This window comes from Pipistrellus kuhlii, unplaced genomic scaffold (assembly GCF_014108245.1).
Source record: "Pipistrellus kuhlii isolate mPipKuh1 unplaced genomic scaffold, mPipKuh1.p scaffold_m20_p_31, whole genome shotgun sequence".
Taxonomy (NCBI): domain Eukaryota; kingdom Metazoa; phylum Chordata; class Mammalia; order Chiroptera; family Vespertilionidae; genus Pipistrellus; species Pipistrellus kuhlii.
The window spans coordinates 6,385,350-6,527,169 of record NW_023425531.1 but is presented as its reverse complement, the minus strand read 5'-3'; the positions used below and the strand labels follow the sequence as shown (position 1 = coordinate 6,527,169).

The 141,820-nt window shown below is 51.7% G+C and overlaps 2 protein-coding genes across 6 annotated transcripts; one reads left to right on the top strand and one right to left on the bottom strand.

Moving 5' to 3' along the window:
- Nucleotides 1-6,831: 6,831 nt before the first annotated feature.
- On the bottom strand, nt 6,832-11,976 carry SOX8 (SRY-box transcription factor 8). The gene is made up of 3 exons (XM_036460228.2): nt 11,331-11,976; nt 9,882-10,111; nt 6,832-9,095 (listed from the first exon to the last, which is right to left on the bottom strand). Exons 1-3 carry the CDS (start codon nt 11,750-11,752, stop codon nt 8,356-8,358), a joined length of 1,392 nt encoding a protein of 463 aa, XP_036316121.1. The 5' UTR covers nt 11,753-11,976; the 3' UTR covers nt 6,832-8,355.
- Nucleotides 11,977-23,309: 11,333 nt separating this feature from the next.
- Nucleotides 23,310-132,905, top strand: LMF1 (lipase maturation factor 1). 5 transcript variants are annotated; one of them, XM_045570351.1, is made up of 11 exons: nt 23,310-23,517; nt 36,623-36,932; nt 46,362-46,372; nt 74,239-74,387; nt 92,293-92,358; nt 106,207-106,374; nt 126,448-126,631; nt 126,998-127,151; nt 127,448-127,551; nt 128,831-128,943; nt 129,419-132,905. In XM_045570351.1, the coding sequence occupies exons 1-11, from the start codon at nt 23,325-23,327 to the stop codon at nt 129,872-129,874; spliced, it is 1,908 nt and encodes a 635-aa protein (XP_045426307.1). In that variant the 5' UTR covers nt 23,310-23,324; the 3' UTR covers nt 129,875-132,905. The 5 variants fall into 5 exon arrangements, with proteins under 5 accessions (XP_045426307.1, XP_045426304.1, XP_036316064.1 ...); XM_045570348.1 differs by having other exon boundaries at nt 127,448-127,631; nt 128,831-128,941; nt 129,416-132,905; XM_036460171.2 differs by having other exon boundaries at nt 127,448-127,631; nt 129,419-129,625.
- Nucleotides 132,906-141,820: the final 8,915 nt, after the last annotated feature.

Below are 141,820 nucleotides of genomic sequence, written 5' to 3'. Positions count from 1 at the left end.
ATCCAGCACTCAGCACTTCATCCTGTTGCTGAGGCTCAAGACCCGCCTCTTCACATTCACACTGAGCCCCGGCCGCTCCCTGGGAACTCTGCCCCTCCTTTTGGATTGCCTCCCTAGCCCCTCTGAGGGCGCCAGGCAGGTAGCACCCAGGTACCCACTTCCCAGAGGAGTAAGCCACGTCTGAGCCCCCCTGTGCCCAGCGGAGTGTGGCCAGCAGGAGCCCTCCACCCTCCCCACTCTGCATCAGGGAGCCAAGGCCCGGGGGGCTGCACAGTGCCTTTTTCAGACCAGCTTCAGGGACTCGGAACTCAGGACTCTGGTTAGGGACTCTCCTTGGGGACTCTCCAGGGCCTTCATGCAAATGAGCCTCCGCTTGGGCTGTTCTGCAAAAAGCAGGGAGCAGACACGCCCACGCTCCGGATCTGCTGCGCCTACCGCCCACGGGCCCTGTGGAATTAGCTCGCAAATGGGAGGAACAGGTGATGGGCACCCTCAAGAAGGGAGTCGGCCGCCCACCTCCCGCTGGGGGGTGTGGAATGGGAGGCGGGAGCCAGGATCCTGCGGCCCCGTTATAGATGGAGATGCGATTTGTCTCTTTTCCAAAGCCACCCCGCTGCCTGTATCTCTGCTCTGTAAGAAACCGCCTTTCCTGCCAGATGAGAGCAGGACGCCCACCTCCCAGCAGCTCCAGGCGTCTTCCTCCAGCCACCGCGTCTGCTGCCTCCCTGCCCTGCTTGCATTCCTGAAACCATGAGAACCCCACTCATCTCGGCTGGCTGAGCCTGGGACATCCATTTGCCCGCAGCGGGGCTGGGGCTGGTGTCCACGGGAGGAAATGCTCCAGCCAGCGCTTCCTGCTCAGGTGGCCTGGTGTCCCGGCAGCTCCCACCGCCTGGCAGTCACGGCGGCAGGCCCAGGCCAGGCTTGGCATCCAAATCCTAAGCTACACACCTGCCCGCAGGCATCTGTGTTCCCTGACACTGTTCTTGGGGAGATGGGCGTGTTCTTCCCATTTCACAGATGGACCACTGAAGTCAGAGAGGCCAGTAACGTCCATGTCCATGCCCCCTGGGGGACCCATGTTCTGAGACTCCAGGCACCAGGCCTCGGGGAGAACTTTTCCCTGCCTTGACACCCCTCTCCCTGTTGGGAAAAGCTAGGAGCCTCGGGTCTCTAGAGTCAGGGTCACCCGGGCCCTTTATCCTCCTCTGTGCCCCGCCTCCTTTAGTGAACAAGTTGCTCAGAGGGCTGAGTGACCCCAGGATGGGAGGGAGAAGGGAGGGATAGTGCCCTGTGTGTCCAGGCCTGCCTTAGCCGCACACCTGTGTCTGAGAAGGGGCACACACACAGCTGTCAGATGACGAGTTGCAAAAGCATGGACCGTGCTCCCCCGTGGTGTCCGGACGCCCCGCCACCTGACAGGACACTTGTTATCCAGAAACAGGTGTGCTGTCTTCTCCATGCATCCCTGACTTGGGGTGGAGCCTCCAGGTGGGGCACCCAGCCCTTGCCCTCTGCCTACACGAGGGGTGGTCCTCTGCCAGAGCAGCCCAGTCCTTAGGGAGCTTGCAGGGCCCAGAAGCAATGCCTGGGACACAGCCTTGCCACCCAGCCCGGGTTCGAGTCCAGGAACAGGCTCTGCAAGGTGTCCCAATGGTGGTGTCATCTGTCCCTCAACATCCAGCCCAGCAAGGGCTGGTGACTGACTAGTGGACACACCCAGTGCAGGGGAGACCCCTCTCCCAAACCTGCCTGGGGTTTCTCTCTCTCTCTCTCTCTCTCTCTCTCACACACACACACACACACACACACACACACACACGCCCGTCCCTGAGACAGCACCCAGAGGAGAGAACCAGGGAGCCAGGGGCTCCGGGCCGTTTTCAAATCCAGCCCCCGGGGCACTGCAGGGTCATGGGGTTGGACAAGCTGAGCCTCCCACTGTCCAGAGCTGTAGGTAGTGGGCCCCACGATGCACTCCCAGTTCGCAGGCTCTCTGATCTTGCTCTCCCCAGAGGAGTTCAGTTCCTCTGAGTGGGAGAACCGGATCTGTGGGTGGCACTTTTTTCCCCGGTGAAGTCTAAGTAACCATGACAGCAGAAGCTAAGGAGGGTGGGCCTAGCTCTGAGAAGTTCCTTCTAAGTCTTCAAATTCCTCTCCACTTCCCTCCTCTCCCATCCCCCCTCCCCTCTCCTCCCCTGCTGTCCTCTTTTCTCTCTTTTTGTCTCCTCTCCTCTCCTCACCTATCTCTTATTTCCTCTCCTCTCCATCTCCTTCCTCCTCTTTCCCCACCTCCTTTTCCCCTCCCCCTCGTCCTCCCCCATCCTGTCCTCTTCGCAGTGTGGGGAGCACTCCCACTGCCAGCCTCTGTCTCCTGAGCTGGGAGCGGGCGCCCCGGGGTCAGAGCCCTTACCCAGAGTCGCCTCTGCACCTAAATATTTACTTCTGTGTCTGCCCACAAAAATTAATGCCCCGATTTTGTCAGGCGATTCCCACTGCCCACTTTGCCTTTGGAAAGTCATGCTGGCACTGGTTCGCTCCGGCTGGCCACAGTGTCAGTGCCCACAATGCCCGCACAGAGGCCTCTGGTTGCGCATACAAAGCACCCAGCCAGCCATTATCATTCCGGAGCTGAAATCCACCCCAGCGTGCATCTCATCGGTCATTCAGCAGCCCTTAATGACTTGTCAGTTCCTTGCCCTGCCATTTTCTGTCTAATTAATTCTTTTATTGTGCACCGGATAAAGAAAGACAAAGGCCTCCCGGCAATAATGATTCATTAAAATGCAGCGCCTTCCCTGAAGCTCTTGGCCCCGTACCAGCCTGGCTGCTCTGCCCCACCAGGCCTCGCGCCCCTTAACCCTTTGCAGGATCCTGGCTTGGGGTGCCAGCCTGCCTGGGCCTCTGGAGAGCGGGGAGCGGGGCTCCTGCAGCTGCTGGTGTGCAGGGAAGAACCTGACCTGAGCTGTCAGGGAGCCTTCCAGGGCAGCTTCAGCTGGAGGAGCCCAGGTTCTGGCCCCCGCCCTCTGGGACAGACGGGCTGGGGGAACTGGGCTGCTGCTACATGTACGTAGGAGCCTGCCCAGTACTGCCTCGCCCGGGGCAGGGGAGGCAGGGAGGCAGAGAGGCTGCCTGAGCCTCCAACTAGCCATCCTAGGGTCCAGCTGAGGAGGGCCAAGCCAACAAGCGGGAGAAACAGGAACGGAGTGAAAGTCCCGGGAGTCCAGGGACGAGTCTGCTAGCAGGATGGCCAGGACGGTGCTTGTCACTTGTGTCCATATGCTGGCCTTGGCCACACCTGGTTAGCCCTCTGGGCACCTCGGCAAGGCCATTGCCATGCCACTGTCATGGAGGAACTGAGGCACAGAGAGGCCAAACTGGCACGTGGCGGAGCTCCCAGCCACGGCTCAGTCAGCCTTCTTCTTCTCCTTTTTTTTTTTTAATAATATATTTTTATTGATTTTTTACAGAGAGGAAGAGAGAGGGATAGAGAGCTAGAAGCATGGATGAGAGAGAAACATTGATCAGCTGCCTCTTGCACATCCTGGGGATGTGCCCGCAACCAACGTACATGCCCTTGACAGGAATCGAACCTGGGACCTTTCATTCCGCAGGTAGTCAGCCTTCCTGTGGGGGAGCCGAGGCCATCTCAGTGCAGCAGAAACACCAGAGGCAGGGATGGGAGAGGTGGCATTGAGGCCTATTTCACTTCTACTTAATTTTCTTACCAGCAGACGCACCTCGTTTTGCAAATGAGCAAAAAGAAGTATCGTGCTAGTGGAGGTCACGTTGCAGGAGGCCCTGATCTCACTGCAGCCCCCAGACCAGGGTGGGGACAGTCTCATCTTCCAGGCGGGAACACCAAGCTCCCAGGGGACAGCCAGGTGCCCCAGAGACAGCTGGGCGGAAGAAGACACGGCATCCCTCAGCACCAGGCTTGGCCCTTCTCTGCTCCAGGATGGGCCTCGTGTGAAGGTGGGACCCAAGCCCCAGGGCATCTCCCCCTTCTACCGCTTCCCTCCCTGACTCTCCTCCTTTGAAGGCTCCTGCATCCCCCCGTGAGCCCCATCCTGGGAGATGTCATCTGCAGGCCTGCTCCCTCCAGGACACAGGAGACTCCCAAAGTGGGCAGGCTTCCGCCAGAGCGAGACAGGAGACAGGAGCCTCTGAAACGCAAACAGGGCGATGATGGTCCTCCCTTTCCCCGACGGCTCAGAATGTAGGGGTTCCCAGAGTGACAGGGACCAGGCGCATCCCTGCAGCTCCCAGCACATCCTGGTGGTCAGGGGGCACAGCCCCTCACCTGCATGGGCCAGCTCAGCCGCCATGTCCTCGGATGGCTCAGGACTATGGCACAGGCTGCAAGGAGCAGAGTCCTGGTCTGGGGCCGTGTTTGGGGGCACTCTACATCTACACACTCCCGTCCCTCTGAATGAGTCCTCGGCCCGAGTGCCTGGTGGGGCAGCCCTGTCTCCTGTCCTCCAGTGGGGGTGGGGGATTTGGTGGTGCTGACCGGTGGCCCTGAGGCTGGGTCCTGGCTGGCATGGGTTTCCCATGAAGCCTGGTGGAATGAGCCCATGGAGGCTGCCCACACAGGTGGCAGGGGCTTGTCGGGTGTCTGGGGTTGTCATGTCACCACTGGGAAACTCATCCTTCCCCCCCACCCCCCAGTCCCAAAGGACAGCAGCCCCTGCAAACCTGGTCAGCCAGAGACAGGCTTCAGGAAGGTCCTGGGCCAGACACTGAGGAGGAAAGATTGGGGTCCAGAAACCAGGCCTGGACCCCAAGTCTGTGACACCCATCCTGGGCGCTGTCCTCCGACATGTGGCCTAAAGCAGAAGCAGGTTGTGTGTGTCCCACATCTGACCCCTGGGTCAGGCCTGGTGAATGGGGGCGGCAGGCCTCTCCAAGTGGACAGTCACTCGGCCCCGAGCTGACACCCAAACAGAAAATCCGCTCCTGACGCCGGTCCTGCCCCAGGAAGGGCAATGGTGCCGGGGCCAGAAGGGGCTTTTCTGGTCTATCAGCGCCGGGCTGCATCATCAATGCCATTTCCCCTTTCTCTCTGAACAGGGCATTCTCTTTGGCTGAGGTCGGAGGCAGCACACTCTCTCCTGGATGAGGAAATGAAAGATGAGGAACTTTCCCACTAGCCCATCCCTGGGATGGGCTGCTCTGAGTGAGAACAGGGCTGTGCACAAGTTTGGGCAAACACCCCATGGACTTGGGGCAAAGCAGGGCCAGGGCCGGGCTGGCCTTGTCACCAGCCAGCCGGCCAGGAGCTCCTGAAACACCCTCACCAGCCAGAGGGCCAGGGCAGTCACTTCACAGAGGCCCTGACTCCCAGGGCATCCACCTCAGCTCCCTAGTGTCACTGCGGGAGACAGAGACCCCACGATCGCAGGGCCTGAGAATTCTCCTAGAGAGGAAGCCGGCAGTGGGGCCTCCGGGAGCCTGGGGCAGGCAGGGCAGAGTGCAGGGCATCCCGTCTTCATGGGCAGACGGGCATGGCCTCCCGGGATGGGGGTGACTGTCCTTCCTCTCCCTGAGGCGCCATGAGCTCAGGGGTAGGGAGCCCTCGGAAACTCATGCAGGACCCCGCGCCACGAGGCTTCTACACCAGGGCAGGTTGTGGGGAAGGAGGGCCAGGCCCCCGGGAGTTAACACACAGGAGCCCTGCCAAGTCCAAACAAAACGGCAGAGGGTTCAGCCTGGGAAGGCCTGAGCGAATGCGGGGCGGCAGAGGGGCGGCCTCGTTCGCCTATCAGCGAGCTGCGGGCCGGGTCTCCTCCCTTTGGGGTGTCAATGGGAGGACTCCGAGGGCTATATGGGCCCGGACAGCCCTTGGCTGGACACGGGACGAGCTGGGCCAGTTCCATGCAGGCAGAGGGCTGTGGAAGTCCAGGGAGCCTGGCTTTTTGCAGCCCCCTCCCATACCCCACCTTGCCCCAGAGGCTTGGCACGCCCCTGACCACACCAACCCTCGTAAACCCGGACGGTTCTTCCCAAACACTGCTTTTGGCAGGCCCTGGACGTGGCTCCCCAGCATGGGGCGAGGGACGTGCCCTGGACTGCAGCCACACAGGCGGCTGGGCAGGCAAGGGAGAGGGGTGAGTGCCCCCCTACCTGGGCCACCCCATTAAAATTGCAAAGGCAGCTGCCTCATGAATCTAGATTCTCATGAGAAGCATAATCTTCCTCTTACCGACACCCCCCCAGCCCCAAGAGGCCCCCCGAAACCAGCCTCGTGTGCCGGGGAGGCCCAGCCAGGGGGCGAGGCTGCCCCTTGCTCGCTGTCACTCCCCACAACCGTTTCTCCCTAGAAACACTTTCCGCCAACCAGACAACCCTGCCTGGCTCCTGCAGGGCGGCTTTTATTCCGCTCCCAGCCTGGCCCTATGCCAGCGCCCGAAAAAATGCCGTCAGCCACCCAGAAACCCACTCTGGGATTTGCCTGGGAGGAAACCGCAGTCCCTGAATCTGGCCCATCTGGACCCGCTTTGCCTACTGAGGCGGCCCCCTAGGAAGGAAGATGCGTCGCCAGCTTCCTGGAGGTTTCTGAGATTTGTCATGTTCCATTTCAGACACAGTGCCCAAAAGGGAGGGTGGTCTCATCACCGCCCAGCCCCCTCACCCCCGCCCCCGGGCTGGAGATGGGTCTCCGCCTTGGGTTGGGGTCTGGCTGGTTCCAGGAGCTCTGGTTGCCCGCGTCCTCCGAGGCACAAAGAGCCCCCCTCTGCCCTGGCCAAGTGCCTTCAAAACGGGGCCGAGCAGGGTCTGGGAGCCCCACATCCCCAGGCTTAGAGAAAGCAACAAACAATGCAGCCCATGTAGATAGAAAGCATTTTTTTTTTTTTTTAATTTTATCAAATCAATCTGTACAAAAGTTAGCATGGCTTGGTCAGAAAGTAGTGAGACACCACAGCAGGTAAGTGAGAGCGAAAAGTCCAAACTCAACACTGGAAAATAGATTGCATAAAAAATGAGTCTGTTGTAGTTTCCCACCCCCACCCACAGAAAGAGATATGCAAAAAAAGACTTCTCTAGAAAAAGATAGGAAAGTAGAAAAAGTAAAAAGAAGCAACTTCTTTGCTGTATTTAAATTTACAAAGTTTAAAGGCACGAGTTTCCATAAAATTGGCAGTTATCATAGCTCAGCGTACAACGGAAGCAGTACAGGTAAGTCAGGTATTATTCAGCTAAAATGAAGAATCTAAAAAACGCTTAGTGAAGAAGGTTTTAGTTTCACAGCTTGGAGGTGGCGCCTGGTTCCTAAGAGCCAAGATTAACGTTTCTGAAGCCACCACATCCCAGGAAATTCCCATCTCTACCACTTAGCACGGTTGCGGGCAGGGATGAAACGCAATGATGTCCCTGCTTTCTAACTCTCAAATTAACACCCGGTGCTGGGAGCACCCCAACCTGATCAGAGACACGACAAGGCAAATTCCTCCTCCCCCACAGTCCCAGCAGCCTCCAGGAAGCCTGGGCCCCGATCCAGGGTCCCGACCCCACCTGCCCTCCTGGCCCAAGTCCTCCGCTCCCAGGCTTCCATTTTATCTTAAGTTCTACTATCTGCACAAATTACTTCATTAATTAAAGATAAAATAATACAGGACATAAATACATCTTAACAGCTTTCAGAACAAATCAAACACGTTTGAGCTTCTTCAAGAATTAAAATTTTAAAAATAAAATAAAAAGAGAGAGAAGTGTTAATCACAGCCAAACCTTCCTCAGAAGAGCCCTAACTACAAGGAACACCTCGGATCTAGCAAGCTGGTCCCAAGAGATGCTCCTGCAGACACTTCCCGCCCGGGTGCTCCTGGGGATGCATCCCTGCCGAACCGCTCCTGCGAACGCATCCCCACCAAGGCTGTGGATGTGCCCTCTCGCCGCGGAAACGGCATCCATTGGTCCTGGGGGTTCTTGGTGCTGAGACTGGCCAGGACCTCAGAATGAAGGGGGCCTGCAGACCGGTGCCTCTTCCCTCCTTTTGTCCTTTGTACTGCGGCTCCATTTTGCATCCGTCTCAATGCGAAGCTAAGGCGCTGGTGTCTGCGCAGAAGAGGGACCCAACGGCCATCCTTCGTGTCAAAGCTGCCAGTCACCACAGAGAGGGAGGAGGAAAAGAGGGCTTTGTCCGTTAACAGGTTTTGGAGATCTGGAAGCAAAGCAAAGGGACTCGGTTGGTTTCCTGCACACGTCAGCAGGCACTTGATAGAGCCGGGCGCACACGGCTGCCTCTTCTCACCTCGCTGGCCAACACCTCCAGGGAGACCTCAGAGGCTCTGTCTTTTCAGATAAAGGTTCTCCTCTGCCCACGCCAGCCCCCTCCACTCAACCACGGTGCCTTCAGGGTCTGGTCAGGGTAGTATACACGGGCTGGTCCCAGTTACTGGGGGGGCTGTGGGCAGGCGGCACAGAGAGGCTGCTGAGCAGCGGTGAGGTATAGGGCCGGCGGGACGAGTGAAAGTAGGGATACTGGTAGAGGCTGGACGGGTAGCCAGCGTACGGGTTGTAGTAGTTGGGGGCCTGCAGGTCGGTGTAGTCACACTGCGAGCTGGTGAAGGAGCTGGCAGCCGCGGCGGAGGCGGCCGTGGTGACGTTGGCCTGGGCGCTGTAGGAGCTGTAGTCGGTACGGCCTGGAGAGCCGTGGGCCTGGTCGCCATAGTGGCCGGGGCTCAGCTGCTCCGTCTTGATGTGGGGCCGAGGGGGGCCTGCTTCGGTGGGTGACGCAGACGCCGAGGGGGCTCCCTTGTGGGCCCACACGGGGGCCGCTCCGATGCCCGCGGACCCAGAGTGTGAGTAGGAGACACCCCCGTAAGAGCCGGAGGTGGAAGGCTGGCCCGGCTCCGTGGGCAGGGCCGAGTGGCCGTTGAGGGGCAGGTACTGGTCAAACTCGTGGACGTCGAAGGTGTCCATGTTGCCAATGACCTCGCTGCTCAGCTCTGAGATGTCCACGTTGCTGAAGTCGATGTTCTGGCGCCCACTGTCCACCAGGCGGCGGCCTTCCAGCTTCAGCTCTTGCTTGCCCCCTTGGTGCAGGTCCGTCTTGGGGGTGGTAGGTGGGGTGGGTGGCCCGTGGGTCTGCCCTAGGGTCAGAACACATTGCAGGGATGAATGCCCCTTCTGTGGGGGTGGGGGTGGGGCCGGCGGGGCCGGCAGGCTGGCGACATGCACACGGGAGGAAAACCAGCCCGCTAACAGCCGCAGGTAGGAATCAACAGCTTTTTGTTCCTGTACATTTCCCAGAAATTCCAGCAAAACCAGACCCAGACCTCACTCCTCGCCTGAGAAAATTCCGTTCAGCGCTGCTCTACGGAAAGACCTGGGGCCAAGGAGGCCCCGCTGTGAATGCCACAGTGAAGAGAGCAGAGATAACCACGTTTAGGACGCTCTCAAGGAGCACCCAGCCCGTGCACGTGATAGCTACACAACCCACACAAAACCCGTTCACAGCGTTAGCCAGCTCCGGGGCCAAGACTGCACCCCGGTCAGAGGGGTCCTGAAGCGGGGCTGTTGCCCACCATGCTGGCAGCAGGAGTGAGTCCTGGGTCAGAACCAGCACAAAGGCCAAGGGAGGCAAAGATGCCCTCGGTTAGGACAGAAACCCTATGTCCCAGGGTGCCAACCGGGCAACCTGTGAGACCCTCCAGGCTCAGAGGGCTAAGCAGAGTGCCCACTCACCCCCAGAGCATGCATGGGAAGCAGCTGGGAGCTTTGGGGGGATACCCAGGGAAGGCTTGGCCCTCTTGTGGGGAGTGAGCCCCTGAGAGTGAGCCCCCGTTTCCCACCCCCACTGCCCATTTTTGCCATGTCCAGAACCCCCACTTCTCCCACTGGCCATTCTCAGACACCGGGGGGCCCCAGGAGCCAACCTGTATGGTCACCATGGTGGTGTGCGTCGCCCAGGCCCGCGTCAGTCTTGTACATGGCACCCCCGGGGTGGTGGCCCAGTTCGGCGCCCGAGTCCGAGTCACTCTGGCCTGTCTTGACGCTCTTCCTCCGGCGCGGCTGGTACTTGTAATCGGGGTGGTCCTTCTTGTGCTGAACCCGCAGCCGCTCTGCCTCCTCCACAAAGGGGCGCTTCTCACTCTCGCTCAGCAGGCTGCGGAGCCAAGGGCACAATCAGGGTGGCAAGGGCGTCCAAGCCAGCGCTGGCGTCCGCGCTGCCTGGAGGCTGGACAGTGCCCAGAGGAAGGACAAGAAGGGGACCAGGAGGACCCTGACCAGGAGAGCATGCGTGTACCCGAACCTTGGGGGCCACCAGGCAGTGCTCTGAGCCACGGTGCCGCTTGGTGAGACCTGTGTGCTCCATCAAGTCAAAGAAGGAGTGATAATAAGAGCCAAATCTCATCTCTTTCTCCCTCTCACTCCCCCAGCTCAGCCTGTGTTTGTCTCCTCCCTTATGGGCGCTCAAAGGCGGGCGGAGGAAGAAGGAGGGCAGGACCCAGCGGGGCATAAGCTATGGACAAAGTGAGCTTCCCAGATCTGAGGTGAGACTTCTCAGGCAGCCGGGAGTCTCGGACCTCCAGAAACTCTGACAAAGTTCAGTGGTTCTCCATGAGGCTCAAGACACACACTGGCCTCTCAGACTCTGCCAGAAGCTTACTTCTAATGGCCTACAGACGGGGCTTTGGGGCACAGAGGTACAAGTCCACAATGCCTTCCACACACAGACAGATACAGGAGCACAGACGATAAGCATGCAAACTCTGCTCGCCCACTCATGAGGTGACGCGCAGAGAACAGTGAACTGGTGCCCTGAGCCCAAAGCCATCGTTTTAACGCCAGGCAGAGCGAGTTTGGTGGGGTGGGCTGTCCCGAGCAGCAACTTTGTCCCTGCTGCTGTCCAACTTCCTACAAAAGCCACCAGCCTGGCCGTGCCAAAGTGTGCAGCTGTGTGAGGAAGGTGCCAGCAGAGCAGACCTCCCTCTGCCCTTTCCGAGGAGTGCCACCTCCAGACACAGCACGCTGCCCACCGCTGTGCCCTGCTCCCGGGCGGAGGCAACCTTTCCTGCGGTAGGAACAGACGTCCAGGCTCTGAGGCCACCTACCCCACCCCCCACCCCAACTCTGCATGCCGGCCACCACCTTAGGCAGGCTACTCCCATCCCAGGTCCCAGGAATGTGGCAAAGATGCCACACTCCTGCTGCTGCTGCCTTCTGTGGGCCTGGTCCCTGCTGGCCAGAGGGTGTTTTTCCACTGGGGCTCGCCCTGGGAACAGCCACCGGGAGCAGGGCTGAGGCCGGGCGTAGCGCCACCTTCCCCGAGCCCCCCAGAACTCACTCGCAGCCCCTGCCCCCCGGACTCTGGGGACACTCACCGCCACAGCTTGCCCAGCGTCTTGCTGAGCTCGGCGTTGTGCAGGTGCGGGTACTGGTCGGCCAGCTTGCGGCGTGCCGCCTGCGCCCACACCATGAAGGCGTTCATGGGCCGCTTCACGTGCGGCTTGGCCTTGAGCGCGCCGCCGCCGCCGCCGCGCACGGGCATGGGCACCAGGCTCCAGTCGTAGCCCTTGAGCACCTGCGACACCGCGTCGCGAATGCAAGCCGGGAAGCGGTCGTCCGCCGCCTCGGCCGAGTCGCCCCGGCCGCCGCCCCCCGAGCCCGCCGCGCGACCCAGGCCCTCGGACCCCGAGGGCGACGGCGGCGCGTCCGAGTCCGAGTCCTCCACGTGCGACATGGAGCTGGCGGTGCCGGACGGGCTGCAGGGCGGCTGGGCGCGGGGCTCGCTCATGTCCAGCATCTGGCCCGCGCGCGGAGGGACGCGCCCCGGGGATGCGCACCGAGGCCGATGCCCGGCTGCGCGGCGGCCGCTGTGGGGCCCGAGGTCCCACCGAGGCAGCCCGACCTGCGCCCACGCCGCCGCCGCCGCAGCTACCCAGACCCTCTCGCCGTCGCCTCTGCCGCCGGAGCTCAGTCCCCGCGAAGGCACCGCAACAAGTTTCTTTAAGCGGCGATCGCGAGGCTCCGCCCCTCCCGCTCCCCATTGGCCTCCCGGCACGGCCCCGCAGCCCCGGGGGCGGTGCCTGACCGCCCCCCGCCCCTCCCCCCGCCTTAAAGAAAGAGCCGCGATTCCCGCGGTGCCCCCGCGCGTCCGGCCCGGCGCCGCACCACGTGGAACCCTGCGTGCCAGCCAGCCGGGACCGGGGCCCGGGCGGGGCACCCTCCCGCCCATCTTCCCCGAACGCCACGGGGCCCCCTCCCCGGAGGAGCAAGTAGGAAAAGGGGGTCAGAGATGCTCTGCTCCTTCCGAGGGCGCTTAGCGGAGGCTCTGGGGCACCCCAGGGGCACCCCACCCCGGTTCCAGGCGCCCAGCCCTGTGTAGCCGGCTCCGAGAGTAGGCGGTCCTCCGAGCCTCCCCCACCCAGCCGGGTCTTAAGTCCCGACACTTCGTCCGCAGCCCAGAAGCGCCCGAGTCAGCTGCTGCCACTCGCGGCCCAAGGGGAGAGTCTGCGCGGCCACCTGGCCTCGAAGCCGGGGCTCCCCGCCCCGCAGGGCCGGTGCAATGTGCTGGAGCCTCTAACGCGCGCTCCCCCCCTCCCCCCCAGTCTGCGAGCCGCGCACGTCCAGTCCAGGCGCACCCCGGAGCCACGGCTCGGGGTGATCCCAGGCGCCCCGCCCCATCCGGGCTCCAGCTTGGAAGGCGCGGCGGGGACCCGGTCCCAGGAGCCAGGGCAGCCCTGTGGGGCGGCGCGCGGGGCGGGGCCTGAGCTGACCCTCGCTGCAGAGTCCCCGGGGCCGGCCGGCGGATGGCGTGGCCGGACGCGGGGGCCCAGGGCCTTCCGGGCGTGACCCGGGGCGGGGGGTGGGGGCGCAGAGGCCGTCCGGAGGCGCGGTCCTGGGTGGTCCCGCGGAGGCGGAGGCCGCCCCGAGCGCCTGGAGGGAAGGGGGTGGGCGCACCCGCTCGGAGGGGAGGTGGGCGGAGTGAGGGATGCCGGGGTCGGGGAAGGGACATTCCCCCCGAGGACAGTGCCGGGCCGCGGCCCCGAGTCCCCGCCCGAGGCCGCTCCTGCGAGTTGGCCTTGGGCCGACGGTCCCGGAGGGCGGCCCAGCGGATTCTTTCGCCAAACCCATCGGAAGGTGACGGACCGCCTGCTGAGCCTCGCCGTGCAGCCTCCCGGCCGGTGCCTCCGTGCTTGCGGCCCGCGAGCCTCCGTGACCCTGAGCAACGGCGCCAGGCTTGCCAGCTGCCCGTCTCCCTCCCGCCGAGTCTCGGACGCCTGGGCGAGCGGCCGTTGGGACCGGAGGAGCGACGCCGTCTCCCTGGCAGCAGGAGGGGCTGGTCTGTCTTCAGGAAACATTCCAATTGAAAGTCGGCGGGTGGTGCGGAAGCTTCTGACGGCGGTGTGGGTTGCGCCTCTGGCCCTCGCCCTGGCGCAGGAGACCGTGCCCCCAGCAGGTCCACCTGGCCCAGGCCTGCAAATTCTTTCCAAACGGAGACACCGCACTTAGAACTAAGAGCCGGTCACTGTCCCTACCGCCCTTTCCTCCTGGGCCGGCCCCCGCCCTGCAGCCTTGCATTCCCTTGCATCTGGAATGCTCCGGCCCAAATCTCCCGCCACCTGCGGGTGACTGGGAGGCTTCTTACATTTGTTCTTGGACTAACCCGCTTGCCAAAGGTGGAAAGTGAGCCCCACTTTCCACCTTGGCAGAAAATGCCCCAGAGTGTGGGGGCGGCAGCAAGCTGAGAGGCCCCCATCTGGTAGCAGGGGGAGAGCTGGCCTCCAGAGTGGCCAGTCCTCTTGCCTCCCTCCCTGCCACCTGCCTCCTTTTGCTGGGTCACCTGCCAAGGAACACCTGCCCCTGCTGGCCAGTAGTGGCTCTCCTTTGGAGGTGGGTTCCCACTCAGCAGTGAAGAGAACACAGTGGGAAGGCCCGAGTGGGGGTTGCAGGGGGGGGGGGGCCTCCACAGGACCCACGCAAGTGGAAGCAGGGTTGGAAGGTAGAGGACATGGAGGACAGACCTGGCCCAAATTGTCCTGTCCCTGGGGAGCAGACCCCACCCCCTTCCTTCACCCACTATGCCCTCTAGCGCCAGATCTGGGTTTTCAAGACGAGCTCTCCCAGGAAAATGAGGCACATAGCCGGCATTGAGGGTACCAGGCAAGGCAGCTTCTCCCTGCTCCCCACCGACCCACAGGGGTACCACACAGCCATGCCCAAGTCCCTAAGACACAGACAGGTGACTTTTGGGACACTGGGAGGGAGAAAAGGGAGTCCAGTGCTAGACCCGGTTCGCACAGTGGTGTCCCATGTGTGGTCCTAGGCCCTATTGGGCTGCACTGACCACCCCAGGACTGATGAGGGGCTGCTGGGGGGCAGCCTCTGTGGTACAGGTGCAAGCCATGCTCCAGTGGATGGTTGGGGAGGGGCAGCTCCCCACCAGGGCTTGGCCCAGGCCACTGCAACCAAATGCGTGGCAGCTCCAAGAGGGTGGCACTTCTAAGAGGGAGCAGTCCCCACACAGTCCAGGATGGGCTGCTGACACGTGGGGCAGCTCCCAGGCCGTCTCGAAGGCATCTGAGCTTGCCGTGTACTTCCCAGCCTCAGCTCCCATTGGTGCTGGCCTTGGTTCATGTCTTCAGGCGCTAGGCAGACCCTGAGCGGACACCAGGACGTGGCCTTGGAGAACAAGCTGGTTGCAGTTGGTTCTTGTGTTCACCGGAATTGATGAGGCCCTGCTTTGTGCCAGGGGCTTTTCTGGGCAACGAAGCACAGAACCGCACTGCACAGTCCCTGTCTGGAAGACGCTGACGTTGAGGAGGTGGCCAACAGCAGGGACACCAAGAGGCTGAGACCGGCCACATGGGGCGGGGGTCTAGGAAGGCGGCTTTGAGGAAGTGACAGTTAGCTGAGACCTGAAGCTGCCAATCTCAGAGAGAGCGGGAAGAGCACGCCCAGGGTGGGGATGGGCTGTATGCAAAGGCCCCGAGGCAGCAGGAAGCACAGGGCATCTGAGAATAGTGAGGTCAAGGTGACTTAAAGCTTGATGGACAACTCTTTTGTGTTTTTTTTTATTGATTTTTTACAGAGAGGAAGAGAGGAATAGAGTCAGAAACATCGATTAGAGAGAGAATCATCGATCAGTTGCCTCCTGCACACCCCCCACTGAGGATGTGTACATGCCCTTGACAGGAATCGAATCCGGGACCTTTCAGTCCGCAGGCCAACGCTCTATCCACTGAGCCAAACCGGTTTCGGCTTGATGGACAACTCTTTGAACCCTGTCTCAGTCTGCCTTCTGGCCTCCCCTCCCCTCAGCTTTTCCTTCCTGCCCCCACCTGCCCCAATTCACTTGACTTCACCTTCATTTCGGGGACTTTGTGGTTCCAGGGAAATAATCTGATTGGCAAAGTCTGGACCGTCAGCCCTGGGGTGTGGGAAAGCTGATATACCCATATCCTTTGGCACAGGTCCCGGGACACCTGCACAGAAGGAGGTATGGACTGGTAGGTACCCCCTATGCATATGAGACCAGAAGCCTGGCCGTCTTGGCCTGGAGAGCTCTAGGAAACCTCTTCCAGGCACAGAGACCCCCATGTCTTCTAGGGGGCAGCCGGCCTAGGAAGCCCACCCGTGCTGAGCACCGGACAGGCTGAGTGCAAGGAAGGGGCTGCTGAGGGCTAAATGCCACCATGGAGGAGGGCGCCCAGCTATCACCCTTGCATTGCCCTGCCCATCCTCTGCCTGGCCCTGGTCTTGGACAGTCAGGGAGGCCATGTTGATAGTATTTACATCTTTAAGAGAAAGGTGTTGAGGGCAGGCCACATGGACCTGTGAGCCCCAAAGCCAGCATGTCTCCTTGTGTCTGCAGCCCTGGCCTGGGCCTGTCTATGAGCCAGCCAGAGGAGGTTGGCGTCACATTCCAGAAACTCTGGCTTGGCCTCGGAGATTAATTGGTGCTTTTAATTACTGGCCGATCTGCAGGAACCAAACATCCAGGGCTGGGATGGGCTAGTGGCTCTGAGTAGGAGCTCCATCGTGGCAGCCTCATCCTGCCCTACTGCATCTCCAGGAAGAGGAGAGGGGCTCACAGCAGTCCAGTGTCCTCTGGTAACAGACTCGGATCTCTGGGCCACGCTTTTTGCTGAAGCCCCTCCCGGACTTAGGTTGCCAGCTGGCGTGGAATTTCTGGTTTGGGTTCAAAGCTGGCCCTTTGGTTGGGATGATGTCCACGGAGAGCTGGCTGTGTCCAGTCATCATCCTTCCATACTTCCAGAGGACACTGGAAGATCATGCCGGGATCCCTCCCCTCTCTGCTTGAAGGACCAGGGTGTTCCAGGCCAGCCTGGGATGGGCACTGGTCCCATGCATGGGACACGAGCCCCACGGTGGTTGCCTGGTGTCATGGGGTACAGATGTGTCAGGAACAGCTGCAGTCCCAACTCTGGCTTCCACTCACCCGCTGCTGAGAGCAGCTCCTGAGCTCCCGGCTGTGCCCATCCATCTCTCCCAGGTTGTGGGCACTGACCCACCAGCAGCCATTAGGTCTCGGCACGACATCCCTGACAGAAAGCAGAGGATGCTTCTGCAGCCAGAAAACATCCTCAGGCAGAGTCCTGGGAATCTCAACATACAGCTAGCCTTCCCTGGTAAAGAGAGCACCAGAGGTCACAGCCAAGCCCTAGGACCATCTTTCACCAAGGAGACTGAGTCTGCTGAGGTGTTAGAGACGTGGGGTCAGACTATGCCTTCCTCTGGATATGTCCACCCCATAAACCAGTGGTGGGCAAAGTCATTAGTCAACAGAGCAGCAAACCTCAGCTCGAGAGCCTCAGTGTGCCAACCACTTCCATAAGCCAATTAATTCTATTCCTTGTCCATGCAGAAGAGCTCTACAGGCACCAGACTACTGATCACTGGACTTCAGACTTACCCCAAGCACTCAGTCCCCTGGACCCCAGATTCCACCTTCATTCTGGGCCCTAGCCACCCTGAACCCCAGCCCCATTTCAGACCCTCACTTCCCAGGATCCCCAGATTCCAGCCTCATTCCAGATCCCCCTTTGGATCCCACTCTCATTCTGGACCATTGCCCTTCACCATCTCCTGGGCCCCTGGTGGTATGTACCAAGCTCCTCTCTCTTCTGGGCGCTGAGCTCTGAGTAGCCATGTGCAAGAGGGCAGCCAGGACATCAAAGTCAACTCCAGAAAATCAATCAACTCCACATCGGTGCTGAGAGCTGTGCTCATCCTTCCAAGCTCTGCTTTCAGACTGGATGGAGCTTCTTATTTAAGATGTCCAAATGTGAACCCCTCCGAAGCAGAGCCCTGTGTCAAGTACCAAAGGGGTGGAAATAAACACATCACAGAGGAAGACCTTTTTGAGTGAAGTGCCCCAACCACCTCTATCAGAAGGTTCCAGAGACCCATTAGTACCACGGGCAAATTAAAACACCTGTCAACGATTTCTATCCTATTATTTTTTAGTATTTATTTTGTCTTATTTTGCTGGTATTTATTTTTCTGAATGTGGTGAAGGAGAGTTAATTAAGATGCCCTCAGATGGGAACACTGGGCTAAGTTGAAGAAAATGGCAGGCTCTTCCGCAAAGTGAGGTGGTTGCACTGTTACAGGAGCTGGCATCCGGAAGGCTCAGATGGAAGCATGACAAAGTGTTGCCCCACCACCACCCCTACCCCCAGGCTCTAGATTAGGGGCAGAGGGGCAGGAAGTTGTCAAGTCCTTTTTGCGTTGGTCTCTCAGGGCCTGACATGGGGCTGGCTAGTGCAGAAGCAACTTTCTCAGCTGCAAACCCTCACGTCCCCTTCCTCATGGAACATGCTATGTGTAGATAGGATCCAGCAGTCCCCGGCCCCTGTGCCCCAAGACCTCTGAGGACTGTGGAATATGGGCCCATTTTAAATACATATAATTTATTTTTTTACAGAGAGGAAGGAGAGGGATAGAGAGTTAGAAATATCGATCGGCTGCATCCTGCACACTCCCCACTGGGGATGTGCCCACAACCAAGGTTCATGCCCTTGACCGGAATCGAACCTGGTACCTTTGAGTCCACAGGCCGATGCTCTGTCCACTGAGCCAAACCAGTTAGGCACATTTTGATGCTCAAGCAGGTGGTTCCGACCCAATGACCTACAGTCCCGATGTGAGAAAAAGTCAGCTTCTTGGCCAGGCAAGAGCAGGAGCCCCCATTATCTGTGCTACATCCCTGGCTGGTTATCAGAGGAGGGAGCTGGGACCTCAAAAGCAGTTCGGTTGGGGCTTCCTCATGGTTGAGGGTGTGTGGCTTCCCCTTGGACAGGTGCTGAGTGGGCTTTGCAGAGGTGGTCTGCTCAGCCAAGTGCAAGTTCCTGAGTGTGCCTTGGAAGTAATGACACAACCCAAGGGTGTTAAAAGCACATTTCTGGTGGCTTTTAACACGTAGACCATCCTGAGACAGAAAGCCCCTCACACAGTGACAGTGTGGGTCCATAACATGAAATCCTGGAGGGTATTTTCTATTCTGGAGCTTTTCTCAGAAACACTTCTGGAGCTTCTACGTCATACCAGAGCTGCTGTGGTGTTGGGATTGGGGTGTGTATGTGTGTGTGTGTGTGAGAACCCACAGGGCCCTGCCCTCCAGAAGCTCAGGCTGGCAACGCATTCTAGAAAGCATAAAACGAGGAACCATAGAGTAGTTTGTCATTTGGGGCTGCCAACTGCCCTTGGGGTGTGGAAAGAGGTAGGAGGGAGTTGTAGGCTCCCCCAGAAAGGCTTCAGGGTTCTGGAAAGGAGGGTGTTTAAGGTCACAGGACCTGTTGTCATCTTCCGTGGCCCTTTCCCTTGGGCAAGTTAAGGGGTCACTGCGGGCAGTAGAGGGGTCAGGAATGCTTGTCCCGAGGGCACCACAGGGCCTGTGTGGGTTGATGTATGTAGAATGGCAGGTGCGCAGTGGCCGACACCTGGTGTTTGTTGTATTTTCTGGGCTTGTGCATTCATTATCGTCTCCTGCGGGTGGGCCCATCTGGGCATGCCTTCAAGGAGAACAGGGAACCGGAAGGCCGCCCACTCTCTCCAGAAATGGATTGTGTGCTTTAACCACTGGGGGAGGGTCACAGGAAGGGAAGGCCTGAGGATGGATGGAGTTGGGCACAAGCTTCCCCTCAGCTCCCCTCCCCCACCAAGAAATAAGGGGCTTGGGCCAAATCAGTGGTCTTGGTCCTAAGTGGCATCAGGGGCCAGGCGGAGAGGAGATATGGAAGCTGCTGCGGGCGAGGTTGGAAAAAATGGTGGGGCCCGTGGACTGCTGGAGAGAGGCCCTCGTCATCCCAGTGGCCAGCCAGGGCCCTGCTGCCACCCAGACCTCCGCTGGCCACAGGCTCACGCCTGCGCCCAGCTCACGCCTGTGCCCACCTCATGGGGAGCACGGCCCGCTGACACGGGGGCTTGTGATTTTGAGACTGTTTGTTACTTGGCGTTATTGTGGCCATAATAACTGATACATCTCTGTGGGCAGGATTCAGCTCAAAGGCCTCCTGTTAGTGGCCACTGGCCTAGGCAATTCCCAAGATTCCTCCCAGTTTAGAATGTGATTGTAAAAGAAAAAAAAAAATTAACTCCACATCTCCACCCCCCCCTCCGTCTCCCTCTCCCCACCCTATCCCACCCTACCCCAGAGCTCTATAAGCAGATAATGGAATTGCACTGGAATTTTTTGCTTTCTACTCTGCTGAGCAACCATGGCTCACTGGGCCACACAGGGCCACATCTTCTAGGGTCCAGGCACAGCAGTGCTCAGGGGCCGGAGCAGAGGGTGCCCGCAGGAGAGCCGGGTGAGCCAAGCAGAACAGCCGCCTGGGAGTGAGTCACGGTTCCAGAACAACCAGCAAATGGCCCAGCACCTGCTTGCCCACCCTCACCCGCACTTGCCAGCCTCACCGGAGAGTTTTGGCCGCTGGACAGTCATGGTGGGGCAGGCCCAAACTGATCACCCTTCCAGAGAAAGTGACAGATGTTAGTGCCAGTGGGTTCTGCCCTCCCCACCAACAGATGTCAAGACATGAAAAATTAGGGTAAATGAAGGGTGCAAGATTAGACTCGGGCCCAAGCTGGGTTCTCCTGGATGCCAGAGACAGCTGCAAGTGCACGTCAGAGACAATTGTCCTGATGTGGCAGCGGCTGCCAGGCCGGGGTGCCTAGGGACAGCTGGACGAGGTGCTGACACGGGGCTCATTCCTCTGTGAAGCCGTCTCTCAGCTGCTAGGAGCACAGCCAGCTCTTGGTCTTATGTGTGTGTCCCGGCTCCAGAGCTGAGCTGGAGGAGCTGCGGACGGGCCCATCGGGGACATGGGCCCGGCTAGGGCTCCCAGCTTGTTTGTGGGTCTCCAGGACACTAGCCCAAGCTTGAGCTGGCAGCTCCTCTTAGGGGGGCCCTCCCTTTTCTCCCCTCTCCTCTTTTCTCAGCTTTCTCTCTGGTTTGGCCATGGGTCCTCCTATAACTAGTCTCAGCACCTCACAGCCTCTATCTCCCCACTCTGGGCAAACCCAAATACTGTAAGAGAAAATACAGGTTCAGGAGCCCGAAAGTTTGCAGAAAAAGGTTTTGTTTTTAAGTGGAGGACCTTTGGCATAAGACAGACACACCCACATCTAACTATTATTCTAAAACGGTTCCATGCTCCCTAATGTAGATGAAGAGGTAGATTTGGTGTAAATGAAACCACCTATTCTAGCAGGTGAAAGCAGTGCCTTCCAGGTAATTTTAAACAGCAGCAGAGCATATTTTGTTTAAGTTGTTGTTTGAAGGAGAAACTCACATAGTGTAAAAGTAAGCATTTTTAAGTGTAAAAGTAGTGGCATTGAGTACATTCACAATATTGTGCCACCACCACCTCTATGAAGTTACTCAACATTTCCATCACCCCTCAAGCAAACCCTGTACCCATTAGCAGTCACTCCTCACCCCTCTCCCCCAGCTCCTAGGAATCATGGATCTACTTTGTCTCTGTGAATTTGCTTATTCTGGGAATTTTATATAAATGAAATCAGACAACATGTGGCCTTGTGTGTCTGGTTTCTCTCACTTAGTATGATGGCTTTGCAGTTCATCTATGTTGTAGCATGTGTCAATACTTCACACCTCTTTATGGCTGAGTCATACACCAGTGCATTTTTTATTAAATTCAGGCTGAATGGGCAAGAGCCGAGCCCATCCTCCACCCGAGCCCTGTCATGGGGTCCCCTCCCTCAGATGAACTGGACCTCTTCGGTCAGGTCCCAGGAAGGAAGACCCTGGAGGAAACATGAGAACACGAGCTCCCGGCAGACCTCTTTGATGGCCTCTCCCGCTCTGGGCAAACCCAAAGAGGGAGCCCGGAGCCCAGCGAGCTGAAGGCCAGACAAGGGGCCCCTTTCTGCTGTGCACAATGCCCCATTGTGCCCTTCTCCGGGGAGAACAATGCAGCCCCCTGACAGGGGAAGCCGAGGACAAAGGGCCCATTGGGGAGGACTGTCCCCACCTGAAAAGCAGCGCCCAAGGTCACACCTGATGCAGAGCTGTCCTTCCTTGCCTTCTATCTGCGAGAGGCTCCGGCATCCGGACGGAGACCCAGGGAAGCATGGGCCAGCTGGGGCTGAGGGTGCTGGATTCTCCCCGCTCTCCCCAAAGAGCTGTGCTGCCCCAAGTGCTGTGCCTGGACTACAGGGAGGAGAAGTGCAGGTTTGGGGTTTTCATGGAAGTAACTGGGAGCAGGGCTTGAGCCAGAGCTAAAGTTCTGATCCTCAAGGCTGGGAGCCCTCTGGGCACTAGTTTTCCTGCTGGGGATCACCAGGATGTGGAAAATGTTTACACCGCCCACTGCAGCATCTTTTATTTGGTCCCCCTTCCGGGTTGGGTTCCAAAGAAAGGGTTTTTCATTGGAAAGAAAAGGAAACTTTAGGAAAAGTCACACTGTAAGATGCAGTTACTCGCTATTATCCCAACAATGGTTGGGAGGACAAGGGTGGGGAAAAGGCTGGGGAGGGGTTCCAGAAGTTGCTGATCTGGCCTAGATTTGGGGGATTCTGTGTCCAGAGCCAGTCCCTGACCTTATGGAGCTCATACTACAGGCAGCAAGGATACAATTAAACAATCAACAAAGATTAATACTTTGACCACACAAGTATTGATAATGTATATGTCAAAATACGGAACAAGATTTACAAACAAACAAACAAAACCCAGGACAAACATTTGCAATAAACACAAAATAACAGGATCTTCAAAATATAGAGAGCTCTGACAAATGAATAAAAACTCACACCTACCTCAATCATTTGCTTCCAAGTGTCCCACAATTTATCCAATGACCCCTGGGGCTTTAATCCTATTTTACCCAGCACACCCCTCTTTCTTCAAAGGAATGCCTAGGATTCCATCCTCTTGGAGCCCCCTCTCCTGAGCACTGCCTGCACTGCTCTTGCCTCAGAATGTAGACGTGCTGGTGTCCTCACTGGGCTTCTGCTGGGGCCATTCCATTCCACCATGGCTGGAGGTTAGGAATTCTGCCTATCTAACAGCGATTTTACTGACCTGAGCTAACATTCAAGGCCTGCTCTGTCCCTCACCAACGATGTGACTTCCACCATAGCATCCTCCTTGGACAGCAAAGATGAGAAATCCAGGAGGGGACACCTGGCCACACATACATACAGGCAATAACAGCCTGGGGCCCTGGATTGAACCACTGCTCCAGCCTTTCCTCTGTGGGACTGCAACTCCACACACCCCCTGAGCCGCAGAGGGGGTGAAGTACCTGCCAGGGTACTCAGCTGCCCACAGCCCAGCTGCCCCGAACGATGACCAGCACGCCCCCCACCCCAACAAACCCCCTTTTCGTACTGGCCAGACACAAACATTCTAACAGTCTCTTTCCCATTGCATTTCTATTTCTGGAGTGCCTTCTGCCCCCTCCCTACAGTACGGGTCCAAGAGGGCTGCCGTCTAGGTCAGAGAATGCACTGGGAGCCCTCTTCGAAGGGCTAATGAATGAGTGAGTGAACGAATGAATGAATGGAGTTGGTCAACCCCTTCCAAGTGGAGTGATGCTTATGGTTTTCCTAGGTACTCACCTCCTCGACCTTACTATTACCGTGCCCCACACAGTCTGCTGGGGGGACCAGGCGACAACTCCCCGCACGTGGGCGTGTCCTCCGGGTAGCGGTCCGGACCAGAGGGAGTGAGCGTGGCCTCTCTGCTGTGGGCGTGTCCTCCGGGTAGCGGTCCGGGCCTGAGGGAGTGGACGTGACCTCTCTGTTGTGGGCGTGGTCTCCCCACTATGGGCGTGGCCTCTCCGCTGTGGGCGGGGCGTCCCGGCGCGCACTGCTCTCCGCGCATGCCCCTTGACGGCCCCGCAATGGCGGCGCCCGGGGAGCAGCTCAGGAGGCGGAAGGCGGCGGACGCGGGCCAGGAGCCTGCGTCCCCGACGGGGCCAGGGCACGACCCCGCGGGCTGCCCGGCCCGCCTCCGCGCGGGCACCTTCTGGCTGACCAGGATCGTGCTCCTGAGGGCCCTGGCTTTCATTTACTGTGAGTCCGCGGGGCCTGGGCTCCGTGGGGATCGCTCCTCCGCGCGCGCACGCGACTCCCGCTAGTGCCTCTGCCTCGCCCGGTCCCCGGGCCGCCCCCCGCCGTGTGCGCCCGCGCCACTGCACAGGCACCCCACCGCGCGACGCCCTCCCCCGGGGCCCCGGGATCTGGCTGAGGTTTTGGGTAAGATGACCAGACGTCCCGCTTTTGAACAATGTGTCCCCGCGGCGGTTTAAAAAAAGTCCCGATTTTAAACCGCCGCGGGGACACATTGTTCAAAAGCGGGACGTCTGGTCACCTTAGTTTTGGGGAGTGGGGGTGGGGGGCAGAGGAGGCGAAGGGGGCGGTAGGTTTGGTCTTCGCAGGTGACTTCTGGAGCCCACTTTGCCCTCAGTTGCCTGCCCCCTTCTTCTCTAGTCACACCCACCGGCTGTCAGTTGCCGGGACCCAAGTCAGGACCCCAAATTGATGAGGACTGCGCAGGGCACCCTCGCAGGACTTCGGCTGGCCTGGGCGCTACAGAAACCCAGGTGAATTAGTCCGATATGGCCTGTGGGCCGCGAGAACGTGGGCGCCCAGCGCCCTGAGCAGCATCCCTTTCCTGGACACCGGAGCAGCCCAGCTGCAGAGAGCAGTGTCTCCACTCTGTGCGCCTCCCATCCCGCTAGCGCACCCTAACCGGTGGGCAGCCCCTGTGGGACCCTGGGCCTCTGGAACTTGCATCATCCCGGAGGCCCAGCGGGTCCGAGGCGCCCCCCACCCTCACCTCCACCTCCTCAGGTTCCCCAGAGGTTTATTGAAAGCTTTGAGACAGCAGCAGGTGAAGCCTTCGCATTACCTGTGGAGCTGAGTGTGCACATCTGATCAGGCTGAGAACTGCCTGAAAACCCGGCAGCAGTCAGGGGCCTGCCCATCCAGCCTGCGGAGCCCCAGAGAAGCCAGTCTGTGCCCAGAACACCAGCCCCGGGCCTGGCAGCCAGCGCTGAGTCCACCTCCCCCACCCCAGTCCCTACACTCAGGAGGGCGCAAAGGCCATGGGCACTGCACAGTAGGGAACACACAAGTACATGCTTCATGAGCCCAACCTGTAGTCATGGCTAAAACCAAACTCTCAGATTCTTAAACCTATAAGTGAGGGGCAGACCAGTGGGGATGGGGAAGAGTTCCAGGCTGAGATGCCTGGGCGAGTGGTCAGTCAACTCTGGTGCCAGTCCCTGGCAGTGATTGTGTGCTGTGGGCACTGCAGGGCTCACTTCCTTTCTAAATCTCAGTGGACACGTGGTTGCCACTGCACTGCTTCCTGGAGGGACTCCATGTGTCACGGGGTTGCCAATGCGGGCATCGGGCCCAGCCCTCTTTCTCTTTTAAGTTGCACAAAAAATCGTTTTTGCGATGTTGCGTTATCCTCCACAGGATTAAGTAATCATTCTAAACGTTTGAGCTGTCACTCAGTGAAAGATGAAGTCAAGACTGAGTTAATCTGTGAGGCTTTATGAGACCTTGGAAAGGGGAGCCTACAGCAGTGGAAAAACCCCAGTGGCTTGGCTTGCAGAGAGAGAGCACAACTTTATAAAACCTGGCCCTCAGCTTTCCAGGGAGCAGGCTGCCTTTGATCTCCGTGGGGATTCTCTGTTCACTTCAAAAGGAAACAGTTTTGAGCCAGAAGGTCAAGCAGATAGTCTGTGCTGAGCACAGAATGATTGGCTTTGGAGATGCATTTTTTCTTTTTCTGTCTTGCAAGTATGCTTGGGGTAAAATCAGTATTCATGCACAGGTTGTCTAGCTGAGATGGCTGGGGATCCTGCACTGATCTCTCTCCAGTGGGTTCCAGATCTCACTGGACTGGGAGCCACTTCAGAGTCCCTGAAGGCCCAGGAATTGTCCACAAAGCCATAGGGCTCTTCACACATTTCACTTGATGAATTTTATAGTTACTCTCATGGACTACTAATCCCATCACAAGGCTGAATAAGGGACCCTTGCCCTACACTTCCTTCACCCTCCATGCATTTAGAATCCTTCATGTTGTTAACATGCCCGTCTGTTCGTCCACCTGTGAGCACATTGCAGCACAGACACAGTATTTTATTCAGACCCCTCTGTCTTCCAGGGATACCTCCTGCTCCGTAAAATTTGCTTGACTTTGCACACGGTCTTTTGTCATTGTTCTGTGTCACCACCGGACACTTTTCCAACCCTGTTTTCTTCCCCTCTCTGGCCTGCTCCTACACTGTCCTTAGTCCCTGGGTGGGAACACTCAGTTCACAGACTGCACACCTGCAAGGCCCCCTGGCTCTGCCTCCTGTGGTATCCATAATTCCTCAGATCTCAGTCTTCTTATTTCTTGGTTTATTCTCTCTATTTTGGTGGAATATCTCCCCAAACAGCTTTTTAAGAAAGGATATGGAGAAGGTGACCTTTGATGTCTTTTCTTGCATTCATGGAAATGACCAGTTTGCCTGAGTCTACAGATCTTAGTCAAAGCAGTGTTCCTCAGAACTTTCTGGCGTTGAGAAGTCTTCACCCAGTCTGACTCCTGCTCTTATGCAAGTGCCTAACGGGAAACTCTTCTCTGCATACACCTCTGACACCAAATGTGTGAGTTCTTTCCATTAAACAATTCTGACAGTGACTGCCTGGCATTAATCAGACCCCACAGGCTGTCTCAGTCCCATAGGACCATTCCCACTTCCGGCCCCAGCCACACTGTCACCTGTGCTTTTGAGTGGTCAGCTGTAAATCAGGGTTCCATGAGCCCTCCTTGGGTTCCACAATGTGCTAAAAGGGCTCATAGAATCAGGGAATCATTTTCATTACTGGTCTGTTATAAAGGATGCAACTCAGGAAGCACAGCTTCGGAGAGGTGCCCGGGGCAGGTGCGGGAAGGGGACAGAGTTCCCATGCCCTCTCCAGGAGCACCAGGTTCCCAGCACCTCTTCATGTTCAACAACCCGGAAGCTCCCCAAACCCCGTCATTTAGGGTTTTTGTGGAGGTTCCATTACACAGGCTGGTTGATTAAATCACTATTAGCTTAGTCTTTAGCCCTTCTCCCTTCAAGAAGTTTGGGGACAGGGCTGCGAGTTCCAGACCTCTAATCACAAGGTGGGTTCCCCTGGTAACCAGTGCCCTCCTCCAAGGGTCACCCCATGGGAATGAGTCCAGGTAAAGCTGAAAGACTGTGCCAATGAATAGCAACAAGTGCTCTTCTCACCCCATCACTAAGGAAATCCCAGAATTTTTAGGAGCTCTGTGCCAGGACCAGCGATGGAGACCAAAGAAGTATCGCAGGGACGATATCGCAGGGACCCGTTTTTCTCTCTGGAAGCTTTTACAGTCTCCCCATCCTTGCTCTGGTCCTTGTTTTTTAGTGTCAGGACTACGGGAAGTTCCTTCCTTGTTTCTTCTCAGGGGCCCTGGGGAATCTCAAGACTCCTGCCCTATTCTGGAATGTTCTCTGGTCCTATGTAGTCTGCTGGCTTGAGCCCATGTCCCAAACACCCCATTGGGGGACCACCGACCCATCTAGCCTCCCTGTTTGGGTGGATCCTGAAAAGCCGCTTCAGAAAGCTAAACGAGGGTCTGATGGAGAAGATGATGGGCTCCCTCAGGTCCGGGTAGTTGTGCCCCATGTGGAGCCCACCTCTGTGACTTCTGTGACCATCAGGGTAATGGTGGCTGTGCTGTGGGCATCTCCAGAAGGAACCGTGAACATTGGAGCCAATGAAGGACTTTTGACACATGAACAAAATTGCTTATCTCATCAGCTTCACATTGTTACCTCAGAGTCCCTGGGGTAACATTCTTTAAAAATTCAACTTTCAAAGTATCTCAAAGCTAGTTTCTGGTCAGCTCTAATTTCTGGTTTGCGTATAGTGCCTTTTTTGTTTGTTTGTTTAGATGCATCTTGTGATACCATGCTTGTCATGTATATTTTTATTTTTTGCAATTCGTCTAGCCTCTTTCCTTACATTACATATAGTAGAATTTTATTACCGTCCCCCCTCCATTAATTCTCCTTAGTTGAGATCTGTACTCTGAGGTGAATCTCAGCTGCACTTTCTAAAAGGGGTAGCTTGTTATACTTTTGGTGACGACAAATGAAGCCTCCTGGGATCTTGCGGCTCAGCCTGGCTCCCAGATGGCTCCGGAGCGCAGGATTGAAGTCGCAGAGCAGACCCATTCACACCCATGTTTGCTAAGCTCTTAGCTGTTCTTTGGACATTTTGAGGGAAAGGGGGAACCAAAAGAATCCTTACAATCTTGCCTCATTCGGTGTTGTTCTGAGCTCCCAGTGATTCTGAGAGTTTCTGGGACATTCCTTCTTGTTCTCCAGGCCACTCACATTCTAATGAAACACTCTGCTTGGTTTTACAAGCGTCTCTGTAAAATGCTCCCAGTTTGTTTAAAAAACAAACCCCACTGCCCTCCCTCTGAGCTCTCTGCAGCACAAGCCTCTAAAGAAGAAGTATTAGGCTCTCTATCAAAGCCAGAATTTAACCGCCGTCACTGAAAACTGCCTGGTGGAGAATGGCATTTTAGGGATGATTCTGATTCCGTTTTATAGTAATTTATCTGAAAGAGAAAACTAATTTTTTCTTTTTTCTTGACTTTATTGGGTGACATTGATTAATAAAATTATGTAGGTTTCAGATGTACATTCTATAACACATCATCTTTATATTGTATGTTCACTATTCCAAGTCAAGTATCCTTCCATCACCCTTTATCCCCCATTCCCTTTCTTTTTTATTTATACTTATTTTAATTCTCACCTAAAGATATGTTTTTATTGATTTTAGAGAGAGAGGAAGGGAGAAAGAGAGAAGCATCAATGAAGAGAGAAACATCAATCGTCTCCATGTGGGGAGTGAACCCAGAACCTTTTGTTGTATAGGATGATGCTCCTACCGACGAAGCCACCGGTCAAGGCTCTTTTTTATGTTTAAAGAACATTTGCAGACATCCTGATAATGCATGCATAGGTATACAAGTGGCCTGTTTACCTCTGGCGGGAGAGACTGAGCCTTCCTGAGGCTGGTTGGTTGGTTGGTTGGTTGGTTTCGCTTTGAGATCCTATGATTTTTTAAAATTTTTGTTTATTCTTTCTACTTAATCATTTCTGTAACAGGAGTGGACATTGAAATAGTTTTATTTTTCCTGAAATTGGAATTCAGTCTGCTTTCTTTCTTTTTTTTTTCTTTCTTTTTTTTCTGATAAGTAAGCTAGGAAGTTTCCTATGCTTTTTACCTTAGAATTACTTTTTAAACTATTTAATTGGTGAGACAAAATCTCATTTTTTCTTCGATAGATTTGGGGTGTGAATTGTGGTTTTGGGGAGAAAGACATCCAGCTGTTTGGCTGTTGGTGATTAGGTCCCCGTGTGGAAGAGCCCAGGTGGGTCTGTCGCGTGTTAGGACCAGGCTGAGTCAGGAAAGAGACATGCGCACAGAGCTCTCTGCTGCCCTCCGACCCGGCCTTCTGCCGTATCACAGCCCTCTACATCTGCTGTGTGTCTTGGTCAAGTTCTACTTTTCCCGTCCATTCTCTGTCCTCTGGGAGCTCATCACTGAGTCCAGCCCATGCTCCAGGGGAGGAGAGGACTCTGCTACCCTTTGGAGGAGGCATTTCCATTATCCGGAATTTCTCTGTGAGGAAGATGTGTCTTCTCCCCGTTTATTAACCCTCAGAGTTAATTTCTCTTGGGATTGTGGGTGCGCCAATGCTGTTACTCATTGTGGTGTCAAATGCCTGGCTCTGGTTGGTGGTGGGTCTTCCCACTTTGTCCCATGTCCCTGTTCTTTATCCTCCCAGCACTTCCTTCCTTTCTGGTACTGCAGGATGCTACAGCTCCTTTCATATTTCCTACACTTAAACACAGCCTTTCTCCAGGAGCCCTGGTTCCTTTTATTAGAGAGTATTAGACACTCAAGTCTGGGTGTCCATTGCTTTCAAGACCCTCTTAGTGGACAGAGCTAGGTTATATATGTGTGTGTACACCCATGTATGATTGCTTCTCTGCATATCCATGTGAATATCTGTTCAGGTACATGTGAGATTTATTGCCCTGGCATCTCCGAGTCTAATCCAGTGCACAGGTGGACGGACTCCCATTCTTGCTTGTCTGCAGCTTTCTTCTCCTTCGGTGAGAAATCTTACCCGGTTATCCACCACAGTTTGTTTATTTGCTCACCTCCAGTACACATGCAAAGCAGTTTCAGAAGTGTCCACCTACCCCCGTGAGAAAAACCAACTAGACTCCAATGTTTATATACAATTCCTTTTGTCTTTGTCCTTACAGTTTTCTCTCGGAACATTTTCCAAAGTTACTTAGGCCAGCCCTTCGTTTACCCTCCCGTTCAGTGTGGTCTGTTATACATTTGCAGTAGAGTTCATTTGTCACAGTCTGCATTCCATCCTGGCATCCCCTGACCTTCTAGCTAGGTTGTTTTGATAGTCTGTATACATTAAGGTTCATTTTTTGTACAGTTAGGCCTATGGCTTTTGACAAATGCTTAGTTATCCATCATGCAGTATTCTGTATGTTCTATCCCCTGAAAATCGCCTGTGCACGTAGTCACCACTCCCCCCTACCAGCTCCTGGCATGCTCTGCTCTGCGCTGTCCCTGTGGTTTTGCTGTTTCTTGTGTGCCAAATGAATGGAATCCTGCAAGATGTAGACTTGGGGTCTGGGGTCTTTTACTTAGCAAAATGCACTTAAGGCTCATCCATGTTGCATGAATCAACAGTCCTGCATTCTTGTCTCAATATTATTTCATTGTATGAATGTATCGCTGTTTGTTTATCCATTTCCATGTTGAGGGACAATGATGTTTGTTTTCCAGTTTTAGCAATTATGAACAAAGCTCCTATGAACATTTGCATGCAGTTTTTGTGTAAATGTGTTTTCAGTTCACTTGGGTGAATACCCGAGGGTATAATTGCTGGATCATGTGGTAAATCTATGTTTAACTCTACAAGGAACTGCCAGATTCGTCCAGAGTGGCATACCAATTTGCATTCCCACCAGCAATGAATGAGAGTTCCTGTTGTTCTGAATCCTCTGGAGCATTTGATGTTTTCAGTTTTTTGGATTTTGGCTGTTATGATAGGTGTGTGGTGATACTGCATTGTGGTTTTAATCGGCATTTCCCCAGTAACAAATGATACTGAGCATCTTTTCATGTGTTTATTTGACATCTGTGTATCTTCTTTGTGTGAAACAGATGCCTTCAATGTCTGTTCATATCTTTTGCCCATTTTAAAACTTGGATTTTTGTTTTCTTATTAAGTTTTAATGTTACTTTATTCTGTACACAAGTCCTTTATCAGATACGTGATTTGCAATATTTTTTACCTATCTACGCCTTGTCTTTTCATTTTCTTAAAAGTATTAATTACAGAACAAAAGTTTTACATTTGATAAAGTACAAATTTATCAGTTGTTTTCTTTCATGGATTATGCTTCTGGTGTTGTATCTAAAAACTCATTGCCAAATGCAAGTCACATAGATTTTCGTCCAGAAGTTCCATACTTTCTTTTTTTTAAATATATTTTATTGATTTTACACAGAAAGGAATTGAGAGGGACAGAGAGTTAGAAACGTCGATGAGAGAGAAACATCGACCAGCTGCCTCTTGCACATCCCCCACTGGGGATGTGCCCGCAACCAAGGTACATGCCCTTGCCCGGAATCGAACCTGGGACCTTTCAGTCCACAGGCGGAAGCTCTATCCACTGAGCCAAACTGGTCCCGGCTATATTTTCATATTTTATATTGAGGGCCATGGTCTTTTTGGAGTAAATTTTTGTGTAAGATGTGAGGTATGTGTCAAAGTTCATCTTTTTGTATATGGACATTCAGTTGTTCCAGTACCATTTTTTGAAAAGATTGTCTTTGTACCTTCATCAAAAATCAGTTGACTGTATTTGTGTACATCTATTTCTAGGCTCTTTTCTGTCCCATTGGTTTATTAGTATGTGTCTGTCTTTTTTTTTTTTTTTAATATATTTTATTGGTTTTTTACAGAGAGGAAGAGAGAGGAATAGAGAGTTAGAAACAACGATGAGAGAGAAACATTGACCAGCTGCCTTCTGCGCACCCCCTACTGGGGATGTGCCCACAACCAAGGTACGTGCCCTTGACCGGAATCGAACCCGGGACCTTTCAGTCCGCAGGCCGACGCTCTATCCACTGAGCCAAACCGGTTTCGGTTGTGTCTGTCTTTTTGCCAGTATCACACTGCCTTGATTACTGTAGCTTTGGAGTAAGTCTTGACATTGAATAATATGAGTCCTCCAACTTCATTCTTTATCAGAATTATTTTGCCTGTTCTAAGTTGGTTTTCCAGATAGATTTTAGAATCACAAAACATCTAGAGAAAACAAAACAAAAATCTAGAGAAAAGGTTGCTGGATATTTTGATTGAGATTACATTGAGTCTATAGGTCAAAGTGAGGAGAATGGGCATGCTGACTCTTCAATCCATGAACACGATGTATCTGTCCATTTATTTAGATTTTCTTTCATCAATGTTTTGTAGTTTTCCACATACAGATTCTGTTAGAATCTGTTAGATTTTTATCTATTCATTTTTTGGTGCTATTCTCATATTGTCAACTATTATAAAATTCAGCTTGTAGTTGTACATTGTTGATATAGGAGGAATACAGTTGACTTTTTGTGTATTAATCTTGTATTCTGTGGTCTTCATAAACTCATTTATTACCGTATTTTTCGGACCATAAGACGCTCCGGACCATAAGACGCACCAGTTTTTAGAGAAGGGAAATGAAGAAAAAAAGATTCTGAAACAAATAGTGTCCTAAAATATTTTATGTGCATTAAAACCCAACATCACAGTCATAAACACATGTAATCAACCCTGTAAAGTAAACAGCAGCATTTAGAACCATTTTAGAGCCGGGCAAGCACACAGAGACCACACAGAGCCGGGCAAGTAAAAAAACTTTTTTTTTTAAAGTATATGTGGTAGGCTATATTTGGACCATAAGACGCAGGGACTTTTTCCCCCCACTTCTGGGGGGGAAAAAGTGCGTCTTATGGTCCGAAAAATACGGTAATTGCTCATCTTCTAGTATGATTTTGGATTTCATAGCTACTGTTTATAAGTTGATGAAGTTTCTTTTTCTTCCTAACTTGCTGAACATTTTTATCGTGAATGGATGTTGAATTTCGTCATGTGCTTTTTATGTGTGTGTTGATTGATATTGATATTATCATATGGTTTTTCTTATTTAGTGTTAGTTTGGCGAACTACATTGATCAATTTTGAGTATTAAACCAGCCTTGCATTTCTGAGATACAATTGTTGTGATATATTATCTTTATTTTTTCTTTTGTGAGTTTCAGTAGTTTGTCTTCCAAGTAATTGGTATATTTCATCAAAGTTGTTGAATTTATGATCTTAGAGAGATTATAGTGTTCTTTTATTATCTTTTTAATGTCTGTGGGATCAATAACAATGTATCTTCTTTTTTAAAATTGACTTCAGAGAGGAAGGGAGAGGGAGAGAGAGGAAAAAAAAATCAGTGAAGCAAAAGAATCATTAATCTGGTGCCACCTGAACACCCAATACGGGAATCCAGCCTGTAATCGGGCGTGTGCCCTTCACTGGAATCGAACTTGGGACCCTTCACTTGGCAGGCTGACACTGTCCACTGAGCCAAACCAGCTAGGGTTAATGGCTTCATTTAAAAAATATATATATTGTTATTGTTTTTTTAGAGAGAGAGAGAGACAGGGAGATGGAGGAAGAGAAACATCCATGTGAAAGCAGGGCACCTATATTGGCTGCCTTCTGCATGCCCCCTACCAGGGATCGAGCCTGAAATCCAAGCATGGGCCCTGATGGAGAATTGAACCAGCAACCTTGGGTGCTCAGAATGATGCCCAACCAATTGAGTTTGTATACAGGCCTTTATGTACAATAACTTGTGTATGTGTTTTATTGGAGTTAAAACACACATACCAGCCATCAAACTGACTCCCGGTTATTCATATTTATCTTATACAAACAAAAACATAGGACACACACACACACACACACACACACACACACACTCACACACACACTGTCCTCTACACTTTTTTTTTTTTTTTAAAGCAAACCGTATCCTGTAGATTGTTCCACGCAGCCCAGAAAAACCTACCTCGCTCTTTTTGACCATCTGAGATCCTAGATGTAGAAGTATTGGGTCCAACCGAGGCTGCAATCGGCTATTGCCAAACTGTCTTCAAAGAGTTTGCATCAGTTATGCCCCACCTGCATTGGTTGAGAAGGTCTGTTAGCTCACACCAGTGTGGGTATTTTCTGGCTTTCTCTCTTTATCTAATATGTGAAAATAATAGTGTTTTACTTTTCATTTACGGATAAGTGTTAGCATACTGATGTATTTTTTAGCTTCATTGAGATGTAATTGATACACAAAAATGTAATGTATAAATTTAATATACATCGTAATGAGTTTTGCATTTCTTTTGAAAACAGTTTTCAACCACTCCAATTCCTGCTTCAGTGTGTATTAAAAAACATGTTTTTAAAAATAAATAAATAAAAACTTTTTTTTGCCCAAAACTAAAGAATTTATTTCAGAGAGGAAGGGGAAGGAAGAGAAAGAGAAATATTAGTGATGAGAATCATCGATTGGCTGCCTTATGCATGCCCCACACTGGGGATCAAGCCCACAACCCAAGCACGTGCCCTGACCAGGAATCAAACCATGATCTCCTGGTTCATAGGTCGACACTCAACCACTGAGCCATACTGGCCGGTCTCCTTTTTTATTCCGATATTGGTGTCTTCTCTCTTAGTTGGTCAGTTTGGCTAGAGGTCTACTAGTTATAGTGACCTTTTCAAAGAACCAACTTTTGAGTTTATTGGGTTTAGGGTTAGGGTTAGGGTTTTTTTTTCTTATTATTCTCAATTTCATTGATTTCTGTTTTTAATTTTAAACAATTTCTTTCCTGCTGCTTGTTTTATAATTTGTTTTTTCCTCCCTGATCTCTTAAAGGAAAAGTTTAGATATGAAACCTTTCTATTTCTCTAACATGGACATTATACTGTAAATTTTCCTTTAAGCACTGCTTTAGCAGCATCCCACAATTTTTGCTATGTTGTTTTTTCAACTTTTATTCAATTAAAAATATTTTGTAATTTCTCTTGTGCCTTTAAAAAACCATGGTTTATTTAGAAGTGTGTGGTGTAATCTGCAAAGATTTGAGTATGTTTCCAGGTAATATCCTGTTACTGATTTCTAGTTTAATTCTATGTGGTCAGAAACATATTTTGTCTATTTCAATTCTACTATATGTTGGTATGTGCTTTATGGTTCATACTGTGGTGTGTCTTAATGTTCCATATATACTTGAAAATACCTTTTAAATAGAATGCTCTGAATATGTCATATAGTTTGTCTTGTTTTTTTATACTATAGAGAAATCTGTAAGTGTCAGTTGGATCAAGTTAATATGTGTAAAGAATATATACATATTAGTATATGTACTAGGTTAGTTCATTTTATATATACATGTGCTTTGTTGTTAGGTTCATGCACATTTAGTATTAAATGTCCATTTGTTGATCCCTTATCACTATGCAATGCCCCCCCCCCTTTTTTATCATTTCTTGTGTTTACATATATTTTGTCTGATATTGATAAAGCCATCCAGCTCTCTTGGATTAGTGTTTGCATGATATCTTTTTCTGTGCCTTTACTAGTAACCTACCTGTGTCTTTATATTTAAAGTGGGTTTTGTATAAGCAGAATAGGCCTGGGTCCTGTTTTTTATTCAATTTGACAAGTTCTATCTTTGCTGATGTGTTTAGAACATTTCCAGCTAAAGTGATCGATTAAAGTCTACCATTTTGTTAGTTATTTTCTATTTGTTCTTCCTATTCTTCATTGCTTTTTTCCTACTTTCTTTTTGGTTAAATGAGCATTTTTTAATTATTTTATTTTAGTGTCTGCATTGATTTATTTCTTTAGAATTGTTTTAAACAATTTTTTTTCTCTCCCACAGGATTTACAATATAATACATTCTAAGTTAGTATGAGTCTAAGTTAGTAAAACTAATTTCCTTTACATACTAGTCTGCCGCTTTCTGTGTGGTGTAAGGTCCTTCTGACAGTGTATTTCCAGTATCTCCCCTCAGTCTTTGTGCTATTTCTTACATATTTTGCTTTACTTATGCTGTGAACACACAGTTCATTGTTGCTGTGTGCTTTGGACCAGGGTGTTGCTGTATGCTTTAGACAAAGGGGTGCCCACTTTCCTGAAAGGGCAGGTGCTGACTGTTACACCTGCGAGCCTAACCCCCCACCATGTTCTCCATCTCAATCTCAGTCCTGCCCGGGATGCGTTTTTATTCACAAAGTGCAGCTTCCGTCTCCTTCAGTGTCGGTGTGTTTTCTACCCAGCCGGGTCCCAGTGGCCATCCCAACGCTCTGTATGGAGCTGCTTTTCACTTGCCTTTCCTCTCTGGGTTTCCCTGCTCCTCCCGTTCACAGACAGCAGTGCTGGGCTCTCCTGCAGCATCTCTGTGCAGCGCATATCCGTGCAGACACTGAAGCCCGAGGACGTGACCGTGCTCTTGTAGGAGTGGGAGTTGTTAGAAACTAATTCAGAAACTTGTGGTTTGAATGGAGGGTAATCATGACTTACATGTAAACATTATCATAAGCTTCAAACACTGTGGGTAGCCCCAGGAGTAGCACCATTGACCAGACTCATGGGTTATCAGGATGTATTTATGATGGGAATGCCATGTGCAATCTGGATGGTTAACTGACCATTTACATTCAACCAGACACACATTTTATATGCATGTATATCTATACATACATATATCGATACAATCTGTATAAGTAATACATATAGGTATATAAACATAAACACGTGACTTCCCCAGGTTGGTCTTCCAGAATTTTCCCCAATATTTTGAGAAATACTCAGACCCAGAGTTCATGCTTTGGTTCCAAACCATTGGTCGGACTCTGCCTCATCTTGCCCAACTGAGTCCCCACACGTTGGAAAAGCACCCACTGGTGTCCACGTTCCTCTTATCCTCTCCTTTTTCTTCCAGTTGTGGCATTCTTGGTGGCTTTTCATCAGAACAAGCAGCTGATCGGAGACAGAGGACTCCTGCCCTGCAGAGCGTACCTGAAGAGTGTGCAGCAGCACTTCCGGGGGCAGGTTGGCTGGGACGCCGTGAGCTATGCCCCGACCCTCCTGTGGCTGCTGGACTGGTCACACATGGACGCCAACCTGGATGCCCTGGCACTGCTCGGGCTGGGCATCTCATCCTTCGTCCTGGTTACCAGCTGTGCCAATATGGTTCTCATGACTGCACTCTGGGTCCTCTACATGTCCCTGGTCAACGTGGGACAGATCTGGTAAGCGGGAAGAGCTGGGCACACGTGAGCCAGGCGTGCTGTACTTCAGCACCTAGGGGGTGTAAAACGCTGCAGAGCAAACCACACCTCCTGGCAGCTGGAGGGGTGAGCAGGCTTTCTTCTTACTTTAGCTCAGGAGAATATCATTATTTTATCGAGGCCAGGGTAGCGACTGCTAATTGCCGAACAACCACAATGCAGGGGCCTTTCTTTGGGAGCAGTCGCTGATTCTGCTGGGAGTGGCATGGCTGCTCCGAGACTGCATGGCCCGCCTCCTGGGCCAGCAGACGGTGAGATGGACGTGGAAGTCACTGGGTGGGCTTCTGGTGGCAGGGTTGAGTTGGGGGCTTAAGCCTGTTGCTCCTTACCCTTTCCTGTCCCTTCCTTGTTAAGAGGAATCTTGACCAGCCAGTGCCAGGTGTCACAGACCAGATTGGCCGCATTGGGGACAATAGGCTTCAGTGCCGAAGGAACCAGAAGTGGTGATGGCGGTGAGGAGAGCAGAGAAGTCCGTGGGATGTGCACAGGGCACATGGGCGTGTCAGGCAGCCTGTGACCTGGATGAAGTTGGGCGCCTGGAGTGTTGTTTCAACTGGTCAAAGGAGGGGGATCCTGCCCTTCTTCCCGGTTCTGGGTTCCACAAATAGGGAAGGTCACCAGAGGAAGCTCAGAACACTCGGGAAGATAAGACCAAGCCTTGACAGAAGGGGTGGGTGTCTGTAGGCATGCCGGAGGCAGATATGCAGGTTGCTATGGGATGAGTTTCTATGTACATGTGTGGGAGGTAGACGTGGGGGTGGATGTGTAGACATACAGGAAATAGACATGGGTGTGGGTGTCTGTGTAGACATGTTGGTGTCAGTGTAGATGTGCACGAAGTAGATGTAGGGTCAGTGTCTGTGTTGACATGTAGGGAGTAGATGTGTGGGTGGTTGGTTGTGTAGACATATAGGAGGTTCAATTCCTCTGGGGCCGCTGTTGGGATGGTCCTTCCAGGGCCCATCTGTCCTCTGGGAGAAAAGCTTTGTCCGGGGTCTGGCAGTCTGTGCTGTGCTGGCCCAGGATGGAGAGGGTCACTGTGTCTTGGGTCCGGTAGTGATGCTTCCCACAGAGGGGTCTTTAACTGAGAAGGTCCAACTCCTGGGCATGAGGAGCTGACCTTCAGTTCCCCTGTTGGTTTATTTTGAATGTCCCACAGCTGTAGCATGGACTGGGATCCCTGCGGCCATCCCCTCTTAGCTCCGTCGTCTGTGCCCTGGTCCCCAATGCACATGCACACGGCTGTGAGAGGGCATCCGGCTGGATCTTCCCGCGCCGCTTCCTGCTGGGGGGCGTGCTGGTTTGTGCTGGGCTTGGGTCGGCGCCAGTGTGAACGAAACTCAGTAGTGTGCAGAATGCGCTGTCCCCAAACTCAGCTTGTTAAAAGGAGACTCAGCATCTCATCACCCCAAAATCCCCTCCACTCTGCCACCCATGGGGCCTTCTATTGACGAGTTACTGTTGCAAGCAAGCACCACTGCAGTCAAAAGCTTGGGATTTCGGAAGAGACTTGGGGAAACTTCAGCACCTGCAACTGTGGTGTGAGTTGCATGCTTTGGAACAAAAGACCGAGGGCTGTGCCACTGGTTACTCAGCTGTGGGCTTCTTTATGAGTTCACACATCTGTTCACAGGTCACTGAGTGACTGACAACCAATCACTATGCACTGTGTTCAATTCCATACAGAAACTGTGTTGGTTTCCAAGAGAGATGGATATATTAAGTATGATTTATTTTCTTTTTATAAAGGACAGAGCAGTGGCCCTGGAAATAGGGGCTGGGGCATGGTAAGGAGTGCCTGGCTGTCTAAGGTGGGCCCTGAGCACAGTGATGCCCTGCTCCTTCCTGCACAGACCTCACGGGTGCTGCCACTTCAGGGCATCCGACCTCCGTGGTGGCCACAGGGGTTCCTGCCCGCCTGCAGTCTCCTGCTCAGGAGTTGTTTACCAGCGCAAGAGGCCTCTGGCTGGGTTTCACTGTGGTGTCCACTGGGCTGCTTTTTCTTGAGACCCATGATTTTAATCCGCCCTAGAAGAAGGAGGATCCCAGACGCCTTTGTCCCAGAGATGGCACGCTCCGTGTGTAACAGGCAGCAGGGGTCATGCCTTATTGTACCTGGCAGCCAAACTTTATCAACTTGAAGTTTTACTTCAAAAAGTATTTTTGACTCGTGTCTAGGATACACTGTCAGGTATGGATAACCCCATGCTTCAAAGTTTGAAAACGAGTCTGAGCACATTTGACCAAAAATACAGGCTTGTATGTTATCATTGGGAAAGATATTCTGCTCCCTTACCTTGGGTATGTTAAAAAAAAAAAAAAAAGTGATTTGAATTAATTTAAGCTCGCTAAAGCAAAATAAAACAAATGACACCTGAGTTGTTTCATGTGGAAAATGTAAAAGAAGAAAACATCTGCCAACAGAGACAGGTGGTGTATTCCCCATGTTCCTGATCCAGATGTCCATGGTCACAGCTGAACTGTGGGCTGGTTTGGCACAGGCGTGGGGGCTGTGGGGTGGGACTCCATGTGCGCCAGGTGGGTGGTTAGCACGATTCAGGTACCCTCCACCCTGACAGTGCCTGAGCTCAGCTTCAGACCCACGTTTCCCTGGGGGGAAGGGGATAGCATTTGAGCTGTCAGAGTGTTATTGAGGGCTTACTGAGAGAGTGAGGACCACTTTAGTGGAAAATGGGCTTTCTTTTTCTGATACCCTGAAATGAAAATTAGACACAATCTGTCCCTTTCATGTCTCCTTTATTTTAAGTTGAGAGGAAAGAGTATTTGTTTGGGATGAGATGCTCAGATAATGGACACCGTTGATGGAACGTCTTTCAAGTGTTGTCCAGCTGGCGTCCTGCGGCGGGGACAGGAAGCCCCCGTGGGGCGAGGAGGCGCCAGGCAGGTGCACATGGCACTTCGCCGGCACTCAGCCCTGCGGCGAGTTGCCCAGCTTCGCTGAGTGCATTCTGTGGCCACTGCCTCCCTTCTCTCCCTTTGCTTTAAACGGGTGTCCCCTCGGCTTCTTCCTGACCCGGACCAGTGTCCACGATGACGTCACAGTGCTGGAATGAATGGCTCAGCACACGTGGGGACCTTAAACAGCCGCCAAGGGAGACAGGTAAAACCCTGTGCTCAGCGGTGCTTTGAGTTTCCAAGCCAGTGTCACGGGGCCGTACGTGACATCCTGCACATGCGCGAACCATGACTGCCCTTCCTTTGCTCTCCAGTCTGGATCCTGACACTTGGCGAGGCCAGTGGGAGCCTAATGAATGCACTTCACGATGGCAGTGGCTTCATTTTGGGGAGAGTGGCGTCAGTCACGCAGTCGGTGCTTCACAGGCTAATAACCCACATTCTTGGAGGCAGCGATCTTACATCCCAGGAGAGCAGACCTTGTAGGGTCCACGTTCAAGTAGATGGACTCAAAGTAGGCCTGGGCGGTTCAGAGCTTGGGGCTGGGTCAGACAATCCCTTGGGTGGGAGGGAAAAGGAGGAGCAGATTTATTATACCTCCTTCGTGGCATTGTCTTAGCCTCTGATTATGTTCTTGTTTGGTTGATGGAGGCCCTCTCTGCCTTCTGAGGATGGGCTGTGGGAGACAGCTGGTCAGGACTTTCTAACATTGATCCTTTCTTTGGACATGGGAAAGGTGACTGGACTCGGGACTGTATTTTACAGGACAGGAGATACGAGTGTGGCCCAGCGCCATGTGGCCAGACATTCCTTTATGCTGGCTACTGCGAGCAGGTAGTTAGAACTCAACAAGGCTGTAGGCTCACAGTAGGGCTGCAGGGTGAGCTCGTGTGGAGGCTCAAGGTTTCTGAGGACACAGGGCAGCAGTGCCAGGTGGCTTTGGGGCCTCAGCTTCTATAGGAGCCCACTTTCTCTCGTTATCAGTCAAGTATGACTGGAATAAGTTTTGATTGATAATGCTCAAGTACAGTAGTGATAACAGGTATCCAAGTCATACTGAGGATAACTTTGGCTGGGGGGCAGTTAAGTGACCACTCTTGGTTCCTTTTTATTTAAATGAGGGGGCCTTCTTAGGAGAAGGCGCAGAATTGTGTCTGTTGGGCTGGGAGACAGAGGCAGCCTGCGATTCGATCGGGCAACAAGGTGCCTCAGGTTAGGTGGCAGGCACTCACTGCTGTGGGACTCTATCCCTTCTTCTCAAATGGGGTGGACTGAGGTAGGGATGCCTTTGAGAACTCGCACTGTTTCAGTCTTCCTACTGAGAATTGGGTTTGTCTGCCCAGATGTTGCCTAGAGCCCCCAGATGTTGCATCCAGTGGAAGGAAGCGTCTGCTGTCCTGACCTAGATGGCCAGTTCTTCCTGGGCCCCAGCCTGCACTCTGTTTTGGGTGCTGGTAAGGAATGGGCAAGGTTGGAGGCGGCTCTCCTGAGGCATAGATACTGGTGCTGCCCGGCTCCCTTGACTTGCTTTTAATTTAATGAACTTCACTTTTTAGAACAGTTTTAGATTTATAGAATTATCACAGAAATAGTGTAGAGTATGCCTCTGTACGCCACTCCAGTTTCTCCTATTTTTATCTTCTTTCATTGGATGGGACATTTGTCACACCTAATGAACCAGTGTCAACACAGTATTATTTATTCACATTTCCTCAGTTCCTTCCCAACGCCCTCTTTGTTCCAGAATCCCCCCAAGACCCACATGATGTTTGGTCTTCATGTCCCTTCTGCTCCTCTGGGCCCATGTCTCAGACTCTCCTGCTTTTGATCCCTCAGCAGTTTTGAGGAGCACTGGTCAGGTGTTCTGTTGAGTACGCCTCTGTTGGGATGTGTCTGATGTTTTCTCACCATTGACTGGGTTGTGGATTTGGAGAGACCACAGAGGCATAGTGCTGTTGTCATCCATTGTATCGAGTCTGTGCCATCGACATAACTCATCTCCATGATGCTGACCTGGTATCCAGCCAGGTCATGGCTATTAGGTGTCTGCACTGTGAACCTTCCTTTCCTCCCAAGTCTCTCCCATGTGTTATCTTTGGAGGCATCACTAGCACAGCCCATGTCACGGTTCCTTGAGGGTGGAGCACCTGTCTTTTGTCCCCATGTTATTTATTCAATCATTTATCAGTATGGACTCCTGCATACATCTAAGTTCATCTATGTTGGTACCGAATGGGGAATGGTGATTGGAGGTCAATGGCCAGGAGAGGGGCTGTGGGAGGTTGGCTGGCTAGCCCCACCCCTGATTGGTGTGTGTGTTGGGTGTGTGTGTGTGTGGGGCGGGGGGAGCAGACTGATCAGGGGCAGAGCTGGCTGGGGAAAGGGGCCATGGGCCTATTGGGGTGGTGGGGGCCTATCAGGGGCAGGGCTGGCCAGGGAAAGGGGCTGCAAGAGGTTGGCTGTCCAGCCCCACCCCCTATTGGGGGGGGAGGGGGAGTGATCAGGGATGGGGCCAGCCAGGGGGAGGGGCTGTGGGAGGTTGGCCGGCCCTACCACCTGATCACTGGCTGCAGGGAGCGCCATAGCGACTGGTTCTCCCAGTCGTTATGGCGTTCCAATTGTTGGCTTTTTATATATCAATATATAGATAAATTGTAGGTGATCATAAAGAAGAACCTAACCACCATTAACACTGTTAGGCTCTGATTATGTTCTTGTTTGGTTGATGGAGGCACTCTCTGCCTTCTGAGGATGGGCTGTGGGAGGCAGCTGAACAGGCGTTTCTAACACTGGTCCTTTCGTCTGGACGTGGGAAAGGTGGAACTTTATTGGAAATCCTAATTGTGACTTCTGTCTCAGTTTCTCCAGTTAATTTAGCTTCAGCTTTTCCAAAAAGCTGGATTTGTGATCTTTTTGACTGTGCTTTACTTTGGCAATAATCCTAGAGGGCTTCTTTGTTGCTATTAAGGATGGCTGTATAACCGTCCTTCTCTCTTCCCCACCTTCCTGGCCCCCCCAAAAAAGAAGAAAGGATTATCTCTAGAAACTTGGGCCGAGGTTGGGCGGCTCAGGAGGTCTCTTCCTGTGGAGGAAGCTGCCTCTGGCACGTCCCTCCGACCCAGGGACGGTATCAACTTCAAAGAGTGCGAGAACAGATGCCAGCAGGCCCAGGAGATGTGGAGGGGACCAGGGCAGACTCCGCTCTTGACTATTGAGAATGAGACCCTGACTTTAGCTCTGAGCCTTAATACAACGCTGTTCCATGGCTGCCCCTGCCCTGGTTCATAGCCCATCACTTTCATCAGGTATAGATGCATTTGATGCATAAAATGAATTTCTCCTTCGGTTTTATGAGGTTCTAGGAAGCAGGGTAGTGCCATTCCCATTCTTTGGTAATAAGGATCAGGTACCCAGTGCCAGGCAGGGGCCCAGTCCCGGGTGGTGAGGGAGGAGGGCAGGGCTGTAGGCCCTTCCATTCTTGTCAGACAGTTGTGCTCACAAAGGTGCAGCTCTCTCAGAGCTTCCTCAGCTGGGTCACAGGAAGACAGCCCTTCTCACCCACAGAGAGGGCCCCCCTCGCTCTTGCACCTTGGCACTGAGACAGCTGAGGTGCTGTGGCTTCACTCCCCACAGTCCTGTGATGAGTTTTTCCACAGGGTGTGGACAAAACCCCTGGTTTCCAGAGGTTGGGGTTGGGGTTGGGCACATTGAGGGCTGCTGTTTTAGTTCCTGTGGCATTTTCATCCTGAGCTGCTTCTGTTTGTCATCATCACACAACAAGGGCTTCAGTGGGATGCTAAGATCAGTCACAGATATGCATCAGGAATCAGAGGTGGCTTGGAAGAACAGGCTTTATTACTAACCCCTGTCTGCCTGCTTCCTGAGTGAGCCCTCAGGGGGCTCTGTGCTGGGCAAGAAAGTGGGGGGAATTCTTACAGATTCACAGTTTGCCTGTCCACAGCCAGGGAATGAGCATAATCTATATGTATAAAAGCCTAAGCGACCACACAACCTGATGACCAGTCGCTATGACATGCACTGACCACTGGGGAGCAGACACTCAACACAGGAGCTGCCCCCTGGTGGCCAGTGTGCTCTCACAGCAGGACCGCTGCTCAGCTGACTGACAGGTGCCAGATGCCAGGCTCACATCTGGCAAGCGTAGCTGTGACGGCATGAGCCTTTGCCACCTCCGCAGCAGTGCTACTGAGCAGCGGCAGGCGCAGCAGGGCTGGGATGAGTGAGAGCAGCTTGGTCCCCGGCCTGGGCTCGGGTTCCTCCCCAGCCTCCTGCCGCTTTGTGTACTACTACAGCCCTCGAGGGATGTCGGACTGCCGGATTTGGTCCAATTCCCTCAGGTCAGGCCCAGTTGGGTTGAAACCAGCAGCCCAATATCCGCCAAGGAGTCCCGAATTGTGAGGGGTGCAGGCCAGGCTGAGGGACCCCACCGGTGTACGAATGTGTGCACCTGGCCTCTAGTTTAACAAATATTTATCCGTAAAGCCTTTTTACAAAACAAAACAGTGCTGAAGCCTTGTGTACTTTTCTAATCAGAGGCCTTGTAAAAATAGGAGCCTCAGACAGAAGTCATTGGGGTAGATTGAGCCCCAAGGGGTGTGGACAAAACCCGCTTTGTGTGGTGGGCACAAAAGCGTGTTAGCCTGGATGTTGCAAAGCTCCACCCCTTCTTGGTTCTGTCACTTCCTTCATAGGAGGTGGCCTTCCTCTGTGTAGAGGCTCTGTCCCGAATAGGCAGGCAGGGGTACCATGTTAGCACAGACCATTTGGGAGCAAAATCTAGGCTCTTGGAAAAAGGAAGTTTCTTTAAAGAACAAAACAGTAGAAAAAGAGAAAAACAACAACGAACAGTACGTCCCCAAAATAGCTCCATGGACAGCCATCTCCTAAATAAGTTTCAGCCGTTAAAAAATATAATAAAAGCTATAAAAGTAATAAAGACATTGCAGTTTTTCATGTAATTAGATATACTTACCTATATTTAAAAATCTCATATTAGGCAGCCTTGAAATTCAAAATTCTAAACAGGTGAAGTTACGAAAGAACACGTTTTCTAATACCCTCAATAAATGTGATCGTGGTAACAGCGCAGGCCCGTCCCTGTTTCCACGGGCGCCGTGTCCTGGTGGCCCAGGCTGCGGGCAGAGGTCGTGCAAGGCTAACTCTGACCTGACCGACTTCTGTCTCTTCTAATCAGACCTGATAAAATGGGAAGCGTTCATTCTTTATGAGTTTGTGAAAATCAGCCTCTTCCCCCTCTCTGTCAACAAGGTGATTTACTGGGAGAATTTGCTGGGTAAACTTGTTTCTTTAATTAGCCAGTACACCCATTTCTCTCCCAGGCCCTGGCACCCGCTGATCCACTTTCTGTCGCTGTAGATGCACCTGCTCTGAATGTTGCACATAAATGGAGTCACACACCACGTGGCCTTTTGTGTCTGGCTTATCTCATACAGCATGATGCTTTCAGGGTGCATTCACATTGTAGGGTGGGTCAGTTCCCCATTGCTTTTTACTCCTAAAAAATAGGTTGTGATGTTTGTAAAGATGGGTGTGGTCTTTTTATCCAAGTGGTAGATTTTGTTGTTAACTTGGGCTGGAAGACAGGTGCAGAGCTGCACAGATGTGAAGGGTATTTGTTCCAAGGCCACATGCAATCCCCCACCTTAGTTGTGTTCCATTATGTTGTGGGAATTTACAGTCTATGATTTGGGCTAATGTGTCTCCCCTTCCCAAGGTTCAAAGTGAGCCTGTATCACTGAAGCCCCAGGCCAAGGTGAGGACTCAAGGTTCTACTTAGATTCCAAATAAAGGCAGACCTCAAGTCCTTAGAGGAGACAAGTCCCCCAATTCCTTTATTTTGGGGCCCTCTTCTAATAGGTGCTCAGGGTGATGTCATCTTTTAAATTTTCAGATTCTAGGGTATGATATTCTTACATTGTTTGATTGCAATTATTTACTGCAGGAAAACCAAGGATTATATTTACTTTTTTCCAAAATATTTTTTGATTGGCCTGTTGTGGGGTGGGGTTGGACATGAAAAGGCTTTTATTCCCCGGGGCAGCCTGGTGGGGTTCCAAACCCCCACTCAGATCATCCGAGACAGATTTCCCCTCCACACTCATCTCCACTCAGCACCTGAGGACAGGTCTCCCCTCCACACTCATCTCCACTCAGCACCTGAGGACAGTCTCCCCTCCACACTCATCTCCACTCAGCACCCGAGAGCAGGTCTCCCCTCTACTCTCCCCTCCACTCAGCACCTGAGGACACATCTTCCCTCTATCTTCACTTCCTGCTGTATTTAATGTTCATAAGCTCTGTGCCCTGACCCCACACTTACCTCAGGTCATGGACATGGGCTCCACTTAGTGATGTAACACAATGCTTTAATCTTATACATTTTTTGGCAAAGCATGCCAAATTTTAATACATTTTTCTCTTTTTGTTTTTCAGGTATTCATTTGGTAAGTGAAAATCACTTAGGAAAAAACTCTGCAAGAGTTAACATTTTGTATTGGGGTATGTATCCTCCTGCCTTCTTTTCTGGCTTTATCATTGCTTAAGCATCTGTCATTAGCCCTCAGGTTTCACTATGTTGTTCTGATACTATGTTTGTTATCTAACCTGGGACTCCTACCCCCAGCCAGTCTCCTTGCCCAGAGTGGTGGACTAATACCAAGGAGGGAACTCATGCATTTTTTAGCTTCATGCATATGGGACTGTCTCTATATTACTGGGTAGAGTAGTCCCACAATAGTGACAGCAAGCAGTGGTTTCATTGAATGTTATGGATCCATCCCCAACCCTAGACGAATGAAAAGGCCTGTGACGTGTGTTCCCTTCTCCAGGCCACACTGAGTCCCCAGTGGACACAAGCCCATGGACACCCTCCCCAGAGGAGGGGGAGGACTTCAGGTTCCCCCAGCTGTAGTCTCAGGGGAAATGCTGCACCCAGGATGAGTGGGCAGAATAAGTAAGGATTTGTTCAGAAATGAATGGGCAGTGGGACCAGGCCTGCTGCCTGGGGACAAGCAGAAGATGGCCCCTAAGTGAACAGGCCTGGACAGGGCCAGCCATGTCAAGCATTCTATTTGGGTCTCACCAGCTTACATGCCATTACAACAAAGACATCAGTGCTCTCTGGCATCACAGAACCCAGTTACCCCTCAGCTTGACATCCTCATGTTTAGGACACAGTCCCCAACCACACAAAAAACAGAGGACCGGGACATCAGCCCTATTCTAGAGAGAACAGACAGTCGACAGAGGCCAACCCCTAGATGACTAGATGCTTGAGTTTTCAGACAGGGTCTGAGCAGCTGCCAATACTGCGTACCTAGGTGGGAAATCAGGCTCCTGAAGAAGAAGAAAAAGTGCTCACAGCAGAAAATCTAGAAAAGAGCCAAGTGGAAATTTCAAAACGGAAAAAATAGAATATATGAAATAAGGAATTCACTAAATAGGCTGGATAGTAGGATGGAGGTGACAGGAATGAAAGATCAAGGCTGAGACCAGAGCCCCAGGAGGGGACAGAGAATGGCTGAAAAGTTTCCCAGTGTGGTTGCACTCACATGTGTACAGATGCAGGAAGATTGGTGAACCCCAAACAGCATAAATAAAAGAAAGCTGCTTGTGACATCATCTGAAATCAACATCAAAAACCAAAGGGGAAGGGAGAAGTTTGAAAGCAGCAGAGAAGCTTACCATTGCCTTGGAAATGGTTGGGCCCTGGCACCCAGGAGCTGTGGTGCTGAAAGATGGACACAATCCACCAGGATCCTGCGCGCAAACTATGTTCTCCAGGGACGGCGTTGGAATAAGGAGAAATGAGAGAATTCATTGCTGGCAGATGAGCGCTACAGGAATGCCACAGCCAGCTCTCCAGCTGAAGGAAAGTAACAGGAGGTGAGAATGTGGGTCCCTGGGCAGGAGCACAGAACACAGAAAACAGTAAACACATAGGTAAATGTGAAGATGGTTTTCCTTCATTTTCTTACTTCAGAATCCATATAACTATTTAAAGTGAAATGAATCCTTTGTCTTCTGAGATTTGTAATGCACTCAGAGGGGAATACATGTGACAGGCATGACATGGAGCATGGCAGAAGGCGCAGATGGACCCATGTGGCTGCAGTGTCCACATTTTATGTGAAGCGGCATAGTATTAACTTTAAGTATATTCAAAAGCTAAAGACCTGTATTTTAGTCCCTGGAACATGCACCAGGAAAATGTGGAGTGACAGTTAAAAGTCTGATAGACACATTAAAGGGGTGATTTGAAAACATTTGAATGACCCAAAAAGGCAGGAAGGAGGAGCACAGATATAAAACTAAGAGTTTAATAGGAAATGAAAAATTAAGTGGTAAACCTAAACACCATATCAATAATTACATTAAGTGTTAATGGATTAAACATTCCAGTTAAAAGACAGGAATCTATAGAACAACTTAAGGAAAAGGTAAGATGCAGCTGTATTCTTCTAGAGGTAATGCACATTAAATGTAGAAATGCAGAAAGTTTGAAAGGAAATGGATGGGAAAAGCACACTGGAGGCAGTAGTCAGAGGGAGCATTCAAGATCGAGTATCTCTTGAGATTAAGGACGAGTCATCAAGCAGGAAGATGTAACAAACCTCCAAGTACATGAGATAGAAAAAGTGACAACTAGCCCTGGCCCGGTGGCTCAGTTGGTTGAAGCTTCGTCTGTACACCAAAAGGCGTGGGTTCAATTCCCAGTTGGGCGCATATGGGAGGCAATTGATTCACGTTTCTCACATCGAAGTTTCTCTCTCCCTCTCAAATCAATAAACATATCCTTGGATGACAAAAAAAGGTGACAACTAAAGAGAGACAGGGAAGGAATTTCAACACCCTCTTCCCCTCAGTTGGCAGAACAACTAGATGGAAAATTTGTAAAAGGATGGACCCACTGAACAGCACTGCCTGACACTGGCTCTAAGGGGTGTTTCTGAGAACACATGTCCTATTCATGTACTCATGGTTTGTCCACTGGGAACACCAGCCATAGGCGAGGCTGAATACAGGATTACATTGAACAGGGATTAAATCATATTGAGATTCTGCTTTCCAGAGTCTCCCCCATCCTAACAGTGAGCTAGATGTTCTGCAAAAGCCAACTTTTTTGTACTCACTCAGCACAGCAGCTTAATGGATCAAAATTCCCACCTCCCCTGACTGAGGAGGGATGGACCTGTGACTGGCCTCACCTTCAGCAAAGTGAAAGAGGGAGAGGTTAAGGAGAAAGCCACCAATACACTGTTGAATTCTTAGGGAGACAGTTGTCACCAGACATGGAGTTTTTGCTTCCTGAGTGCTATGATCTATTATATAAGGCTTGTGAGAAAGACTGGGGCAGGAGGGGTGACTACATAGGGTTTCCTGGGTGGTGTAGTGCAGATGACTGGCCACTGGCATACCCACCTGGCCCAGACTCTCCTTTTATAGGAAACAGAAGCCTCAAACCACTCAGAAGGGGACATCAACCCTATGCACGGAGGTCCCTGAGAGAAGAGGATCTGTGAGAGGTGCCCCAGATTGTGTCTGATACAGATCATGCTCTGCTACTGCTGGGGGCTATTGGTGAGTGGAATAGGAAGAGAATCTAAAGGAATTCTGAGAAGGCCCCACCCCAAGACTGCAAGTGAGGCTGGACTAGGAGCTGAGAGTCCAGCACCCAAGGAGAGGCAGCTGCTTGGCTGAGGCTGATCTGGCAGATGCACTGGAGCTGCTGGAAGTGAGAAGCCCCCAAGCCCCAGGCTGAGCATAGCAGGTGACTGAAGCCTTTCCCTAGGAAGTTGTAGCCTGTGGTTACTGAGGATCATGAGGAAACAACAAACTCAAAACCAGCTAATTTTCTGGCTAGATTGTCCCATCCCCATCCGATCCCTCCCCAACAGCCTCACTGTACATGCTCATTTTGGGATAAGTGTGTTCACCTCAGGAGCTACTGTGTTTCTACACACAATGTTTGACATAATTTAAAAATCACTAGACAAACATTGAAAAACAAAAATGGACTCACTCACTGTGGGTTGTTGAGAGATGCAGCAGTAGAGATGACTCAGTTGTTGGGGCTGTCAAATAGGGACCCTTAATGACAGTTGTAAACATGCCAGAGGTTCTAATGGAAAAGGTGGACAACCTACAAGAATAGATGAGCTGTTTCAACAAACGGGGGAAACTACTAATGAGCTAGATGGAAATGTGAGAAATAGACAATAGAGTTCCATCTGGGCTTCCTCTCATGGTTTGCAACAGAGCAGAACAGGTGAGGGGGGGAGATCAGTGAACTTAAAGATATTAAAAATAAACACAAGTGGGTAAAAAAAAGAACAGAATAGAGCACAAGAGGGCTGATGGGGGATATCAAACAGTTTAACATAAAGGTAACTAAAGAGAGAAAGGGTAAAACAATATTTGAAGATATAAAGACCAACAATTTTCCAAAAGGAATGAGAGACAAAATGCCACAGATTGAAGAATTTTGGAAGTCACTAAAAAACTACACTTACCACACACATTCCTAGATATGTTATAGTCAAATTGTCAAAAAATCAAAAAGAAAGAAAATCTATTGAAGCCAGAGGTGGGAAAGACAGGTACAGAGGGACAGAGATAATAATTATAGCACACTATTCATTTGAAACAGTGTCAGCCAGAGGACAAGGGAATGACATCATAAAGTGCCAGCAAGGAGGGAAACCTGGCTATCAATCCAGAATTCTATACCCAGCAAAACTATCCTCAACAATGAAGACAAAAATGAAGTATTTTTCAGAGGATCTGCATGTCAAAAATATTAGAGGAATTTCTTCAGGCAAAGCATTGGAATTCGTTAAAATGAGAGTAAATACAAAAAATAAATTTTTCCTGGTTTTTAATTGCCTTAAAAGTAGGTAACAGAACAAAAATTTAAGTTTAAAATTTAAAGCAAAAACAATCAGACTCTCACAAGCCAGTGTCACTCACCAACTTCTTAACCCTCCAAATAGAGCTGTCCAGTGACATGGCTGTGTTAGGAGCTGCCAGGACCTTGTGGTCTGAGGTGTTGACACTCTCCCTTTTCTCAGGTTTGTACTTAAAAAAAAAAAAAAAAGTAGAAGAGGAAGAAGCAAGCAATGGGGAATTATTTCAGGAAATATTCTCTTTACCACTTGTAAGTCTGGCATGACCTAATCATAACCAGTTCTATAACCTGTGAGTTACACGTACTGTACTTGTGTCAAAGGAAAGGAAACATTCAGAAGTTAGGGAATGAAGTTAGACGTGAGAAAGAAGTAGGCTTCCTGCACCTTCTGAATTAGGGTTTATTTGATATCAAAATTATCCTCAAAGAAACCTGCCTTATCAGCCACCTTTGGGGTAGGGTCACTGTTCTGTCTCAGGTGAGGCAACAGGATCATAAGACAGATGTGAGAACTGGGATGGGGCCCAGGGTCTTCGACATGGACCTGGTGCCCCTGCTGAAACTGACATATGTAAATAGGGTGTGGGAAAAGCATCGGAGTGAGGTGCTGGGGCACCGCACAGAGAACAGCCTGCAAGAATGAATGTTCCTTAAATCACATGTTAATCTGAGAAAGGCTGCATGCTGAGGATGATTCTAGAGCTCCCCTCCCCAAACCACAGCTGCTTGCCATAGCCCCAGCCAGATCTTCAGCCCCAGTTGGTGGTAGCACATCAGACTGGCTCTGCTAACAAGACCCTTAGGCTAAGAGCTACATTTTGCTCTAAATTAAAGCAAGTCTGTCCTCCACTTATACTTCTGTTGGTATATGTGGTGCTCTTCACAAGTTCAACTGCCTCTGTAGTCGCAGGCAATAATGCTGGAGAAGCCAGCATTTGATCTGCTACATTTCCTCCTGAGGGGTCCTGAGTAGAACTGAATGTCATGTGCTGTCTTCTCTATAGCACTTGGTGGGCCACCCCACTAAGTGTCCACAAGCTCAGATTCCGAAGACTCCTAAGAGTCACAGCAGCTGGCTTGCCACGGGCTGACCGCCACGCATTTCTGCTGTTTCTTCAGTTACTGTGGTGTCAGGTTCAGAACAACCAAACGGAAGGGACTTCGACCTTTTGGGAAGTTTTCCAACTTGTGTTATTTGGGGGCTACCTATGAGAACTTAGTTTTCAGAATGAGCAGATCATCCTATCCTGTTTTTACTTCTCTATGTTCTCATTAATGAACATAGATATATAGATACCGACATAAAAACGAACATAAAACTTAATAATACCTATTGTCTTTACTTTGCAAAATGGACTTTGATGAAAATAAAGCAACTCTGGATTACCTGCTGAGATCCTAAGCTGCCCCACAGAGCAGCATTCCCGGGAAATGGTGCCGCCAGCTCACTTGAGCGAGGCTGCTCGGGCAGCTGTTAATACTCGTCTCCAGCCACCTGTGCTTTCTGCTTAATTAAAATTAAGTGGAATAAAGCTGGCGCTCCCCAGTCACACCTGTGGCACATCAAGCACTCAGCCGTAGGTGGGCCGATCCGGTCACGGCCCATCGCCATCGCGATATAGAAGGTTCCGCGGTCGGCTGGCCTGAGGATGTCCGCTACTTAACATTTTCTTCTGGGGAGCTCAGCCACCTCTTCTCGGCAGGTGTAAGTGTGACCCCATCGGTTTGGGAGTAGGGACATGTAGCTGGTCTCCTGCCTGAAGGAGACACAGCCAAGACCTCTCTGGTTCTTTCCTTTATTCAGTGACCAGGTGTTCCCAGGATTTCTGAGTTTCTGTGAGCATTTCTCCACGGTCTTGAAGTCCCCTCTTCATTGTGGGTGTCACCTGCTGCCACCCTGTGGCCCTGTCCCCTGGAGTCTTGCATTCCTGTCTGCATGGGCGTGACTGCTGGGTCAGGGGACCGCACGTGAGCGGAGGCTGTTTGCTCCAGGACACAGGAAAACCGCAGTATTTGTGATCGCACGGCCTCGCCAGCTGCGTCTCTGCTGAAGCATTGAATGGGGCTGTGCTTTGAAATCTGCCGGTCTGGTAACTTTTACTTCAAAGAATGGGTCTAAACGTGATTAATTCAGTGCCCCTCTACATGCTGTTTCCTGCTCCTCTGTAGGAAGTGAGCTTTTTGATATTTGTGAGCTTGGGGCTGGAGCCTTTTTTGAAACTTCATGTCGTCCTTGTGCATTTGAAAATAGTGCAGGACCTGGCAGGCGTCATAGGGTTCCGGGAAGGGCTTGCTGGTCTTTTCATGCCCTCCTGATGTCCTGCTGAGCCCCCCACCCCCCACCCCTTACCCCTGGCCGTGCCCTTCAGCCTTAAAGGACCAAGCACTCTTGGAAGGGGCTCCTGTCTGTCTGCATCTGGTGAGGTTAGATTGAGCAAGGGCCATAGCAGTTGTTTTTTTGGGGGCTGAGTCCTGTGACTTAACACCCAAAAGCTTCTGCAGCCTTCCCTCAGAGGCCAGCTCCTCCCAGGCCCAGAGCAACCCAGAGAGGCTCGTTTTGAGGGGTCCTTCAACCAGCACAGGCTATTCACACTGGTCCAGACAGCTAGACTCAGAGGTGGGCATCAAGGAAGGCAGCTAATGCAGGAAGCTTCTATGGAATGGATTCTGGACTTGTCCCTCTAATATATTTGTTCTGAATTGATCCCTCTAATATACTGTAATTGTTTTAATACAAAAAAAATGCAGAAATCAGTAAAATTGAGCCTCAAAATTAGCTGCATTAAATCCATGGTTTGGGTTCTCATGCAGTGCTGGGAACAAGGGTGGGGATAGTAAGGTTGCAAGGTACCCTGTGTGGAGGGGCTTCTGGGGTGGGGGGGTGCTAAGGGGCCCGGAGGGGTGGGGACATACAGGAATTGGCAGCGAGAACATGACACACTCCAGGAGCATTGAGGGGTCTGGAGGGAATCCCAGGAGAGGGGCCTGGGAGAAGAGCATTCCATGTTTTGCTGCAGGCCTGTCAGGCTAAGAGTTGGATGATTTAGGGATCCTTCATTTCAATAAGAACCATAATCAATGAATTGCTGCTTGATCCTAATGTGAAAACCAAGTGTCAGCTAGTATGGAGTCTTCCTTGGGGCTGGCAGGTATCAGCCAGTTCTGCCGGGAACAGGAGCCAGAGGGCAGGACCAGGAAGGAGGCCTGTGAGCTGTGAGCACATGGAGGTCTCTGCGGGAGATGCTCATCATGGGCACAGGAAGGAATCGCACACACCAGGGCTGCAGCAGCAGGTCCATGGCTGAACCTCGGGGGTGGGATTGACTGATCGTCCAAGGCTGGGCTAGGGGAGCCTCCAAGGTGGCGCGGCCCTGGACAGGCAGGTGTCTGGTAGGGAAGCTGATGTGCAGTGGGCCGCACCTGTGCAAGCGTGGCGGGGCCTGCGCTGCAGGGACTGCATACAGGCTGCTTTTGAATCTGCGAGCAGCTTTTTGCTCTGTTCCTGCGGGACGCTTCGCTTCTGCCTTATTAAGTCTGTTTTCCAGGCAGGTCCGATGCTGGCGTCCTGTGCTTATGAGGCCTGGACACTTGAACCCGGTGTACTCAGTCACAGCAGCGCCTCCCACCAGACGTTGTGAATTAAACGCTCCCTGTGACCCCTCACCCTTGCTGCTCTTAAATTCATGCTTTAAAAACAGCTTAATGAGGGGTTTACTGGCCCAATTGGAAGTTTTTATTAAAACCTATTAGTGCTGGAGTGGAGCCTGCCTGCAGGAAGCGATTAGCTGCCTTGGAGCTCTGAGCCACCTCGGCCGCAGCAGGTCCCCCCAAACCGTCTCCAGGTCCTCGCTTCGGCTGGTTCTCATATCCTCTGGTTTAATTATGGTTCGTCTGATTCTCTTCCCAGCCCTCACGTCCAAGAAAGCAGTTTCTTTTAATTAAATTATTCCCATAATCAGAGGCAGCCTCATCCGCCCGACCGTGAGCTCGCCCACGGCTGCAAGCCCTTTCTGAGGAGCCTCCACTGCCGAGCCCTCCCTCCTCCTCACCCAGCCGTCCCCCCCCCCCCCATCTCTGCTCTGAGACCCTCACTGCTCTGGGCTCTGGAGCTTCTCAGCCAGGGGCTTGGGATCAGTCTTGATCCAGGGGTGGTGTTTCTGCCTCATTCTTCTCTGTCTCCACACGGCACACTCCTCTCAGGCCGCTGGGACACCAGTGAAGGTTTGGAGGGACCTGCCCAGGGAGTGACTTTCCGTTGCGGGTGGAGGAGGAGTGAGCAGGGAGGGGTTGGCACTGGGGAAGAGGTTAAAGGTGATGTACATCCCAAAAGGGAGAAGTGATGCTCCTGGCAGTCGGTCACCCTGTTTGGCACGGTTGTCCACGGGACCTCACAAATCATCCAGGTTTCCAGACTGTCGGAGGTGCATGGCATTCGGACCAGGATGTCAAAGGGGGAAAACTGGTTCTGGGGCACTGGAGTCTCTCGTGGTGTGAGTTCTACTTCCTTCCTGTAGGTAGTGCATGTCTTTAGTGTCATCTTTTTCATCTGATTTTGTCCCCCTGGAGCTAACCCCCACCTCCTAGCCTTGTGCCCACTCAGATCTGAGCCCTGCGCACAAACATGAGCAGCACACAACATGCTCATGGCCAGGTCCATGTCTGCCCAGAGGGGCTGTAGTCTTTGCAGTTCTGCCATTCTCTTCTCATTTAGTAATGTCTGATGAAAATTACTTAGTTGAACCTAGAAGAAAGTATATTTTAAAGACCATTTTTCTTACATTATCATTAACGCTGTGCCTGCTTTAAATTTCTCCCATCACATCTGGTTACCTATTTGTACTTCTAAAACATGTTTACCTCTTTAATATGCCAAATTCTAGTATATTGAAGAAGTATTTTGTTGCTGTAATTCATACTTTCAGTCCTGAATTTATTTGGATGGCATTTGTCTGGGATGCTTCTAAATTACCTTTTGTTTGTATTGTGTTGATGTGTAAGTCTGACTAGCATTTGCTTTTCAGTTTACAGTATAATTAATGATAGTATCAGCTGGCTGTTGAGTTTCCTGGGTGCCAGTACTTTCCCAATACTGCTCCCTAACAGTTAAAGAAGGGGTTTCGTCACCTAGAGACTTGCTGCGAGCCCCGCAGACAGAGGCTCTGTCTGACCTCGCATGCTCTTCCCCGCTGCCTCCTGGCTGTCTACTGTGCAGAGTGGCCTCTGCACTTCCACCCCCAGCTCTAGTCCTACTGACTCTCCTATGTAAGGCTAAGTACTGGTCTAAACAGCCAGAGGCTGTTTTTGTTATGGGTCTCTTCAATCAAAGAAGTGGTTTTATTTATCAGATTTTTAGCAAAAGTGTTCTAGCTCGTTAATTTTTACTTTTTATAGGTTGCTTTCCCTCTCCCCTTGAGAGGAAGGGGCTTATTATTTTCTAAGATCATGTGTTGATTGTTTAAATCATTAATTTTCCATCTCTTCTTATCTGCTAATGAAAGCAAGGAGGCAGGTGCCCACCCCCCTCTGACCGTGTTCCTGGCCCACCCCATCAGTTGAGACCCCAGTGTCTCCCTGACAGTGGCGGGTGGTATAGCTTATAACCCTCAGTGCTGATGCCTCTTTGGTCCAAGTGCTGCTTAGAGAAGAGCTTCAAAAATGCCAAGCCCTTGAGGCTTTATAGGTTATTTTTGTTGACCAATTTCTGGTTTTATCACACTGTGGCCAGATGATAAGGCCTGAAAGTCATTCTTTCAGTTATCAAGGAAAACATAGACGTGTGCATGGATTAGAAAGTGAAACTGTGTCATACAGCTTAGAGCAAAATCAGCAGAACCTGCCACCTCTTCCCCACTCTGTTCTCCAAAGAAGCTTCTTCACCTTCTTAGCATGCCTGGTATCTGCCTTCAGGTGTCTCAGTAGTGTGTGATGGTTCTTGGGGTGTCACTTTTAGACACTGTCTGTATACTTTTGACTGCTAATTCAATAATGAATTATAATTTTTTTCCTAATAACTCTTTGTTTTTCTTGGAGTTAATAGTTGCCTCTCCTTTTTTGGTTTGCTTTGTTTTTCATCTCTGATCATGTTTCAATAATTTGTTCCAGATTCACCAGCACAACTGCTTGACCTTTCCCAATACTGTTTTTTACTGAATCAAACATATTAGGTAATCTCTCAGTTTCTTCTCCCTGCTTCGTAGAGATTTCTGCTTAGAAGCTCTCAGTTACTGCCTGGAGTGGGTGCCATCTAGGCCCCTGGAGTTGGAGATTATGGGGCAGGTTAACCTTTGTCAGATTGGGTACCACTGACAGATTTGCCCCTCTTCCCCTCCTATGGGTCCTTATTACTTCCTAGGGGCAGATACCTAGTTGTGCTGGGTGAAGCTCAGAGATGTAGCCACTCTCCAGCACTTCCTTCCCCACATGTCCCAGAGCAGTGTCCTCAGGGAGGGTCATTTGTAATCCTGTTTCCTTTTTTCTGCCTTTTTTTGTTTTTGTATTTGTATCTACATCTTTATATGAGATTGGGTTCTCCAAATAATGGGATTCCAGAGTAGAGAAGAGAAATTATCTGCCCATTGAGTACGGATGAGAGATCTCCCCATTGACTCCCAAAACTCTGAAATTCACATACTCAGTATCATTCTGCCCATCAATTCTAGAGGGTAGTAGAAAACTGTCTTCATTCATAAATAAATTAAAAACATTTTTTATATCGCTGTCCCTCAACCACATCAAATGTGTTCCCAACTCAAGGTTTTTGTACTTACTGTGCCTTCTGCCTATAACTCTCTTCTCCCAGTTTGCTCATGGCCTCTGTCTTTATAGCATGTGTAACCCACTACATATATCCTACATGCAGTGTTTACTGTTATATTTGTTTATTGCCTGCCTCCACCAACTTAAATAAGTTTTCATTTGAAGGTAAGGACTCTATCTTGATTTGCTACTGCAGCCCTAGCTCCTAGCGCAGTGCCAGGTGTATATTGATACTCAGTTTGTTGAGTGAAAGAGGAAGCACATAGAGGGTTATCCTTTAGGAGTTAAGCCCTTTTCTTGATCACGCTTCTATAAAGACAGCTAAAAGCGTTGGGCGAGATGGTGCTTCTCCCCACTTCTCCGCCGTTAGCACTTGCCCATGTGAGGCTGATTTTATCCATGTTGCCCCAGCGCTGCTTCCCTGCCAGGTAAACACTCATGTGTCCTAACTTGCAGTAAGCACCAGAGGCCAGAAAAGGGCTTTTGCTCTCATCAGACACCACCACAGCCACTGGCTGGCCTGGAACCTCCAGAATCCGCCATGTGTCCCCGGAGCTTCCTGGCTCCAATGCCCCGTTGTTGGATGTGAGAGGAATACAACATCGGCAAGCCTGACCTTTGCCAACGCGAGTAACAGGGAGAGGCATTGTTAAGTTAGCCCTGGAGTAGCAGCTGTGTGCCAGTTTCTTTTGTAAATGCTTTGATATTTTAAAACAGAAATTTTAGCCGAGGAGGCCATGCTTTGTTGCTGTTACAATAGCAGCTCTTGTCTGTGTGGAGTCACTGAATGGAGACACAAATACCGGTGCAGCTTTAGTGCTGTTAATGGTTCCTAAGCGCACATAACAGATCTCTTCTTGATGCCTGTGTCCTCCTCTTATCAAGAATGTTACACCCCTCTTAAAGCAGTATCCCCTGTGTTTATTATGGGCACGTTGGCTGGTCACACATTAATATTCCTTTAACAGTATAGTGTTATTGGTTTTCCGTTTGGTTTCAGCCTCAGTGAATGTCTTTGGAGCATTTAGAAGATTGACATGCAGATAGGATTCAGTGATAAATTTTGTGTGCTGTCCATTATCACTGATGGCCCCATACTGGCTATTCCCGCTGTCAGACATGGCCCCCAGGAGCTACGTGTTTCTCACTTCCACCTCCCACACCTGCACAGCTCCAGACCCAGCTTCAGGACCCACTTTGTGGTTCTCCAGCTTGCCCCCTCTGACATGGATCTTGTATGTCTGTTTATCATGTCTATACCTGCCCCTCCTCCCACCAGACTGTCAGCCCATGGGGGCAGGGTTTTGCCCATCTCGTTCATCCCCGTAGTGTGTAGGATAGGGAGGAGCTTGTCTGCACATGGAATCGAGGAACTCTGAGTCCACTTGTAGGTGTCACAAGACGGCAAATAGTCTGGTGGCCGCCACATGCTCTTACATCATCGCTCTTAAAGGGGCATCACACCTTCGAAGGCTATGCTTGATGGTGAGTGACACAATCGAGAAACCAGATTAGTTTCCTTTGATTTTTTAGTGAAACGTCTCTTGAACCCAGAACTGCTAGCACATCTGTGGTGTGCATCCTGGTGTTTCTGAGAGAGAATGTGCACAGCCCTCCTCGGGGATGTCCTTGGCCTTGGAGGCAGTTCACAGGTCTGGGAACATGGCCCATCCTCTCCTTAGGCACTGAGCCAGCTATAAGAGAAGCTCTGAGCAAAACATCCACAGTCAGTAGCTTGAACCCAACCAAAGGCAATGCGTGATGGAGCACAACCAGACTGTGGGCCACAGAGCTCTGCCCCATCGGAGTTTGCTGTCTTCACATCAGCAGGGTGACGGCAGGATTGGCAATGGCCATGCTTTTGTTCCCATGTTGCCAGGATATGTAAGGCAAAGCCTCTGAGTTCTGTCCTCCTCAGGGCAGTTAGATGTGTCTCATGCTGAGGCCAGGCACTGCCCGAGGCCACAGCCACACCTGGGAAAATGATGTTGGTAGCATTCTAGAAAGATGCTCTTCTCAGTAGCAAAGATAGCACAGGGAGTCTCCATCAGCCTTCACCCAGCTTCCCGTAGTGTCCACATCTTACCTAACCATGTGGACGCACGGAGGTGGCAGCATTGGCATGACTGCTGACCGAGCAGCAGACCTTTGTTTAATTTCTCCAGCTTTCCTGCCAGTGCTCTCTCCTTCCAGGGTCCCTCCCGGAACCACGCAGCCATCTGCTCTGTGGCAATCTCCTAGACTTCCTGGCTTTTCATGACCTTGACAGTTTAGAGCAGTTCTGGTCATGTATTTGGTAGAATGTCCCTCAAATTGGGTCTGCCTGGTGTTTTATCATGATTAGATGTGTTTGTTTGTTAAAATATATTTCATTGATTTTTTTTACAGAGAGGAAGAGAGAGGGATAGAGAGTTAGAAACATCGATGTGAGAAACATCGATTAGCTACCTTTTGCACACCCCGTACTGGGGATGTGCCCGTAACCAAGGATACATGCCCTTGACCGGAATTGAACCTGGGACCTTTCAGTCCGCAGGCTGACGCTCTACCCATTGAGCCAAACTGGTTTCTGCATGATTAGATGTGTTAAGTGTTGTGGGGAGCACTTGAATTGGTGCGACCTCCCTGAGGACAGTGTGGCCACATGGTTACACACCTGTTGGTCCCCAGCCCCAGTTTAAGGTTTCCTATGGCAGGTTTGGGAATGTGCACAAAGACTCAGCTAGAAGGATTCCATCACCATGTTTATGGAAGAAGAAAATGGTTATACTTTAAAGGTTCAGCCACGGAGAATTAATTACCGTATTTTTCGGACCATAAGACGCACTTTTTTTCCCCCCCCAGAAGTGGGGGGGAAAAGTCCCTGCGTCTTATGGTCCAAATATAGCCTACACATATACTTTTAAAAAAAAGTTTTTTTACTTGCCCGGCTCTGTGTGGTCTCTGTGTGCTTGCCCGGCTCTAAAATGGTTCTAAATGCTGCTGTTTACTTTACAGGGTTGATTACATGTGTTTATGACTGTGATGTTGGGTTTTAATGCACATAAAATATTTTAGGACACTATTTGTTTCAGAATCTTTTTTTCTTCATTTCCCTTCTCTAAAACTTGGTGCGTCTTATGGTCTGGTGCGTCTTATGGTCCGAAAAATACGGTAAATAATTTGTATCTCTTCTCTGTGGGTTACCATACAACTTAATGACTACAGTACCACTTAATGATGTTAAAATATTTTAATGATATGTTAAAATGGGTTTTAAATGGTATGTACTATATTCTTTTTTTTTTTTTTTTTTTTTCTAAAAAATATTCTATCAAAACTGTTTTGAAATTCACAGCCAAGCGAGATTAACCGTATTTACCTCTGGGCGATTAGATCGCTTTTCTTTCTCATCTATAGTTCCAATTTATCTTCACTGAACATTTTTGCCGATGATTAAAGATTAATAAATTAGTTTTGCCTTGGCCAGTGTTTCTCAGTGGTTAAAGTCAGCCCATGCACCGAAGGGTCGCAGGTTCAATTCCCAGTCAAGGGCATGTACATGGGTTGCGGGTTCACTCCCCAACCCCAAATCACGGTGTGCATGGGAGGCAACCAATTAATGTGTCTCTCTCACATCAATGTTTCTCTCTACCTCTTTCTCTATCCTTACCCCTTCCACTCTCTCTGCAAAGCAATGAACAAGATATATCATCAGGTGAGGATTAACAAAATAAATAAATAAAAATAAGTATAAGTTTTAATAAAATGAAATAAAAGATGAACAAATGTGAGCTGAGCTGGTGTTGACAGCAGGCATCGAAGAGCTTGGAGAGGGAAATGGAGGGGAGGAAAAGGCTTTCGCAAAGGGGGCCCTGCTGAGACAGAGGCGCTCACTGGTCCCGTGTGTCCAGCTGGAGCAGGATGCCTTAGCCCTGGTAGGAAGGCTTCTTTCCCGGCACTGGGACTAAACAGTCTGTCTGTGGAGGCAGGAGCAGACAGGTTCAGGGGGCAACCTGCCAGTGCTGGGGATCTGGGAGGGCCGGACGTCTGCAGAGGGTGGCAGGGTGTTGAGCCTCTGGGAAGGGTCTGTGGATCTGTCTCCAGCTAGTCCCAGGGCTGACCTGTTCTCTGCACCACTGCCCAGCAGGATGCGCTGGGCCTATGGTTGGTGACTGAGAGTGTGGAGGTGCAAGGAAGGGTCAGAGATGAGGTTGGGCCTGATTAGGTAAGGAAGGACAGATCCTGACCAGCCAGAAGAAATGATGGTCTTGAGATTTGAGCTTCAGTGAAGCCAGCGACAGACATGGAAGTGAGAGCCAGGGAGACTGAGGAATGTAGAACGTGCAAAATACTTTGTAGACGGTCTCTTCTTCTTTTGTGCCGAGAGCACTCTGGGGTGCGATGTAGAACGTGGAGTGGTGGACATGGTGGCCTGTTCTGCTCACGGTGTGGTAATGGACCTGGCTGGGCCCTTGGAGCTTCAGTAGAGCCTGGTGAGTTTCATGTCCTCTACTCGCCATGTTGTGCTGTGTTTTGTATTTTTTGAAGGCAAGAAATCTCATTTCATCTTCATCAGAGCTGTTTGATCTGCCCTAGGAAAGGCAGCCAGAGCTTGGGGGTAAAAGCAGTGACACAGGAAACGGAAATGTTGCTTCTCATTGCCCCAAAGAGCTGTGAGTCCCCTGGACCTCTCCAGCCTCAGAATCTTCTGGGCTCTCAATGACCCAGGCCCCTTCTTCCTAAATTGTAAGCGCCTGTGTCTGTGTTTATGCTTGTGTAATTTTGTCAAGACTTATATGAAGGTCATCAATGCATCTTCAGGTTTTAGATTGGTGTCCATGTGCTGCCTATTACAGCAACAGAGGGAATGAGGGAATGGGTCACGGTGGTCCCCATTTACATAAGACAATGAGATCAGCGTTTCAAAGTAAACACCATTATGCAACCTTCCCTGATGAAATCTTGCCTCCCCATTTAGTCACTTGGCTTCAGGACCTGGATTCCAGCGAGACAGTTGGTGCCATTAAATCCATTTGGTTCGTCGTCAATAAGTAGACAACTCTATTTCTTCATTTCCCTTTTAATTGTGCCCAAATCAGCAATTATGGTCATAATCCCCAGTGACAATAACAGCTGGGAAATATCAGACGTGCAGGTAGCCAGCAGGTACACGTTAGGCGGTGGCAGAGCAGAAGCCGTGGCTGGAATGAGCAGTGAGGTGGCAGCATTGGCACGACTGTTGACCGAGCAGCAGACCTCTGGGGAGTTTTGCATGTACATGTGGAGGCTCTCTGGTTTGGGAGCAGAACGTCTAGGGTAAGGGTGTCGAACTCAATCAGAGAAGGGGCCAAAATCTGAAATCCAGCCTAAATCGTGGGCCGAATGGTTTACTGAACAGTCATAAACTGTCATTGTGATGGAAACGCAGCGGAGTGCAGTGATGACAGCGCGGTGCGGGCCACATTGCAAGGCCTGGCGGGACAGATTTGGCCCGCGGGCCTTGTGTTTGACACATGTGGTCTAGGGTGAACATGTGAACACTGAACTAGAGCAAATCCTACATTTTCTCGGAGACTGTGGCCATGCACAGGCTCCAGGATCCCTGCCTTTCTTCCCTCCGGTCCCACAAAATGCCCCTGCTCTGTTTGAGGGCTATGTCTCAGGGCAGTGGTCCTGGGCAGGGGCCCGGGATGCAAGCCCCTGCAGGCTGGGAATGGGACCTCCAAATCAGAACACAGAGAAGTTCCTTTCAGTCTCTAATTCTCAATCTGCTCGGGGAGATCAGTAACTGAAAAATAGATCCCCTGCGTTGTTTTAGAAAAACATTTTAAATTGTTTTTAGAGTTAGACCTGAATAGTCTGATTAGACTCACCACTACCAGCTCCCAGATATGCTGACTTTCAGCTGTTCCAACGGCTTATTTCCATACTCACTATAAGTTTGGCTTCTAGAACAAATGGCACTTTAAAAAATTGTATTTCACAGTTTGTTACAGTTATGAGAATTCCAGTGGTCAGTTTTAAACATCCCAGGCAGAAGTTGGGAGAGTTTTCCTGCTTGTTTATTTTCTTTAACTTTCGATGATGAAAAATTTCAAACCAATACCAAAGTAAAGAAATGGCATCGTGCACCTCCGTGTGTCATCTCAGACTGTCAGTTCTCCAGCACATGCCCCGTCTTTTATTTACCGACCTCCCCTTCTGCTCTGTGGCTTAAAGTAAACCCTAGGCTTCATGTTACTTAATTGCAAATACTTCATTGTAGACCTCTAAGAGACTGGGTCTTTTAAAGCCATGTAACTATAGCACCACTATTACACCTAAAAAATTAGCATGAATTTTTACACCTGAACCCAGTATAATGCTATATATCAACTATAATTGAAAAATAACTTTTAATTTTACTTATTGATTTGAGAGGGGAAAAAAACATCGATTTGATATTCCACTTATTTATGCATTCCTTGATTGCTGAAAAAATTTTAATTAAAAAATTAGGATGAATTATATCAAATATTTAGTGAGCGTTCCAGTGTTGCCAGTTGTCTCGTGAATAAATGCCTTTCTACAGTTGGTTTGTCCATGTAGCGGTACAACACTTTTGATGGATGTCTCCTTCTAGTCTCTTTAAATCTCCTCCTCTATGTTCCCAGCATGGATTTGTGTGGCAGAGTCAGAGCAGCAGGCTCCCCCTGTACTGGCTTACAGCCGCTTAACTACATGTGGCATTTGGAGAGTCTGGGGGCTGAATATTATCCTGCTTCTGATTCCCTATTGAATCTGTAATTTATGCCAACATTTTTTTTCCTGCATTTCTCTCTCGAATCCTTCTAGAATTCCAATTGCATGTATATCAGACCTTTTGATGTTGTTTCACCAGTTCCTGAGAGTCCATTCTTCTGTTATTTTTTTTTTAAGTCTCTGTTTTTCAGATGGAATAACGTCAGTTGAACTATCTTTATATTCACTACCTTTTTATTCTCTGTACTTTATCCTGCTATTAAGCTCATTTAGTAAACTTTTACTTTCAAATATTTTATTTTTATATAGCCCTGTGTCTCTGCTGAGTATTCCCATCTGTTAATGCCTTATGAGCATCTTTTTCTTTACATCCTTGGTTATCCTAATAATAAAGAGCTAATATGCAAATTGTCATCATACCATTACGCCATAATGGCTCAGACACTCAACGGTGGGGAGAGAGGAATAGGGACCTGCCAGGCACAAATGAGCTCATGGGAGAGGAATAGGTACCAGTCAGGCTGCAGCCCGGGAAAGGAACAAGTTGCCCATCCCACAGTCCCGAGTGCCAGTGGCTGCACCGGTGGCCTGGGAGAGAGACAAGCCACACACCCCATGCTCCTGGGCACCAGCAGCTGCACCTGCCTGCGCCTATGACCCTGCCCTAGAGAAGGACAAGCCATCCACCCCGTGGTCCCAGGCACCAGCGTCTGCATCTGTGCCTGCAGCCCAGGAGAAGGACAAACTGCCCACCTCATGGTCCCGGGCGCCAGCGGCTGTGCCTGTGCCTATGGCTCAGGAGAGGGACAAGCCGCCCGCCCTGTGGTCCCAGGTGCCAGCACCTGTGGCTAGAGCCAGGGCAAAGCCACCTGCCCACAGTCCCCTATGGTTGTGGCAGGTACAGGCAAAGCCGGCCCAGGTCCTGGGTGCCTACAGCCAGCCAGAAGGAGAGAAGCCCGGTCCTGGGTGCCTATGGCCAGCCAGAGGAAGGGAAGCTTGGGTCCTGAGTGCAGGGTGAAGCAGAGGCGGTTAGGATTGATCAGGCCAGCAGGGGAACAGTTAGGGACAATCAGGCAGGCAGGCAGAAGTGGTTAGGAATCATCAGGTAGGCAGGCAGGTGAGCAGTTAGGTCCCAGATTATGAGGCTATCGGACATCCCTGAGGGGTCCCAGATTGGAGAGGGTGCAGGCTGGGCTGTGGGACTCCTCTCCCCGTCCCCCACCCGCCCATGCACGAATTTTGTGCACCAGGCCTCTAGTGCTTATTATAGATGCTTTACCTTGTCTGTTTGGAACTTGCATTGTAGGTGCTGTATGAATAGAGAATGGACATAGTTAGATATGAAGTATGTGGAGAGGTGAAAGTATAGTTGGTTAGGCAGTGCCAGGATAGATTAAGGCCCTGTTATAAATGTTACATTCAGGGAAGGCCTCCCTGCAAAAGTGGCATCTGAGCAGAGACTTGACAAAGGGCCTTAGGGCTGGGCACTGGGGGTGAAACCTACGGTGGGCCTGGGCTTCCGCAGAGGAGAAGATCCCAGGACAGAGCAGATACCAGGTGGACGAGGCAGGCACTGGTCAGCTTCATCCTTTCACTGAAGGTCTTTCTGTGGTCACTCACGTGCTGTTTTCCTGTGTTAATTCTTGTCAGCTCACTTAGCTGAAACCTGATCCTTCTAGATGCCTGAGAATGTCACTGCCCCTCCCCAAGTCGTTGAACCCCTGCCCAGGGCTCCTTTGAAAGGACCTCTGAGCAAGATTATAACTGTCAGAAGTGCCCACCAGGTCCTGGTTTTTGTGGCTAAGATGCTCGACCCTCTCTTTCCTGTCCCCACGGGGTGCACACACTGCCCAGAGTGGGTCTCTGTGCCCAAGAGCTGCCTGTTACCACTGACCTTGCTGCAGGGCCAGAGACAACTCGCTTTCAAAGGAGTGTGAAGTCGGTCAGCAAGGTGTGTTCCCTAATTAGGCCAGCGGATAAAGAGAGGTGTGGGGAGGGAAGGAAGAAGGCTGGTGTGTCCCCTGCACTGACCCCAGAGGAGACATTATCTATGTGGGCCAGAGGCTAGAGGACCACCCTGACCTCTGACCTATGCATGTGCCAGGTAGAAGTGACCCTCCCTATTATTTCTAACACGTGTGTTTGTGTGTAAGTATTAGCTGGATATGTTGGCCTCTCCCATAAGCCAGGCCCCACCCCTGCATGTGACAAGGGTGTGCCCATCACCAACGTGGAGGATGGCCGGAAGCCAGGTTCACTAAATCCGAGGGACAACAGGTCATCCTCCAAGACTATGTGGGGTGAGGGTGACACCCACTTCTCGGGACACGGGGCCCTGTGTGCTGACAGCCCACTAAGATGTGAGTGAGGGTAACTCCTTCTGTGGTCACAAGGGCCTTACATGCTGATGGTCCACTAAGATGTGGGGTGAGAGTGAAACCCACGGACACTGGGCCCTGGATAGTGACCACCCACTCAAATGTGGGGTGAGGAATGAGCATGACACTGATTGTGTGCCCCACTGACTGCCTGCCTCATCCACCTGGTATCTGCTCTGCCCTAGGATCTTCTCCTTTGCTGGAAGCCCAGGCCCAGCTTAGATCTCTGCCCCCAGTGCCCATTTCTGTGGGCACAAGAGCCCTCTGGGCATGGGGACAGGAGCTTTCAGCTGCAATGCTGGAACAGGCTGGCCTGCTCCACCGGGTCCTGTAGACGCCTCTGAGCAGACGTGCCTCTGGGGATTCCCGAGCGCAGGGCCAGGTCTGCCCTGTCCACCTCAAGCTGAGTTTAAGACTCAGCAGCCTTCGTTGGCCAGTGAGCGCTGGACAGCACAGACAGAGCCAGAACGTTTTCTTGTCAGACAGCCCTGTGGCAGAATTGACTGTCATATCATTGGATTCCGACAAGGCACTCTGAGGCAAGCTTTGGCTAATTTTTATGCACAGGAAACAAAAGACAAAGAAATGGTAATGCACTGTGCCCTTCAGCCTGATATATGTTAAATATTTGGAATATATTAATCCTAAAAAATCTGTTGCTAAGTCTTAATTTCCGTTGACAGGAAGCATTTTCCTATTTATCTAAACCAGTGAGCTAGCTAAGGTCATTACTATAGATTTTGTTCTGGGCCTAGCTGGTGACACCTGCATACATCTAAGCAACAGGGGACACCTGGGGCTAGGAAGTCTGGTTGCCATAGCAACCAAGTATTAGCCCGCACCATGAAAAGTGCAGTGGCCTCGGAGGGTCACTGTGTGGGTGTGTGGGTTACACGGGTCACTTCCTGTTCCCTGCAGTGCCCGAGGACATCCTTAAAACATATATTAACAATTTGTTAAACGCCTCATAGTTCGGAGTATGCAATTTAAAATGATTTTATTTAAAGCATGGAACATTTAACCTGCTCTTTCAAAAATATCTTGCTAGAAAATGCGTTCTCATTTATGGTCTAACCTCTGGCTGAAATGTGAAGTCCTCCGTGGCTGGCTTCTTTTAGTGGTTAGGCTCTATCCAAGGGACCTGCCAGCTCAGGCTGGTTCTAGAGATTCCTGGGCAGACCCTGTTCTAAGCGGGTCTTGTGGGCCAAAGTGGGGACATAGGAGGCTCCAGACCAGGCCCTGCAGGAGTGAGTGGGGTTCAGGCTGGGAGGTGGGTGGGTGGGAGCAGGGGCCAGGGTCCGCTCTGGAGGGGAGCTGACCCTGGCCCCTGAGGATAAAGGATGGCCCTTGTCTGTCCCCTTAGGGCAAGAGTGGCTCTGCCAGGTCATTCTGACAACCAGAAGGGGTTAGTGGGCCTGGGCAAAGCCCTGTAAACGGTGAGACCTATAGGCACATGTGTGGTGCCTCTCGGCTGTGGCTGGTTGCCATGGTGAGTGTGTTGGAGGGGAAGGTGAGATGGAGAGAACTATGTGAGCTGTCCAGATATAGACCCCTGGCCACTGCCGGATAGGCCGGGCAGGTTGCTGGCCGGCCTTGTGCAGGTAAAGAAAAGACAAATGCATCTTCCCCATGGCTTGCTAGACAGGCACTTGCTAACGGGATGCTATTTTTAAACGCTTTTAAATTTTGTCTTAGCCTCCCTTGTGTGTTTTTTAACCTGATCTCGTGTTATATTTTGTCTCAGTGAAAGAGGAAAATGTTTTAGCTGATCAGTTGGTGGAATGCACCCCTCGCAACAGTGGTATTTGCAGCAGTAACTGGGTGGTTGGCACCTCTTCCAGGTCCCATCTGGGTGAAAGCGTGGCAGGCGAGCTGGTTCACGCACAGGATGAGGGACCTCCCTCTGCTTCCGGCTACACTGCAGCCCCTGCCACCTCAGGCCGGCTCCCAGGGAGACACACTGCAGCAGAACTGCCCGTTCCTCACTTATCCGAGGACGCATACCGGTGGAGTTGGGGCTCCAGTTGGCCCCCACCACCGTGCACCCTGGGCCTGCTCCTTTGCGGTGCTGCTTCTGTGTAGCAGGGCCTCCACGCTTGACCACCACTCCACTTGCAAAATGCAACTTTTCTTAAGTGGCACTACAGTCATACTTGCTGAGTGACAGTGATTAAAACTCTGAAATGTGGTTTGGAGGAATGTCGTGGCTTGGGAGCACCCAAGCAGAAACAGCTTGGAGTGGTCAGGGTTTGTGAAGGCCCAGCCTGAGCCCTGGGCCAGCTGAGAAGAAAGGCTCCTCCGTTGACCGACCGTGACTCTGCCTGCTGCTCAGAGCCACAAGACCTCCCAAGCCCAGATAAGAGCCCACGTCTTTGAAGCGAGCTTCCTGCATGCATTATCACAGAGGTACTCCCCCGGGTCAGAGACACGCAGAGAAGCAGGGCCCGCAGGCCGTGAGCTCATGACCCCAGACAAGGTCAAAGCATTCCCTGCTGCCTGGGGCCAGTGCCTGCCTCCCTCACCATGGCACAGCCCAGTGGCCAGGCCCTACGTCTTGGGCAGACCCAGGTGGCCTCAGTACTTATGGCTGCAGAGTCTGGGTGTCTCCTATGTTCTGCAGCTCGCTGAGGGAGGACCAGGGATTGGAGTGAACAGCACCTAGTGTCCCAGTGCGTGAAGTCTGAGCTGCTCACCTCATCCCACCATTTTGCTGACCAAGCTCTGCCTGACTCCCCCTGCCCAAACCTCCCCAGGAGCCATCGCCAGTCCTTTGGGCCTCACTGTGTGCGGTGAGGCCAGGGTTGGGGGGTGAGCAGAACCGTCCACCATCACAGAGGGTGCCAAGGACAGTGCGCCTTCACTTGTGCCCACCATGGACATGCATTCCCCATCTGTGCATCGGCTCCCAGAACCCCCCTCCCCCTCACAGCAGGCTCTGCATTGCTGCAGAAGTCTGGAGCTGTGCGACAAAGCAAGGTGCCACATCCATGTAGGGGAGTCAGGGTCACCCTCATCTGCATCAGGGGTGCTTTCTTGTCCCCGAAACTCATTGCCATGTCAGTGACTGCAGACAAGATCTGGTATGCCACTCCGGAACTTTCCATCCTAGCATACAACCCATAAAGATTAAGGAAATAACTTTTAAGAGCTCGCGTGGTCTCCAGGGCATCATTAGGAGCCCCCGGCGGCCGAGGGCGGGGGCTCGGCACAGGAGTGACAGCCCGTCAGGAGAGAAGCGCTTTTCTCCATTTTCCCCGATTTTAACGTGAAGCTAATGGGTTCCTACTTCTCACAGGGATGGTGGCTGTCATTTCTGAAGGATCCATATGCGCAAAATTAATCACTCTTTCTAAGTCACTCTAATAGTTTCAAGGAGGGAAATGAAGCCTCGGTTGGCATTTTCTTTCTAGAGTGGCCATGCCGGCAGCTTCCGCCGCTGAAGCATTGTTTAGATTGCCTTCCTCCTTGGTCAGAGGCGGCTCAGCCTGTCCTGTGTTGTCTTTGACCTCTGAGCCCCCAGCCCAGCGGCCCACTTGTTGGCTGGAGCGTGTCCGCTGGCTTCCCCACCTCCTCCTGTGCAGAGCAGGGGCAGAGCCAGGCCGGTGCCCCTCACACTGCTCATCCTGAAGGCGCCGCATCGCCCACCCGTTTGCCCTGCTGCACGTGGCCAGGCACAGGTCAAGCCTCTTGGCGGTGAGCTCTCTGGGTCTTCAATAGAAAACATCTTCACCCTTCGCTTGCCCCTGAGTAGATAGAAGAGAAATATCCGCACCATTTTTACGTCAGTTTTATTGGAGAGCAGTTGCCCCAGGCTGGGCCAGAGGAAGGAGGGACCCCACAAGTCAGAACGTGGGCCTGGAGGCCGTGGGTCCAAATGTTTTAGGGACCTTTCCTCGGACTTCGCATGCAGCTGTCCTGGCAGACACAGGTCATGTGCCGCGCGCCAAGGAGTTTTATTTAAACTCACAAACCAGTAAGAGAGCATCCAGCTGTTCTGACTGTTTGAGTCTTCGCAGGCATGGCTGGACCCAGCTAGCAGGGCGCCCAGGCTGCCCCCAAACCACAAGATGAGGGGCCACGGCCGCCCTCGGACCTGGAGGCCATGGATGACGGCCGCCCTTGAGCTCTGGTCAGCACTGCATCAAGGTTCACTAGCCCGTCAGGACCAGGCTGGAGAGCCCGCTGCCTACCCTGCTGTGGTTCATCCTCACTCCCGCTGCCTGTCCAGACGTCCCTGGGAGACAGTGGGCAAGTTAGCTGTTCCTCAGCCACCCCCGGCGCCCCAGTGGCCGCTGGGTCTGTCATGTCTGGGCTGGGAGCACCAGTTCCTCAGGCCACAACTGGAGGTGTTTTCCCTTCAGTTTCATGTGGGAATTTTCCCAACGTGGCTTGTTCAGGGCTGGTTGTGTTCCTCAAAGTGAACAAGCAGCCGTAGAAGTGGAAGTCCAGAAACAGGCAGGTGCAGCTCATGGCTTCCTTATGGGCATTTGCTAATCGTCACCCCCCAAAGCCACTGGCGAGGCCAATACCTCCAATGGAACAGAACCTTCCAGCGCCACCATAATTGTGTTTGCCAAGTGAAAGGGCCAGATGTTGCCTTTGCAAAGACTGAGCACAGGCTAAATGGCACTGAATCTGAGTAAGAAGCACCTAGTGGAGCCTGTTGACAGCCGTGTGCCGTGTGCCGTGCCATCCGCAGGCGCGCACAGCCTCTGCCGCAGGAAGCCGCCGCGGCAGTTCGCTGGGCATTTGTTGTTCTGAGGACGCCTCCCCACCACGCTGAGGCGGAGAACAATGGTGCTCCTTGTGCAGGCAGCACAGCTGCTGAAATTTGACTAGATCCAAGCAGAGAAAGCAGAAGCAGGTGGGTCTGCAGGCGACCCTTTCCTCCCCAGCCGTATCAGGGAGCGCTGATGCCGGGGGGCGGTGTCCAGCTCCAGTGAGAGAGGGGCAGGTGGAAGCAGCGGGTCGTGCAGTAGGAAGCCTGCACGCCGTGGCTTCTGGGTGTCCCCTCTCCCATGCACCCCAGCAGGTAAGGAACGTCTCAGTAGGTGACCCTCTGCTAGTGCACTCACATCCCTACGGTGACAGCGTGTCCCATCCCTTGCCTACCCTGTCACCTGCTTCCTGGCACTTAGACGGTCTCTGGGCTCCACCATTTGCATATCACTTTGATTGGTGTCACTCAAACAGCATATTAAAATTCAGTTCATTACATCTGTGCAAAGTGAGGTGACAATTAGAGAAGGAGGCCCGCACCCAGGGCAGGCTCTGCTCACCCACGTGGAATCTGAGTTTGCAGGGGTTTGCAGGAGCGTGAGCAAGGCAGGCTTTGCACTGTGGAGTTAGTGAGGACTCACACTTGGGGTGGTATGCCAGCCCCTCTAGGCGTCCTGGGGGGTGTTCCAAGCTGGCTTTCTCTCTGCTCAGAAGCCCCAGCTCCGCCTGCTCTGCCTGCAGGACTGCATGAAGGCACAGGCCTCTCATCGCCAAGTGGAGGAGGGATCGGTACGGGTGGCCTTTGAGGTGCTTTCTCAAAAAAAAGGGCGTGTCGGTATATAAGCACACTCCAAGCCGTGACTGTCACCATTTCCACATTCTGCGTATCCTTTGCTCATCCAATCACATGTATTATAAATGCACCCTAAGTGAAATAAGTTCAAGTTTAATGAAAATTACCTTAAGATAAAATTATAGAAGTTGGCATATGTAACAAAGTTTATTTTTTTCCTGGCTAAGAGAAGGGGATTTTGAAGCAAGTTGTAATGCGAAGGTTTTCAAAATAAGCAATTGCTCCATGTCTGAAATCTCATAAAACTAGTGTAGACACTTTCTGCACTTTCCCCTCCTGAACCTCTGAGGGAAGCCCATGTGTGTCCAATGCTGGGTGCAGTTCAGGGGGCCCCGGAGGGCGGGACTGAGCCATGTGGGCACCCCATGCATCCAGTCTCCCCTTCCTGGCCTCAGCCAGAGCGCCCTGCGGTCAGCTTTTCTCTCCCTCAGCTGACAGCAGTGCTACAGGACCCACCACAGCTGGCAGAGCTGTGCTCCGCCTGCCCACCTTGCCTTGGTGCCCGGCACTGTTCAGGCTTCTTTCTGCTTCTGGAGTCATCTCCCCAGAGACACTAGCACAAAGCACTTGGGTCCGCTGACACCAGCTGCTCACCCAGGCGAGACTACCTGCCCCTCTGGGCAGTGACAGTCACTGTCACCCTGTGTGAGGCACTGCGCACGCAGGCACTGCATTGCTACGAAAGACCTGTTCTCTCAAAAGAAATCTACAAACATGTGAGAGTAAGTGGAATCCTGCCATCCTGCATCTAACAAAAAATCTCAAACTACAGAGTGTCGAACAGTTGCACAGCGAAACCTAGGCGCGCCCCTGCCTGGACTCTGCGGCTCGTCTTTCGCTCGGCTGGCTTTCTCACGTGTCTGTTCATTGCTCAGTTCAGTATTCAGTGCCCCTCAAGTAAGTTTCAGGCTGAAGACCTTCCATCAGCCCTAGAATGAGGGTTCAGGATTCGTATAGGTTTGTGTCTGAGGAGGAAACAATGCTCAGGCCCTAAGGTTCCTCTGGTGAGTCTCAGGAGCACACTCCCTGAGCAGACGCAGACTCATGTCCCCGGCCCGTCTCTCCAGGCAGCTGTGTCCCGATTTCTTTCACCTGATCAGTTTTCCTCATTCTAGAACCCTCTATAAATGGAACCACAGAAAATGTACCGAATATGTAATGCAGCATAATATTGTATTAACAGGAGCTTGTGCATATGCATGTTCCTTTTGAAGAGCCCGGTTTACAACTGCCTGAAGCTGTTCTGGGTTCTGGGTGACCCTGAGCAGCTGTTGTACAGTGGGGCCAACTCAGTGAGCTGTTAGGGTTTGGAATGCCATCTCCTCTGCAAAAATGTGCTTTCGGGTGCACTACGCTCACCCACATGTCTCACATGGGGCTCCCAGCAGGAAGGACTGGCTAGCACCCCTCACATCAAACCTGTAGAGCTGCTGCCATACGGACTGAGTCCACATGGGGCTGACACGAGGCAGTTTCATCCGGAGCCACCATCACCTGTTCCTGCTTCTCCCCTGACCTGCTCCCTCACCTGGGGCAGACAGGGAGCAGAGTCAGCTTTGCAGTCAGAACTCCCCTACTGGTCTCTGGCCTCCTCGGTGCACGTTGTCCGCCCTGGTGAATGCTCCTCAGGGAAGAATGCAGAAAGTCATGATTGCAAATGCAAGCCTATGGATGGGAGAGGCCTCGCCAGCCCCCGTTGGCGGTGTGTGCTCAGCTTGAGGCCGAGCCACAGTTGCAGTGCCCTGAGGAGGACAGGAGACTGCGGTCTGAATGCAGGGGGCCTGGCTCGGGCGCTGGGGCACGGTGCCACAAGCTGCCGCCGAGGTGCATCTTGACTGTGGGCTGACACGTGCTCCTTGGTCTCCATCCATCCGTGTTCAGGACTGTTAGGTTAAATGAATTTGGTGGGACCGTCTCTGTAGAGAGTGTCCAGCTGTGGCTAACATGGCCCTTTGTTCTTCCTGTCACCATCAGGATGGGAGTCCCAGCTTCTGGAAACGGGGTTCCTGGGGATTTTCCTGTGCCCTCTGTGGACTCTGTCTCGGCTGCCCAGGAAGACCCCCACGTCCCGGATCGTTCTGTGGGGCTTTCGGTGGCTGATTTTCAGAATCATGCTCGGAGCAGTAAGTAGAACTTTAATTTGTAATATTTGGGGATAAATGTACTGTCCTCCTGTTGGTTGGGCTGGGCCAGCTGGGCCCCTTCTCCCTCTTTCTGTGCTATCCAGTGGCCTATCACTGAGCCCTGGAAACTCCATTGGCTTCCCTGGTCCTTCACACGACCACTTTCTGTGCCCAACCATGGCTCAGTCCATTTCACACAGACTCTTGGGGTACGGCCTCTCAATGCCTCTTTCTCCCCAGCCTTCCCATGGTCTCTGGAATGTCCGAAACATTTCCCATCACTTTAAATCAGTCAGAAGGGCACCTCGTCACCTGAATCCTCACCCGGAAGTAGCCACGCGAGCTTCCCTCTGTCTCTGCTGTTAGTCTTTTCTCTTGGACACCATGCTCATGGGTTTGGGGGGTGGAAGGGGGCTCAGCTGTTTCTTTACTCCCGTGTGGCCATTGGGGGCAGTTGTGCGCCCTGCGTGCTGCTCGCCTGTGTTCGCCTCTTACGCTCTCTTGCTCAACCCTGGAGACTAGGGTTCCTTAGCTTCCCCCTTCTGCAGAGCCTCTGAAAGTGCGTACCCCACTTTTAACCTCACTGGCAGCTGCCCTAAAGCTTTTCAGAAACATTATCTAAGCCTTAAAATGAGGAGTACCGTGGTTCCTTCTGACTTCCGGCTGTAGATAGAGAATTTGGCAGTTTTCCCTGCTTTTTCACTCTCTTCTATTAAGTAAATAAGGTCTTAATTTTTTATTAAAACATTATAAAATACTAAAATCTCTTAAATAGGAAACCTCGTCATACAGATATGCTAAGTATGTGTTTGCTGTAAGTGTTCCCTTGGGGGACGGTCACAAACGTGCAGAACTGTCGGGGGATGGGGCAGAGCACTTGCTCCTGACCCGCCTGAGCACAAGCTGCTCCATCCACCAGGACACCTCGCTGTGTCCCCTCTGGTCCCGACGGTCCTCAGTCTCCCTGCTCCGACCAGCCTGCGGTGGGCATCCCTGCCAGGAGGCCCTGCACGCCTCTCTTTGGGGCAGCACCACCTGTCCCCTCACTGACTCCAATGGGCCCCGCTGGTCCTCTCGGTGTCACTTTTTCCCACAGTGTAATTAGTGAGCATTTTGTGGTGAGGCCTCTAAAATTATGTGCTGTCCCATTCCTCAGCAGAGGTTCCATTTACTGGTACGCTTTTGGCCGTGAGCCTGCACTCTTGTGTGCCCTCTGTCCAGCGCAGCCCTTTAACCTCACCGTGGCTGTCGCCCTGTGATGCCCTCATTCCTTGTAGTATCTGTTTTGTGCTCCGTCAACCTCAAATCCTGACCAGTTGTTCATGCCCTCAAGTTGACTCCGACTCCTGTGACCCTGTGAATGAGTGATGTCATCAGTGTCCTGTCCTCAACAGCCCTGCTCAGCTCCTTAGACTCATGCCCCTGGCTTCTTCCATGGAGCCAGCCTACTCAGAGCTGGTCTTCCTCCTTCCCTGCTGCCTTCCATTCCCCGGCATTATTGTCTTTCCAAAGAACCCCGCCTTCTCAGGATACCCTGCCGAAGTAGGGCAGCTTCAGTTGCGTCATTTTTGCCACCAGCAAGGTTTCAGGCTTAATTTGCTCTCGGACCTACCTGTTCATCTTTCTGCTGGTTCACCTTTCATTTGGCGACCGCTGCTCCAGAGCATCCCGTTAGGAGCAGGCACCAACCTTTTGGGCCTCACGGACCACCGGTTGGCGACCACTGGTCTAGAGTATCCATAAAGCTCCCCTCCAGCACCATGTTTCAAATGAGTCAGTCTTTCCTATCAGCCTTCTTCACTGTCAGCTTCCACATCCATGCACAGGAACTGACCAATGCCAGCTCCTAACTAGCACTGACCAACATCGGCTCCGTGAAGGGACAGCGTGCCAGACAGTGCGTGGGACCAGAGTCCTAAAGGCACACACCTCCCAGTTCTTTCTGTTACTGTCGAGAGCCCGCTCACACACACCTCAGATCCCCTCTTCGGTAGCTTTCCTCATAGCACCATGGCCAGCTGTGGTTTGATAAACTGGCCCAGGGCCCCAGGCACTGGAAGCAGCTGGATGCTGAGGGCCAAGCTCCACCTAAGGCAGCAGGCCTGGGGCCGGGGCCCGTGTGACTGGTCACATCCACTTGGGGGGTGAACAGGCCCCCAGGGGCTGTGGCAGTGCTGGTTGTAGAAATCTAGAGCATCCCGTTAGGAGCAGGCAAGGTTGACAATGTTCCTGACCGGGGTAAATGTGAGTAGCTACCGATACTGGGAGACGCCATGTGTCTAGATTGTGCATGTGTCTAGATGCTTTCTCTAAATTTACTTTCCCGTTTAACTAGAAAGGTAGTCATTTTCATGTTTCCTTTGGATGAAACATTGAAATTATTAGTTGTCTGTAGTTTCTTGTCCATCTAAGACTTGACACACTGCATGGATTTCTCTTTGGCTGGCTTATAAAGTACAAAAATGTATGAAATGTACCCTGGCGAGGTGGCTCAGATGATTGGAGCATTGTCCTATGCGTCAAAAGTTTTGGGGTTTAATTCCTGGTCCTAGGTTTCGGGTTTAATCTCCAGCTGGGGTTTGTACAAGAGGCAACCGATAGATATTTTCCCTCTTTCTCTCCCTCCCTTTCTCTAAAATCAATAGAAACTATCCTTGGGTGAGGACTAATTTTTTTAAATGTATGAAATGTTTCAAGGTTTCCTTGGAACCAGTGGAATGGCAGCTTCGATAGGTGGAACACATAAAGCAAGAGGCCCCCAGTGCAGGGGCAGCCCGGCAGCCCGGGCGGGGAAGCTCTGGGCGGCCGACCTGTCAGGCTGTTTTGTGTGTGGTGTGTGATGCTGCGAGTTGAACAAATCCCTCCATGCCTGGCAGAGTGCAGTGGAACATTAGCACATCCTAAAGCACCTTTTATGGCATTTGATTGACTGTTAGTGCCAGCTGGGTGAGAAATTACCAGGTGCACTAAAAGGTATAATTACTTGATTTAGTCTGTATGTTGGATATTATTAATCTGCCTTCAGTAGCAAGCAGAAAATAGAGTTGACTTGACAAAAAAGAGTGCCAGCAGCAAAATGTCCATCCCTCTGTGGGGTGGAGAAACCACTGCAGACCTGGGGACACTGTGAATGAAGCCCCCGTCCAGCCCCCGATCTGCTACTGGGTCAGAACCAGTACCAGAATCAGCGTAGAGGTCACTGCTCTGAACCCTCAGAAACCACTGTGTTCTTTGTCAGCTGCCAGTGGTTCAAATGCCCTGAAAGACGGAGGGCTCATGTAGAGCTCAGTCTCAGAGGGAACCCAAAGCTGTGCAGGTAAAGTGCTGAGCAGGAGAGGAAGCCGCCTGGCCCCTGTGCCCACAGAAGGCCCGCTCTCCCAGGAGCCTGAGATGGGGTCAGCATGGCTCCTGTCCTTAAGGCTTCTGCGTACTGAGCCCTTCTGCCCCCTGCAGTGCCGGGGAGCAGGGGAGTGGGTATTGGTGGAGAGATGGCCCAGGCTACCTGCTCTGTGAACAGCTGGACCCGGACACACTGCATGATGCAGCTGTTTTCATATCGGACAACAGACAGTGTGGGACGGGGGTCCAGAGGGAAATGCATGAAGTGAGCTCCTTGACAACCTGGCTTTCTGTGGGGAGTCAGGGAGAGGTAGGTAGAGGGGGAAGACCCACAGAGGAAGGCAGGCAGAGGGGGGACCTTGCCCACTGTGAGTGGAGGAGGATGGAAGGCAGGAGGGCATTCCTCATCCCTAACCCTTTTGGAATTCCAGGGCAGGATATAGAGGAGAGGAATCTGTGCACCGAAGGAACTCCAAGACATAGCATCACTTCCCCTGCAGTCTTACAAAAATGCATTGCTCTCATCTCATCATGAGGAAGCATCAGACAGACCAACTGAGGGGCACTCTTCAGAATTACCAGCCAGAGTTTTCAAGTATCAAGATTATGAGATGCAATTAAAGACTGAGGCATTGTCAGACTCGGGGAACATGACAGTTAATGTGGCCCACTGGATTGTTTCTGGTACAGAAAAGACATTAATGGAAAAACGTGAAATCCAAGTAAGGTTGGTAGTGTAATAGTATTGAATTAATAGCAAGAGGTATACAGGAACTCCAGACGATTTTTACAGCTTTTCTGAAGTCAAAGAATTTTTCAAAATAAAAAGTTGAAGAGAAATAGTATGAACAACTTTATGCACATAGAGCAAGTGATTCAAGGAAATGGTTAAATTTCTTCAAAGACATGGATGAGCAACACTAACAGAGGAAGAGACGGGAATGTGAGTAGTTCTATAAATAGAGGTCATGAACACAGACAGACCAAAAGCACCTTTCCATTGAGAAAACTCCAGGCCTAGGAGCCTTTCCTGATGAACTCTATGAAATATTTAAGGAAGAAACTATATGAATCCTATACACATTCAGAAAGCAGAGGAGAAGGAGCCCTTCCCAATTTATTTTTCTGAGGCTGGCAAAGACAAGGTCATGTCAAGAATAGGAAATTACCAAGCAGGTTTTTTTTAAGAGCAGATATTAATTTCTGAAGGAATTATTAGTAAACTAGAGGCACGGTACATGAAATAAGTGCACTCAGGAGGGTCCTTCAATCCAGCCTCCAGGAGCCAGCCTAAGCTGGCAGTTGGACATTCTTAGCACTGTGCTCGCCAGTCGTGAGCCAAGTTGTCAAGGAGCTCACTTCTGGCTAAACGGCGCTCGCCCTGTGAGAATGCACTGACCACCAGCGGCAGCTCTTGCATTGAGTGTCTGTCCCCTGTGGTCAGTGAGTGTCATAGGAACGGATTGTTCCGCCATTTAGTCAACTTGCATATTACCCTTTTATTAGTTTAGATGAGTGCAGCAGTACATGAAAAGCGTAATGCATCAATACCATGTGGGATTTTTTCCAGAATGCAAGATTGGCTGAACATGAATGAATTGATGTAATTCATTAAATACCAAATTAAGAGAGAAAGATATAAAATGATATGACCATCTGCCCTGACCAGTGTGGCACATTGTTCTGTGCACAGAAGGGTTGCTGGTTCGATTCCCGGTCAGGGCACATGCCCAGGTTACAGGTTCATTTCCCAGTGGGGGTTGTGAAGAAGTCAGCCAATCGATATTTCTCTATCACATCAGTGTTTCTCTCTCCCCTCTCCCTTTCTCACTCTCTCAAATCAATAAAAATGGTTTTTAAAGGATATGATCATCTCAAGGTGAGAAAAGTATTAGACAAAATTAAACAATTTTTTAAAAATCTCAGCAAACTAGGAGTAGAAGGAAACATCCTCAGCCCAATAAAAGGTAAGCATATAAACTACTTACAGCTAATATTGTACTTAATGGTGAAAGACTGAATGTTTTTCCCATAAGATTGGGAATAAGGCAGGGTTGTCTACTCTCATCACATCTATTTGACCATGAAGATCTTAACTAGTGTAATAAAGCCAGAAAGAGGAATAAAATCCCTGAAGAGTAGAATGGAAGACATAAAATCATCTATATTCATCGATGCAAAGTTCATATGTATGGAAGATCATAAAGATTCTTAGAACCAGTGATTGAATTTAACTTGAGTGCAAGATTCATAGGCAGAATAAAAAATAGTATTCCTATATTCTAGCAAAATTTTGAAATTATAAAATATATTACTAATAATAACATCCCTAAACTCCTTAGGAAATTTTAACGAAAGTACAATACTTGGACCTTAAAAGCTACGAAACATTGCTGAGAGAAATTAAAGAAACTTAGACCATGTTTGTGAATCAAAAGTCTCAAATTGATCTACAGATTTTATGCAACCCCAAATGTAATCTAGAAGGATTTCCTTCTTAGAAATTGATGAATTGCCAAGGACCTAGAATAGCCAGAACAATCTATAATAATCTATATATGTAAAAGGCTAATATGCAAAGTGTCCCCTCAGGAGTTCGACCGAAAGACCAGGAATTCAATCACTCACTATGATATGCACCAGGGGACAGCGCGGAACAAAGGAAGGCCCTAGCTGGCAGCCTGAAGGCCCTGATTGGCCCTGATGGTCCGCCAGGCCTAGGCACCCTACCCATGCACAAATTTCATGCACCGGGCCTCTAGTAACAGCATAATATGCTAATTAGACCGGATGTCCTTCCGGATGATTTTCCAAACGGAACTGGAGCTGCAAGGGAAGCCCAGGCTCCAGGTGCCTGCCGGCAGCCAGAGGGAAGCCTGGGTCCCAGGTGCCAGAGGGAAGCTGGTGCGGGGGAAGGATGGCCTACTCTTGCACAAATTTTGTGCATCAGCCTCTAGTTTTGAATAAGAGTCAAATTGTTCAAAACTTCCCATAGTCATAGAGACAAAGTGATGTAGGCACAGGATGAAGTAGATTAGATAATCTAGAATTAGTACCATATTGAAATCATAGTCAAATGATTTTTGGACAAGGCACAAAGTCAGTCTGAAAAAGATAAGTCTTTTTAACAAATGGTGCTGGGATACCTGGATATCTACATAGAGTGAAACAAAGCCCAATCCTTGTATCACAACAGAAACAAAATTAGTCTGAGATGGACTGTAAACATAAAACTTAAAATTATAGCACTTCTTGAAGATTACATACAAGAATATTTTTGCAGTTTTGGGATAGGCAAGAATTTCCTACAGCATAGCGTGTGAACATTAACCATAAAAGAAAAAAAAATGCATAAATTGGACTTCATCGAGATTAAAATCTTCTGTTCTTCAAAAGACAGCATTGATAATGGCAAGTGATAGATTGAGAGAAAATATTCAAAATACCATTAATACCTAAGAACCTCTACTGGGATATGTAAAGAACCAAAAACCTCAGTAATAAAGACATTTCAATACTTCACAAAGGAAGACATACAAATGGCTATTATAAGCACTTGAAAAATTGCTCAGCTTTATTGGCTGTTAGGGAGATGCTAGTAAATCTACAATGAGATACCATCTCATGCCCACAAGAATAGCTAAAATTAAAGATGGACAAAAGCAAATACTGGAATGTGCTTTAGTTTTCTGGGCCGCGCTAACAAAATACCACAGACTGGGAGGCAGTTGCCTCTGGGATTCAGGGTGGGGACTGACTGGGGTTGCAGGACCTGTGGGAACTTTCGGGGTGATGAAAAAGTCCTGTGTGCTGATGGGATGAGGGCCCTTCAGGCATGCACATCCACAAAGCTCCTTGCCTACACACTTCCGGACAGGACAAAGTTCTTTTGAAGCCTGGCAAGAGGTCAGCAGCTTCAGAGGAGATGACCCAGAGACATCTATTGAATATTTGTGGGCGGGACTGGAGAGCAGAGACCCCAGCGAGCCAGATTTTCCTGTGTTCCTCCCTTGAGCACCAGTTATAAACCACGTGCCTTCAAGCCCTGGGAAGACCATCCACCTGGCCAGAGGCCGCCGCTCAAAACAGACCCACGGGATGCAGCTTCCTGCCCGGCTCCCTGTGCCAACTGAGGACCTGGGCTGAGTGGGGTGGGACTTCCTGTTTCTGCTCATTTGTGGTGCCCACTGAGGGGAAGTGACATGACGGCCCCACACTGTCACCATGTGGTGCTGGTGGAGGCAAGGCGGTTACCCCCCTGTTGACATGACTGGATTAAAGCTGGAGTTCAAGCAACATAGGCTCCCTCTGCGGCTCCCAGCAGCCTCAGCTGGGGCTCCATGAGTTTGCATCCCGAAGCCAGATGTGGGCAGCATGGAGTCCCGCCGCCCCTCCCCTGAGAAGGTGGAGCAGTCTCATCTCCCTGTCCTCCTACCTCCAGTGGCAGGATGGCAGCGCAGAGTGGCTGTGTGTGCCCACGTGACCCCACTCAGCTTCCTTCCTCAGAGCTGTCACAGTCAGCTTAGGACGCACATCTGGGCCTTTCCTCTGGAATGGGGCAGACGCACACTAGGTGACTTTTTGGGAGAGCTCGAGTTTGTTACTCCAATTTTGGGCTCAATTTTCTGTTCTAAAAGCATAGATTTCAATCAGAGTGGACAATCTCTTATAGACATGGGAAATAGCGTAAGTGTCTCAATCACTGTGTTTAAGGCAGCAGGTTGCCTTTATGCTTTTAAAAAAAAGTTTTCAGCCGGGACCGGTTTGGCTCGGTTGATAGAGCGTCGGCCTGCGAACTGAAGGGTCCCAGGTTCGATTCCGGTCAAGGGCATGTACCTTGGTTGCGGGTACATCCCCAGTGAGGGGGGTGTAAGAGGCAGCTGGTCGATGTTTCTCTCTCATCGACATTTCTAACTCTCTGTCCCTCTCAATTCCTCTCTATATAAAATCAATAAAATATATATATATTTTTTAAAGTTTTCACTTTTTCCTCAATCGCAATTTTTGTCAAGACAGAATATATGTGTGTGTGACTGAGTTCATACCAGCCCAAGTTTTTACCCGGAGCTCGGCAAAAACCTGTCACCGAAGCCTGGAGCCCTTTGCTTCTGACCCCTGCGCTTCTCAGGCAGAGCAGACAATGGATTTTCCACACGGGCCTTAGGAGCTGGAGCTGTCCTTGATTATGTCACATTGTCCCAGGCTGATGAACTGTGTGTGCTGAGGGTTTAGAGCTCTCAATTGCTAAAATTCTGGGAATTGAGCCAGTGCCCTGGTTGCTGGGAATTGTCAGACCTGGATAGTACCATGCGGTTTTAGTTTGACCCCCGCCCCCACCCCAAGAATTGAGAAACCGAAGCCCACTCTCTTCTGCACCTCCCTCTTCCCAGCTCTCCACCCTCTGCCTGGCCTCTGTCTGGGGCATGTGCACAGGGCCGTCGGCTTTGGCAGCAGCACATGTGCAGGGCTCTTTGCTGCCATCTCTCTCCTCCTGCAGGAACCTGCTTTGGCTAAGCATTGCCTTTCAGAGAACGTGCAAACCTGAACAATGAATGGCAAGTGAAAAAATACTTTTGGTGTCCAAACGCTCTCCAGAGTCGTGGGAATAAGGACAGAAGGTGTGGGGAACCTGATTGCTGATGAATTCCACTTCTGGGGATGCGCCTCCTAGCACAGCTGCTCCTGCTTGCACTCAGTGTGCCAGCATGGCTTTTGTTTCCTGAGTCTTGTACAGTCTCCCAACGTCTTGTTCCACATTCCTCCTGATAGCACATCATTTTATTATTGCTTGAAGATCTTTTAGGAGTTAAATACTTAGTACCCTCAACTCTTATGGAGCAAAATCACAGCTAAAATTAGCAGGTTTTTATTTTTTAAAACATGTTTGTATTGATTTCAGAGAGGAAGGAAGAGGGAGAGAGCTAGAAACATCAATGATGAGAGAGTCATTGATCGGCTGCCTCCTGCACACCCCACACTGGGGATGGAGCCCGCAACCCTGGCAATTGCCCTGGCCAGTAATCGAACCTTTACCTCCTGGTTCATACGTCGACACTCAACCACCGAGCCATACTAGCTGGGCTAAAATTAGCAGTTTTCATTCAAGTTGCATATTTGCTATGCTGGAGCAGGTCATTTTTATATGGTGGAAGTGGAGGGATGCAACCATCTACATAAGTAATATTGAAACCTGCAGAAATTTTCTATAAGAGTTTATTTGAGCCTAGCTGATGACCTATGCCAGAGAGCAAGATCTTAGATGCTCTGGACAGTTCCACAGTTCCTGCGTGCATCTGAAATCCGGGAAGATGGGATGAGGGTGGGAGGTGGGATTGAATTACAGGACAGTTAAAGAGATTATATGCTGTTTACTTCCAAGGTGTGTTAACCTAGAAACACAGAAACAATGGGCAGGGCTTGCTTAAGTCAGAGACAGACCTGTCACTAAAAAGTTATATGTCTGGGACTTGACTGCCCACTGTGATTTGCTCGGTTAAGAATTTATGACCAGATTACCTTGAGTGTTTACTTTCCATGGAACCCCTTTTTCGTCCACACGGTATGAAAGGAGGAACAAAGGGTCAGGACCTGGTGAATTGGGGCATGAACAAGAGCCTCGGACGCCTCTCAGAAGCTGACGTGAGGATTAGCGTTCCTGTCTATACATTTCGGTGACCCCGAATAACCTACAGCTGCGGAAAGCAGTGACAAGATGCTGGTGCACTTTCCATGTGGCTTCAAGTCCTTAGTCATTTATCAGCAGGGGCTTGACTGCTAAACACCTGCGCTGCTTGCGGCTCTGTGCTCACACCTGGCTGCAGCGCCCACAGGGGGGGCCTCCTGAAGCTCCTTGTGTGCAGACTGTCCTACTGTCTTGTTAACACAGAGGGGGGAAGCCATATCTGAAATGCAGAAAGCACAGGCCCAGAGGACCCGTAGCTTTCAGGTCAGAATTCAGCAGAGCCGGGAGCCACAGATGGAAGGGCACAGTGAGAAAACACTTTCCTCAAATAACTGGTAATTGCGTCCGAGATCCTGCCATAAAGAGTCACCTGGGATATTATGAAAGCTTTGGGCCAATAAATTCAACGATTTAGATGAAATGGACAAATGTAGCTTACTAAAACGGAGACAAAAGGAAACAGGAAATCTAAGTGGCTCCGTACCTGTGAAATAAATTGAATTTGTAATCAAAAACCATCCCAGAAAGAAAAGTGCAGGCCCAGATGGCTTCACCAGTGGAATCTATCAAACGCGTTAGGAGGAAATAATGGCAATCGTACACGCAAACTCTTTTGGAAAATAGCAGAGGAGGGAACACTTCCCAAATCGTTTTACGTGGCCGGCAGAACAGTGATACCAAAAGCTGACGAGGACATCAGCCAAAGGAAAAAGAAGAGGCTGCTGTCCCTCGTGAGCAAAGGCATGGACACCCTCTGCAACACACCAGCAAATCAAACCCGGCAATGTAAAAAGGCATGCTCTCTCTCAGGAGTGTGAGGCGGTTTTAACATTTGAAAGCCCATTAATACAATTCACTATAGTAACAGAATATAGATGAAGAAGTATTTTATCATCTCAAATGCAAAAAAAAAAAAAAGCACAGGATACAATTCAGCACCCACTCATGACAGAACTTCCTCAGCCTGACAAAGGCCTCTGTGACGCCTCAGCTCACACGGCTCTTCATGGTGAGGAGGCAGCTTTCACGTGCTGTTAGAAACCAGCCCGGATGTCTGTTCCTCATTCTGCTCTTCAACACTCTCCTGGACGTCTTAGTGCGATCAGAAAAGAAAAAGAAATAAAACTGTTATTCATGGATATGATCGTGTATGTGGAATATCCAGGGGAACCTAAAAAGCAGTTACTAAAATGAATACACGAATTTCACAAGGTTGCAGGATAAAGGTCAATGAGAAGGTAACTGTTCTGTACTATTAAGAAATCATTAGAAAATAAAACAGAACACAAAAACAACTGAGAATGCTGTCTACAGTTGCATCAACAGCCCCCAAATACCCACATAATAAATCTGATTAAGGAGGTCCAAGGTGTGTACACTAAAACTGCACAACATTGCTGACAGGAATTTAAAAGACCTACATAAATGAAGCGATGTGCCATGATCGTGGGTCAGAAGACTCACTGTTGTTAAGATATCTGTTTTGCCCAAATTTATATGTATATTCAAGGCAATTTCTATCAAACATCCAGGGGGCCTTTTTGGAGAAATCAACATGCCAGTTCTAAAATTTACATGGAAATACAGAGAATCTTGAGAAAGAACAAAGTTGGAGGACTTATACTTCCTGATTTTATAGCTTAATTTAAGACTGAAGTATTTGGCATTGATCTAAACTAAAAACAAACAAACAAGATCAGAAGAGAATAGTCCAGAAACAGATCCAATCTCTATTGTCGATTGATATTAAAGTATCAAATCCATGGGTAAAGAAAAGACATTTTTTAATAAATAGTGTTAAAATCATTGGCTATCTGTATAAAAAATAAAATGAGCTTTGACTATAATTTCATTTATACTAAACTCTAATTTGAAAGATATCATGTACCTAAAAGTGAAAGTAAAACCTTAAAGTTCATAAGAGAAATCATAAACACAGTCAGAAAGATATAGTCCATTGATTTTCAATCAAAGCACTAAGTCAAAACAGTGGGGTAAGGAAAGTGTTTTGTTTTGTTTTTATAAACATGAACGCCAAAATCATAATGTTTTCAAAGATAACATAGTTACTTTGAGGTTGACAAAATTTATTGGACAGGACACAAAAAAGCACTAAGCATTAAAGAAAAATATATCGATATTAAATTTTCCATAATCAAAAGACACCATTAAGAAAATGAATAGGCAAGCCAGAAACTGGAAAAGTATTAGCAGTGCATAGGTCTAACCAAAAACATACAAATCTCAATAACAGGACATAGGACCTGAACATACTTCACTAATGAAGATATAAAAAAGGAGACAAGTGCATGAAAAGCTTGGAGACAGCACTTAACCCCTGAGGGGGTCATATCTGAAACGCTGTCAGCACCCCACGCTGGTGAGGTGCAGGCAACTGGAATTCCTAGTGGGTTTCATCGCTAATGGGGTAAAAGATGGCACAACCACCTTGAAGAACAGTTGGCAGTTTCCTACAAGGTGACACTGTGCCTGCTCTGGGAGCCAGTCTTCTATTGCGGGGCATTTGCCTGAGAGAAACGAAGACGGATGTCCAAACAGAGGCTACACACATCCACTACAGCCTCATTCATTACTGCCAGGCCTGGGGAACGAGCACACGTCCACCAGCAGTGTGGACACACTGTGATGCAGTCACACTAGGGACGACCGACACTCAGCTACAGAAGGGAATCAAGTCCTGATGCAGCAACACATAGATGAACCCAAAGCATGTGCAGCATGACCCGCCTGAACCCAGAGCGAGAGCACTGACGCCTCAGTTGGCCTGTGAGATCCCAGCGCCAGGCAGAGCAGGGCCTGGCTGCACAACTTCCTGCTGAGTGGGGCATGGAATTGCATGGAAAGGAGTCCCAGGGAATGTTGTATCCTGTTTAAGGTACTAGGTGTCTGATTACACACAGTTCCATGAAAACATTGAACTGAACACTTAAAGATTAGTTTGTATTCTTTCGTGTAAATTGGAGGTCAACCCTCAGACTTAATCGTGAGTTTGCTTTTCACATATAATGACCACTAGTGAGATGAGCCCCGTAAACTCTGCACATCTTGGGGATAATGCGGGAGCTACCATTGCTAACGTTGGGAGAGTCTTGCGGTCACCCCAGCCCTTGCACACCTCAGCACCAAACAGAGGGCAGCTGTGCAGACCGCTGACTTCTCTTCACGGGAGCAGTGTTTGGAGTGCAATCAGGAGTCAGCCCTGATGCCTGCTGGCAACGTGGCAGTGAGTGCACGCTCATCCGTGTCTGCTTCCGGCATCGCTGCTTGCTGCTGCGGAGTCCAAGCCACACCTGGCCATCGGCTCCGAGGCTCCCACCCTGAGGTTCACACATCTGTCTGATGAAAAGGATGTTCTCAGGCTGAGATGAGGCTTCAACCAGGAAGTTCAGCGAGTTTGCACTTGGATCTCTGCTCTTACCGTGGAGGCCCAGGGACTTGGAGTGATGGCTAGCTTGCCTCGTGTGTGCACAGCCCAGAGGCGCCCCAGCCCCCGGAGGCACTGAGAGGTTAGTGAAGAGAAGGAAGGAGCTAAGTCACTAAAGGAAAATGAGAGTTTGGAGTCAGGAGCTCTTTCTGGGAATTATGTTGCCTCCGGTGAAATCGTATTACATGTAATGAAATAAATGTCGGAATGCAGCATGCCCCATGAAGACCCGATCAACGGACGTCATTGTCATTTCCTTGGCCAGCCTGCCCTGTCCTGGGATCCCCTCTCCCCGAGGAGAGCAATTACCCCAATTGGTTTTATTGCATTAGTGCGGGCAGAGCCGAATAAAGGGGCTTTCTTCCCTCCTGCAGGAGCTCCCGGGAGGCCAAACCCGGACTCCAGCCTGGGGGCAGCATGGGTATTTCTGGTAAAAAATATGTCTGCAATGGTTTGGCCTATGGCCCCCAGCTACAGCCCCCGACCCCCAACTCACACAGGCTCCCAGGCTCCTCAGCACCCTCTTTGTGCCTCTATTTCCAGCCACTTGCCTTGGAACCACCCTCAGCAGGAAGACAGCCATTCCCGGTGGTCTAGAGTAACCGGGTCCTAACTGCCTCCAGGACCTGTGACATTCCTTCCACCCACTCCACCAGCCCCACTTCCAGGTCTGTCACAGGCAGGAGCCCCACGGCAGTTCTCAGAGGACCTCCTGTCTGGGAGAGGGCAGATCATGGCTTCTCTCCCTCAGCACAGGATCAGCCAAGCCACGTCCCATAACTGACTGGAACTGACTGTATGCACAGTGCTCCCCTTGAGGCTTTAAATGTTGCATTTCTATTTCATTGTACCTTGGGGTCAGAAAGGTATCAACACATAAGACTGACGCTGGAGAGTAAAACATGGGGTGGCAACTCTGAGTTCAGATGGGAAGTAAACCTTAAATGCAGCCGTCACCACATGCTCTCTCTGCTCACAGAGCACATGGGGTGCCCCCACCTGCTAAAGGTACACATGGGATCTTATGGGCCCACCTCAGCTCCCACAGGAGAGAAGCGACATACTACTTAGGGCAGACCCAGGCTTCCCAGGCCCCCACCGGCCCAACTCCCAGTCACCCATGGGTGGTGCCCCAGACACCATGCCTGCTTGTGGGAGCAATGGTCTGTCCTCCTCACCCCCTCATCCTCCAACACACACACACACACACACACACTGTGAACCACTGTCAGTGCTCAGGACTCCAGGGTCCTCGCAGCTTCTCCTTTGTGGGAAAGAAGCTGGCAGGCTCTGACGATGAAAAAACGGGTGTATGTCAAAGCAAGATACTGCAGACAGCTCTCCAGGGTGGTACCGGTGCCCTGATGGAAAGGGGCGCCTGTCCCCATTCCGCGCCCCCGGGGCCAGTGTGCAGGACTTGTGCAGCTTCACAGAGATGGGAGCTCTGTGGTGTGAGGCCTCGGACCGGCCCATTCCCAAAGGGGAGTTTTGAAGATGCGTGCTCAGCTCCCTGAGCTTCAGAGAGGAGCCCATCTGCATCCCACCGGCCCCTGCCTTTGTGCTCCTCCTCCCACCATCCCCGGGGTTTGGGGGCTTTCTCAGTGGCTGCGAATGTCCCAGCTTCCTGGCGCTCCCGTCCCCAGGCAGGGAGCAGGGGTCGTATGGGCAGCTGTGGGTCATTCCCCTCTCTCTGGCTCTGCCTTGTAAGTGGCCTATCTGCCGTTTTCTGTGGAGGTTTTTTTATTTTTTTCCTTCAGAATTAATTTTGGCCTGAAAACGTCTCAAAGAAGGCTTTGTTCCTTTGACACTTACTCTGGGAGAAAAAAAATCTGTGGAAAATCTGACATCTGCATTGTAGGGAGAAATCAGTAGATGGGGAGGAATATAATTATCTTCCGCTCCTGAAAGAATGTCTCAGATTTTTAAGTGTCTCATATCAGCTTAGAGTTTGAATGACATTTTAATTATTTTGTTTTTTTTCTTCTTCGCCGGTTTGAATCTCCAAAGATTCACCCTCGGGTTCTGAAAGGATGCGGGGAGCCTCGTGTGCCCGCACGGCTGAGGTTTTCCACGGAACAAGGGGTGCATCCGAAGCCAGCAGTTCTCCCACAGGCAGACGGCCCACTCAGACCTGGGTCGCCTGTTTTCACACAACATAGCTGTGTATGGTGAAATTCGAACGAGTTGTCCCTCTAGCACTTTGTGACCTAAGCAAACCCAGTTTCCAGAAAGATGTGCCTCCACTTTCCAAAGCGATGCACTCCAAAGCTTTTATCCTTGGGGCGCAGCTCCACGAAGGTGCGAGCTCGGTGGCTCTGGGAGCAGCCGGTGGCTGCGGGCCAGGCCGCTTCTGCCCCGCTGAGGAATGCAGTCCCAGCGAGGTGGCTGCGGAAGCAGAAGTGGCTCCTCCAGAACCAGCTTCAGAATAGCCTCTGGGTCTCAGTGGTGCCGGGAACGGTAGGAGCAGTCCCTTTGGGGGGTATTGTAAACCGCTGTTAGGTGCACCCGTGTTTCTCAGTCCAGCCCGCACGCACCGCAGAGCTGCCATCCAGGTTCACTGTAGAAGCTGTGTGGCCGCACACGTCACTCCACATTCTCCTCCTCAGGGTGTTGCTGAGTTCGTGCTGCCCACCAGGGGTCCAGGCCAGAGGTCTTGGCTGCTCCCCATCCCACACCTGCTCCAACCCCTCTGCCCATCCTGAGGCTCCACATGTCTGGAACTGGACACATCCCACTTCCGGAACAGTCATTGTGCCTTGCTGGCTGCATGGCCACCAGAGGAGCCATCAGCTCACACCCTTGTATGTGGCTCAGGGCCCTCAGCCTCCCCAATGTCTCCCAGGCACAAAGGTTAGTTTCATGTGTCAACCAGCTTTAGCCATCACCCTAGTTATTCAATCAAACCCTAATCTCATGGTTGCAGCAAGTGTTTCACAGACGTCATTAAAATTCATGATCAGCCCAACCAGTGTGGCTCAATGGTTGAGCACTGACCTATGAGTGGTTGAGGTCACAGTTGGATTCCCCGTCAGGGCACAAGCCCGGGTTGTGGGCTTGATCCCCAGTAAGGGGTATGCAGGAGGCAGCCGATCAATGATTCCCATCATTTGTGTATCTACCCTCTCCATTCCTCTCTGAAATCAATATTTATTTATTTATTTATTTAATTTTTTTAGAAAGTTCATGATCATTTGACTTTAATGAGAAATACTATCCCGGACAATCTGGGCGGGTGCATGGTGGGTGGTGGGTGGGTGGGTGGGTACATGGCTGTTTGGATGAAACTCAGGTAATCATAACTGCAGAAACCACCGACACAAGAGAAAACTGAACTGCATTAGGGTTGTTTTTTTATCGGTGCAGTTTCTTTTTCCCCTCTAATCCGACTGTTATGTAAGAGACAGAAATTGGAACTGAGTCTCTGCATCTCAAGCAGAGTTTTTATTCCTGGTGGGGACCAGTTGGTTTGTGGCTTAGGAAGGAATCATGCGGAGAGAAAAGGGGCTGTTGGGGTGGGGCTGCATCTGACAGACAGGTGAGCAGACTTTCCTCCCTGTGACTGCAGACCAGCCACGACGTGGACTCTGCATGACGTCCTGGCAGCTGTGCAGGGTTGCGGGGCAGCCAGCTGTGCTGGGGCAGCTGGCCAGCTCCCAGAAACTCGTCCACAGGCTGGTCAGCAGAGTCCCCTCTCCCTGCAGCCACTTTCCCAGGGGACCGGGCAGCAAAGCAGCTCCCTGGCCCTAACTGGTTTGGCTCAGTGGATAGAGAGTCGGCCTGCAGACTGAAGGGTCTCAGGTTCAGTTCTGGCCAAGGGCATGTACCTTGGCTGCAGGCACATCCCCAGTGGGGAGTATGCAGGAGGCAGCTGATCAATGTTTCTCTCTATCCCTCTCCCTTCCTCTCTGTAAAAAATCAATAAAATACATTTAAGAAAAAGAAGCAGCAGCAGCTCCCTGGAGGCACTCTCAGGCCTGCACATGGGCAGGGCCCTGAGTGCCTTGAAACAGTGGTGACCATTTAGGAGGTGGATGGAGATTCCGTCCAGCCCACCTGAGCTCTGCATGGCGTGTCATTGTAGCATTGACATCCTCCTTGGCATCTGTAGAAATATCAGTAAGGTTACGTGAATGCGTAGCTTTGCAAATTCGTCCAGTTTTAAAGCCTCAGCGTTGTATTACTGAGTTTTAAAGAACGGAGCAGGAAGCAGTGTTTCTTTTTCCCCGGAGCAGTTGCTGACTTTTCATCATTGAAGCCTTTGTGAAACTTCCTTTAAGTTCTCCCCACCTCACTTCAGGTGTACCCCCAAATGTGCTGCTCCCACACGTTCCTTTCAGCTCAGGCTCTTCCCCGGCGGAGACTCCCCCGTCCCGAGGGCTCCTTGCCTTTCTGGGGAGGCGGCCTGTTCACGCTGCTCTTTCTCCTTCTTGCCTTCGCAGGGCCTGATCAAGATCCGGGGGGACCAGTGCTGGCGAGACCTCACCTGCATGGATTTCCACTACGAGGTGAGAGCCGTGACCGTGAGGGGAGGACGCAGACTCCAGCTCCTGTGGGAGCCCTTCCTGCTCCCTCCCTTGGGAGGCAGAGTGTCCCGCTTGCTGGGACTGGCAGAGTGGTTGTGGGTCTGGTTCATTCTGGTTTGGGGAGCGAGTCCCTCTGCTGCTGTCCACAGCCCTGCCCAGGCCCTGGGTGTCAGGCTGGGCTCCCTCCCTTCTAGAGGCTGAGCTGGCCCTTCCGGCCCTATACTGAGCTCCCAGCCTCCATGGATGTGGGTACAGGGTGTCCCCGCTCCCCTGGGGGCAGGCTCCAGTCCTACTGTGTTCAGACCCCCCAAACCCCTCTCTACCTTGGCCCAGGGCTGTGGGCATAGTCCCGACCCCAGGACCAGGTCCTGGCCAGAGCCCCTCCAGACATCCCTGTCTCTGCTGACTGCACGCCTGTTCAGTGGGGGGCTGGGATCACCTTTCCTTATGAATTAATGCGAGGGCATTTGGCATTGAAGTGTCCTTCGTCGTCTCAGTCTCAGTAATGTTGGCTCATTCGCACGCATGGTGCATGCCTGTCGGGCGCCCGTTCTCACGTTGGGCTCGTGTTGCTTTTATTGGCGGTGAAAGCTCTGACACGCCTAGAGCACCACCCGTCAGACAGAATGCTGTCGCCCTGTTCCCTGCTCGTTGCTTAGGGCTCAAATACAGGAGAGCGGTTTTACCTGCTCTTCTTCTAAAAGGCGGCTTGTAGCCATCTTATGTCTTCTGTGGCTCTCAGTCCCAAGTGTGTTCAGTCCTGGATGTCACCTCTGAGTCCTGGGGTGCCGCCCCCTCACTGCTGTGCCCGTGTGTGTTGCCGGGCTGTGTTGGTGATTAAGCAGCCCGGGCAGGGTCATTCTCTGTGCGCTGCATTTAAGAAGCCGGGCTTTGTCTTTAGCGTCTGGAGATCAGCCGACATCCCACCTAACATGCCTCAGAATGTCCTCCCCTCCTGCTCAAGGACCCATGAGGCCCACCCTCGGTCCTAGAGCTGACCTTTCCAAAAGTGCCAGCAATGAAATGCTTCCGGCTTGGCAGGAGGGAGCATGGGACCCCATGGACTGGGCCACGACACTTCTGCTCTGTCCCGGACCTGTCCACAGGCCCCTCAGCCACCTTGTCAACACTGGCCTGCTGTGTGGAGACTGTGTGTCCCCACAGAGGGCCTCAGGGCACGGCAAACAGGCAGCGCCTGTCAGTCCGCTGGATGCGAATGCCCGTGCTCGCTGTGCGTGCAACTCTCTGCCAGGATGGAGGCAGCTCTAGGGCTCCTGTGTTAGGACAGTGGACGGAGCTGTGGCGAGTGGAGGGCAGGGATGGTGAGCGTCCCTACAAGGGCATGGCGTTGGCACACACCAGGGCCTGCCTGAGATTGGGGCAGGCAGCGGGAATGTGGCCACCATAGCGCTGGCTTGTGAACTAAGTCCTGGGACAGGCTGCCAGCAGGCTATGGCTCTCGTATGTGGGAGGCCGGGGCCACTTGGAATCGACGTTGTAGGAAAGGCTGAGTTGAGGCTCATCAGCAATCAGGAATGTGATGGCCAGCGATCCCCCGGGACCCAGGGCTGAGCCGAGCAGTGCTCGGAGGCCCTGGGAGCTCAGTGCTGCATCACGAGGAATCGGGCCCATGGATCCAAGGCGGCCCTCGGGAGGAGCTGAACCCACCGCTCTCTGCAGCTGCAGAGCCTTTCCTCAGCGAAGCCTGTTTCAATGCCCGCTTTGTAAGGTGGGTTGGAGTGAGGACACCGGCTGATGTCTCCTTAGGAGCCAGGCCCTGCTGTGTGCCGACGGCAGACCGTTCGATTCATCCCTTTGAATTATCTGTGCTCCTGGGACAAGGATGGTGGGCCACGTGGCCGGTCCTCTGTGACCTGGACTCCTCCAGTCCCTGGCCAGGGGCAGAGGGCCCCGGGTAATGGAGAGAGTGCCTCATTCACTGCCATGGCTCCACTGGCAGAGGCCTCACAGAGGGACCCTCTGGGGGAGTCTGCCAAGCCAGGGGGGGGTCAGGAACAGCCTGGACAACAGGGAGGGGCTCCCAGTATGACAAGAGCTCAGGCTTCTCTCCCCTCTCATCGTTATTTCTACTCCACCTTGAACTTGGCTGTTTGCATGGGGCTACCACAGCGAGGCCTGGTGAAGGTCTAGGAATCAGGAGGGCACAGAGCTGAGCCCTGACATGTGAATTCCCCCCAGCATCCCCACCCTGCGACGGAGTGGACACTGAGCTCCGCTCCCCCGGACCCGGCCGGTGAGTGGAGGGCTGGTGGGAGATGTGTCAACCCCCTGCCCTCCTGCCTCTTGGGCAGAGCTCAGCTCCTCATAACGGGATTTCTGTGTGAGGCGCAAGGTCCTTGTGCTGTTTTCTACTAGTACACCCTCAGCAGCTGGACCAGGCGTCAGGGTCAGGGATACGCCATCTCTGCCCCTTGTATCTAGAGACTTAGAGCACTTGGCAGGAGCCTGGTGACACTGCACCCGATGTCTTTCAGCAGCACAGGGAGCGAGATGAACAGCATTGCCGTCCGATTCATTGCTCAGGTCCAGGAACCTGCACACTGTTGGGCAGGACAGACCCTTCCCTGCCATGCAGCTTTGGCCCAGATGGCCCATGTGCCTACTCAGCCCCTTGTCTTCCATCTACTGGTAACTAAGAGATGGTTGTTGGTGAGTTCAGCCAGTCCAGTCGCAAGCAGCACAGGGCAAACGTCTTCGAGCGCAAACTGTCAGTCACAGCGAGAGAAAAGGCCGCCAGTCCCCATGCGATGCTCCACCACTGAGTGCCGTGCCTGCAGATCTGGCGATGGCCATGCCTGCACTCACACAAAGCCAGTGTCCCTGAGCACATCCAGGGCAGAACAGCGTTCTGAAAGCCTCCATCCACAAACGGGCGGGCTCTGCTCCAACACTCAGGAAACCGTCCACAGGAAATGCCCACAGGCGCACCTCGGCTGTCAGACGCTGAAGGAAAGGGAGAAAATCAGATACAGCTCCCCGCTAGGAGTTTTATGTCTTATCCAATTACCTTTAAAATATGCAGCATTCCACTTGGTACAGCAAGAAAATGCTCTTAGCGGAAAACTTGCACTTCTGTGTGTGCCACTCTGCTCCATAATGTCAACTGAGGGTCGTTGGCGCCAATTCAGTGCCAACAGGAATCTCCAATTCGGACTGTGATGAAGAAGGGAACTGTTCGGTGTGATGCAACAGAGCTGTGCAAAGAGCATTGCTGAGAGACCGCCCTGGGCCAGGCCCCTCTCTGGTCGGACAGCTCTGCTCCATACCGGTCTACTTGATGCTACACTGGTCTGCGCGCCTCTGCTGTGGTCTGCTCCGTTCCAGACCAGTCTGCCCGGCCTGCACTGGTGTGCTCCACTCTGCTCTAGAGAGACATCTTTGGTATTTTAGCTCAGCCAAGGAAACACAATTTTCAGTCTTAGGTGGAAAGGTAAAGTGCATGCCCAAAGGCAGAGGGGAGCTGGCTTATATAGACAGAAGTCCCAGCCCTGGTCCCTGATTGGTCTGTCCTCGTGCAGATGAATATCCTAAATCAGTGGTTCTCAACCTTTCTAATGCCACAACCCTTTAATACATGTTATGGTGACCCCAACCATAAAATTATTTTTGTTGCTACTTCATAACTGTAATTTTGCTACTGTTAAGAATCATAATGTAAGTATCTGTGCTTTCCGATGGTCTTAGGCGACCCTGCTAGCAGTTCTCAACCTGTGGGTCGAGACCTAAGACCATCGGAAAACACAGATATTTACATTACGATTCATAACAGTAGCAAAATTACAGTTATGAAGTAGCAACGAAAATAATTTTATGGTTGGGGTCACCACAACATGAGGAACTGTATTAAAGGGTCGCGGCATTAGGAAGGTTGAGAACCGCTGATCTAAATCTTCAGTTTGATTGGTCCAAAAGGCACTGTCCTGATTGGACAGCAGAGAGCCTCTCTGGCTGGTCGCTTCACAGCAACTATTGGAGAGGGAAAGCCTCAGTCCTATTGGTTGAAATAAGGAGCTGGCTCAGATGGCAGATATACCCTGCAGGCGACTCAGTGCAGGCTTCTCCCTGAAGTGCAGTTTTTGTGAGAGGCCTACCTGGAAATGGCTTGTTCTTGTTTTATTTGGGCCCAGTTAGCCACCAGGAGACCTTGTTAGTTTGTATCTTCTGTCCCGGTGTCCACAATTCAGATTAGTCAAATTTGAACTTTTAAAGTTTGGTAAATACTTTGGTTACACAGATTTATTCCTTAAATTCCTTTGTATTGGACATAACACTCATATAAAATAGCCTTCACCTTACCGCTTGGTGATTCACAGGTAAGGAGCATGTGGTTTTGGTCATTGAGCTGTCAGAGGTGTCCTAGTCTCAATGGGTCCCTCTGCCCACCGTGGGTCCCGCCTGCAGCCCCTCTGAGTCCCTGTCCTTGAGCCGGTGTGATCTTTACTGTGTTCCTCCCCCATCCCCAGGAATACATGAATGAGTTCAAACAAGTTTACACTTGTACTCCAGAGTCCTGCAGGCAGAACTGACCTTTAATCCAGGAATATCATTCACTTTCCACTCCTATTATTTGTAAAGTCCCACAGCCTCACAGCACATAACAGAGGCCTTGTGTCACGTCAGTTGAGTTTTGAAGCTAGAGTTTCAAGCCCACGGCAGGAACAGCTGACTCACAGACACCTCCAGGACCCATCCAGAGCCTGGCTGTTGGGGCAGAGCCTTCATGTGCAGCTAGACAGGAACTTGTGACTGGGTGTGCTCCCTGCCTGCCACTCCTCCAGGCGCACATGGGCGGTCCACGCGAGGCACTGCGACATCACACTCGCCCCTGCCCTCACACAGAACCCCTGCAAGTTGCTTGAGACACACTTCCTGCCACTCTGCTCTCCGTGACGTGAGTGTGAGGGCACCTCCTGCTGGCCTTTCTACGAGAAGCTCTTCCTCTTTCTCTTGAGATCAGGAAGGTCACTGCCTGTCAAGGTCATGTATTCACATATGACAAGGTGGAAATGGCCCTCGTCCCAGTATCTCTCAACTCATGGCGGGGTTGCTGTGGCTCCCTGGCCCTGGACACTATTCATCCCTCCACAAGCTGTGGTCATTGTCAGCACACTGACCCCAGACCAGGCCAGGCACTCCTTCCCCGTGGCAGCCATGAGCAATGTGGGCTGAGCCCCATGGACAGACCCTGCTGCCCAGGCCGGCAGTGCCAGTGGGATTCTCCAGTCCCTTCCAGCACCTTCCCCACCTCCCAGGTGGTCAGCTGCCCTCCTGGTAATGGGCATTGTCAAGGAAGGCTGCTCACCAAATGCTGACTCAGCCTCTGGGTGAGCTGCAGTAATCCACCTGCGAACACTGGTCCAGCCCAGCCCCCTGTGACCAGTGTGTTTCACGGTCCCTGGGCCCAGGGCACAGCCATGAGCGAGCACAGTCGGCTGCCTTGCCGACCCCCCGCACAGCACAGCAGACCCTCCGTCCCCCTGTGTTGCAGACCCGCTCCAACACGGTGGCTTCTGTCTGCGTCCCAGCCCAGTGGGTCCTACTTTTGAATGCCGCCCTGGGACCTGGGCTACCACCTGTTTTGTACTGTAATTGGATGGGGGTCATCAAGCACCCTTAGATACAGGGGCCTACCAATCTGGAAATGATTTGAATCAAGGTTGACGTGACTGTGAAAGCTGTAAATGTTAACTTGCTTGAAGTTGTGACTGAGTTACTGCCAGGAGGTTGGGAGTTGTGGCTTATTTGCTTTGTCCCCTGGCAGTTTTATTGATCCTGTAAGAAGAGGATGTTTTATGTGTGTATTGGGGACTGGAGAGGGGGAGGGGTGTTGGGCTTAGGTAATGTCAGGGCCAGCAGGGGGTCCTGGCTGGCTGGGTGACTGACCGCAGGGGGGTTTTGGTGGGGCCCATGCCCTGGGGACACCAAGAAGGGCCAGCCCCACCAGACTAAGGCCACGCCCGTGAAAGGTGAGGTGCAGCCTCAGGGTCAGCGATGGCCATTGCTGTTAGAGCAGAGAGCTCCAGAGTGGTAGCATCCAAACTTGAACCCAGGTTCCATTTTGGATGCTGTGCTCCAGCCCTCTTGGGGTGCCCACTCTGACTTCTGAGCAAGTTACCTAACTGGCCATAGTCTGTCTTCCTAACTTTAAATTGATAACTTCATAAATAAATAAATAAATAAATAAATAAATAAAATAAAAATAAAAATAAATTGATAACTTCAGGGTTGTTCTGTGAATTGAGTGATGCACTATACACTGAAATGTAAAATCCATGAAGGCTAGTTAGAGTGTGTAGCTGAGTTTACAAATGTGAGAATTTTCCAGCCATCTTTCTGTAAGTGAGATCTAATATAATTCCTTTATTGTCAGAGAACATACAGAATGTGACCTGAATCTTTAATTTATTCAGACTTGTTTTGTGGCCCAGAATATCGTCTATCTCAGTGAGTGTTCCATGCAGGCCTGGAAAGGAGTGTGCGTTCTGTGTTCTACAATTTCATTAACTCAAGTTGGACCACAGTGCTTTTCAGGTCTCTGTGTCCTCGCTCGCTTTTTGTCTGTTTGTCTATCAGGTAATAAGATGGGGATTTAAACCTCTGACTGGGATGGTGGGTTTGTCTATTTCTACTTGCACTTCTCTCCGTTTCTGCTTTGTGTGCTTGGAAGCCTGTTTTAGGTGCATCAGTGTTGCAGTGTGGCCTCCTGATGAACACACCTGTTAGCGTTGTGAAATGACCTCATATTCCTGATGGCTCTGACGTTTTATTTGCTCTGACGTTTCTTTGCCTGATGGTAATACAGTGACTCTTGCTTTCTTTTAATGAGTGTCCGCACGATATGCATGTTTCCAAGCTCTAACCTTTGACCTACATGTGTCTTCATATTGGAAGTGTGTCTTTTATGGGCAGCATGTAGTTGGGTCTTGTTTCTTTATTAAGTCTGACAAATTCTGCCTTTTAATTGCATATTTAGATCATTAAGTTTCAGTCTTTATTTTTTTTTTTTCATTTTTTCCTGCTTCTTTTGGATTAGTTGAATGTTTTTTTATGACTCCTTTTTATTTCCCTTCTTGGCTTATTAGCTGTACCTCTTTGTTGTTTTACTTTTTGTGGCCATTTTAAGGTTTATAGTATAAATCTAATTCATCACAGCTTGCCTTCCCATGATAACTCAACTTACTTCATAAGCGATAAAGCACTGGACAGTGGTGTTCTCCCACTTTTCCCTCCTGCGTCTTTTTGCTGGTGTTGTCGTGTGTTTACTTTTATACCAGTCATGTACCGTGTTATTATTTTTGTATAAATAGTCAGTTTACTCTTTAAAGACATTCAGTTAAATTGGAGAGAGAACCCCACACATTTATCCACATGCCCACTGTCCCCAGGTTTCTCCGCCCTGGGCGTGACCCGGGCCTGGCTTCCACGTCGAGTGTGCAGGTGAGGGACCTTCCCACTTCCTCCCGCTTTGGTTTTGAAGAGACTTTTGGCAGAACGCAGTGCTGGGCTAACAGGGCTGCTCCCGTGCTTTAAGGATGCTGCGCGCTGTCATCTCCTGGGACCAGGCTTCCCTGAGTCAGGTGGGATGTGTACACTGGGGCCTGGTGGGTGGCAGCTGTTGAGGAGCCACCGCAATGAATGATCCTGACGACACATTGTCCACTTCCCTTCAGTGTTTCCGTGGTCCCCGGCCTGTGTGTACTGTTGTTTTTCCACATTTAGATCTCATTCTTCTTTTTCCCATTCCCACTCGCCTTAGCGGGAGGTGGGAAGCAGCTGTGGGGAGGCCCGAGTTCACAAGGTGAGCATAAGGGGGCACTGGGCACCTCAGCTGTGCCCTGGGAGAGAAGCCTTCAGCCCCAACATTGGGCCAGCCGCCAGCTGCATGTGAGAACCCATAGTAGGTCTTAACCTTTTTATCCTAAGACCCTCACCTGAAAGGTACATGGTACGTCCCTTTCCCCTCCCACGGGGAAGCCACCAATACAGACACACATCAGCACCTACAGTGTCCACGGGAGGTACCCCGCCTGGAAAACCTCGCCTGACGGCCCTGCAAGGGACAGGGGTCCTGGGTCAGTGGGAGGGGTACACCCACAGGGGTTCTGTTAAAATGGAACAAGTGGAGCTTGCGAGTTTAAGAAGCTCATTCTTCAGACAAGAATCACATGTGGTGTGTTCCCCTTCTCATTAAAACCCCAGACACATGATTTATGGCCCCTAAAATGGGAAACTGGCTGGAAAAAAAAAAACACATTTCTGTTCTTCTCGGACTTCTCACTGAGGGACGGGAGGCGGGTGTCAGAGGAGCGTACTGGTCCCCCACAGGAAGTGACATTGTTCTCCCCAAAGATTTGTTACCTTCTAAATCCCTGAACGGTTTTCATCACTCCTCATATTTGCATCATGGTCTCCTTATTTAAGACGGTCTCTGTGGGGAAACCTCTTGTAAACTGCTGCGAGGGTCTGGGTGTTGGGCCGGGGCCGGGCTGTGCTCGGGACGCCTCGCCCTGGGAGTGAGCGTGGCCAGCGGCCGTCACAGGAGCGCTGGGCGCTCCTCCCCATGCTTTATGGGGTGTGATGCTCCAGTCGCCACTTCCACGGTTTACAACCACATTTTACGACATGGTGGTTTTTTTTCCAGCTCAGTGCAAACAGAAATAAAACTGTCCTGGGCTCGCAGGAGAAGGGAGGCCGCGGGCCCTCCCAGCGCTGCAGCCCAGACCAGCAGGGCTCCGTGTCTGCAGGGGTCAGCACACAGAGCAGGCCCCACCCGTACCCCCGCCTCCCGGCAGGTCATAAATCCTCATACGGAGCCGCACGTGGTGCTCCCGGGGAGCCAGGCCCTTGGAAAACAGAGCCTTCCTTTCAAGGAATTCCATGTTGTCAGGGACTGCGAGTGTCACCGTCACCGTATTTGTTCTCATTTACATGGCGCAGTGAAGCCCCAAGCGGACTGAGGGCACAGGGCCCGCCTCGGGGCTCCCACCTGAAGTATCGACTCCATACCCCCCAGGAGCGGGGAGCCACTGGCCTTCCAGCCCCCCCACCGCGCCCAGGCCCCATTGGTCGGTGCTTCCATGCAGCATGCTCTCCCTCCCAGCACCTCACCTGTGGGAGCGAAGGAACAGCACATAAATCTGAAGCAGCAGGAACTTGCAGCAGGCGTCCCAGCTCATTAGTGGGGTCATGTCCTTCCCCTGCTCAAACCTGATGTGCCCCTTCGCCAGCATTCGAGTCCTCTGTCCAGGCTCCCGAGGCATGGACCCAGAGGCGGGGGCTCCGGGAGGACACAGTGACTCATGCAGCCTGGGAAACGTCCCTGTGATGCGGTGCCTGGAGGGCCGGCGCACACCGAACGTGCGTTTATGTTCAGGAAACGAAAAGCACTGGAGCCCCAGCCGGGAGCCCGGGTGCCCTGCTGAGTGCCAGGACGGGCCTGGAACCTCAGTGGGAAGGAAGGAGTGCTGCCAAGGTGGCCGCTCGGCTGTGGCGGGTTCTATGTGCTGGTCGTGGGCACTGCTCAGCGATTTACTCCTTTTAGCCCAGGCTGTTTATTTATTTTGGAAACGCTTAGGGGGTGTCGTTAAGCCTGATCTCTGACACCAGCGCCCGCTTCTCCGCTGCTGTTCCCTCCAAAGACGGGCTGTTCAGGCGCCTGCCCTCCTGTATCGCTCGGTAAAGGGCCTGGCTCCTTCCCCAGCTCTGAGCGAGCAACAAGCGAACTGTTTGTTTTCTCACTTTTATGGCTGCACAAGTAGCGGGGCTGCCCGTCGGGGAGGCGCGCGTGGAACTTCCACGCGGGCTCCTTGAGAAACCCCCGGGATGCAGAGGCTCCCGGCCGCCGGAGCAGGAACCGCTTCGGGATGCTCAGCCGTGACTGCTCTGGAGGTCACACAGAAGCACGTCCCTCCCCACGTCGCCGGCTTATTCCCCTCGCGGATGCTTCTCTGTGTTTGTTCTCCCCAGCTGGACCCCGAGTGAGGAGGCCCGGACGCAGGTCCCCCGCGGCTGTGCATATAAGCTCCGCTGGCCTTCCTGCACACCTGGTGCCCAGTCCTCTGTGCTCACCGGTCCCCCTCGTCAGGCTGCTCTGAGGGTGAGGGCATGGGGCCTCTGCAGGGGATCTGAGGGCAGTCAGGGCCGGGCGAAGCGAGCAGGGAGCCGTGCTCCGCAAGCCCTGCTGTGTGCCTGCCGCCGGCGGGAGAGGGCCTGTGCCTTCCAGCCCACCCGAGTATCCGCCACTCCTGGGCGCGGTGTATCCACTCCGCCGGGGCTGGGGTCTGGCATAGCAGAAGCCTCAGGAGAGACAGGCAGCATGGACAGGTGGGCCTGTGCACTTCCGGCCTCCGCCTCAGCCCAGGACTGAGCTGGGTGGTCCCAGGCCCCAACCTGCTCATGGCTGTCCCTGTGGACGTCTCCAGGACTCAGGGGACAAGCAGGACTGACAGGGACATTTCTGCTCAAAGTCTGTTTCCCTACTGGCTGGCAGCAGGGCCACTCTCAGCCCCAGGCCCCCCATCCTTGTGTGTGGCCCATTTCCCAGCCAGCGAAGCTCCCTGCCCTCAGGTGCCCTCAGGCCAGTCCCGAACTGGATTTATAAAGTCCAGTCTTTCTAGCCTAGGAACACAGTGCCCTTTTCAACAAGGGCCCAGGGGGTGAGAAGGTCCTCAGACCCACATTTGTGCCCGACCTGGGCTGGCCACATCCCATGGGTGGAACTCAGGGTGTCCACTCCACCAGGTAAGGGGTCAGGGCCAGCTCAGCCCAGAGCCAGTGACGATGCTGACATAGCCATGGATGCAGTCACACCATCCCGCCTGCTTTAACCACGCCCTCCTGTGCTGGCGGGGTGGGGAGGGTGGGGGCACAGAGGGCCCTGGGCCTCTACCTTCTCGCTCTACCTGGTGGTTGTGGGCGGAGGAGCTGTGTTGATGACAGGAGCCCACAGGGAAGCTGGGGTGCATAAGGGGCCCCCATTTCAGCCTCCCCTCGCCGTGGCAGGACACGGCAATCTTGTCAAAACTCACCCTCCCTGGCTGGCTGGGACTGTTGGTAAAAGCAGGGCCTTTACCATCAAAGAAGTAGGCAGGACCCACTGTCCCTCTGCCAAAACCAGGGCCGAGCGGCCTGCTGCCCTCACCTGTGTGGGCCACTGAGAGCTTTCTGAAACTGAGCCCTGAAATGTAGCGGGGCTGGGGGGCCTCATCCTGACTTGGGGGACAAGGAGTGGTTGTTCTGTCACCACGTGCCAGCCTTCTTCCTGGTGCTGCCGGAGAGAACAAGCCTGTGCGGTGGGGTCCCCTCTCCCGATGGGCTCCTGCAGGAAGCCAGCCCCCCGCCTGCAGACAAGCACCGTCACCTGTGGTCCCTCTGGCCCCACCGGCACTTCTTGGCCCAGGTGCTGGGCGCCTGGTACACATTCCTGTCCGGGGGCCACAGGCACCTTGGGGCAGGCTTGCACATTCACACGTGCACGTACACACGTGCTGTATCCAGAGAGAGCTCTGCTGGGGAAAAAAAAAAAAAAAAAGCCAAAACATTTGGAACTAATTTTGATGGCCTTTTCTGGTGTTGGTGATACTGCTGTTAACCACCAGACGATCTGCAGCTTTAGGACTGTGAGGGTTTCACGCGGCTCAGACATTACCTGGCGTGTAGCGCATCTGTGGTCAGAAAGCGCAGGCCTCTGAGCAGAGACACCCCCGCGTCTGTCCCACCCCCGTGGCTCCCCTCCCCCTGCCTCTCCATCTTGCCCTCCCTCCACATGCACAAGTGAGAGCAGGCACTCTTGCTGGGAGCCCGCGGGGCAAAGGCTGGGAGAGGCCTGCTGCGTGCTCCGCAGAGCGGCAGAAACCCCCTCAGAGCACAGTTAAACGCCGAGATCGATGAGCTAGATTGACACGGACTCGGGGTCTGCTGAGCAGCCCAGAGACAGTGGTGCCCAATCAGAAGGACCTGCTCCCAGGAGACACAGCGGTGCCCAGGGCAGGACGGGGGCGAGGAGGGGGGGTGTCAGGTGATCCTGGAGCATGTTTAGTGCCAGAAAGTAGGAAAATGCTTAGAAAGTGGTGTGGACGTCAGAACACAGGACTGTAACCCACTGGATAAAGTAACTCACACGTCCACAGTGGCACGAGGGCGCCCGGAGAGGCAGGGCAGCCTCTCCTTACGGCGGACACCACCTGAGGAGCGAGGCCCGCCGCTGACAGCTGTTGCTAAGGCCTGCGTGTGATCACCGTGCACGGGGAGAACGCCCTCCTTTGGGGAAGTTCACACTGAAGTACTTGGTGTTTCAGCTGCCTCTTAAATAGCACAGGAGACATGCATACCTGCGGGACGGGGGGAGGGAGTGGTACCATGGAAACTTCTGAAGGTTCAGGAATTTTCTTTACTATTCTTGTAACTTTTCTTAAGTCAAAAGCATGTCCAAATGAAAAGTTAGCGGGAAAAAACCCTTTCCCAGAGGGGTCAGCGACCCTGCCACAGCTGCCGTCCCACCTGAGCTGCCAAGGGCGTCACCATTTTCATGACTTCTTCCCGCTGCCTCTCATTCATTCCCGCCACCGGAGTGTCAGGCTTCAGGGCGCACAGGCTGTTGTGCTTTGACCGGAGTCTCCTTAGAGCCAGCAGTCACCTCCCTGTGCCCACCCCACAATAGGGGACCAACAGGCCAGGGACTTTTCTTGTGTCCACAGCAAATCTGAGAGGACGCATGCCCAGGGTCGAGGTAGGAGCCAGGCTGCAACCACACCAGAGCTGGGGTACCCGAGGGGCCGGGGCCTGGAGGACCAGGTGACAGAGGAGCAGCCAGGTCACAAGCGGCAGCTGCACTTCCTTCCTCTGGGATCTAAACCATGTGTGACAAGGTCAAGTCCATTCAATATCAGGAACATCGTTAAGTTTCAAAATTGGAGTCATGTTGGCACAACGGGTATTACCCATTTGTCTGTTTGCCCAGCCTTTCCCTGACGGTGGCTACGGGGCGTGTGGGATGTGTACATGTGAACACAAGTGCCCAGGAGTGAGAAGGGTACTTGTGTGTGTGTGCTTGGAAGCGTGACGAGGCCCAGGCCTTGGGGAGGGGAGGGAGGTGGGGACAGTAGACCTCACCACACCCTTCACGTATCACCACTCTCCACAGACGGGAAAGGGAGCCAGCTCACGTTAGAGCTGGTGCCCCGTCAGCATGGAGGGTCCCTGTGCACGAGATCATGCCCTCACCAACAGCTGACTGTCACACTGGGACCTCTGTAATGGGACCGTGAGCCCAGTTTAAGGCACGTCCAGACCATCGTGGGTAGGAATGTACCCAGCCCCACACAGTGTTGGCACAGCTGGCTCCTCTGAGCGTTATGGCCACGTGGCCTGCTCCCAGCCTCAGCTACAGATCGGGGTGGGAGAGCACAGGGCTTGTGGTCAGAGGTACCGAGCCTGTGAGGTGGGCCCTGGGGTGGCCAGCACCACGGCTGAGTCAACACGCAGCATCCTGGGTTGCATCGTGCCCACCCACTTTCAGCATGTGTGTCCCCAGGAACACACACTCGGGGCCAGGACCCTGTTCCCAGCCTTCATTGCCCTTTAAGCAGAAACCAAACCGTATGTGAGTATTCGCCTGAGACAGGCCTCGCAGTCCTGCCCCTCCCCCGTGCCCCGTCCTCCGCATGGGGCTTTCTAGTGCCCAGTGCTGCTCAGGGTTCTCGCCACCGCCTCCCAGCATCCGGGCTCCCGGGAACCAGAGCAGTGCAGGCAGGCGGGGTCCTGTGGGGTGCAGCTCAGGGTGTAGCTCACAGGTCTCCTCCTGTCCCACAGACGCAGCCGGTGCCCAACCCCATGGCCTACTTCCTGCACCACTCCCCATGGTGGGTCCACCGCTTCGAGACCCTCAGCAACCACTTCCTGGAGCTGGTGGTGCCCTTCTTCGTCTTCCTCGGACGGCGGATGTGCGTGCTCCATGGCGCCTTACAGATCTTCTTCCAGGTGAGGCCTGCAGACCCCTGGGGGCCTGAGCGCCGCTTGTCAGTTCCCAAGAAAACTCTGTTGGGATTTTCAATTTCTGTCCTGCTTACTGTTTGTTTTTGTTGAGGGTAACCTACAAGCTGTAATAGGGATGCCCTCGGGACTTGTAGTCGTGCTCCTGTCTTTTCCCTTGTTGTCTGGGGTCTGTGCGGTGCGGGATTGCAGGTTCAATGGGCAGCAGGAGAGGCCCCACTGATTCCAAGGAGAGGCTCTCTGGCTACTGGGTGTGGCTGTGGGTTGGTGGTCTGGTGGTGGGTTCTGTGGCTGCCTTTATCAAGTTCTCTTCCATTTCTAGTTCACTAGGAAGTTTTGTTTGTGGTTTTTGTTTTGGGTATTTTTAATCTTGAATGAATGTTAAATTTTTTTTTAAATACATTTTTATTGATTTCAGAGAGGAAAAGGGAGGGTTGAGAGAGAGTGATAGAAACATCAATGATGAGAGAGAATCATTGATTGGCTGCCTCCTGCACACCCACTGCTGGGGATCAAGCCCGCAGCCCACGCAAGTCCCCTGACAGGGAATAGAACGGCGACCTCCTGGTTCATAGGTTGACAGCTGAGTCATACCATTGGGCTAAATGTTGAATTTTAACAAATGTTGAATTTTCTCCACCAGTTGTGAGATCACTTTTTCTTTCTCTCTAATCTGTAAACGTGGCGAATTGCATTAATACTGCTAATGTTGAACCAATTTTACATCCCTAAGTCATGCTGTGTATATCAAGATGTTGCATGATTTGTTAATATTTTGTTTTGGATTTTGCATGGTTGACAGTGAATGACGCTGGTCTGTAATTTTCCATCTTGCACTGGCCTTAACTGGCTCTGTTCAGGTTTTACTGTCACTACAGGGTCATCGAGGGCTGGCTCCCTTCTCTGAATGAGTTGACGGGCCTCTGGGTCTCTGTGATCATCGATGAATGCCTTTGGTGACTGTCAGACATGCAGGGTTTTCATTTCTCCTGAAGGCAGCTTTAGAGACATTTTCCTGGGAATTTGTCCATTTCATCTGTTTTCAAATTTATTGGCCAAAAAACAACAACAGAAAGTCATAATATTCTCTTATATTTGCAGAGTCTGGGTTTGTGACCTTCTCTTTCGGCCCGTGTCCTTCTCTCCAGTGCAGTTCTTAGCACAGAGCAAGATTCTTTTCAAAATGAGGCCGACTTTCACTCTCTTCTACATAACAAGCCCATTCATCTCGCTGGTGTCTGGGTTCATTTCCATGTCTTCGTGTGTTTTTTTCTTTTTGTCCCTTTTAGCTTTCTTTAGAGGTTTTTCTCATTCCATTATTTTCCCCTCCTAATTAGTAAGTTATACACTCTATTTCTTTCAAGTGAGTATATACTTAGTTAACTGAAAGTCTAAATTTAATCCCTATCTTTACACCGTGAAGGCCCTAAAGCCTTAGAATGCTTTAACTGTCCCTGTCCCTACCTGCTCGTTTGCTTTCACTGCCCCAGTATTTACGCTCTATTTTTTGTTTTTCAATTAATAGACTGTTTTAGAACAGATTTAGATTTACAGAAAACTGAGCAGTGTATAGAGGATTCCCTTATCCCTCCTCCCCGCACAGTTTCCCCATCATGAACATCTTGTGATAGGTTAGTTATAACTGGCGAGCCAACATTGGTGCTTCATTATTAACTGAAGTCCCGTTTCCACTCCGGGTGTCTCGGGTGCTGTACTCTCTGTGAGTTTGGACAGATAGACGTTCCCATGTATCCATCACTGCAGTATGGGACGGAGAGCAGTGTCACTGCCTGGGAGTCCTCTGTGCTCTCGAGGTTCATTCTCCCCCCTCCGGCCCCCACCCCTGTCAACCACTGATGTCTTTACTGTCTGCATAGTTTTACCTTTTCCAGAGTGTCATGTAGTTAGAATTATCAAGGATGTAGCGTTTCAGGCTGGCTTTTTTACGCAGTAATATGCATTTGAGGTTCCTCTTGTCTTTGTTGTGCCTTGAGAGCTCATTTCTTTTCACTGCTGAATAATATTCCGTTTTCTGGATGTTGAATCAGTGGGACCCTCTGAGGCTATAAACTATCCAGAGCTGGTTAAACTATCCAAGGGCATTCTGCACTGTCCCCACTCCGTACGCCACGAGGCCCCATGGCCCTGTGCTCTCAAGCCAGTGGGCAAGGCTCCAGGCAGAGGCTTGAGCATCCACCAGCACAGGTGCCACCTCGTGCTGGGCTTCCCCTACTGTCTGAGGATGGCCCGCCAGCGGCTCCCGCCTCCCCTCCCAATGGAGAACATGGGTCCGGCTCTGAGGCAGCTCAGGGCCCTGCCTGGCACAGCCGCAGGAGGAATGAGGCCTGCTATGACTTCATGGCTACCAGGGGATCGAGACCCACTCCTGGGGCTGCAGGGCATTAATTAGTCTCTGCTTTTGCTGCTTTTATAAGTGTTGAAACAGTGGGACCCTCTGAGGCTGTAAACTCAACTGGGCCTGTAGGGACCCTTCAGGCATCCCTCAGGCTACACTGACTGGCTTTCTGTTCCAGTCAACGGCAGCTGGCTTTGACAAGCACTAATGAAAAACAAGTTGTCCTGTTACCTACAAAAATAATTGAGCGAAGTTTGGTTACTAGTGCATCTGTAAGTCAGATCCGGGAAGATCCTTACATTGACCCCGGAACCAGGGGCCTCGAAATGCCCTGCTTGTTCACAGTGCACTTGGCTCAAGTCTCACGTTGAGTCAGGGCAAGGACCAGCTATCGGGACCTGGCCTGGCTGCGTGTCTGAATCTTGGCCCAGCCAGGGCACCTGACACCCAGGCGGGAAGGGGGATGGGCGGTGGCCCAGGGCTCAGTATAAATTATTGCCAGCAGCCTCGGGCCAAATGGCTAGGTCTTGACTCAGTTCTGGGTTCCGATGCCCAGGTGCACAGTGGTGGGTCTAGTGGCCCAGAAACACTGGGCAGAAGAGGGCCAGAGCTAGACCTTGAAGGGCCTGGCTGCCAACCCGCAGCTCTGGACATTGTTCCAGAAGACGAGCCCACATATTTGCCTTCCACCCCGACGGTCCTGGGAGCCCCTGATCTGTCGCGCCTTCAGGAGTCAGGCCTGAGGTGTCCAGAGCAGAGGACGAGTGCCAGCTGGCGCAGCTGCAAGGTGTTCAGCCCTGGCAGGCAGGGTGGGGTCTCGGGTTGGGGGCCCCAGGGTGCAGGCTCCTGGCGGGCGTTCAGCTCTCCATGGGGCTGCTGCATGGGCCTTGGGCACGTAGGTCACTTTGGGGAGTGGTCTGTGTTGGGTGTGCTGCATGGGCTTATGAGGTACCCTGACGGAGGCCAAGCTCCGGTCTCTGCCGGAGACCCCAAGAGGCGTTTCTGGTTCTGTTTGTTTCCGTCCATTCCCTTGGGAGAGGATTGAGGATATGAGTACCTCACCTCCTCCCACACTGAGTTTACACAGCTGTTCCGGAGGATTCTGCAAGGCCATTGTCTGCTAGAGAGGTGCACTACCCTAGCTCAGCCCCCTGCTCTAACGCCAAGCCACAAGCCTGAGGGAGAGACCCTGGAGGGGGCGTCGGCTTCCACCGTAGGGCTGGGCAAACGGCCCAACCTAGCCCGGGACGGGCATTCGCCAGGCAACACTCCTGGTCAGTGCAGACCAAATTCTTGGATCCAAGACCAGATTCTCCTTCTCCTCCCACCACGTCCTGCTCTTTCTAATCTCTGACTTCGCCTGGAGTCCTGGAGCTGTCTCGCAGTGGGCCATCCCCATGGCTGTGGGCACCGAGAGCTGCCTCCACCGGCCCCGAGTTCCTTGCCCAGGTTGGGGTCATGGGATATCTGCCCCTGGACTCCTGGTTGCAGAAAGTCTCCTGCGAGTGTGCATGTTCCTCTGCAAGGCCGTGCAAGCTGAGCACACAGCAGGGAGTTCCAGAAGCCCATCCCTCCCTCCTCGGGGTTGTGTTGTGTCATCCTAGAACATCTGCTGCCGCGTCTCCTGGGCCCGAGATTCCAGCGCTCACCACTCATCTTCCTGCCCACGGTCCAGCTCCGGCCGCCCCAGCACAGGCCTTGGGCCACTGCCCCATTCGGGTCTCCTGCAGGCTGCACGGTGCACTGAGGGTGCAATTAGGGCTCCACCGACCCGTGTAAACACAGATGGACCCTGTGATGGATGCATCTCCCTCAGAGGAGACGCTGCAGCAAAGCCAAGAAAGACCACAGCCCTCTCCAGCACGGGTCGCCAGGCTCCATTCTTCTTATTAAAAACATGGCCGTCCAGACGGAGGGGCAGATAGAGGGGGGCGGGCTGGAGGGGGACACACGGCCAGGGTGTGCCTGTCAAGGGCTCTGAGCACAGCCAAGTGATGTCCCCATGGTTTCTGCTGCTTTATTAGAAACAGGGTTTCATCCCCAAGCTGTTGAACCCTAGTTCTCTAGGTCAGGGCCACCCAGCTGCACTCACATTAGAATAACCCGAGGGAGTTCTTTGGAAATATGCTTGTGCTGGGGCCACCCCACCCGGACCCACGAAGACGGGACCTCCAGGAGGGCCAGGCGTTGCTCAGAGGTCATTTAGGGCCATGTGACCGTGCCTTTCGAAGTGCACTCCCGAGTTCTCACCCAGGTAAACCTGTCAGGCCTTGGGGTCCTGTTGTACCAGACCATTCTGGAGCAGGGTCATGTGGGCCAGGCACAGAGAATGACCCTCCCAGGGGCTGGCTCCACCCAGGTCTGCAGCAGAGCTGGTGTCACCAGGCACAGATTCAAAGCTACGGTCCATCATAGGGGTGTCGAACTCAATCAGAGAAGGGGCCAAAATCTAAAATCCAGCCTAAATCGCGGGCCGAATGGTTTACTGAACAGTCATAAACTGTCATTGTGATGGAAACGCAGCGGAGTGCAGTGATGACAGTGCGGTGCAGGCCACATTGCAAGGCCTGGCGGGACGGATTTGGCCTGCGGGCCTTGTGTTTGACACATGTGGTCCATCAAGATAGTGGTACCAAATGGACAGCAATGCCACCCCGAACCTCAGGAAGGCGGCTTCACTGCTGGGAGGTGTCCTGGCCTGGCTGTGCTGTGTCCTCGTTCCAGTGGCCCAGGCGTGTGTCTACCACAGCATCAGACGGCCAGGCTGGAGCACCAGGGCCGCAGGGATATGGGCCTCTCGCTGGTGCTTGTGTGGGGTAACTGGTTATTTTTTTCATTTCTTTTTTTCAAAGATTCACGTGGGTCCCATCCCTGTCTGTGCTGAGCAGCTGGGCCCTCTCCCCTGGGAGTCTGTCACTCACCGAGGGCCCTGGTCAGGTCTGCCCTGTTGGCCACCACCAACCCCCTTATTCACCATGGTGGGTGGAATTTGGAGCATCAGGGATAGCCTGGGCTGTCTGCCCCCCAGAGAGGCTTGGGTTGTAGCTAGCAGACGACAGGGTTCCAAATCAAAGCCAGGAAAAGCCCCCTGGAGCCTCTGCAGCATCATCAATCGCATCTCGGGGCCACTGTCCATGCCAGTGGGTATGGCCCTGGACAGCGACCCCAGGGGCACTAAGAGTCCCCTTGGGACTTTTATTATTGACAGTATTCCCTATGCTGCAGTTCATATCCTCGTGACTGTTTGTAACTACCCATTTGTACTTCTTAATCCCTTCACCTTTCACCCAGTCTCCCAGTCCTTCCTCCCATCTGGCAATCAGTTTATTTTCTGTATTTTTGTGTTTTTCATTTGTGTGTTTTTTTTAATTCCATATATAGTGAAACCATACAGTGTTTGTCTTTTCAGTTGATTCACTTCACTTAGCTTAATGTACTCTAAGTCTATCTATGCTGATGTAAGTGGTAAGAGTTTGTTCTTTTCTATGACCAAGTAATATTCCATTGTATATGTGTACCACGTCTTCTTTATCCAGTCATCTGTTAATGGAGTGCATAGGCTGCCTCCATACCTTGACTATTGTAAAGTATGTTGCAATTAACATGAGGATTCATATATCTTTTCAAATTAGTGTTTTAGATTTCTTTGTATACTTAGACTTGGAATGGCTGGGTCATAAGTTGGTTCTATTTTTAATTTATTAAGGAACCTCCATATTGTTTTCCATAGTGGCCACACCAATTTGTAGTCCTACCAACAGTGCACAAGGGTTTCCTTTTCTCCAAATCCTCACCAAAACTTGTGTTGATTTGTTAATGATAGCCTTTCTGATAAGTGTGAGATGATATCTCATTGTGGTCTTAATATGCATTTCTCTGATGATTAGTGATAATGAGCATCTTCTCATTTGTCCATTGTCCATCTGTATGTCCTCTTTGGAGAAATGTCTGTTTGGTTCCTCTGCCCATTTTTAATTGGATTTTTGGTGTTAAGTTATGTGAATTCTTTATAAATTTTGGATATTAACCTCTTATCGATGTATCATTGGCCAATACCTTCTCCCATTTGGTGGATTGAGTTTTCGTTTTGTTGATAGTTTTCTTTGCTTTGCAAAACTTTTTAGTTTGATGTAGTCTCATTTATTTCTTTTGTTTTATTTCCCTTATCTGAGGAGATATGTCCAAAAAAAATTACTAAGAGCAAAATCAAAGAGTTTACTGCCTAAGTTTTCTTCTAGGAGTTTTATAGTTTCCTGTCTTAAGATTTTTTTAATCCATTTTTTGTTCATTCTTGTATATGGTATAAGAAAGGGGTCTAGTTTTGTTTTATTTTTTTGCATGTATGACCAGTTTCTAACATCATTTATTGAAGAGACTGTCTTTACCCCTTTGTATATTCTTACATCCTTTGTCACAGATTAACTATGTAAGCATGGCTTTATTTCTGGGCTCTCCATTCTATTCCATTGATCAATGTGTGTGTTTTTTTATGCCAGTACCACATGGTTTGATTACTATAGCCTTATAGTATAGTTTGATATCAGGTAACATTATTCCTCCAACTTTGTTCTTCTTTCTCAAGATTTTTGTGGCTCTTCAAGGTCTTTTGTGGCGCCACATAAATTTTGGGATTATTTATTCTAGTTCTGTGAAAAATGACATTGGTATCTTAATAGGGATTGCATTGAATCTATAGATTACTTTAGGTAGTTTGGAAATTACAATGACAGTTTTACTTCCTCCTTTCCAATTTGGATACCTTTTATTTTTTCTTCTTGTTTTATTGCTGTGGCTAGGACTTCCAGTACTATCCTATAAAAATAAAACCCTAATATGCAAATTGACCTAACAGGGAACCACCAGTTGGCAGGGGGCAGTGCCAGCCAGCACGTGATATCAGGTCAGCCAAGGTGAGTGCCAGCGGGGAGAGGGAGGGGACAGCAATGGGGGCAGGGGCTGGGTGGCAGCGACCAGTGATGGCAGAGGGGTGATGAGGGGAGTGGGAGCCAGCCACTTCCCAGCCAGCACAATTCCCTGATCTGCCCACCCAGTTACCTCCCACAGAGGGAAGCAAGACTGCAGCCTCTAGTCTTGAGTAAGAGTGGGGAAAGTGGATATATTCCTGCCTCGTTCCTGATCTTAAGGGAAATGTGTTCAGTTCTTCCCCATTGAGTATGAAGTCAACTGTAGGTTTATCAGATATGGCCTTTATTATGTTGAGGTATGATCCCTCTTTGTCACTTTGCTGAGAGTTTTTATCATAAATGGATGCTAGATTTTGTCAAATGCTTTTTCTACATCTATTGATATGATCATATGATTTTTACCCTTTATTTTGTTTGTGGTGTATCACATTAATTGATTTGTGGATATTGAACCAACTTTGAACCCCAGGAATAAATCCCATTTGATCACAGTATATGATCTTTTTAATGTATTGCTGAATTCAGTTTGCTTTTATTTTGTTGAAGATTTTTGCAGCTATGTTAATCAGGGATATTTGCCTCTATTTTTTTTATTTTATTTTTTTTGTAATGTTTTTGTCTGGTTTTGAAATCATGGTAATGCTAGCCCCATAAAATGAACTTGGAAGCCTTTCCTCCTCTTGAATTTTTGGAATAGTTTGAGAAGGATAGGTGTTAGTTCTTTGAATATTTGATGAAATTCACTAGTGAAGCCATTCAGCCCAGGACTTTTGTTGGGAGTTTAATTATTGACTCAGTTTCATTAGTAGTTCTTAGTCTGTGCAGATCTTCTCTTTCTTCTGGAACATTGTATGTTTCTAGGGATTTATTGATTTCTTCCAGATTGTTCAATTTGTTGGCATATAATTGTCTGTAGTATTTTCTTATGATCCTTTGTATTTCTGAGGTGTCAGTTGTTTCTTCTCTTCTTTCATTTCTGATTTAATATTTGGATACTCTTTATTTATTTATTTATTTATTTATTTATTTATTTATTTATTTATTTTTAGTCTTGTTAAAGGTTTATCAATTCTGTTTATCTTTTCAAAGAACCAGCTATTGGTTTCATTAAACTTTTATATATTTTTTTAGGCTCTATTTCATTTATTTCTGCTCTGATCTTTATTATTTCCTTCCTTCTACTCACTTTAAGCTTTGTTTATTCTTTTTCTAGTTTCCTTAGATATAAGTTAGATTGTTTATTTGAAATGTTTCTTGTAATGCTGTGATTTTTCTGTTTTCACTGTGTCCCATAGATTTGGAGTCATTGTGTTTTCATTTTCTTTTTTTAATATGTTTTTTATTTGGTTTTTATAGAGAGATGAGGAGAGCGGGGTAGAGAGATAGAAACATCAATAAGAGAGGAACATCATAGATGGGCTGCCTCCTACACACCCCCTCCTGGGGATCAAGCCTACAACCCGGGCATGTGCCCTGACCAGGAATTGAACAGGCGCCCTTTTGGTTCCTCAGTCGATGCTCAACCACTGAGCCACACTGGTTAGGCTGTGTTTTTATTTTCATTTGTCTCAAGCCATCTTTTTGTTTCTTAACCTCATTGTTAACCCATTCATTGTTTAGTAGCATGAGTTTTAGCCTCCATGTATGTTTTCAGTTTTCTTGTCATTGATTTCTAGATTCAGACCATTGTGGTCAAAGAAGATGCTTGATATGATTTCAGTCTTTTTAAATTTATTGAAACTTGTTTTGTGGCCTAACATGTGGTCTGTCCTGAAAAAAGTTCCATGTGTGCTTGAAAAGAATGTATATTCTGCTGCTTTTGGGTGAAGTGCTCTAAAATATCAATTAAATCCATCTGGTCTAATTTGTCATTTGAGGCCACTGTTTCCTTGCTGATTTTCAGTCTGTATGATCTATCCATTGATGTCAATGGAATGTTAAAGTCCCCTTCTATCCCTGTATTATCGTTGAGCCCTCCCTTTATGTTCATCAATATTTGCTTTATGTATTTAGGTGCCCCTATGTTGGGTACATAAATGTTTATAAGGGTTATAGCCTCTTGTTGGATTGGTCCCTTTATCATTATGCAATATCATTCTTGGTCTCTTATTATACCCTTTGTTTTAAATTCTCCTTTGTCTGATAGAATTATTGCTATCTCAGCTTTTTTTGTTGTTATTTCCATTTATAAGAAGTACTTGTCTTTACTTTCAGTCTGTGTGTCTTTCAATCTGAAATGGATCTCTTGTAGATGGCATTTGTATGAATCTTGTTTTCTTATCCATTCAGCCACCCTCTGTCTGTTGGAAAATCAACTGACAGTCCTATGAGAACTTCCTTGTGTGTATATAACTGCTTTTCTCTTGCTGCTTTTACGATTCTCTCTTTGTCTTTAACCTTTGCCATTCTATATAATAAAAGGCTAATATGCAAATAGGCCAAACAGCGGAATGATGAGTTGCTATGACTCACACTGACCACGAGGGGACAGGCAACTCAGGAGCTTCCCCCTGGGAGCACCGCTCAGCCAGAAGCTGGACTCATGGCTGGCAAGTGCAGTGGTGGTGGCAGGAGTCTCTCCCACCTCTGCAGCAGCACTAAGGATATCCGACTGACATCCTTGAGGGCTCCCAGACTGCGAGAGGGCACAGGCCAGGCTCAGGGACCCTCACTCCTGCCCCCCTTGAGTGCACAAATTTCATGCACCTGGCCTCTAGCTTTTATTATAATGTGTCTTGGTGTAGGCCTCTTTGGGTTCATCTTATTTGGGACTCTCTATGGTTTCTTTCATAACCTCATTGTTAATCCAGTCATTGTTTAGTAGCATTGTTTTCAACAACCATAACCATCATACATAAGTCTCTATGCTTCCTGGATTTGCATGTCTGTTTCCTTCACCAGGTTAGGGAAGTTTTTCATCACTATTTCTTCAAATAGGTTTTCAATCCCTTGCTCTATCTTCTTCTCCATCTGGTACCTCTATGATGCAAATGTTGGTATGTCTGATGTAATCCCAGAGGTCCCTTGAACTATTTTTTTTTAATTTATTTTTATTTTATTTTTTTGCTGTTTTGATTGGGTGCAACCAAGGCTGCCTGTCACCAGTGCTGGGCCTGGGCCACTCAGCAAGAGACACATGACACACTGAGTCCAGTTGCCACTTGCCTGGGGCTTTAAAAATGTCCAAGACAGTTTTTTTGTTTGTTTTGTTTTTAATATATTTCTATTGATTTCAGAGAGGAAGGGAGAGGGAGAGAGAGAGAAACATCAATAATGACAGAGAATCATTGATCAGCTGCCTCCTGCATGCTGCCTGCCTCCCACAATGGGGCCTACAACCCAGGCATATGCATTGAAGAGAATCAAACCCTGAACTCCTGGTTCATAGGCTGACACTCAACCACTGAGCCGCACTGGCTAGGTGTCAGTTCTTAAGGACATCTGCTTCATGGGCCGAGGCTGTGGTAGAGATTCCTGTCACAGAAGTGCACGTGCCCAACTATGATCACAGCTCACACAACATTCTGTATGGCTGTTTTCACTTGCCATTATAAGCTTTACAATCATTGTTTTCAATAGCTATAACCATCATTCACAAATTTTTTAAATAATTATTTACTTATATTTAGGAAAATTTTTAAATATTTTTTTCAGATAGTTTTTGGTTGTTGTTTTTTCTTAAATATATCTTTATTGATTCCAGAGAGGAATGGAGAGAGAGAGAAACATCAATGATGAGAATCATTGATCGGCTGCCTCCTGCACCCCCCTACTGGGGATTGAGCCTACAACCCGGGCATGTGCCCTTCACCGGAATCTAACCTGGGACCCTTCAGTCTGCAGGCTGACGCTCCATCCACTGAGCCAAACCAGCTAGGGCCAGATATTTATTTAGTATTAATCCACATGTTCACCATTTCAACACCCTGCTTTCTTCTGTGCAGACCCAGTCTTCACAGAAATCATGTTCCTTCTGCTGGAAGAATGTTCCATTTGTTTTTTGGGGGTTTTTTTGTTTTTGTTTTTTGTTTTAAATATATTTTATTAATTTTTCACAGAGTGGAAGAGAGAGTAACAGATAGTTAGAAATACTGACTCTGCTGCCTCCTGCACATCCTCTACTGGGGATGTGCCAGCAACCAGGGTACATGCCCTTGACCGAATCGAACCTGGGACCCTTCAATCCAAACCTGTTTCGGCTCCATTTGTTTTTTATCGTGTCTTCATGGAGGCTGCTGATGGTTGTCTTTACTTCCACCACCGTCTTCTCAGGGTTTTTTCTAGCTGTGATGCTGCAGCCTGGTGATGGTGTCTTTCAATGAAGACCCGTCTGTTATTTTTGCCCAAATACTTGTCCCCTGTCCTGGTTTGTCATGCAACTTCCTCTCTGGCTGCTTCAGATCTTTCTCTTTTTCACAGTTTTCAGCAGTTTGACTTGCTGTGCCATGGTGCGAATTTCTTTGTGTTTGTCCTGTTTATGATTTCTTAGGCTTCTCTGATCTCTGCATTTATAGTTTTCATCAAATTAGGAGGCTGTTTGGACATGATTTCTTCATCATTGTTCCTGCTGGCCTCCCCTTTCTGGGACATGAACCACACATGTTCAGAACAGAGTGCGTGTCCCCCAGGTCCCTGAGGGCCGCTCAGCTCTGTGCACTCTGTGCTTGAGTTGAGAGCGTTCTCACTCAGCACTAACTTTTCTTTGTGTCAGTTTAGTCTGAAGCCTCTCCATTTCGTATGTTACCTTTAAAAATCTCGGAGTAGCTCCAGCCGGGTGGCTCCGTCCTGTACACCAGAAAGGTTACAGGTTTCATCCCAGTCAGGCGTGTACCAGAGGCAACCGATCCACATTTCTCTCTTATAGCAATGTTTCAGGCTCTCTTCTCTGTGTGTCTCTCAAAAAGAAAACAGAAATCTTGAGTTACTTCTTGTTTCTTCTTCATCATTTTCCTATTTCTTTGTCATGATCATGTTTTCTTTTAAATCCTTTCATTGTTGACAGTAGCTGTTTTAGCATTCTCATCTCCTCGCTCCACATCATCTCCTGTTTCTGATTCTGTTTCATGAACCTGTCCTTTTCTCTAGCTGTGGCTTCCACGCTGCTCCTAACTTGCCTGTCTGTTAACTGTTGACTGGATACTGGCCATCGTGTTGTGGCGTTGAATGCTCTCCCGACGGACGGGCAGTTGATTTACCTGCAAGTCAGTTTCATCATCTTGACACTCATCTTCAGATCCTCCGAGTGGGTCTGAAACAGCCCTCACTGCAGGCTCGGTCCGCCTGCTTGTCGGACGGCACTGGGATCTCTGCTGCATCGATAGCTGGCTTCCCCGAGCTCTCTCCACGCGGGCTCATCAGAGCTCCAAGCCTCCACACCTGTGTGCGCTGGGCAGCTGCCAGCCCTCCGGGTGGTGCGCCGTGCCTGGCCCTGTGTGCCTGTGAGCACAGTGGTTGGCTCATGCTGTTCCTACACGGGGACTCAGACTGGTTCCTACAGCTCCTTGTCTGCGCGCTGCTGCTGTGCGGCGAGCTCCAGCCCTCGACCTACCCACCTTCGCGCTCTGCCTTCTCGGGCTCCCCCGTGTGTGAGCCTGCTAACCGCCTCCACACTGGGGCTGCCCTAGGTCTGTTTGTTTCCCTTCTCTCTCGAGTCGAGAGTCCTGTAGGGCCGAAGCCACATGTCACACAACAGTTGCTTCATCTGTTTTGTTCCCTATCCAGTTGTTTGTGTTGGCGGTGGAGGTTCCAGTACTACTTCCTCCCTCCTGGCCTGGAGCAGTCTCTGGTGGAGTTTTAACCTTGAACACTCTCATCCCCGGAATGCGGATCAGAGCCAGGAGGCAGACTAGGATGGCGCGGACCCGGGCCCTGCTTCTGGGGGTGAAGGAGGGTGGAGGTGGTGCGCGCGGCTGCCGCGCCTCTGTGTGGTTTGGGGGCACCCGGGTCCTTTTCTGACCAGCTCTGCTCCGCACGCCTGGGAGCGGGACCCAAGTGGCTTCAGGGAAGCAGGCAGGATGGGGAGCGGGAGAGGGCGCTGGTGCAGTTGTCTCAGTCCTTGTCCCCAGCAGCAGGTGTTTAGAGAGGGGACGGGGGGACGGGGAGGCGGGGGGACCGCACAGCCACGTTGCTCGGTCCTCAGCTGGGAGCCAGACGTAGAGGCTGTGTCCTGATTGTCCTTCCAAACATTCCGTTGCTGCCAAGAAGCCCCATGACTGCACAGATGTGCCTGCCCCGCCCGCCATGCCCAGCCGATGTGGTTCACAAGAGGTGGACGAGTGGCCCTCTCTGTGCCCTCACAGGAGCCCCATGTGGCAGACCTAGAACAGAAGGCCGTCCTTCGCCCAGAGCGCGCCAGCACTGCTCAGGGCCTGGGTCTCCATTTTCAGACGAGAGGCTCGGCCCTACTTGGACTACCTTTCCCATGGTTTCCCTCTTTGCTTTTTTATTCCTTTTTTATAGTTTCAGTCTAAATGTTTGTTTTGTTTTCACTCCGATTCATCCATGAAAATGAGAAACTGCCCGACTGTGAGGGCTGCGCCTCACTCCTGTGATCCGTCCTGTAGCCGAGGCCCGGCTGCTCCTGCGTCGGGAGTCTCGGTTCTGTCTCTTCACATCACTCTTCTCCTGGAAAGCTGGTCACAAAGCCAGCGACCTGGCTGGACCTGTCTCGTTTCCCTCATCGGTTCTTCCGTTTCTGCACACGTTCAGGCCGCGTTTCTCCAGTCAGCTTTCCCACCACTGGCTCAGGCCTCAGCAGTCCCATCTGCTGTGCACGTGTTGCAGTTCCTACGCTGTGCCCCCTGTTACAGCGGGTGTGGCTGAATAACGCCTTACTGAGTGGGGTCTTCCATATTAGCGGGGTTTTGGCCTGTGTTTCTCCGCACGCCTCTCCCTGCACCAGGCCTTCTGGGTCTCCGAGGAGCCGTGACTGGGCCTCAGTGCATGTGCTGGGGGGCCAGGCCAGCAGGCCCATCACAGTGGGCTCCCTGGGCAGGTCAGCACCCAGTCAGCCACCAGCCCGCCCTAAGTCTTTTTTTTTTTTAATATATTTTATTGATTTTTTACAGAGAGGAAGGGAGAGAGATAGAGAACTAGAAACATCGATGAGAGAGAAACATTGACCAGCTGCCTCTTGCACACCCCCTACTGAGGATGTGCCCGCAACCAAGGTACATGCCCTTGACCAGAATCAAACCCAGGACCTTTCAGTCCGCAGACCGACGCTCTACCACTGAGCCAAACCGGTTTGGGCCGCCCTGCTAAGTCTTGCAGGTCATGGTGGCCCTGTCTGCCGGTGGCCCTGTCTGCCGGTGGCCCAGACGAGCCCTCAGGGTAGAGGTGGGTGTGGCACTTCGCCCAGAGGGCAGCTGCCGCAGAGGACAGGGCACCACAGGACAAGAGGGCTATCAGGTGGAACAGGTGTCTTCAAACTACGGCCCGCGGGCCACATGCGGCCCGCAGAGGAGTCTGATCCGGCCCGCCAGGTTTTTTGGGCAGTGAGCGCAGCCGAGGTGTTACAGTAGGAATTAGTAGTTCATATAGTCCGGCCCTCCAGCTCTCTGAGGGACCGTGATCTGGCCCCCACTTTAAAAAGTTTGAGGACCCCTGACCTGGTGGAGAGTGTGAGGACAGGCAGCTGCCGAATCCCTCAGTTTCCTGCAGGGCCTGCTCCGAGGGCGGGTGTGAGGTGGTTCCCCCCAGGCCTGTACCCCGTCGCCCTCCCAGCACAGGAGGACAGTGTCCCGGCCGGACCAGAGGAGAGCTTCTGGAACCAGGCCTCCTGAGGCCTGTGGGCACCAGGGGCAGGAGCTGGTTGTCCGCCCTCCATCTCCCTCCTGCAGCACCTTCGCTGAGGCTGAGGGCAGCTGTGGAGCATTTCTAGTGGAAGGGAAGCCATGCTCTGGGCTCCTTGGCTTTGGCAGCCATCTAAGCTGTGAGCTGAGCAGGGAAGGACCGTCACTGCTTTCTCAGCACGCGCCCCAGACAGCAGCCCCTCAGGGTGGCGGCTGTCCTGTCCTGTCCTAAGGCACAGTGGCCTTAGCCACATGGCTGAGCCAGAGACAGGACTCCAGTGCTGCAGCCACGCTGTCCACTGAGCCACTGAGCCACGCCCGACAGCGTGAGGCATTTACCAGAAAGTGCAGGGCAACCAGCTCCTGAGCAGCCAAAATGCCAGAGAGGGGAACGTCTGTGACATCGTCCCTGCAAGTCGCCAGCACAGCTGGGAGAGGTCTGTGGGGATAAAAACTGAGGTCGGACTCATAGGAGGAGGGACAGTGAGAGGTGTGCTCTCCCCTCCTGGGCGAGGTTGGCTTAGAGACCAACCACAAGGGGATGTGAAAGAGGCTGGCGCTGGAGTGGCCGAAGGGCTCGGTCCCAGCCCCACACCTTGTCCCGGGGTGGAAGAGGGGGCTGGGGTACGGGCTCTGACCCCACCTGCCACCTGCACGGTTCCTGCAATAGCCACCGTACAGGCGCCCAATGCCCAAGCTGTCGGGAGCCTGTGGCACTCCACAGACACAGGAAGAAGCTCGCCGGCCCCGGGCAGGTACAGGGGCGGCCGTGTTTTGGCATGGGGCTTGTTAATATGGGCAGCGAAGAATAAGAAATAATGTTGGGGGCCCAGAGCCAGGAAAACTAGTTTTCCAGATTAATGCAGGGAGAGCTGTGAATCCAGTCTCGTGTCACACATCATAAAACTCCATCGTGATCCATAAAACTGACAAGACCCATCGAAAGCCTGGCTCCTCCGCAGCCCCTCATTAGGCCATCGTCTGTGACCTCGTGTTCCTCCAGACTGCTGGGATCAAGACCAGCTTTCAGCACCATGCAGGAAGTGAGGGGCGGGGCATCGGCCATGGAGAAGGGCGACTGGGGCTGGGCCACACAGAGATGACAGTCCCTGCTGCCCTCCGAGGAGGAGTGCCCTTGGGGCAGGTGGGCAGCCGTCACCCCCGCGCCCGTCACCTCCCCTCTTTCTGTGCTGCTCCCTCTCCGCGTTTCCGCAGTAACAGCACAGACCCGCTGGCTGCTCTCCGGGATTCACACACACCTGTCACGTCACCTGGTGGGAGGCGGTGTCTGTCTGCTTAGTGACTGTTACCGTCTTGTTTCTTTCAAAATGTGTTCGCTTGTGTAGGTATGAGGATATTTACACGTTGAACTTCATGAAATTCCGTTTATTTGTTCTTGTTTCTTCTTTTTCTCAAAGCCCCTTCTTTTTCTCAAAGCCCCTTCTGAAGTGTGTCCTTCTGGCCACTTCCCTCACGTGACCCACGCCCGTCCTCGTTCGGTGCCGCTTCTGTCTCCTTTGTTTCGTGTGTGTTGCTGGCCTACGGGGGCGGCTCCTCCAGCTCCAGGCTCTTGTTTCCTCTTTTCTGAGGCCGGGGCAGCTCATCTCCCTGCAGGCATTGTGTGTCCACCGCGGACGGTCCACCCCCTCACCTCCCAGCACCCCTGGCTCTGCCCCCTCCTTTGCCCAGTCACCCTGGACTCCTGATCCGTCCTGGTTGCTCCCACTCCCTGCATCTCCTGGAAGGTGTGGCCACCTTCCTGCTCTTCCTAGGACTTGGGACTCGCGCTGTAGGCATGGCCGCCGCTCGCCCTCATCCTCTCCCTCCTCCTGGGCTGGTTCCTGGGCCTGCAAGGGAGCTGGTAGGGTTGAATCACACTGAGTTTCCACAAGGAGAGGAGAGTTCTGAACTTCACCTCACACCACACGTGGAAAACTAACAAATGGATCGGAGTTCCAGCCTGGCCGGGTGGCTCCACTGGTTGGCATGTTCTCATGCACTGAAAGGTTGTGTGTGCAAGTCCTGGCCGGGGCCTGTGCGGAGACAACCAGGCTATGTTCTCTCTCCCTTCCTCTCTCTCAAATCAAACATATCCTCGGGTGAGGTGGTTTTTTTATAGGTCAGAGCTCTACTTGCAAACCTTTTAGAAGACCTTTATAACCTTGGGGAAAAGATTTCTTAGATGGGACACAAAAGCACTAATTGTAAACTTTTTTAAAAATTGATAACTTGGACTTCACAAAAAAGTAAAACTTCAACCTCTTCCAAAGATACCATAACCAAAATAAAAGGGCAGGCCACACCAGCTGGCAGAAACATCACAGCATAGGCATATGGGACAGAGGGCTTCCACAACCCAAGGCATCGGCCAGCTGTTTATGTTTTAAATGGGGAGAAACTTGAACAAGCACTTCACAGAGAACATGTGAAGTCCAGCGAGCACAGACAGAGACTCTCAAGGTCGCTGCCAACAGGAAACAGCAGGTAAGATCAGCCAGCTTCTGTCACAGGCCCAGGGCAGGACTCGGCGTCAGACTGCCACATGACCCCAAACTTGTCAACACCTCTGCGTAAATATTCGTGTAGACTTGGACAGGAAGACACCCGCAGATGTCCTCTGAGGGGTGTGGGATGCCCTGAGGCCTCCCCTCAAGGGAAGACCATTCACACTCTGTGCTACCAACCACCCAGCAACAGGGCACACAAAGGTGCTCTCTTCAGGAGTGCCCTTGAGAAGGAACTTCCGGGAGTTCTGGCTGGCAGGCGGCTCCAGGATGTGGCCCTGCGACAGCTGGGCGTGGGAAATCCCCTTGCTGTCAGTACCTCATCCATTCATGGCCTTAGTTCGTGGACAGAAGCCTCAGGCGATTGGGGGTGGTTCTGATCGGAAAGCCTCTGGATCACTGAGTTGGTGCCATGCCAGAGATGAACCCAGCGGATCTGGGACACAGAGCAGCCTCTCCTCCCTGGTCACCATTTCAGTGGGATTTAGGGGACATGCCAGTTTCTCACCGAGCATCATCCAGGGTCACCATGGGCCTGGCATCAGAAGCACCTGGGCAGCTCGAGGCCTCTGAGGAGGAGCAGTGACCAGCCTCTCAGACGGCTGCCCAGCAGACAACCCAGCCTTGGCCCTGTTCCTGTGGCCACTGAGAAAGTACAGGAAGTTGGGCTTCATCTAAGCCGTGTCCAAAGGTAGCTCAACACACAGCCCCCTAAGAACCTGTTATACCCATCCCAGGGTGCCCAGGCACGTGCATCCCCATCTCCCCCATCCCTGATAGAGAGAGCAGTGAACCCCACCTACCTCTCACAAGACCCAGGCACAGTCCTGACATCAGAGCCCCTCCCTGGAAAGGAGCCCAGGCTGTAGGACCCTACCCTGGGCCTATATCCTATCTAATAAAAGAGAAACATGCAAATTGACCGTACCTCTGCTACACTCACTAGCAATGCCCACCAGCCAATCAGGAGCTAGTATGCAAAGTAACCTGGCCAAACAGCCACGGAGCTTGAGCAAGCAGGAGGCTTGGATTGCCCCCGGCGATGAAGAGAGCCAACCTTCCCCCACTGTGGCCTGCCCTGGCCTCCACTCAATTATAGAAGTTTCAATTATAGAAGATAAATAAATCCCAACAAAGATGGCCACAGCCACAGAGCTGGAGCCAGCTGGAGGCTTGGGTTGCCCCCGGTGATGGAGGAAGTCAAGTTTCCCCCACCCTGGCCTCCACTCAAGGCTACAAAGTTTCAATTATAAGATAAATAAATCCCAGACACCTGGGCCTCCGCTTTGGTTCCTGGTGGTCGTGGCTGGCCTGCAAACCACCACAGGCCCCTTTCCCAGGCCACCCCAATCCCCAAGGGAACCCCCACCCTGATCATGGACACCCTTCAGGGCAAACCAGCCAGCCCCCACCCATGCACTAGGCCTCTATCCTATCTAATAAAAGAATAATATGCAAATGGATTGTCATTCCCACACACAATATGGCTGCCCCCATGTGGGCACAAGATGGCTGCCACAAGATGCCCATCAGGGGAGGACAGTTGGGAGGGACAAGGCCTGCAAGGGAGGTCAGTTGAGGGCAATCAGGCCTGCAGGAAAGGGCAGTTGCGGGGGAAACAGGCCTACAGGGGAGAACGGTTGGGGGCAACTAGGCTGGCAGGGGAGGGCAGTTAAGGGTGACCAGGCTGGCAGGGGAGGGCAGTTAGGGGCAATCAGGCTGGCAGGGGAGCAGTTAGGCATCTATCAGGCTGTCAGGAGCATGGTTAGGGGATGATCAGGCTGGCAGGCAGAAGCAGTTAGGGGCAATCAGAAGGCAGACAGGTGAGATCAGGCCTAAACAGGCAGTTGGACATCTCTCAAGGGGTCCCAGATTGGAGAGGGTGCAGGCTGGGCTGAGGGACATACACACATTCCCGTGCATGAATTTCATGCACCAGGCCTCTAGTTGATTAATAATCACCGTAACAACTGCACCAAACACAGACCACAGCATCAAACAGTACACGTGTGACTGTGCAGTTCTGGAGGTCAGAAATCTGGGCAGCCTTGGCTATGGCCTCAAATAGTTTCAGAGGCAGCATAGAGGTGTCAGCAGACTGGGCCCTCACTCCTACAGAGGGCGCTGGGAAGAGTCTGCCTTCAGGGTCATTTGGGGCATGGTCATCCTTGGGCCAGAGGTCTAGGGAGGCCAGGTGTGCAACCTGTTGGGGGGGAGCAGGGCCAGGACCATGGTCGCCTGCCATGTTGGTCTCCTGGGAAATAGCACAGGCACCCGCGTGTGCTTCCGGGAAGAAACCGGAATTCCTCCACCCCACACCTCTGGGTTGCCGGGACTCTTGTGAGTGGCTGGGTCCTGGTGGAGTAGGTGGAGCACAGGCAGCTGGAGGGGACATGTAGGCTGCCACCAGCACAAGCACACCAAGCCCCGAGTTTGGGGCAGGCAGCTGTCCTCGGTCTCGCTCACACTGCTCCGTCCCTCAGGTGGTCCTCATTGTCAGCGGGAACCTGAGCTTCCTGAACTGGCTGACCATCGTGCCCAGCATCGCCTGCTTCGATGACGCCACCGTGGGGTTCTTATTTTCCTCCGGGCCTGGCAGCCTCAAGGACCAAGTCCTAAAGATGCAGGAGGAGGAAGCCCGGGAGGCCCGGCCTACGCCGACATACGGTGGGTGGACACCTGGGGACATGGACAGAGACTTTTACTCCTGACCCAGGATAGCTGGTCCCCAGAAGTGCTGGCCCATTCTTACTGAGCGATAGCCAGGCCCACCCCATAAGGGCAGTTGTCATGACTCAGTTTCCACATCAGCCTCAGAAAGTGTCCTTGGCTGGGGGAGATGGGAGCTGTGGGCAGACTCCCAGTCGGGGCCAGCGGCACCACCCTCAGCCGTGAGCTCAGAGGGGCCAGGCAGAGGCCAGGGTCTGGAGGGCCCACTGACGGGGCATGGGACAGCCTCATTTCCTCCCCGTGGTTGGGGCCCCGGCCCAGGGGGCGGAAGCTTACCTACTGCCCCCCTCTCTCTGCGCCCAGGCTGCATGGTGCGGCAGGCAGCCAACCTGGCCCTGGGTGTCCTGCTCGCCTGGCTCAGCATCCCTGTGGTCATTAACTTGCTGAGCCCCAAGCAGGTCATGAACACCTCCTTCAACCCCCTCAGAATCGTCAACACATACGGAGCCTTTGGAAGGTACTGTGATTGCCAGGGGTCCCGTCTCGGCTGCCTCTCTGGCCTGGGTGTGGTCTCTGCTCTCCATCCACCACATGGAGACCCCAGGGAGGCCCTGCCCTGACCAGCCAGGTGGGCACTCTTGGCCAGGGTGGGGTTGAGGGGTCTGCTCTCCCTCCCCCGAGGCCAGCCCCCACCTGCTCCTGCTCCGTCCACAGCCACAGCTCCAGCCCCACCTGGTCTGCTCTGGGCGGAGAGGCAGCCACCGCCTGCAACTGCACAGAGCCCAGCCCGCCCTGACTTGGTCTCCCCGACAGCATCACCAGGGAGCGAACAGAAGTCATCCTGCAGGGCACGGCCAGCCCCAACGCCAGCGCTCCAGACGCTGTGTGGGAGGACTACGAGTTCAAGTGCAAGCCGGGTGACCTGAGGAGACGGCCATGCCTCATCTCCCCCTACCACCACCGCCTCGACTGGCTCATGTGGTTCGCAGCCTTCCAGGTAAGGCCCTCTTCTCCCGCTCCGCCATCTCCCTGAACCCCATGTCCCATGCTCACTGTGGACTCAGGCTCCAGCCACTCCAGCATCCCCAAGGCTACGGTCCCTCCAGTAGAGTCTGAGGCTGTAACGGAGGTGTCAGCAGGCTGGGCCCTCAGTGGGTACACTGGGGCCCCTCCAGGGCAGGTGGGGTGCTGTCAGACCCCGCCGGAAACAGTGTCATAAGCCACTCACACTCAGCCCTGGGTGCCCATGCAGCCCCGACTCTGACCAGCCTCACACGACCCACCTGGGCCCTTGAGGACATGGAGGTCAGGCTGGATTCCTGGTGGGGGCATCAGCTATGGAGCAGCTTCATCCACTCTTGCCCCAGGCCGAGAGGCAGGGCTCACCGCACTGTCAGGCCTGAGATCGGGGCTGCGTCTGAGGCCAGGGAGTAGCATACACGACACTCTCCCGGCTCCCACCCTCCTGGGGCAGGGTCTTCCCCTGAGCAGCTGGCACCCAGGCTCACATCCGGCTGTGTGGGGGTCAGAGGCCAGGCATCCTCCCGGCCTCTCCTGAGCGCTGCTGCACCCGCAGGCTCTGCCTCTGCACATGGGTCCCCTCAGGCAGGGTCCCCAGGGCCTCTCTCAGATGCCCTCGCACAAGGACCAGGCGCCACAGCCAGCTTCTCAGCGCCTTCACCACAAAAGTCACGACAGACATTAGCTCAGGCCAGAGAGCCCGGAGGTGCCGCATCTGCTGACCCATCTCCCAGGTGACAGCCTCAGGAGGGCTCCCAGGTGGCTAAGCTCAGAGGTGAGCTGGCCTGGCTGGGCCCTGTGCCTGCTGCATCCGAGGTACCCAAGGGCAGGACAGGGCGGGGGACCCGGCACACGACAGAACAGCTCACACCCATCGGGCTGACGGGTGATAACAGAAGCTGGCAGCCCCTCTGGGGGAACCTAACCCAAAGCAATGGGGTGTGGCCCCCAAGCAGCCACTGACCTCACTGCAGTGAGACACCCAGGACAGCAGCCTGAGGGAGTGACTGACCGACCGGCCGGGCAGGGCCCTCTGGAGGGCGAGAGGGAGCCGAGAGCGTGCCCTCCCTGAGGTTCCTGCCCACAACAGGGCTCAGGCTGGTGGCCTGGTCCTGTGGGCACCCAGTGCCAACCCAGGGGCCGCGGCCCAAGCACCCCTCCTCTTCTTGCCCCCAGACCTACGAGCAGCACGAGTGGGTCATCCACCTGGCGGGCAGGCTCCTGGCCAACGACGCCGAGGTGCTGTCCCTGCTGGCCCTGAACCCCTTTGCGGACAGGGCCCCCCCCAGGTAAGACCCTTCTCCCAGACGGGACCCCACCCACAGTGGCTTCAGCTGCCTCTCCTGGCTGCTCCCCCAAATGCAGAATGTGTTCTGGGGGCCAAGCCCCACTCCTGGGAGTGTGCCAGGTGCAAAGATCCATAGGCCCTCGGGCCGCGACCCCTTTCCTAGCACCGCTCACCCGCTGGAAGGCTTCTGGGAAGGGGGTGGGCCCTCTATAGCCAGTCCCAGCCTCCGTCCTGGTGGCTCTGGAAGCTGCCACCCAGCACTCAGCCTTCCTGGAGGCCAAACACGGCCCCTGGGCCAGGGCCTGGTGGTGATGGGGACTCCTCAGGGGTCCCTCCGGCCCCCTGAGCAGCCTCTCACACGCAGGAGCGCCTGGACAGACACAGCCCCTCCTGAGTGCGAACCTGGGCCCTGAGCCCAGGGCCCCTGGAGGCTGCCGCTCTGGGGGAGCTGCAGGCTGACAGTCCTCTCCCTGCAGGTGGGTCCGGGGAGAGCACTACAGGTACAAGTTCAGCCGCCCCGGGGGCCTGCACGCCGCAGATGGCAAGTGGTGGATCCGGAAGAGGATCGGCCCCTACTTCCCGCCTCTCAGCCTCCAGAACCTGAAGGGCTACTTCAGGTCACGGGAGTGGCCGTTCCCAGCACCGGCAGAGAAATAAAGTGGGAAGACATTAGCACCCCCGCACCGCCACCTGCACCAGATGTCCAGGAAAGCAAGCCAGGGGTGGCATTGGGGGTCTGCTGGGGTTGTGGGTGGCCATGTCTGCTTTCCTCATCCCTCACAGTGGGTCCCCAGGAACCCTGGTCATCTCCCTTGTCACAGGCCCCAGACATGGGCGTTCCAAGGGAGCTGTGGCTGATCCAGCACCCACTACCCGGAGCTCGGTTCCCCCATTGGCCATGGCCGGGCCAGGAGGCTCCCTCAGGGTCCTAGGCACCTGGGCTGCTGGTCTACAGCAGGCCAAGCCCCTGGTGTGCACCTGGTATGGCGGTGAGGAGTCCTCGCCCCCTGCCTCTCCTCCACTGCCCCTCACCTTCCCCCCCGGGGTTGGCTCCCACCACATCCAGAACAGACTGAGGGGAGAAGCCAAGACTTCCAATCCCCCTCATGCCCACCCCTCCTCAACCCCCCCCCTCCACACACACACCCCCCACAGCTGGTCTGGGCCCTGCTTCCTCCCCAGAGGCCAGCATCCAGAGCCCTGTGTCCCCCCACAGTGAGCGAAGTGCATCCTCGTGTCCCCTGTGACCGCGTCTCCCCAGCCCACCATGGCCTCCTGCTGCTGACCTGCGGGCAGCGGACAGCAGAGCTGCAGGCCCAGCCTGGGTGCTGGGGCGGCAGGGTCCCCACGGAGCGGCTCTGAGGCCCAGTTGTCAGAAGTTAAAGTGGACTAATTATGTTTTGCTTGGCAATCCAGGGGCTCCGTGGCAGTGAGAACTGGGTGCAGCCCAGAATCTTTGCTGCCTGACGTGAGTTGTGAGTGAACAGGGTAGGGTCCTGCCAGACAAATAAGCTGGCACCCAGTGGTGCCGCCCCGGCCCCGCTCAGCCAGGGGCCAGGGGCCAGGGGCCAGGGGTGCTGGCAGCCTTCCCTCCTCCCCTCCCTCCCGCCCACCCCCACCCGCCAGCCCTGGCCGTCCTGCAGAGTGCCGGAGAGGTGGTGCCGGCCAGGAGGCTGGCTGAGGTGGCACAAGCACAGGTCTGTGTGGAGCGGCCCCCTGCCGCCTGGGGGGCCGGCCCAGGTGCCAACAGAGAGGCCGTGTTCCTGCTCACAGGGAACAGGCGCCCTGTGTCTGAGCGGACAGACAGGGCCTCAGACGGGGAGCCTGGAGCCAGCAAGTCTGCCCGCGGCAGCCAAGCGCCAGCCACAGCCCGGCAGCCCTTCCTGGGGGGTCGTCCTGGGGGCTCTGCCAATGGGTGGGGGCACCAGGGGGCCTGAAGAGACCCTGTACCTCGGCTCCGGTGGTTCTGCACACTCCCTACCCGACCTCAGAGGCCTCCCTGCCAGGGGCCATGGTGGTTCACCCCTCCCCTCAGCCCCTCCCGGGCTTGTTACCACCGGGGCTGGACAGGGGAGCCCTAGGACCCCGCACTGCTGACTATGGACTCCTCTGGGCCCCCATCCGGCCATGCCCCCAAGCCTCCAGAACCCCCTAAGACACACACAGGAGGGGATGTTTGGGTGGGGGCAGGGCTGGAGCCAGTGACCAAGTGTCATAGGAGGCCCCTTGGCTCAGGCCCTCAGGAACCAGGCAGCCCTGTCCCCATCCTGGGACAGGACACATCGCTCACCTGCACATCACAGGTGACTCCAGGTCCAGGTTGTGAGGGCGCAGTGGCCGGTTCTGACCCAGGAGGAACCACCAGACCTGTTTCTCCCACAGCCTCTCCTCCTCCCAGAGACACGGTGCCCCCCACCCACCCACGTCTGTCCAGCCTTTGGAGCCTGTCCTACGGCCACTCCCTCCCATCAGAGGGAGTCCACTAGACCCTTCCTCCACTCAGAACCCTCCCACAGCCCCACCTGCTGAGCATGAATCTGGATCACTGCCCATTACCTCAGCCACATCTGCATCCTCTTCTTTCCTCACACCTGCCCATGTGTCAGGCCTGCCCTCACCGGAGCCCAAGCTGCTCCTGATCACGCTCTAGGCTGGTGGGGATCTGGGCCTGCTGCCCCAGTGCCAGTGGCACTAATACAGGTCTTCTGGGTAAGCCATCCATCTACTGTCAGAAAAAGGCCCCAACACTTCACATCTGCTCCACCTGGCACTGCCCTCTCTCCAGCCTCACGAGGATCTGCTGTTTCTTGGTCAGCCCAAAAGGAACGGGGGGGGGGGGGGGGAGACAGGTGTTCAGGGACATGAGGCCGGGGTGTTAGCCCCCCCTTACCTCCAGACAGCTGAGTCAGAGAGAATGGGGGCATATCCTTCCCCTTTCGCTCACCCCTCTGAAAACACCTAGGTAGAGATCTCTGCCCCACCAGACGGAAAGCACAGCACCTGGAACATGCCAGAGTTCCACAGGGAGGACCACCTGTGCCACTGCCTCCGCCAGGATGTGAGACGGGACTCTAGACACCAAGGCATCACCCATCAGACAGTGTTGTGTTCCGATGGCCCCCTGGGCTGGCCGTTAGCCCCACCCAGAGCAGCAGGCTTAGCCAGCAGCCTGTGCAGGGAGGACTCACACCCTGCCTCCCCTCCTGCTCTAGCAACCAGACGAGGGGCACAGGGCACAGCTCCATGGCACATGAGGCAGGGTGTGTGTGAGCCTTCACCAAGCCAAAGGGGCTCTTGGTGTCACATTTGCTGGGATGGTTTTTCACTCACTTAAAGGTGATAAAGTGCATTTTTTGGCACCTGCTTAGGCCAAGCATGTGCTCCCCTCAACCTTGCTCAGGTGAGACATTCGTCCTCAGGGATTCAGTTCCAGTGCCACTAGGTAAGGTGGAACTCAATATATCAGCCAACCAACTTCAAAACTGCTAACATGATCAACAAAATTGGCATGTCTTTAACTTGATTGATAAAGAGAGGAGATGCAGATAACATTTTTAAAAGTGAGGGCATTACTACCGACCATACAGAAATGAAAACAGTACTATGAATAAGTATGTGCCAACAAATTAGATAACTTAGATGAGATGGACAAATTCCTAGACACACAAACTACTAAAAGTGACTCCGAAAGAAGCAGAAATTTTGAATGGATCTGTAAGGTGTAATGAGCTTGAATCGATAATCCAAAAACCTCCCAACAGAGAAAAATACTGGGCCTGAGGCTTCTACCAAGAATTTAAAGAACACTAATCCTCAAGCTCCTCCACAGACTTAGGAGGGAACACATAACTCATCCTGTGAGGCCTGCGTTACCCTGATAGACAGATACCAATATCCTTTGATAATATAGATGCAAATATTCTCAACAAAAGAACTAGCAAAACAAATCTAACAACATATTAAGGTCATACACCATGACCAAGTGGGAACTATCCGAGGAATGTCAGAGTGTTCAACATAAAATCAATTGACACAAAACACCACGTTAACAGAATACAGAGTGGGGGAAGCCACATAACCATCTCAATTGATGCAGAAAGCATTTGACAAAATCCAACATGCTTTCATAATAAAAATCACTCATAAAACTAGGAGTAGAAGGGGACTCCTTAACAAAAAGGCATTTATGAAAAATCCGCAACTAACATCATAATGGTGAAAAAGAACAGGACCAAGACAAAGATGCCCACTGCCATTCACCAGGAGTGAAATTATCTCTAATCACATGACATGATCCTATGTACAGTCATGGATTTTGTTACATCTCAGAGTACCCTTACACAAATCTAAATGGCACAGCCTACTACATACCTGTTGCTCCTAGGCTACGAATCTGCGTAGCATGTTATACAAAGTAACCAGAGATTAAATCAAGCTCAGGACAAAATGATGCACTCGAGAGGCGACAAAGTGTATGAGGTATGCTGTTTTCCAGCCAACGTTGTATGTGTGTGTGTGTGTGTGAGAGAGAGAGGGAAAGACAGAAATATCATTGTGAGAGAAACACATCAATTGGATGCCTCCTGCATGAGCCCTGACCAGGACCTGGGCCGGGGAGGAGCCTGCCACCAAAGAGACCTTGACTGGAATCAAACCCTGGACCCTTTAATCCATAGGCTGACTCTCTATTCACTGAGCTAAACCAGCTAGGGCCAGCCAATTTTTTGTTTTATGTCAAAAGAATAGACTCTAATGATGAAATATATATTATAGTAAGTACATAAACCAGGAACATAGTCATTATTACCAAGTATTATCTATCTAACATAATTGTTTTTGCCATACTTTTATATCCTGTCATCACCACAAACAGTATGGTGTCACACATGACATCCAGGTGATAGGAATTTTTTGTCTCCATTATAAACTTGGGACCACCGTCATACATTTGGTCCATCATTATGTAGTGAATGACCAGAGAAAGTTCCAGTGATCCACAAAAACACATTAGTTAATAAACTAATTCAGCAAAGTTGAAAAGTACAAGATCAACGCACAAAAATCAGATGTGTTTCTATATTCCAGCAATGAACAATCACAAAAGGAAACTAAGGAAACAATTTCACTCACAATAGCACCCAAAAGAATAAAATACCTAGGAATAAATCTAACCAAGGAGGTGAAAGACTGTACTCTTAAAAACTACAAAACATTGCAAAAGAAGTTTAAAATAATCTAAATAAATGGAGAGGCATCTGTGTTCATGTGTTGGATGAGTTAATACTGTTCAGATGACACTACCCAAAGTGGTCTACAAAGTGAATGAAACTATCTAAATTCCAATGGCTTTTTGTAGAAATAGAAACAGACAGTCTTCAAGTTCATATGGGATTGCAAGGGCCCCAAATAATGAAAACAATCCTGGTGGAGGGAGGGAAGGGGGGAGTTGAAGGACTAACACTTCCTGATTTTAAAACTTGGTACAAAGCTACAGTAATCAAAACTGTGCTACTGACATAAGAACAGGCATATAGACCAGTGGTCAGCAAACTCATTAGTCAACAGAGCCAAATATCAACAGTACAACAATTGAAATTTCTTTTGAGAGCCAAATGTTTTAAACTTAAACTTCCAACGCCACTTCAAAATAGACTGGCCCAGGCCATGGTGTTTTGTGGAAGAGCCACACTCAAGGTGCCAAAGAGCTGCATGTGGCTCACAAGCTGCAGTTTGCCGACCACAGATATAGACCAATGGGAGAAAATGGAAAGCCTAGAAGTAAACCCTCACACATTTGCTCAAATTATTTCTGACAAGAGTACCAAGATGATTCAATGGGGAAAGGAGTCTTTTCAATACATTATGCTGGGGAAGGGGAGGGGGAAGGATCTAAACACTAAAGAATGAAGTTGAACCCTTACCTCACACAATATTCAAAAACTAACTCAAGTGGATAAAAGACCCAAACATAAGAACTAACACTATTAAAACTCTTGAAGGAAATAGGTAAATCTTCATGACCTTGTATTTGGCAATGGATCCTTAAATGTGATGCCAAAGGCAGGAGAAACAAAAGAAAAATTAGACTTCATCAAAATTTAAAACGTTAGTGCATCTAAGAATGTTATGAAGAAAGGACAACCAATAGAATGGGAGAAAATATTTGCAAGTCATATATCTTATAAGAGTCTAGTATTCACAATATATAAGGAATTCTTACAATGAAGCAACAAAAAGACAAACATCCCAATTTAAAAGAGCTTGAATAGACATTTCTCCAAAGAATACATACAAATGGCCAACAAGTACATGAAAAGATGCTCAGCATTCTCAGTCATTAGGGGAATGCACATGAAAACCACAATGAGATACCACTTCACACCCACCAGGATTGCTTTCTTTTTTTAAATAGAGAATAACAAGTGCTGGCGAAGATGTGGAGAAACTGGAACCTTTGTACATTGTGTGTGGTAATGTAAAATGGTATAGCCACTGTGGAAAATGGAAAGTTAAACATAGAATTACCATATGATTCATCAATATTTCTGGGTATACATCCAAAAAATTGAAAATATGAACTCGAGGAGATACTTGTTCACAACAGCATTATTCAAAATACTCAAAACAACCCAAATATCCACCAATAGGTGAATGGATAAACAGAATGTGATCTATCCATGCAATGGAATATTATTCGGCCACAAAAAGGAATAAAACATTGACACATGCTACAATGTGGGTAAACCTTGAAAACTATGTTCAGTAAAAGAAGCCAGACATGGAAGGTTGCCTATTATATGGTTCTACAAAATACCTAGAATAGGTACATCCATAAGGATGGAAAGATGAGTGATTGCCAGAGGCTGGGGGAGATAAGAATGGGGAGTAACTGCTAATGGGCACAGGGTTTCCTTTGGAGGGCATGAAATACTTTGGAACTAGATGGAAGTGCTGGTTATACAACACTGATGTACTAAATGCTGCTGATTACTCACTTCTCAAATGCTTAATTTTATGTTAATGTCAACTTCAAGAATAACAACAACAACAAAAAAGAAGAAGGAATAATCGGTGCAATAAAAGAAGAGAAGCTTAAAACCAGAATGGTGCATCCCAAGCTGAAGGGAAGAAGTACTTTATCCTTATGATTCTGGATAAACCCCTGATTTGTAGTATGTTTTTTGAATTTCTGTGATTGATGTACTCACACTGAGTCCAAAGGCCTTTGCATAAAACTAGAACCCTTTCGGGGCTAAAACATCAGAGAACAAAATGAAACTCAATCTGGGGGGAGGGGGAAAGTTAAATATCAATAAAATGGGTAAACCTCCAGTTACAATGATTAAACAAAAGAAGAGAAAACACAAATTACCAATATTGAGAAGAGAAGAGGGACATCTCTACAGATCCTATCAACACTGAAAGGAGAGAGACTATTGTGAACAACAATTCTAATAGATCTGACATCCTAGACATGGAAATAAAACTCCACGAAAGATGCAAATTACTAAAACTGACTCATGAAGAGCGAGAAAGCCCAACTAGCCTTGTGACAATTTAGGAAATTGAATTCATAATTTAAAATCTCACAAAGAAAATTTCAGGCCAAGATGACTTGATTGGTGAGTTCTAGCCAACATTTAATTAAGAAATTATATCATGCTATATAAACTTTCAAAAAATGAAAGAGGAAACCTTGTTCACTACTGATCATAATATAACAAAGTACAACACTGGAAAGCAGCTTGACATTTCTGAAAACATTAAGCATGTGCTACCATTCAACCCAGCCATTTCTCCTTTGTATCTACCCAAGAGAAATGAAAGCAAAGAGACCTGTAAGCAATGGTACTAGCAGATTTATTCATAAGAGCCAAAACACGGAACTGTCTAGGAGTCCATCAGCGGGGGAGTGGATGATCCCACTGTGTTGTGTCCACACAACAAATTATCCTTAGCAATAAAGAGATCAAATTGGGGGGAGGGGGGATGTCAGTCAGGGAAAAGGAGACATATGTGCGTAATACTTTAAACCAATGGTTGCCAACGTGGACCACCAGTGGTCCATGGACCACCAATTGATGACTGCTGCTTTAAACAATAAAAAAAAATAGAGAGAGAGATCAAGTTAATTGACACATAGCAACATGTGTAAACCTCTAAAACATGCTTAGCTAATGAATCCAGAGACAGAATAATACATAGCATATGATTCCATTTATACAGAACTCTAGGAGGGAAACAGTCTCAACTACAGTGACAGAAAACCGGCCCTTGGTTACCTGGGGCTGGGGAGGAACTGACTGGGACCTAGAACAAGGGAACATCGGGGGAGGGGCTGGAAATGTTCTTCTCTCTTGTGTGGTAAATACATTGGTGTACACATTTGTCAAAAACCACCAAGCTGATCACATTTTACTTTATGTGTATTATAACTGACTCTGGCTAAAGCCCTGACTTGCAGTGTCTTTTTAATGTCTGTGATGGAAGTACTCCCACTGAGTCTGACTCAAGCTGTAGAGTGTCACCGCTCAACACAGAGCCAGGAGGATGTGGATGGCTGGATCTTGTGCAGTGGAACAAGCCAGCGCCAGCACACCACCACTTACACCTTCGTTGAGCTGATTTTGAAAACAAAGGAAAAACACTGAAATACCGTTACTCCAGGCTGGAAAAAGTAAAACGCAATGCCAGTGCTAACACTGAGGAGGAGTGCTGGTCGGCATCGGAGTTGGCAGCATCTACCGAACTGTAGGTACATGCCCAGGACGCGGCAGCCCATCTCGGGGGGGTGCAGACACGCAGGGACAGATGTCCGCAGGAGGCACGTGCTAACGTTCACAGCAGCCCGTTCAAGACAAAAGCAGCAAACAACCCGAAGTCCTTCAAGAGGAGGATGGACAAATGATCAAATGACGTTCGTGCACTTCCCCGATGGAATCTCACAGCCCAGAGAATCCATACGGGGGACACGGGGTGAATGTCCCGGGCGTGCCGCTGCGCAGGTGAGACGCAATGGAAACCAAATCATCGGCACGAGGACGCATGTGCCCCAGGATGTCGCTCCGCACCCACAGGCATACGGACCGGACTGCGCCAAGACCAGGGTCGTGCTTCTGCCCGGGACACATAAGGGGCCACGAGGTCCGAGTTCTTGAGCTGCTGGTGGTCACTCGGACATTCAGATTGTGACCATTTCCTGAGCTCACACGTGCGATGGACTTGTCTGTATGTGTTCCGATTCACAGCGAAAACGTTTTAAAGCAGGAAAGTCTGTTTCATTGTCAAATGTTAGATCCTACTTCCTTTCCGATGTGTTTATTACAGAGAGCCTTGGGCTGGGTCTGTCTGCGCAGGCATGTGTAGGAAAGTGTAAGCAGATCTGTGTGCACTGAAACCCCAGATATGACCCAGATTTCGTCCAACTTATTTTGTTTTGACTGCACATCCCTGGTTATTGCAACCCCTCCCCACCCTCCCTGTTCACTCTTTGGAAATGTTTTCTGTTCCCTAAGTTTCTAAGTCTGACCTGCTGGGGCCCAGACAGGGCCCTGGGCAGGGATGGGAAGCCCCGGGCCTCTGCTCAGGCTGGCGTTGCTTCTCCTGTGAGTGTAGCTTCTAAAGTCGTTGGAACCCAGCAACGTGTCCTCACTTCTCAAAGCCTCCCTCAGAGGAGCGGAGGCCCCTCACCCCTAGCCCACCTGTAAGGTCACCTTATTTTCAAGGCAAAGTCAACAAGACAAGACGATGCCTCTCCCCTCTCCTTGTCTCCAGTCAAGGGTGTAAACCAACTCCATTTGTCCTCAGGGAGGGTCGGCCACAAGTCACCTCCTCCTTGCGCTGGCTCTGGCCAGGCCCTGCACCTGGGCCGAGGGCATTCAGCGCCAGCCCCGCAGCTGCAGGCTTTCAGTGGTGGGCACGCATTTGCATCTCAATAACCCCTGATTAATATTTAAGGAGCCAGCTGTCTGAGCCACATGAAAAAAATGGGGAAAACGCGCCTTGTTCCTTTAAGGGGTGGGCTCCAGGCTCTTCATCAGTGGCCTCATCTCCCCACTCGGTTTTCACACACAATTCTTCTAAACGAAGAAAAAAAAAAATATGAAGCGCTATTAGCAAGTTATCAGGGACCAACTGTGTCCCCATCAATGCCCCTCAGTCCATTGTGGCCGCTGCGCAGCTGCAGGGCTAGCGCTGAGCAAGCCGCCGGGCTGGGCTCCATCCCTCCGTCTGTCCGAGGTCATGGGCACCGCATCCACCGGGCCCTTCCCCTGAGCCGCCAAGCGGAAGTGGACACTGCGTTCAGAGCTCATGCACAGGCCTGAGGGGACGAGCCCAGCCAATACCCCACCCCACCCTCACTCAGAGCCCCTCACTGCTGTCCCTCCTGGCTGGCTGCACAGCCCCCCGGGGTCCCAGGCCAGCTCCCCTGGGGAGGACGGGTGGTTCTTGTCAATCAAGTCAGGCCACCCGTGCAGAGCCCTCCCCCCACTAACCACCCCTGACAGGATGGCTCCCCATCCCCTGGGTCTCAGCTCACAGGCCCTCCTTCCACTGCCCTTCCCTGGGCCGGCGTCACTGGGGCCTGGAGCTGCCTGCTGCCTCCGTCCCCTCACAGCACCAGCCCCCAGGAGGGCCTGTGGGTCAACTGTAGTGGGTTGAATAGTGTCCCCCAGTTCCCATCCGCCTGAACCTCGGCGTGTGACCTTGGGAGGTCATGCTGGAAAAGGCTGGGACCTACGTCCAATGTCCTTATAAGAGGAGACACAGAGGCACGGGAAAAGCCATGTGACCACAGGCAGAGATGGGGGATACAGCCACCGCCCAGGAGCTGCAGAGCCGCCGGGAGCTGGGAGGCAGAGGCCCGCCCCCGGAGGCCTGGAGACACCTGTCTCAGCCTCCGGCCTCCAGTGAGGCTGCCTTCCTGCTTCCTCAGCTCCCCGTGTCCTGGCCCCGGCCACTCACCCCCAGGAGGGCAGGCAGCCACTCGGGACTCGGGGAGCCTCGCCTGCCCGGTTCTGGCTGTGCAGGCTGTGTAGGGGGCAGGTGGCGGGGCACCTCCTGGAGCAGTGGCCCCACCTGAGAGGATCAGGGGTGCAAGGCAGCAGGACTCCCGTCAGCCCACACAGCACCCCAAACAGTCTGGACCCTTGATGCTCACGTGGCCCTGGGAGTCCGGGCTCCCCCTTCGAGCCCTCCCCGCCAGCCAGAGCCACCGGGGCCCGCAGCGCCTGCCCAGGGCACGTTGTCCTCACTGCACAAGGATCGCTGCTGTGAAAAGTCCCTGGAGGAGGGTGACGCTGACGGCCCAAGGGACCAGCCTCTCCCTGGGGAGGGGCGGGCCCCAGGCCCCCAGCACCGCCCTGCCCTGGTCCTGCGCTCACGGACGGACGGCAGGATGCTGCTCTCAGAACCACCAACAAAGGGCAGGTCCAGAGAGAGGACGTCGTTAAATTCCCCCACAGGCCTCCCAGAGGGAGGGCGCCCTCAGCCTGCCTGGCACCTGCCCCCTCCTCTTGGGGACCTGTCCTCGCGTCCTTCCCAAGGACTCCTGGCCGCGCTGTGTCCACCAGGCCCTCCCAGGAGCCAAGACGGCACCAGGATGACACCATCTGGCTGCAGGGTCCCGGCCCCTGCTCACACTGTGGCAGGTCCTGCGGGAGCCCCTGCCCTCGGGAGCTGCGCTGCCTGGCCCGCCGGCAGCGGTGACAGCAGTGAGCCCAGGCAGAAGCCCAAGGCCCACGGCGGCAGCCCACTGGCTCGTCCCACATTTGCTGTTGTCACAGGGTCCCGGTGGTGGGACACAGTTACTAAGGGGGACCCCCCCCCTGTTGTCCTTGAGAGCTGGGGTCGGAATAGCGACAAAGCCTGGAGGGCCTCCTGGGGGAGGCAGCAGCTCCGCAGCTCCATCAGCTTCCGCCCCTGAGTCAGCGGTTTCTATTTCCCGCCTCATGTCCCAGAGCTGGTAAAGGGGCCTTGGAGGGACCCAGCTTCCTGCATCAGCTCTCCCCAGCCCTGCCTTGCCTACAGGCCGAGGGGACAGCACTGCCACAAGACAGATTTGGGCCACTCGGACCCGGGGCACCCCCTCTGCCTGGGCCAAAGGGAGATACAAAGGTCCTTGGGCTCAGTGGAATACTCCTTTTGGGGGCCAGGGTCTCCACTCGGGTCCCCAGGGAATAGGATGTAAATGGGACTTGTCTTCCCAGCAGGCTGGGGCAGGGGGGGGCAAGGAGCTGGCACGCAGCTGCCCTCCGTCCGGGCGAGCCTGGCAGGCGAGGGTTAAGCAGCGAGAGGGACGCCACCCCACCCCGGGCCGAGGACAGCTGGCCCGTCACCTGTCAGGGCTCAGGCACCACAGCTGTGCCGACGGCAAGAGCCCAGACTCGGATCCAGGAGAACAAAGTGCCCACGCTGTGCTCGGAATTCCAATCGGTGCCACACGCTGCTGGCAGGAGCCAGAGGCAGGCCTCCGGGCGGCACGGCTGGCAGCGCCCACCCTGGGCCGGGCGGACGGACATCGGGAGCTCCTATGGGGCCCCAGGTCTCTGTCCCCCTGAGAGGCCCTGGAGACCCCGCCGCCCCCTACCCCCGACCCCGCAGCCTCTGGGCCCCAGTGAAGGCAGGAGAGAGCCCGGCACAGGCGAGGGCCTAGCAGACGGGTCAGCGCGGAGCTGGCCTCACTGGCCTGTGGGGGGGACCCAGCCCGCCTCCCAGATCACCCTGCAGCCACAGCCAGTGAGCTGCCCCGAGGGTTCAAAGAGCTTCCAGCTCTGCCTTTCGGAGTCCAAACTGGACCAGGAAGGGGAGGCACCCCCATCCCTCTCCCCTCCCCACCCCACCCCCATTCCAACACGAGCCATGTGTCCTCCACAGCA

Excerpts from the sequence above, each read along its gene's own strand:
- SOX8 (XM_036460228.2), bottom strand. The coding sequence starts at position 11,752 with ATGCTGGACATGAGCGAGCCCCGCGCCCAGCCGCCCTGCAGCCCGTCC. Across the intron at positions 10,112-11,330 it reads ACGCTGGGCAAGCTGTGGCG|CCTGCTGAGCGAGAGTGAGA; the intron begins GTGAGTGTCCCC and ends TTGGCTCCGCAG. Across the intron at positions 9,096-9,881 it reads CCACCATGGTGACCATACAG|GGCAGACCCACGGGCCACCC; the intron begins GTTGGCTCCTGG and ends TTCTGACCCTAG.
- LMF1 (XM_045570348.1), top strand. The coding sequence starts at position 23,325 with ATGCCCCTTGACGGCCCCGCAATGGCGGCGCCCGGGGAGCAGCTCAGG. Across the intron at positions 106,375-126,447 it reads CCTTACAGATCTTCTTCCAG|GTGGTCCTCATTGTCAGCGG; the intron begins GTGAGGCCTGCA and ends TCCGTCCCTCAG. Across the intron at positions 126,632-126,997 it reads CCGGCCTACGCCGACATACG|GCTGCATGGTGCGGCAGGCA; the intron begins GTGGGTGGACAC and ends CTCTGCGCCCAG.